This window comes from Cinclus cinclus, chromosome 6 (genome assembly GCF_963662255.1).
Source record: "Cinclus cinclus chromosome 6, bCinCin1.1, whole genome shotgun sequence".
NCBI lineage: Eukaryota > Metazoa > Chordata > Aves > Passeriformes > Cinclidae > Cinclus > Cinclus cinclus.
The window spans coordinates 36,046,158-36,190,336 of record NC_085051.1 but is presented as its reverse complement, the minus strand read 5'-3'; the positions used below and the strand labels follow the sequence as shown (position 1 = coordinate 36,190,336).

At 38.2% G+C, this 144,179-nt stretch overlaps 1 protein-coding gene across 1 annotated transcript; it reads right to left on the bottom strand.

Moving 5' to 3' along the window:
* Positions 1-65,045: 65,045 nt before the first annotated feature.
* Positions 65,046-143,694, bottom strand: NUBPL (NUBP iron-sulfur cluster assembly factor, mitochondrial). The gene is made up of 11 exons (XM_062494833.1): positions 143,554-143,694; positions 142,439-142,586; positions 137,375-137,409; positions 126,739-126,829; positions 115,220-115,259; positions 115,039-115,129; positions 94,243-94,336; positions 83,375-83,460; positions 77,878-77,998; positions 73,909-73,991; positions 65,046-65,216 (listed from the first exon to the last, which is right to left on the bottom strand). Exons 1-11 carry the CDS (start codon positions 143,692-143,694, stop codon positions 65,154-65,156), a joined length of 993 nt encoding a protein of 330 aa, XP_062350817.1. The 3' UTR covers positions 65,046-65,153.
* Positions 143,695-144,179: the final 485 nt, after the last annotated feature.

The following is a 144,179-nucleotide window of genomic DNA, read 5'->3' as shown; positions in this document are numbered from 1 at the left end:
AGTATAGGCTCTAAGGACAAATTTTGGAGCCTCCTGAGAGGTGTGGCACCTCCTGTCCTGTGAAACCCCCACCACTGAGAAATTGCATATATTTTGTAGTGTTAGGTGTGCAGTAACGCAGAAAACAAAAACCACAATTGTTTTACAAAATGCCTGTATGCCTGCTTCCCAGTTAAATAACAGTACCAGACATGAAAATGCCTTAAAAACTACAATAGTATATTCCACGGTAAACTATTTAAGGTTGAAATACCTGTAAAATCTGTCCCTTCCCACCCAATAATTTTAAGAAAATCTTTGAGCTACAGAGATGCGTTTGATTCTATGTTGTAGCTGTCAGACCAGAGCTCATATTCCACCCCTATTGCAGTAAATTTTCCCTAGTGTTAGTCTTCATACTGACACTTTGATAAACTAGAAGTCCAGCTCTGATGAGAAGTAGTGATAGTAATCTCTGGCAAACATTCACAAATTAAAAAGTAGGAACACTGGGGTACTGCATTGCTTCCCAACATTAGACAGAGCTCCTGCTAGAGGCAGCTGGGCAGTTCATCATACTTCCCTCTCCTTTGCACTCTCTCTCTCCCTCTCCCCCCTACTCTACTCTTAAACACACTTTTAATTTTGGGAATCAGAAATGTAATGAGATGCAACTCATAATTTAGCACAGTGTTAAAACAGGAAGTCTAATATCAATGGAAAATCAGACCCTATAATCACAGTGAACCAGAAACACTGAACATGATCAAATCAAAGCATATATGTTCGAATTAATCTTATCAGTGATTCACTTGATTTATTTTATTTATCTCTTATAATGGCTCTTCTTGTCAAATCACCTTCATTAATTATGTAGGATTTTTATTGAACCTACAGAACTGAGGACTGGATCTAAAGTTATTTCTTTGGTTGACCACTGGTAATATTTTTTATTAAAAAAAATAAACTTTAGCTGTTCTTTCCTCAATTTGTGATGCAATTAAGCTTTTCATGTTGCTTGTAGCTCTTAGCATACTGTTAATTATGGCAGGTGACAGTGGTGACAGACACACTCCCAAGCACCTTCCCATCTTACTCTCTAGTGATGCACAGAGCTGAGGTACTGTCACTGTCTGTTTCAAATGTCAAAAAGAAGGGGAAAAAAAAGCAGAGATTTGTCTGGATAACTGTCTGAATAACTATATATTTTGTGTGCTTTTTCCTTCTATTGCACCTTGTAAAATGAATGAAACCCATGAGAATGAGAATGAAACCCATGTACAGATGATTTAAGAACCAGTGTTTGTGGGACATAAGAACTATAGTCTGTGTTTAGACTAATTTATATATTTATGTGTTCATTAATTAATTTCTAACTGATAAAAGCAACATATCAAAACAATGAAAAAATGGCAGCAGAGTAAAACTTTATGAAAAGATCTGAAAATTGACTCAGACCTGAATTTTCAACTCTCCAATGTTTAAAAGATGTTTAAACATTGCTGAAGATGCATGAAGGCACCTATTATTGAGCTTTTAACTATCTACATCTGTTGAGCATTTTGTATCCCACTAGGGTCCAGATTTCCAAAGGTCCACAACTGTACCATTTTTAACAGAGGAAAAGCCCTCTGAAGAAGGTATATTAGTCTGTACATATGTGCATTCTTAGATGAAAGAATTCTGGAATTGATTAAAGTCTTTTAGAGTATGTAAAGAAAAGGCAGGCTAGTTACAATAAGTCTTGATCTACAACTGAAAGATTCACCACAGCTAACTTTATTTAACCTGATATTTTATCTAAGTGACTTTCAATCATTCATCACTTGAACAATAAATGACATATGAAAAAATATGTATAGAGGTAAGAAACACTTCATACTTGCCTCCAGCTTAAAAAAAATAGTTTTAAAATAAATCTCTTCTATAATTCTTACATAATCTTGCTCTATATCTCCCTTTATAGGAAAAAATAGGAGCCTTTATCAATACAATTCAGAAGAAATAAAACATCAAGATCTCAGATTTATCTCTCTCAACTTTGTTGCAAAATAGTTACTTTCCCCTGTTGTATCCTCAGTTTGGAGTAAAAGCAGGATTCCCACCTCCTGTGTCTCCAGGTTTCAGAAGGAATTGTGAAGATGCCAATAGAGGAAAATACGAAGAAAAGGAAAGTCTTTCCTTCATGTATACTCTTGTTCAGCTGCTCCATCTCTTGTCAGAGATGTAGAGCTGGATTCTGATTTCAGCAACTATTAGTTAGGTCAAGGTAAGTTCCTAGTAACTTCACCAAAGGGCATGGAGACTTCCTCTGGATCAAGAATCGGACACACAATGTGTCTCCTTGCTGGCTGGCACCAAAATGGAGAAATGGGAATGCAGCCGTGGAAGTGCTCTTTTTCTTAGTGCAGCAAGTCCTTGACTGCCTCCCTCTCAAACTGAGTCAGAGAGGCACAAGAGAGAAAACAGAGTAGAAAGGAAAACCATGAAAGTGTCCCCTGTTTTATCTTTGACTACTGAAGTCCGTTTTCTAATTTTCATTATCTGTGTATTTTACTAATACAGGCTAGTGAAGAATTTGAAGAATAAATGTAGAAAATTATTAAATTTTCTCACCAGCTTTCATTAACATTTTAAATACATTTTTATTATTTATGAATAAATGCAGACAGGACTACATTTTTTCTTATTTTAATGTTCTCTGTGTAAAAAGCTAGCAGGAATGCTCTTATTATTTTTAAAAATTTTTTAAAAAATTTTACTACATAAATAATACCAAAATGTCTGTATCTGTGCTATGAGAGCATCTTTAATTTTTAAAGTAGAAACAAAATCTTCCCTGCCTCACTCAGGAGCACAAGGGTTTCTAGCACTGAGATATAGGTTATTTAAAAATTATCAGCTTACAAGAATAAAGCATAACAAAGATATTTATATTCTTTTTATGGTTGGGAAAGTCCTCTTAGCAGTCTACCCATTTACATAAGTTTAATAACTTCCAATTTAAACTTAAACTACTTCTTCGTTTGTTTTTACGTTCCAATAGGTAGATCTGAGGACAGTGAAATAAATCTTTCATATTCTGAGCCTGCTACAAGGAAGAACTCTGCCTCACACTGCACCATCTCCATGAAGGCTGCATGCTTGAGCAGCATCTTTCTGCAGTGCATTGCAGTCATCAGCAGCTTCCATCTCCCAGTCCTGCAAATATGTTAGCCTGGGAGAGACTGAAAGAGTTATGAGAAATACAGCAACTTCCCAGTTGTGCGCATCCTAAACCTTCTCTGAGTAATTTACCACCCCTGAAAAGACCACAGCCTTTCAAAACCTTGAGCTAACACCATGCAAAGAGCTGTGCTGCTCAGAGGCTGGCAGGTGTCCAGCCTTCAGTGGCCTTCAGGAGGGTCATTCCATGACACCAAAACCTATCCCTGCCAGGTGCATCTGCACGTGCTGCAAGAACAGTCTGCAGTCAGTGTTTTGTCACAGGAAGGAGCAGCTTCCCGCACGGGCATCAGGCAGAGGTCATCCAGAGCCGGAGCCTGGCCAGTGCGTGGGACAAGGGCTCCAAGAAGAACCACCAGGTGAAGAGGTGCACATGCATGTCCTTGATCACTATGCCCTCTTCCAAAATGTCCATCCACTATGTGAGTTTTCTGTAGATTTTAGAGAGGCCCAGATTGTGAGATTTTTTTTTTAATTCCATGCTCTTCCTTGACCTAAAGACTTTCTGCAGTGTTTTAAATGCAGAAGTGTGGGAGTAGGGAATGAGCTGGTTTTTCCTTTCCTAAGTACCCAGGATCCATCAAAAGACCTTGCTGCACCAGTCAAATTAAATAGGTATGCAGTTCTCACTAATATCTTATTAACAGCCATTGTATGTTTGAAATGCAAAAGAATCAGACTAGTGAAACATACTTTCTATCCCTTTTGAAATTTTACTTAATCCTGCTTAAATTAAATTAATCTTGTTTAAATGCTGACGTAAAAGCCACAAAAGGAGCCCCCAAATGCATTTTTATATCATAGCAATTATTTGAAGCAAAATTATAGTAATCCTTATTCCTTTTATCATCATGCTAGCAAATTCATTATTGCTTTGCTCAAAAGGATTTTAATGCAACATATAGAAGGGGCCCTTCACTTCTACTAAAATCATATTTATTAAATCCACCAGTTACTTTCTCAATTTTATTTAATAGGTTGCAATTTTTTCTCTCAGTTTCAGAGTCCTATTTGCACATTTACTGTACATTGACATAAAACAGGAAAGAAAAAAAAAACAACTGACAGGCACTGTAGGATTGCAGTAATTATTTTAAAATAAGGCTGATTTGTTCTACTGCTTCTTTCCCTGAGGCCAATAACTGGAGGCTAGTTATACTGAAATTCAACAAGCCAGAGGAAAAACACCTGTTGCATGTGATAATTCTCTATTAAGATACAATGAATAATGCAACATGGATATTTTAAAAAGTAGCATCCTAATCATCCTTCTCTGTTCTTAAGAAAGTGTGTGTAGAGGAAGAGAGAGGGGTCAGGCTAACCCAGAATATTAGCTGTGTCCTATCAGGTATATTAGTCCATCCACTTTCTTACACTTACCAAACACAGTTGGGCTTTTCCAGATCATTGGGGTAGCAATGATACAGCTTCATTAGAATCATAGAAGGGTTTGGGTTGGAAGAGACCTTTAAAGCTCATCAAGCCCCCCCGCTCTGTAAAGAGTAGACAGGTCTTCAGCTAGGTCAGGTTGCTCAGAACCCCATCCCCAAGCTGACCTTGAATGCTCCCCAGGAAAGCATTCTGCTGATTTTCTACATTGTATTATTATATTTGTGGAGTGGTCATTCCAAATAAGCAATTCTGAAGCTAAGGCAGAGTAATTAAGGTGAATTTTATAATAATATGATTAGTGTTTAATCTGAACTAATTGCCCATTTCACTAGCGTCAACAGGTAAGCTCCTGTTGGGTGCAGTGGAACCTGGATAAATATTATTTAGCAGGTCAGTGATTCAACATGTCTTCCAATAATTCTTGTATTGTTAGAATTTCATAAAAGACAAGGTAGGTCTTGTGCATCGGCACCCCTCTGGCATTACCAAAGCTCAAAAGATTTTAAAGAACTCAAATATGCCGATTGGCTAATAAAATATTAAGAGCATACGCCTTAAGCTTATATCAAGACTGCTTATCAGGTTGCAGCACTGAGCTTGCATGAAATAAGAGAAAATTTCTTACCAGTACAAATATAATTTCTTACTAGTAAATATACATATTTATTTCTTCTCAAACAGCATGTGAGGCAAGTTGCATGTTTTCAGCCTCAAGGATCTATAGAAAGGGAGAAAGAGAAGCTCTATTCATTATTAGCAACAACCATAATAATAATTGGTTTACATCCTGTGATTCCTTGAGCACAAGCTAAGCCGTCCAGTCTGTCCTCATTCAATTTTACCAAGCATCCTCCTGAAATTCAAACTCGGCTGCCGTAAATATAAATCACCAGAACTTCCATTTCTAATAGCTCATTCACTCAGAATATGACTTATAGGGACAAGTTATAATATTCTTTCTATAGCTCTACACATTTACTGGAAAGACAATCAATAGTACTCATGATTCACAAGGGGAAATAATGCTTTTGTTCAGATCCTGCCTACTGGCAGATCAGGCAATGAACTCAGTAAGATTTTGAATTATTTTTAATATCCTTTCACAAATCAATCATTAAAGTCATAGCCCAGAAGATGGTCCAATCCTGATTAGACCTGTACAAAAATCCTTGTATTGGGGGGAGGGGTGGGGGGAACAGCACTGGGAGTGGTATTTCCAATGGTTTCTGTGTTTGGCAGTACTTGTAAAAAAATACTGTAAGAAACTAATCTATATTTCTTCTCAGTATTGTACAAAAAATCTTTCTGCCCTTACAGTTAGGTAGAAAAGATGTTATCAAAATTCTCACTGTGGAACAGTAAGGAAGCTCCTCTCCCCACAACTTCTTTGCTCTTTTTCTCCAAAATGCTCACAACTACTTAGTTTGCAGGCTATGTCACAGCACTCCTAAAGTATTGTAGCAGGCTTTGCAATCATAAGTAACTTTAAACCAGCTACAGATAGCATCTCTGGAAATAGAGAGTTCTGCTTTTTTTAGATTTAGGACTTAAAACATTTTCACACATTTCAGTTGGGCTGGTGAGAAAGATTATAGATTATAGATCTATTTTAATTTTCACAGTTTTCTCTAAGACATTACGAGCAATATTTTGTGTTTATGAACATTGTTAGCATGGTTCTTCCAGCAATTACAATTTTCATGTTTCCAGCTTTCTCTCCACCTGAGAAATCCATATCAGGTCAGAGTAAAGTCAAGCTGAACGAACTTTACCTTGGTCAGGAGTAAAAGTTCTTAAGATAGAGGTTGGATTTACATAATCATGGTAAGAAGATTCCTTATTTTTCATAGCTTATTCCAATATTTTTCTGGATTGGACACCACCTTCAGTTCTACAGTTGAACTTGCACAATTGCACAAATTCCTCTGTTTTGTTTTAAAATCTTATTTCATGAGGATCCCCTATGTACTGGCACACATATTCACTAAGTATTTCCCATTTTTTTCCCATATCATTTATGAAACTGTGGGCACCTATCATCTCCCAGAATTTGTCCTACTCTAGGCCCCACTCAGAAGGTATTTATAGTCCTGTTCAGTTCTTTTCTAATTGTTCTATATTTGCTTAAAGATGAAATCACTAAACTAAAAGCAATAATCAAGATGTGGGAATATTACATGTCCACAAAGTGCTATAATTATATTTTTGGTTTGCTCTCAACCCCTTTCTTAAATTTAATTAAATTCTCTTTGCACTGTTGTGTTGTTTTCACAGAGAACCCAACCAATGTTTCAAAGTGTTCTTTGTGGTATTGTGACTCTGTCCTTTGGATGTCTCTTAGCAGTCAGCTTTGGCATCCAGCATCCAAGGTCCTCATCAGCACCATAGCATCTGCACTTCTGGTGAAGAAAGCCACAAACCAATCTTGCTTCCCAACTGTAACATCTTCCCCTGTAGTGACCTCCTCCATGTCTCATGAGTTGGTTTCACTGTATGAGTTGATAGGAATATCCCCATAATTAGATATGGAACTGTTACCAACCTCTCTTTTTCCATAAGGTCATGTGATGGCTGTCTCTGAGTGTCCACCCAGAGCTTCTAATGACACGCAGCCAGGCTACCAGTGACATCTCTTAGGATGAGTCCTCTTACATACAGAAAATTGTTACTCACCGAGAATCTTAAATTTTGGTATTTTAAACAATAACTAATTACACTCTAAGTTTATACCTAAAAAATTATATCCCTAAAAGTTCAATGTGTTTGAAGTGCTTGTTCATAGTAAGGACAGTGGGCTTCAGCTATCACCTGAATCACAAATTATTTCTATAACATACAGATGAGATCATCATATTTCTAGTACCATTACTTTTCTTAAAGAGTTTGACTGGCAAAATACTGCTGCAAGCTGCATGCTGCAAAACACGTGAGCAATAAGAAATACACCACATCTTTCTGTGCTCATTTTACCCTTCCTACATTGGTTTGTATTTTTACTGCACCCTTTGCCATTAAATTATTTAAAAGTAACCATACAAAAGAACACCATTCTATCAGAAGACAGCACCCTTATACAATAATACTAATTTAAAAAACACTTTGCCTTGAATCAATTTATTTGGGAAAAAAATACCGGATAATATAAAATAGCACTTTACACTGAACATTGAAAAGCATATGTGGAAGCAGAATTTACGTCCTTATCATCTGTGATGTTTACCTTAACTTCCTAGTCACAAAGTTCTACTGCCTTCAGTGTTCTTCCTCCTTAGCTCAGTGAAATCTTTCATCTCTTTTCTGCTCCTCTTTGGTTCTCCCCATTCAGAATATGCCATGCATTATAAGGAAGGGACCAATCCAGGTTTTCTTAGGGCACGTCAGTGCCCCACACTAGAAGAAATGGCATGTGTTTCTTCTTATGCCTTGCAAGAAGACAGTGGCTACCACAAATTTATTTTTAGAGGGGTCAATAGCATTAAAGGCATTCCAGAAATACCTACAGCCTCAATCCCTTGAGGGTAAAAGTGTCTACTCTCCAGTTTGTGATTTTGATTACATCTGATCACAGAACTGAGATGGTTTGGAGCTTGTACCAAAGGGGGGGGGGGGGGGGGGAAAGAAGCCTGGAAAGCTTTAAATCAAAAGATAAGAATTCTGGTATCTTCAAGATCAGCTGGCAAATTAAGCAAATGTTTTTAATCACTAAAATGCTGGATATAGGCATCTAAACTCCACCTAAAGTGCCTAGAAGTCCTTTCTTGGGTCTGGCTCCAAATTTCTTTAATTATATGAACAGGAAGGAAGAAAATCAAAACCTAAGGTGCAAATGTGTGTGGAACTAGAGTTAATCCATCACATGCACATTATGTCATACTGAAACAATATGAGAAGCCTTCTCTTACTTTGAAGAAATCCCAGCTCCAATATTTTAGCTCTACTTTGCAGGCTTTTATCACAGTTTTAATGAAGTATAGTTGATTTTGAAGTAAAAATCTGTCGGTTTTCATTAAAAGAATTAGATTCTTGTCTTGTACCACCTGATCAGCTTTAAAATAGAACTTAGTTCTCATTATCCTTGGAACAAAATATTTTACAGAAATTAATTGTAGTGATACATTTTAACCTGATGTCACGACAGGCTCATTATAAAGAGCAGTATGCTAGGAGGCAAAGATGGATTATCTAAAAAACATATTCATGGGAAGGAAGTTTAAAAGATTAGGCTGTCTCCTGGGTAAAGGGTCATTTCAGCAAAATCAAGAGTCTTTGGAAAAGCTCTGCATTCACTTTTTAGTAGAAAAGATACCTTCCAGTTCTACAGAAGAGGCCGCGAATACCTCAGTGTAACTTTGTAGACCATTATTTATTGGTAGAAGATAAGCAAATATCTGAATAGAAGGCAACTGCCTGCCTTCTGTGACCCCAGCACTTAGCAAGCACCATGCTCCCGGAGTGGGAAGAGGTCAATATTTCCATTGAAAAATTCCTATTTTGTTGAGATACATGGAACACATTTGGAGAAGATAAAGAGAAAATAATTAGAGTTTGCTGTCCCTGGTTAGAGTTCTACCACCTCTAGATGTCAGCCTCCTGAATTCCTAACCAAATCAATTTGCACCAAATCCCATCCTGCTACATTTGGCAATTGTATTTGTTGGCTATTGCAGCCTGCTTCCTGCCTTTGGTGCTTTGTGATAGAGCTCTTAGGTGGGACTTCTGCAATGGAGATTGCCCCCAGGGGATTCTGAACCCAACCCTCAAGCAGGAGAATACCTGCCCACCTTGTGCCCATCTGCCAAAGCACTAGAGAGTGCCAACAAAAGACTTTAAAAGGTCATTCCTTAGAGAGAAAGCCTACACTCCCCAGTGTCATCAGCATCTGGACACTGATACCCATGTTTTGTACAGTTTCACCACCCTCAGCCAACCTTCATCTGAAACCTCATAATCAGATTGAAGGCGGTGAATGGGGTTATTCATGGCTGGTGAGGGAAAAATTGATACCTCACAATAGCGTGCAGCCAGCCCTGCAGTCTCTAGTAGCAGTGCTTCTCCAGAGGCAAATAGCAAGATACTTTAATAGGAAAATATAGTATTTGCTTTAAACAATCTTAACTGAAGAAGAATTACTGATGCAGCCCAGTGGCTTGACTAAATTGGAAATGAAACAGAAAAATCTGTCTCAGGCAGTTTTTCAGAGAGAGAAAAGAGCATGTCAATATTTTTGCAATCTTTCCAGCATTGTGAACCACTAGGAACCAGAAGACTGTTCTTATAAAACTGAAAGTGCAGGGAAATCTAAGAACTAAACCTTAATAACACAGAGATTGTTAAATTTTAAAAAATTAAAGCCTTGAAAGAAACGAAAAAGCCAAGAAAAAATATTTAAAACTTTTAAAGTGTTGTTGAATATGTATAGTTTTCATAGCAAAAGAAGAAAAAAAAAAAATAAAAAGCAGACCACAGGAGAAGAAAGACTTTTCAGGAAGAACCTGGAGAATCCAAAATGTCTTACGAGAGGGAGACGTGAAATATCTGCTCTACTGAAGATTTATATAACAGGGGAAACTCCCAGCAGGAGACCATCTCTATGATTAGACCCAGAAAAAACAGTATCAACAAATTCCACTAGTTGCCAAATGTTTTTCATTACTTCCGCAGTGGAGGCTTCTGCCTTGAACTACAAAAAATGTTTTGACAAATAGCTTCCAAAAACTCAGCTTGAGGAAGCTACAAAGTTGTTTCATTTATAAGCAGAGACTAGAAATTACTGGCAAAAAATGTGGCTTCCCAGCTGCAAGACAAAACACCCCAAAATAGCGCACTCAATTAGGTGGGATTTTTCCAGGAGTGGTTGCTGCCTAGCAAAAATAAGGGAGCTGATTAACATAATATATCAGGCAAAGCACACTGAAGAGCCAGCTGCAGATTTTGTAACAGAAAGAGGCAACAAATTTGAAAGGATCTCACTCCTTGAGATTATAAACCATTGAAATATTTTATTGATGGTGGTGGTTAAACCTCTCTAGAAGCTCAATGAAGAGTAGTGACTTCTGTAGAAAATATTTTATCAGCAATCAAAGCAGAGATTTCTCAACTTTCTATCCCATATTTCTCCTTTTCTTTTGCCTTTCTCTGAATACACATGAAGTGGAAAAAGGAATAGAAAATCTGGATATGCAGGTAAAAGCCCAAGCATGCATGCAAATAGCTTGTATTAACTTTGAAGAACACTGCTCAGAAACAGTTTTATAGAGATTTAGATTCTTGAATGGATATTTTTCTATTGGAATTTGTAAACAAACCTTGTTTTTAAATGAAAATGCATTAGGGTAAATCCTGAACTCTAATATTTAGCTTATTTCAGAAAGAGTAATAAAAGAACTAAAATTCTCACAGATATTGAAATAAAACTAGCATGAACATAAATCCATGTGTTGTACAGTTAATATTCTCAGTTTAATATTATGAAGCTCATTTAAACAGAGTGACTGGAGATGCACTATCTTCTCTAAAAGTTAACCATAACCTGTCTGTGAATTTAGGCAAAAAGTAACCTGAATAGAATGACAAAATGTGGAATATTTATTCTATATGAATATGCAAGGAAAATGTCTATGTTCGTGCTTTGAATTTTCTCCAAATTTGCTTCCAGGCACCAATTTTGCACCCTTTCAGCAGAAACTTTGAGAATACTAAATAAATAGCAAACCAAATTCCATAAATAAAGCATGACTTGCTCAAGATACCAATTTTTAAATCAGATTTTCATTGAAGGGATGTCAGTAGAGAAACAATGCATAGGAACAAGAACATGGTCTATTCTGTGACCTTGAGAGAACTCTCTCTCTCTTTGTTAGACTTCTACTCAGCAATACTTAAGAGCACATCCCTGAAATGCCTCTCTACTACAACTCAATAACAATTACTCCTCACTTGTCTGCAGATGCTGCCACAGCCAGTATCTCTGCCAGATGCACAGAGAAGTGTTGCAGAGACTTGTCACCAATTAGGAGGACACAAAATGAAATTTGCTCATCAGGGTCAGGGTTGATGCTATACAAAGATAATGGTAGGATACCAAACTGCAGCAGAAAGTCCATCAAAGAAATTGCCATCTATTGCTTTCTTTGGGATCTGGAACAAGTCATGTAACTTCTACAGTGGGAGAAATAAAGATATATTTCAGAGTAAACATATCCAATTATTCAGATGGTAGAAAAAACAGCAGCCAAAACAGAGACTACTGCTAAGGAACAAGCGGCAAAATGAGATCTAGTCAAAACCACTATGACCAAGAATTATTTAGAGGAACTTTTGTGTACATAAAGAGAAATCTGTGGCTTTGGAAGGAGACAAATTGTAAGTGACATTAGCTTTCCAAGTAAAAAGATTGAGAGAAATGCCACTAATAATTCAGAGGCTATTTATTCCCCAGTACAATAACCAATTGATAATTTTACCAAATAACTGTTAAAACAACTAGACAGAATTCTATTTTAAGCTTGGTTTTGTTATTAGTACAGAACACTCATGAAAGAATTTGGTCACAGGAACCCATAAGTTGAATAGTCTGAAGCTGATGCCATTTAAATGGAATGGAAGAACAAACAAGAAGCATGGGCTGTAACTCAGTAAACTGTAATAGACTGGGGCATTAGCAGAGGTTGAAATAAAGCATCCTGGAGCTCAGGGCAGGCCAAAAACCTTCCTAAGAAATTGAGTAAGTTAGTCTAAGCAAAACTAACTGCTGCAGTTAGAGCAGTGCAAGAGCAACCTAATTCAAAGCTGCCATGGATGTTTACACTAAACTATTATTAATGCAAGAGTTGCAATACTTATAATAGTGAAATCTCCAGACTTAGAAGGACAAACTATAAGGAAGTGAGTGGACTATTGTAGTTAGCCAGGCTAAACAGTTCACCTCTATCTTCAAGAAGGTGGGGGTGTCATTAAATCAAAGGTGCCAATCTTGTCTGGAATTCATACACTAAGGCATAGGTTTGTAGGAAAAGTCTCAAAAACTTACTGAAGATAAGGAAAAGACAAAAAAAAAAAAACCAGTCAGCCAACAAAAAAACATTTTGCTGGTCAGGAGGTGTAAGAATAAAGTCAATATATTCAATATTCAAAGGAAATTAAAACAATGCCCTTTAGTAATAAAGCTGAAAATCAGGGAAAGAGAAAATTAAGCTGATTATACATGAAGGGAGAGGTATTAAAGGACACATAGATACATTCCTAAAATTAAGCAAGGACAGGTCAGAAAAAGGGTATGGAACTTGTCTTGAAAGTCAATATCCACACCTGAAGGGCTCAGTTATCTCTTTAAGTGAATTTCAAAAGGAGGGACAAAGAAAATTCCAGATCTGATACCAAATATTGAGAATAAATTTATTCAGTTGAATGCTACTAATTAACCAGAAAATCATGCATGGAATAGGTGTATGTAAAGTAGCAGGGAAGGAGAAAAAGGAGTTGTGGGACCACAACAGGCCCATTAGACTGATACAAACAAAATGCAAAGCTGTCAAAAGAGTTTCAAAATGGACAATCAGACCTGACAGTGCAATGAAAATGGAATGGAGTATAACATGAGCTTGCTCAATAGTTAAATACTAACAAAATCTTATCTTTCTTTTCCAAGACAGCCAATTCTAGCCAAAGGTAATGTAGTACACATATGCTGATTAGAGGTCAAAGCATTTGATTCAAAAAACCAAATGAGAAATAGCTAGTGGTGCTAGAGAAAATGCTTCTTTTAATGAGATTATTACTGTTGATAATGATGTTTAGCAATGCCATAGCTAGTACCCTGGTAAGAACTAAGGAAAGACTAGGAGTTTATTTTCTCTGCCCAGTAATAATTTCATTGATACTGTTTAATGTTTTCAATATGCTTATCAATCCTGGAGCAATGTTTTGTCCATTCAATGAGAAAGACACTGAGAAAAATGGAAAATCAGCTCATAATTAATGGCAAAGTAGAAAATTATTTTGAAAGCAATGCTCAGGCTCAATTTTCACTGTCTTGCTACCTGGATTCCAGACAGAGAGCAGTAGTCTTTAGTAAAGGCAATATTTGTTGCTGTTTGCGTACTTGTACGTGGCCACATAAGACACAAGAGGAGAAGTCAGACTATTGTGCCAATTATAACAGAGGTACTGTTTACTTGGCTTCTCCTTCCTCTTCCCATTGTTACCAGAATGCTATTGAGGAAACTAGAATTTACTGCCAGTTGCTCCAGCTGTTTATTTTCTGTCAAACACTTCAGGGGAAATACTTACCCTTTGTTAACACACTTGTTTGATGCTCTACATAGATGTACATGATGGCACAGCCTGGCAAAGGTACTTAACATTGCCCAGGATTTCTCCAGCTGAGGAAGCTGGCCCTTTGCCATGCCTTTTAACTCACCTGGGGCTACCAGTCAATGAGAAGAGTTAAGGGTAACTCAAGCTGTCATCCATACTTAGCAGAGCACAGACCTGTCCCTCATTGAGCTCCCTTTCTAAATGTCATGTATTTATCATTTTGGAGGAGTAATGGAGTGAACTGTGAGAAAACCCTTCTAGGGACTGGCAAAATGTCTCTCTTACCCTTGTATATGTCCCTTTTTGACATAACCTCTATGTGAGAGCCACAAATAATGACCAATCCACCAGTCTGAGCACCTTAACAGATTACCAGGCAGAGGACTCGATGTGCATCCAGCTGCCATGGAGAAGCATATCCCTTCCACAGACCTTTATGACATCACATGACTCACTGGAATTTTTAATATGGAAAATCAGTTGGGATTTTTTTCTTAAGAGAGAAGAAAATAGTGATTCTGCAAAGAAAATACTGTATTTAGGTTTTACTTTACTAGGTTTCACTTGCAGAGTTTAGTCTTTGTTGTACTATGAGTCTCACAAAGTACATACTTTTACAGTTACGCATAAGTTAAAATAGCATTCACAAGGGGGCCATGCATACTGGTGTTGAGGTAATGCAGCCATTGCTGGCATGAACAAACCAAGTAAGTAAGAGAAGTTGCAGATACTAACAAAAATGTCTCTTTTTTTTTCCCAAAGAAAATGAGAACATAAAATAATACTGGGAAAACCTGGAAGCAGAACATCTCTAACATAGAAAAAATCCTCCTGAAAGCCAGCTTTCCATCCAAGCTAACCCTAAAGTGAGAAATAACCTCCCAAAAGCAAGGGAATTTAAATCAAAGCCAGTGTAAGATAGAAAGCCTCTGGGATATATTGTCAAAGTGACTCATGAGGTTTAAAGTCAATAGAAGTTGACGAGTGAGACCAAAATTCTGTGTAGTACTTTAAAAATATACCCTAAGGTACTAAGCAAAGAAATCAAGAGCTAATCCTTGCATACAAATACCATGCTGCAAACATTACTTCTGTTTTTTTTAAGAAAAGGTCACAAGGATTAGATTTTTCTGCCTGTCCTGGAGGGCAGAAAATATTTGGAAAGAAGCCTGCCCTGCAGAGAGGCAGCCCAAATATAATGGTTTAAGTGAAGTTTTGGTGGTGTCCAGCTCTCCTTTTATTCCTCTTCGCTCCAGATTATGACAACCATCACCACTTCTATAGTTACCTGTAAAGCACATGTACACCTGCTCTGTATGTACTTTCAACCTCTCAATCCAAGTACAAATCTAAGATGGCTTTTCTTCTCACTTCTCCCTTCCCTTTTTGTCTTAAAGCAGGGACATGTAATAAAACAAGCTGTGGCTGAAATCTTCCTGAAATCAGGACACCTGATTGTTAAATGCACGCAAAAAAAAATTATTTGGTTTACAACTGATTTTTTTAAGTGTTTATTCTTTGGATTGTGGTACAATCAGGGAACCAAATGAAATTTCAAGCAATAAAAACCCCAGAATGCATGCAAGCATCTAATAAAACCTATTCAATTGTTTGTTCTTCTGAGTCATGCTGCAGTTGGGAATGAGGCAGAGACAGAAAGATGACCTTTCTGTTTACTGAACTCAGTGCTGCTGGTGCTTAATGGAATTTGTATCATTTTAGTAACTATTTTATTTCAGTATTTTCTATGCTTAATTTCTCACTCTTTTTGTTTAACATGGACAGCAATACAAAAATGGGATATTTCCTTGTGGACAGCTTCACCTGCCTCAGTTCAAGTTTCCCGTCTGGACTCAGGGAACCCTGACTTTTGGCACAGGGATGGCTTTGGGGGTTGTGTTCAGCCCAGGCTGAGATCCCCCATGTGATAACTGAGCACAGCCCTGAACAATGGCTGGCTGCCTCTGCTGGGTGGGACACTCAAGTGGGCTTCTCTTCCCTGCTGAGAGATCCTGCCTCATTTCTCTCCAAGAATGTACTCTGTGTTTATAGAGCAATTGTTGCAGTGGATAAATAAATAACCACATGCTGTAGACTTTTGGGCAGCAACAGCATAAATGGTCACTTCCTCAGTTACTTCCTATGAGTGTGGCCATGTTATCCTCATCATAAGGACTACAGGTAATAAACTATACTGCTATTCCAAAAAAGCAGGAAAACTTTATTCTTCTTCCTAAAATTCAGGATCATATCTTTAAACTTCACCTGGTCATTTCAGCTGCTTAATTATTGCTTAATAAATTGTTCCAGCATGAGAAATCACTAGCAGGCTACTGCAGTGATAGTCTGGTTTTGAAAAGCAGCATTTTAAGGACAAAGCCAAGTAAATTTCAGCAGGACAGCACTCCTCCACTGGCAGCACTGATATCTCTCTACCTGCAAAGGCACTTCTTGAACTGGACAGGCACTAAAAGTTTTTCCAAGGAATATTTCTATACAATATTTCTAGCAGTGCTTTAGGATAATATTTCCTCATAAAGGAAAAGCTTCAGTTATTGTCCTTGTCAGCTGAGCAGCAGATGAAGTTGTTAAGGCAATGCCCTTGATTTAGGCTTATAAGATGGTGGCATTAAAATCACAAATGAGCTTCTCTGACATACAACACTGGCATAAAAGCCATCAGGAGTGGCAAATTAGCAAAGAGTAACGCAGTATGCAGTCCTGCCCCAGCTCCTGTTGGACATACCAGCACACAGACACCCAACCTCTCTGCTCTGTCATACCCTGTTGCAGCAGACCTCTCATTAGGGGTAGAAATGAGCCAAGACAGATTCTCATTCAACAATGTGAAAAGGGTCCTGGTTTATTCTTTTTTACAGCTCAGCCATCCTGACTGACTACAGCAAGCTCCTACTGTAGGGCCCAGCTGCAGACTCTGACTGTGGCTATTTCCTGCTGCACTGTGACTGCAAGTGTTGGTTTGCAGACTCTGAACAGAGGCTTTCACCCAGCTCAGCTGTGACTGCAGGCTCTGACTCCATCAGACCCAGACTGACCCCACAGCAGATCTTTCACAGCAGCAACTCTCTTGTTTCATTCTTCTTTAGATCTCTCTAGATCATTCCTAGCTCCGCTGTCTCTAAGATTCCCCATAACCAGCCAACCCACCCCTTTTATCACACTTATCTTTATTAGTCACCGCTGCAACCCATAAAGGGCAAGGCTATTCTTCTTTGGTAATTGGTACAACTGTGACTTACCAGGGGCAAGGTCACCTGTAATCTCTTCTTCTACACCTCCAGTAGCCCAGGGGTCCCCGACACAGGTGCTGCCTCCACTGAGGGAAAGGCTCCTGCCCAACACTTTGAGCACAGTCCATCCACTCGGTCCCCTGGAGAGCCACTAAGAGCTGGAGGAACTTTCAGGGCCCTTGTGAGGACCAGCCATGGGAATAAGCACGTGGCAGCCAGGGTGGAGCTCAGCTCCCTGGGGATGGGCTAATTGAGGACTAGCAGATGGCCAGCAACACAAAAGCAGGAGCTGCTAGAGTTAGTGGAGACCAAGCAGGCTCTAACAAACAAATACTCTTAAGGCAATTTTTAATGCATGGCTCTCTTACGGGCATGAGTTTGTTTTTTACCCATGAGCAATACCAAGTGTTGCACAGGAAGTTCTATGCAATGATCCAAAAAATATGTTAGGTAAGTTGAAACATTTTTTTACAACTAATTCAATTCACAAAATATGGTTCCTCCCAGAAAGAGAAGGTGTCTGTAAATTGATTTCACCATATACATTGCTCCTACTTCAACCTTGGTGAATCTGATCTGCTCATCCCTGACAAGTCTTGTGTCTATTCTCACTGGAACATGTGTAGCAAACACAGTAAGGGGAATCAGAGGTTGTTACTTGGACAGTAAAAGCTCTGCTCAGGCAGCTTTGAATTAGGTTGCTCTTGCACTGCTGTAACTGCAGCAGCTAGTTTTGCTTAGATTAACTTACTCTGAACTCATGCCATGGGGTTCAGGCCTGGGTGTGAACTCTGCCAGGCTCTGGGGCAACAGGTTCACAGAGCCAGGGTCCCAGACACACTGTTAAACTGGAGTGTGCAGGCTGTTCCCTCTGTAAAGCAAAGCCTAGCCTTTAACATCTAGAAAGTCTTTTTGCTGCAACACTGATCCAATGGTAATTGCTGCCGATGTGAACTTACAGGAAACCTGGAACTTATACAGTGAATATTGTTGTCTGGAATTAATGGTGAGATTCCTGATAGAAAGAAAAAAAATCTATTTTAATCCATTTTCTAATCCATTATTTCATTTCAAGTACTTTATCTTTCTACTTCATTAGCTATTATTAGTGATCCTTTTTCCTTCTGCTCCATTCAAAATGAAAAAATATTTACACTGATTAAATTCTGCCAGCAAAAGGTTTGCATACAGGGAGTACTTGAGGCCAGCTTTCACTTATCACTTCAGCAGAGATTTTTTTTCCTACATTCAGGCAGATTTTCTGCCTTTCCATACTACTATTATGAACCCTGTAATCATAAATAACACATACATAACTTTCCTTTTTCTTGTAAAATGACTGAATGGAATTTTATTTTTAAACAACAACATTAGCTTTCGTTTGCAGTGAGGCCTTCTATCACACCTGGTATATATGAAAGGGAAAGAAAAGGAGACTTACAGAACAATCTGCAATATCTGCAAAGCTACAATAGATGACTCTATGCTAATGGTTGCGCTGTTAGTATAAAGCTATATATATTTATATGCTCATATAATGTATATGTATTAGAGTGTATAAATATACTTAGAATAAAAAAGTTTATGAATGCTAAATAGTCTCTAAGTTTTACTTAGATATGCATGATTATGATTAGAATCTTTAAATAACATTTATGACAATTAACTCACTAATTATATGAAGTAATGTCTCTCTTTTCTCATCTATAAGTGAATAGCAGCTTTGTTTTCTGCTACCTTACAGTTACATTGCACATTTCAAAAATAGTTTTGTATATCTTTGTATTTATTTACTTGATGCATTTAAGAGTAGACTATAGTTCTTCCCCTGCATTTGAAATGCAAAGACTTTAGTGGCAGTCAAATATTATTGTTATTTTGTGATTAAAAATTGACATTAATTTCCCTGCAGACAGTTCACCTCTAAGAAAAAAAGTTCATACCGTCGATTTTTCTTCCCTCCACGGTGTTGCTCTTATTTTATCTGACATTAGCTAAAAATAAACGTGAGTGAATGAAGGATTTAGGTCACCTAGTGACGTTACCGGTGCTAGAAGAATATTCAAGAAAAAAAGTTCTGGCCGGTGCACACCGAGGAGTACAGTTTCATGCTGTAAATGACAGGATGCTGTAAATGACCAGAGTGGCAGGCTGCAGGGCTGGAGCGGAGCGGGGATGCCCGGCGGGGATCCCGCAGCCGGGCGGGATGCGCTGCCCGGGGCTGGGGCGCTCCGGGAGCTCCTCCGCTCCCAGCACCTTTCTGGCGCCTGCTCCTGCTGCTGGATACACAGCGCCCGCTGACGGCTTCGGACCCCACCAGAGCTCGGAAAGCCCTTGGTGCTTTACCTGGAGAGAGGAACGAGCCGCACTGCGAGCACACATTGAGGCAGCAGTAGCTCTACACTTGTTTCTGTCACGTCACTTCATTTCCCGGGTTTTCAGCCAGCTCCATTCTCAGTTTCCTGTGGAGTCAGGACCGAATCTGCACACCTTTTTTTTTCCAACAGACAAATCTGATACGGACAGTTTTATTTATTTGGGGAAGCAAAGATTTCATCATAAAAAACAACAAACTGTTTGCTATGACACTGAGTCCAGACTGGGGGAATACTGATGAGCCTTGACCTTTGCATCTGTGATGACTGAGCAGTGTGTAAAGAAGAGGAGGCCTGCTCCCAGAGTGCAATGTATTCTTTTCAATAATCCTTGCCTCCTTACTCAACTGGTCTTTTTATCATGACAACGTTCCCTGTGTTTGAGAAGAATCATTATGTTTGGTGCTCCTTGTCTTGAACCTCTGACTCCAAAAGTGCAGTGCTCTTGCTAAAAGACTAACATGCTCTCTGTGTAAAACTCACACAAACTCTTCTGATCTAGGGAACAAGTTCAGGATCCAAATCTAGTTTCCTGTATGTACAACCCTACCAGTGCTTTGGGGAAAACCCTTCCCAATTGTAAAGCTTGCAATGCTTTTATAGACATCTCAGTATTTATGCCATCACATTCATCAAAGCTGCTGCACACTGAGTTTGTAGGTGAGGTGGTAAAACAGCATACACTAATATCTCACATTGCTAGAGCTGTCACACCAGCCACAATCAGCCCAGCTCGTATGAAGCATTATACTGCAACAAAACATCAGAGTGACCCAGAAAAACTGCATGTACAGTAATCTTTATATAGCCATTATACTAAATTCAGATATGAATTCAGCCCTGAGCCTGTTTGATAAAGGATGAGCTTCATTATTACAGTGTTTGATTCACTGTGATGAGAGTCACGTCCTAAAAAACTCTGTGACTCAAGAATCCTTCAGTGCAGTGAGGAAACACATCAATAATGAGAGCAAGGACAGGTCACTTGTAGCAGCAGTGTGGGACTTGACAAACTGCAGTCAGGATGCAGTACTTTTGCCATGGTATAGAAAGGGCAGGGATCCAGTGTGTGCTCCTTCATACTGGTTCCACAGTGTGAGACCACATTTTCTTTAGGTATGGAAAAAAATGACTCATGAAATCTGGGAAGGGCAGACATTCAGCAGGGAGTTTTCTGTTTTCTACCTTTCACACTGTAGAAATGCAAGTAGGAATTAAATCCACTCACCATGGGGAATCATTTGCAGCTCCATATCAGCCAAATTACTGTGAGCAAGGTAAGCGAAAGCTACGCATGCTGATCTGCTTACCTGTATCTACCTAGTGGGCAAAGGTGAAGAATCCTCCTCCTATCAGGGTTTTCCAAGACCCTTCCTCTTGATAGCAACAAATTTTACTGAATATACACCAACAGGTTTGGTTTTCCAACACCCTTCTCAGGAATTTTACCAGTGGAATGCAAAAGCAACCCGAGAGAGTGCCTCAAGGACAACTTAAATCCACCTAAGTCTTTCCCCCTTGTTCCTGTTTGTGTGTTCCTAGCCTTGATCAGCTTGACCAGAAAGTTGATCTAACCATGAACTAATGACTTTTCCTGCAGGATGATTTTTCATCGCTTCTCTGGAACAATTTGTTCTACAACCACATGAGCACCAGGGTAAACACAGGGATGGAAGTGAGGACAGGGTCTCAGCAAGTTCAGTCTATTACCTGAGACGTTCTGGATGTGCTTATTCAGTATCTTTGGTTTCCTAGCACTCTGTAAGCCAAAGTCATAACCCATCTCAAAGACATTTTTTTTCAGTTGTTGCAATACACAGTTCATCATATAACTGATGAGTGCCCATACATATTAATTATTCTGAGACTGTTCTCAAAAAGTGAGTGTATTTACGAACTGGTTGTCTAATGAAGCTCACATGAAATTAATACCAACGCAAAACATATACTCATCACTCAGTTGACATACTTCTGCAGAAGAATCTAATTTCTTTGGCCATAGCAAACTTACATGTTTCCTGGCCAGCTTTATTTGTGTCTCAACTCCATGCACAGTGATCTTTTCATAGCACAGCAGCTGCCATGCTGACACGTGCAATACCCTGACCACCAAAATGACTGTCTGTCCTACTAAAGCGCTCTCGCTGCCTCTGAACGGTTCATTGAGTTTTGATGACACAAGATTTTATTGTGATCCTGATGGACTGTGTTGATTGTTTTGTTTTTCACAGAGGTGAAATCTAAAACAGAAATTCTATTCTGAACCTCAGATAGATAATAGCAAAAGATCTGTATTAAGATGTTATATTTCACAAAACTGAAGGCTGTAAAAATGAGGCATTAGAATCCTTCTCTCAGGCATATAAACGCCTGCCTGCAGTTTTGCTTCCATTTTAGTGATCCAAACAGTTTCCAAAATAAGGACAAAGCTGAAAACAGAGTGCTTCTGTTTAATACTGTAGGACTCCTTTGAGGCAGCTGCTAAAACAATGGTAAATATCATCCCTGTACATGAAGATAAAGTTTCTGAACCTAACACTGCTTAAGCTACCAATACGTTAACCATGAAAGTACTTAGTATGAGTAGAGAAAAGAGGAGAGGCAGAAGGCATTAGGCCCTTCAGAGAAGAGGCATTATACATTTTAATGTAACCTAGCTAAGGAGAGGGAAAGCTTCCCTGAGTGACAAAATTTTTTACTAAGTTAAACCTTTTGGAAATAAATTACTACTGTGCCTCACTTTAAATGAATGTATAAAGTTTACAAGGATGTTTTAAGATACCTTGTTCTTTATTTCCTGTGGCTGTAAATGCCACTTCAAGAACCAGAAAGTAGAAAACATTCTTGGTAATTTTGCCTAAGGAAACACTGTTTTTCATCCAGGACACCACTAGAGATGAGTTTGGTATTTTCTACTGTATTTTAAAGTGCACAGGTAGGAATACAGCTGTGAGGGTTTTTTTAAATTGGAACTAGTTTTGCTAAGAATCTTCATATGCAGATATGTAAATGGAAACGCCCAATGTCACATGGACATGAAGATCCTTGACCAGTCCAGCCAAAAGGACAAAGCCTTCTCACTGTTCAGCAGTGCTCTGCAACAAAACCCAAAAGCCCAGGGCCTAACAAAGCATCTACCTCGTGGCTAACAAACCACAGCACTGTGTCCCGCAGCCCCTCAGTGTGTTGGTGTTGAGCACAAGCTGCTTCTCACTTCCATATTCAGTGTATTTCTGAAAGTGTCCTGCTAAAATAGCACCCATTTCTCTGTCCAGGGTAAGAATTTGTGTTGCATGTAACTCATTTTACTCTCTTCTTCTGTGTATGTGTCCAAAGTAAGGCCAGGCAAGTGGAAAGAAAATGTATGCTTTTCTTTACTGAATCCATTTACAGCACGGGAAGAAGCAGAAAACAGTTCAGCATCTAAGCTATTTTCTACACCCTGAAGAAGGATTTCTGTGTTGGAGGCCCTGTTGGTTTTCCTTCTGTTCCTAGACTGCTGTAGCTACAAGAGCAACATTACTACAGCACATCAGGTACATCATGTACAACATAAACATAGCACACACATAGAGCATCTGACTGCACTGAAAGGAGGCAGTCTGAGAGGTACCCATCAGGTCTAGATACCTCTTAATAATATTAATTATATTCAATAACAATATTCATACAGTTCTTTGAGGCCTGTGTGTAGGAAAGCATTTACAGTAACTCAGAAACCTGAATGTCTAAAATCAGGTATGCGTGGTCATATTTATTTACAGGTTTGTTAGATTTCTTTCAAGTTTGAGGGGCCTGCAAGGACAAAGCTGCAGCCTTGCACAAGTGTCTAAGCAGCCTGCGGAGCCGAGGAGGGAAGAGACCTTCCCATGCAGACCACAAAGCCACAAGACAGCTCCTGCACCCTGCCCTGACCTGCCTTTCCTCCCTCTTCAGCAGGGGAGGAGCTCTGCCCCTGTGCACAGGGAAGGAGCTGCCTCTCAGAAGCAGAGGGTCTTGGCAGCATGAGGGACCCTGCCACGAGGGACCAGAGGGCACAAGGAGAGTTTGTGTCACTGCTCAGATGCAGGGTGCTGTGTCTGAGTTGCTGCCTCCTGTTCCCAGACACACATGCATGGCTTTCATGTCTTTCATCTGATTTGTCTTTTATGACATGGGCTGAATACAGCTGGAAAATGTGTGGTTTGGGGTTTGCAGTGAGGCTAATATAGATTTCAGCTTCTGAGAAGTCAAGACAAGGAGAGAGATTTCATCTGTACCCACCCAATTCATACACAAGCACATACAGATATCATATAGCATGCTGACACCAAATTTCAACATTTAGCTTTTCCACTCATAAAGCAAACCTCTTTCAAATGCACAAAATATATTCTTTACAAGCTTTTTTTTTCTTTTTTATGATTCAGTTAAAGAAGTGATCAAATATATTTTCTTTCCTTCCTCTCTTCCTTCTCAAGTACTGTTCTTATTACTAGTGTTTCTCATTATCAGAGCAGATATGAAGGAAGCACTGTGAATAAACAGAAGGGAATTTGGACTTCAGGACACACTTTACTGCAGGCTTTTATCATCCGATATAGTTTGCTAGAAGGCATCTTTTATGCCGCTGTTCTTTCCCCAAAGACATTCCTCATTACTGAATGCTACATGTTGCCCTGTTGGTCTGGAAGAAACATTTCATTAGCTACAATATCACTATAGATTGCATCTAGTTGCCATAGAAACTTTAGAGAAGAAGCTTGGCTTTAACCCTTGGAATAGACTGGATTTTTCATCCTTATAGCATTATAACTTTAAAAGATACCATGTCTTCTATTGGCCTATATTTCTCAATATAAAAACTGACAGCTGCTGATAATTCATATAGGGTCAGTGACTGTGAAATATTTTTATTACAATATACAGCTACTTAACTGGGCCAATGCAGTGAGGGACAAAATTGCTGTTGACTTTTCTGCAACTGTGATTTCAACCTCAACCCCTCAAGGTCGAAGGCAGCTGTGAAAGTGACGTGGAAAACGCCTTTCACTGGTATGTTTTGGGGTCAGAGAGAGCAAGACAGCACATGTGGGTGCTAGGTATGACTTTGCCACAACTTCTGTTGGCCACAATTTGTTTGACAAAGGGGTGTAAGAACACTGCCTATTTCTGAGGTGCTTAAAGATCCTCAGGTAGAAGGTGAGTGCTTATGGACATTAATTTGTTTTCTTCATGTAATAGAGGATGTTTAAAGAGATTTCTTTCTTCTACAAGTAAAAACAGCCTTTCAGCCCATAAGTACAGATTAAATCATACATCAGGCTTTGTGGCTTCCTAAAGAGCAGCACTGCTACTAAAATGGTGCTTTTTTAACCAAGACTCCTTCCCAGGGTGTAGAGAGACACTAAACTCCACAGTATTTTCACATTGGAGCAATGCACTGCTGTGCTCCAGATCACACCACTTGATCTGATAGCTAAATAGCTTGCTCAGTGGAGAAACATCAGCTCTCTCTGAAACTGGAGCCACAGTCCCATATCTGTCTCCAGACATGAGCAACAAAGCATTATTTCTTTCCTGGTTTTACTCCTGTAAAATGAAAAGCCTGAAGATTATGGCACTATCTCACTCACATAAGCATACAGGTAAATTTTGCAGTGGATGCTATTATCACTCAATAAAGAGTTCCTTCTGCCTTACCAGACTACATAAAAATGTGGAAAGCCTAGTCTCCACAAGGTCTCAAGTTCCCCATCTCCCTTTTTCTTGTGTTCTCATTTCCTCTCTTATTAGAAATACACCAACATCAACAAATGATAGTTTAAGGTTACAGCACTGGAAGGGCCTGGCTTCCTCTCCTGCCAACATTCTTTGCAGGGTGGCTTCTGCACACTAGCACTTTTGTTCTTTTTGCTACAAGCTCCTTTCAATTTGTAAAACTCAGACTCTAGTTACAGCTGGTTTTGTTCCGAAAGAAAAACTGGAGGGGGAATGTGTGTATGTGTGGGGATGGGGGAGCTTCTGCCCAGGCAGTTTTGTAACTATTCTATGGCAGGGTTGTGGTGGGGGTTATATTTAGCTTGATAACAGAGGTTTTGTTATTAAGATCCTTTTAACTACATTGCACAGCTCTTACTCATGTTGGTGGACCAAGTAGTATCACTGAAGTCAATGGGCCTGTGGTGCTTTATTATTTCAAATCACATAAAGATCACTGAAATAGGAATGATCATAATGAAACACTTTCATCATGAAGTCAATGGGTCTATTTGTACAAATGTTCACAAGCATGAATGAGAATTGCACAATTTAGGCCAATACATACTATTTTCTGACAAGTTCAGTATCTTTTCTTGATAAAAACTCCATGAATAGCACTGTCTCATGTGCAAACTACACAATGAACCTGGTTCTGCTTGGAATATCTAATTTGTCTCAGTGGCATTGCTCCAGAGGAATGTATTTAACTCTTTGGAGACACTATTGAATTTGGACAAATCTGATGCTTTTAGCTGATTGACTAGGGATGATTCAAAAGAAAGGATTTTCTGTCTTTGAGAAACAGTGGCTTTAAATAACACTCTGTCATTTGGAGTGTCTTGCAGCTGAAGTAGTCCCTTAAAATGGTGTACCTATGGAAATTCACATGAAGGAAACAAGATCCAGTACAAGAATTCCTATTAGAGGGCTATTTTATAGCTTGAAATAATGAGGTGAAAACGGACCAATGAATATAGAATCCATTTTCAAACAGCTTAATATGTAATTAGCATTCAGTGTTTTGAGGTAGGAAGTTGTACATTCAAATTTAGAAATACAAACACCAGCAAACCTAGTAAGCGCAAGAATTCTGTAGGGAGTTATCCCACTGGAGGTAGTCCCAGCAGCATGAATAGGTAATTTGGCTGTGACAGCAAAACTGTAAGCAGAGAGCTCCTTATCAAACATTCTACTCAAGGTGAGGCAGATTCTTAGGTTGTGACAGACATGCACCTTATTTTTCCAACATCATTTCCCATTGCACGTTGGATAATTCAATGTATTTCCTTTCTCCTTTTCTACTGGGAGCTAGATTTTTTTCCATCTATTTTTTTACTTTTTCCTAAAATGACACAGCTTGAACACAAACTCATAGTTGCAAAAGGGAAGGACAAATGATTGCAACAGGCTGCATGTTTTGAGCAAATAACCATCTGAAAGGGACCAAGGTAGCTTCACACCTGGCCTAGCTGGAATGGAAGTTCATGCCCAAGGGACTGAGACTACAGAGGAGCAAGCCCTTCCACAGTAGTTAAGGAGATTCCTTCTTCTGGAATGTGAGATACAGAAGCCTGGTTTGCTTTGGAAGGGTAGCAGCATCAGTCCATGCAGAAAAACATGGCATTATTTCTCATCTCTGACTGCAGGGAGTCCATCTAAAGAGGTTCAAAAAGCATGAGGAAACCATATTGCTTCTTTCATGAGTGAGCCACAGTTTAACTCTTTGTCTGGCTGCAGTATGTCGAGTTATTGTGGACATGTTTGGATGTAAGAGGAGGACTTAGGCTCTTTTCCTGCATATCTGGTATCCTGAAAGATAAGATCCTTATCCTGGAGCAGATAAGAACTAAACATTATCAGGGTGATTCTAAATGAATTTAATGTCTAAATGTATGCACAGTAAATCTGATATACCCAGATGTTGGATTTATGGCACATGAATGACATAGTGTACACACACAAATGTTTTCCTTGTTGAAATCCTGGACAGAAATGTGAAAGCCTCACATTTTGGAAAGAGGCATATCCTGTAGGGTTAAACTTGTAATATCTGGAAAAGTGAAAATACTCCAGTGGTCTCCAGATAACAAAGATAACCAGGTCAGTATCTGTGATACTCTATGATTCAAACACAAAAGCATTCTCCGAACCAATGGAAGTTCATCTCATTATCTCACTGTGTCATCCTAGTAGGACAGAGCAGTGAGGATAAGCACTGTTTTGATATTTCCCATGCTCATCCATCCCTACAAAATCACCAACAAATCTGGAGTGAGTAGTCTCACAGCCAGGCGAGTGTAAGCACCTCTAATACTGCTCCCTCCAGCTCAGGAGCTCTCCATTTTGTCTTTGACTTCAGTTTCCTAGAAAACTATTCAGATTCTCAAGAACGAAATGTTATATTAATGACTAGATTAATCTCTCCTTGTACTTTCAAGATGCAGCTGAAACATCTAAGAGAAAAATCTGACCTGAAAAGTCCCTAAATTCTCACACTCAGTAGGAAGTACATGTAATACCAGTCAGGATTTGTGAGCTTATAAATCTGTTGTCTGCCACAACTCTAAAACTTAGTGTACCTAAATTATCTAACAGATTAATTTCTACAGCAATTCTACCTGCAGACATCCTGCCACAGAGAGACCAGATGTCAAAACATCAGAAGGAACATCTCTGAGCCCCAGAAGTGCAAATAGCTCTTATACAAAAAAGGAAGAACATCTGTCTAAACAGTCTTATAAAAACACTACAGCATTCTAGAAAAAATAGCCCAAAAGCATGCAGCAATTACAGAATTCTAGTACAGAATATTATAGGCTATTATTTTCAAGTTACTACCATTTGAGTTTTCTAAAACCTCCACCTTTTGAAATATACTGAAGAATCTTTTCACAGAATCCATGCTCATATCATTTAAAGCCTGGTACCCCAAACTGGTATCAACCAAAATCAAGCCATTTGTGAAAATCAATTGCTTCTAGTATTTCTTCTTCTTCAAGATAAAATTATTTTTATGTGTATGTGTATTTAAGCTAATTTTAATAACAGATTGGTAGTTACCTCTGAGATATGACAGAAGAGCTTGTATATGGATGATGTTTGAATTTATTTTAATTTAAGAACAATATATACACCAGTAACACTGAACAGCATAGTCCAGTATCTGCTAGATGGTGAGGGTCCTGACCTTGTATAGATTTGCAGACGTGCCTGCTGTACAGCAGAAGGCACTCAGATCTGTGCTCCCATTTCCCATGCAAAATAGGATGAGGTTTAACTGGACATGCTCACTAAGGTGCATGAATGAGAGTGTACAGAAGAAAACCTTTCATAGGAATGAAATGCTTTAGAACTAGAATTGTATTACTGATGCTAAGCCAAATTAGTGACTTTTTCCACTCAAGATATCCCCAACAGGATATGGAACAGGTATTTTTGTCTCACCCCACCTTTAGACTTGGACTCTGACAGCTACACAGGGCACACATCTCAAAAAGAAAAATTAAGAACTTGGTTATAAATTCTAAGGTATGTAATTCCACAGAAATGGGTATCTGTATATTTTGTTAGAAACTGAAAAACAAGTAGTTAAAATTGAATCCTCTTTCATTTTCCTTTTGTTAAATTCTCCTCTTATTGACTAATTTGCACAGCATAGAAACCCAACTGTTGTTTGTAAATAAATGGTTAAGGGATTAGAAACATACAGCAGTCACCCTGCCAGATTTATTGATGAGTCCTCAAACACGCAAGCCCTTGTAAAAGGATTCAAGTAAACAAAAAGCATTATGTATCTATAGAGACTGAGACAAGAGCTAAATGCACTTGCCAGATTGCAAACAGTACTGTACAGAGGAAATAAATATGTGTTTAATTTCTGAAGGTGAATTGGGTTCAACATTTTAACCATCCTGCTGCCTAGTGACTCCTGGTCCTAAGCCCACTGTTTCACATTTCTTAGAGAGAAATAGGCAGTAAAGAATAGGGTTCACAGACATCAGCTGACAGTCCAAGCAACAACCTCAGCTTTCCAGCAAGAAACACTGCAAAGGCTGGAGCTGGAGAGCTTGAGTGCTCATGAGCTTTCTAAGCTGCCATAAAGACTCACAGTTAGATCCTCTTCGAGACATCAGCATCCATGTCACATCACTCTGTCTTGCAAAACACATCATAAAACTGGTCAGGCCTTCTGATATTTCACAGCATGTTTGAGCCCAGGAGAGCAGTCAGAAATCCAGAAGGAGCAACCAGGGCAAGGGTCCCTGCTTTTCCCTCTTCCCTCCACCACACACTCTTCATATCTCTGCCCAAACAGTAGACTGAGAAGGGAACAAGGAGCAGATGGAAAAAAATAGAAAGTAGGAGTAGCTTCCACCCACTTTTTGCTACTACCTACCTTCTTTCTTCTCAAAGCCTTCCCTGGATGTTTAGCAAAACTCTTTCCTGCTGCTAGAGATTGAATGAAATAGTCTGAATAAAGCACTTAAATGTTCAGTGGGACAAAGAGCTTAAAAAACGTCTAATAGCCTTAGTAAAGACACATCCTGGGAAAAAATACGCTTCATTTTCTCTTCCACTAGGGATATTTATACGTAGAAAAGCAATGTTCAAAGGAAAGTTCAACAGATCTGTCTTGGACTACAGATGTATGGACAAATTACATTCACTCCCTGTCTCTTCACAAGCCAAAAGAAATCCCAAAAATTACTGAACAGATGAAGCAACATCTTCAAGTCTTCCACATGGTGAAAGACCGCACTGAAACCCTGTCAGAGATGTACAGTACCCATCAGCAATCCCTCTGTAGCTTTTCCCTGCAGTGAGAACAGCTCATCCTAACCACACCCTCAGGCTGTCGTGTGGTGACAGAGGTTGTATTCCAAGGACACCCTTGTTCTTGCACGGTTCTTGCTGTAAGCAGCACAGTGCCTTGCTCGAACAGCCAGCAGGGCATTGTCACACCCTGAGTGCTGGCCAGCAGCATCCTGCAGGAGAACTCAGGGAGAACCCACAGTGCTCATCAGACGAGCAGCCATTCCTTGGGAGGGACAAAAAAGGCTACTTGGTTCCTCTTTCTTTATGACTGGGTAAAAATTATCCACTCAAATACCTAAAAAGGTGAATCCTGATTCACCAGAGGGGCAAAGATTTATTCACAGTGTTAGATTTTGATCCATGCTTCTCCCTTTTTTGTAGGACAAAGTACCATTACCACTCTTGCTAAATGATGGAATTTCCTGTTCTGGTTAGTACTACAGTTAAGGCTTGAAATTAACCCTCAACTGAATGTTTTCCTGGTTTAATTGCCAGGCTTTGGAAAGAGGAGTAGCACCCAGGCCCTGACAGGAGTGCAGCTCTGCAATATCCAGCTGGCTGCAGTCCTAAAGCAGTTAGAGCAGCCACTGAGGAGAGAGGTTTACACCCTGTGGGATGAAATACTTGTAACTTCTCTTGCAGAGCTCTACCATCCCCTGCTACTGTAAACTGCACTTTCCAAGTGACCGGGCTTTTTTGGAAGTCTTGCCAAGCCTTGGGAGAGCTGGATGGGCAGCTGGCTGCTCCGTCAGTCTGCAAATGCTGCTGGAGGGCTGTGTAATGCTGGGATCTGCCCTACATGCAGCCTTGCCTCATGCTGGCTGAAAAATTTTTGCAGCTGAGTTTCTTTATGAGGAAGGGTGCTAGAGAACAACAGTTTCTGATTTCCTTTGGTTTACACAAAGTATTTCCACTACTACTAATGCATAGGGTCCTCTTGTTACATCCAGAAAAAAAAATCATTTCTTATTAAAATCAATGTGATGGGTAATGTGCATTCATTCAACTTGATTACGATGATGGTATAAAGCCCCGTTACTCTTTTCAGACTGTTGCTTTTCAGGCACAGCACTTAATTCTGTGTCCAGCTCATTTGATTACTATTATTTTACTCCTAAGATGAGACTGAGGTAATTATTAGCCACCATCTTTTATTTTTGGAAAATGCTCAGTGATGTTAGTCTCCTCCAGCTTTTCTTGCTTCTCCTGGGTTAGAAGGGGTGACAGAGAGAATCAATTATTCACATGAAAAGGCTCACAGATTCAGATACACTGAATAGTGCACACTTTGTAGTGCGTCTAGGGCTGCTGTGCCAATGCTACCCATGTCCTCCTAGCCATCATTGTACTGTCCCATTTCCTGAGCACTTTCCTGGGGAGCTTTTAGGGAGGTACTGGCACAAATCTCCTGTGTGAACCATGCTGAGTACAGACCCCAGGTATAAAACTCAGTTCCTGGCGATGTACACCCACTCCTGACCATCCCACTGGTTTATGAGCAGACCAAAACAAGGTTATGGCAGCAATCCATCAGGTATAGCGACAGTCACAGATGTTCTGGGGACCAGTTCCATCATTTTCCTGGTACTTGCACAGACTCTGACTATCTCCCAGAGCTGGTTTTAAAGAAGAAGCGGCTTGAATATTATCATAGTAATAGGGCAAGAAGAGTTGGTGTCAAGTGACTTAAGCCAGAAGCAACTCTGGTCTGCACAGCAGTATGTAGGACCTGGGATTGAGACCAGATCCTCAAAACACTACACCTGTTGTTCAGTCATATAGCTAAGCCAGGATGCTTTTCCTCCAATAGGCAAGGAAGTCTCAGCCCTCAGCAGGCTAGAGGCCCTTATTAAGAGACTCTGACCTTCTCTTCAAAGGCAGTATGAATGGAAAAGTACAGGGGTGTCAGTGCCAAGCTCCTCAGTTTGCTTGGGAAACAGCTGTAGCAGTTCAAGAAGAAATATGTCACAGCTGCTCCAGACAGTAAATTCCTAGTGTTTCAAAGTGATGAGAAGCAGAAGATGAATGCAAGAAAACACTTTAATACATTTCACGACAAAGTTTAACCATTACCAAAATTACTTAAACTAATCTGACTTGGCATTGGAGGAGGCTGGCAAGACTAATCCGGTCAACCTGAAATGCTCCTCAGCTGAAAGTCAGGAACCAGTAGCTGAGAGTTCAAGGACACAGCTACAAGGTAACTGCAGTCCATACAATATGCCCTGAAGATTTTGAAATAGAAGCATGGCCCCGGCTTGGATTGTTCTTTTAACCATGTGTTGCTCAGACAGTGTGTTTCAAAGGATGATGGAAATGGATGCAGGGCATTAAAAAGCTCAGTGTGCCACAGCCCTAATCCCAGACCTATGGATATAATAATGTCTTTAGCTGTTCTAGATTTATGTCTTTTAAAGGGTCTTATCCAGGTGATTAATTAGCCTACAAGGTTAAAATATATTACAGCTGAAGGTTAGGCATTTAAAAGAAATTTTGGGTCTAGGAATTAAATTGTATTGAAGTTAACATCTTGGGCTTTATTAAACCGATTATCTGACATCCATGCAAAATATGGACATGACTGAAGTAGGCTTATGGCTATCTGCTCTTTGCTGTATATGTCTTTTCTTATGAAAAGAGACAACCAGATAGTTCTTCAAAGAAGATGGAGTGTGAATAAAATAGAGGAGATCTTGTTCACCTCAAATTGCCTTAATTGCTGGTAACTTAACTTCTGGCGAATGTTGTCAAATGGCACAGAAGATTACACTGAGACACAAGATGTCCCAGAGAAAATACTGACAGATGGGAACTCAAAGTTTTAGAGACGGAGCAGAAGCAAAGACAGAGGAGCGTGACTTGCTATTTGTGCATTACTGATTTTGAAAAGCAACTTACTGACTTTTTCTTTGCAGGCCACATTGTTGCAGGATCTTACCCTGACCCTTGGAAAGCTGGGTAACTCAATGAAATGCCACTGCAAATTATATTTTTGTCATCTCCCAAGAACATTGCATTCTTAAAACAGGAACTGGCAGAGTTCAACATGCAGTTATTGTGGGGGAGGGCAGAGGCAGTGTCCAGAGGGAAGTGTCTTGAGGCACTGGTTCCAGGGAAGAGCCTGACAGAGGGCAAGAATAGAAAGCAAAACAAAGTGCACCAGAAGAGTAAAGCTCTAGGCAGTGCCTGCCAGGAAACAGACCTCTTTTGCTGAAATACAGGCTTCTTGCACCACTGAAGGAAGATGGTCTTAATTTTATCCCCTGGCTGCTCTCTCAGACAAATAGCAATAAATAAAACAATATATATGCATAGGAAAGAAAAACTTGGATTCCACCTTAGAATATTTCTCTTTCAGTTTTGATGCAAAGTCTTATATTTGGCAGCATAGTAACTGTGGTACAGTATTTAAATCCATTGAGAAAAGGTAAACCTCTGGACAAAGAAACAATTTCAGAGAAATTTTATCCCTGTTGGCTGAGTTTACTGTTCCTCATCAACATATTAGAGGAACAAACATTTTGCTTAGGTGGATTTAAAATATGCATAGAGTGAATATACTATATATGCTCATTCCCACTTCAGTATAATATAAATAGCTCAAATATAGGTCAGATAACTATTAGCTGAATTACTTAGGCTGCATTAGAAAAACAAGGGAAGGACAGAAGGTGAAGATTAGAAAGAGAAATGTCTGTGCCTGATGAAGCAGTGACCAAAACCCACCTGCATACAGAAAACACACTGAGGAAAATTTAAAGATTTACAGCTTTGGGAAAGCATGGGACAAGAGAAATGGGATAATATCATTGAAGATGAGGAGTGGGGATCCTTTTCTGATTGTGTTTGGTTTTCATGGAGATCAATGATGTATGGCCAGGGAGTCCTGTATTTCTCCCAGCTAAACAAGGTGATTAAGTATAATTAATACACCCATTAAGAAAAAATACAGCTGACTGTACTGAGAAGTTATGAAAAGTAGGAGTGAATCAGGCAGCAACTAGAAGGCTGTTAATCTCATCCTTACACAAGCCAAAATACATGCTAAATGAGCCTCCATGAAAGGGAAGCAGCTGAGCAATATGTAGTGCAATATAGACTCTAATGTTCAGTGATAAGAAAGCACAAGCATGCAGGATATACACAACTCGTGGGGAATGTCTGTGATATGATAATAAGTTTGGCAGCTCTGCACGTCACTGGAAAAAAAAATTCTCTTGTTTCTATTACAGCTTGTGCAATTAACACATTCCAGGACTGACAGTGGGCAATTCATGAGGGAAATGGATATTATTTGCACACAGCCTTTGCGCCTCATCACTTTTGTTATTTATTTAACTTTGATCACATCTGAAGTAGATGGCAAAAATTCCCCAGGAAGGCAGTTCCCAGTGACCCTACTGATTTGTGTGCTTACATACTCCTTCCCTTATACAGAAAAATGTTTCTTACCGTGACTTTTTGCTCTCCCTGTTGCATCTAATGCAAATGAGGTCCAGAAGCTTGTACTTTTAATGCAGCTCATCAAATCAGATCAATCAAGTTAACATAACCTTGCTGTGATGTGTAGAGTCAATGCTTTGGCACCAAGACTGTTGCATCCCTCTTATAATTGAAATATGACTGGACACAGACCATGTGCACACAATTACCAGTCACAGGCTGCAATATTTCACACTGTTCTTTCCCATGCTTGCTAAAAGCAGTACAAGAATGCAAAAATAAAAAGGGGCATATAAAGTATTACTCCAGAGGCAATCTGGATTAGAGGTTTATCTTAAATTTATCTTTGCCCTTAACTTAAAGACAGGGTTTCACATAGGAGATGGTTCTGAAGATTAAGGAAAGTCTCTGTTAGCTCTCTGACTACTTCATTATTGTATACCATTCTTTCATTACATATTGTTATAAAACTTAAAGTTTAAACCAGAATGTAAGTATTTGTATAAACCTAATGATGCCTACAAAGAAGAATAATTTGAGTCTTTTCTATTCAGTGGCACCTACAGTCATTGTCTGTAGAAAAACAGTCTTGTGTTTATTTCACAAGTCATTTCACATTTGTACAAGTTACACCTGCTTCAAGTTACAAAATTGTGAGAATATATATTGGGTAAATGTATTGACCTTTAAAAAAGTATTTGTACTATGTATTTCTAATCTTTAGTCAAAGTATATCTGTATGAATTTCTCCTGAATTAAAAGGTTTTAATATTTTTTTATTCGAAGTCTATGAAAAAAATAATGTTGTTTATTACTTTTTATTATGTATAACAATGGAGAACATTCTCTGCTCAGCTTTCTCAGATATCAAATGGTTGACAATTATGTTCTTGCAGTGAACATAAAAGTCTGCCAGTTTTGATGCTGCCGTCACTGTGGGCAGGATAACATGTTTGAGCCTGTTTCCATGAGAGACGTAGAGAAAACTTCCCTGAATTTTCATCGCACAGAATGAAGACTTTTGAGGATGATCCACATTGTGGGGGTGTTAGATCTTTATTCAAAAGTCTCTGAGAGTTTGAAATGGACGGATTTGGTTGGCTTGAATCAATTCATTAGCATGTTTTCTAGTCAGAAGTACATACCCATAGGTTTTTAGGATAGGATATCCACTAGGATAATGTGGCATCTTTAAGGATGCCCCCTTTTTCCAGTGACCAGCTAATGGTTAACACTGCAAATATAATGCTTTAAAAATCACAGGATGCAAACATCTCATTAAGAACACAGTGTATGTAGCAGCTTTCTCATTTTGATCTTCTAAAGCAGCACATTAAGGGGTTGTTTCCTTTGGGTTTTGTGTCTGCTTTCTAATTGCTGATGCACGTACTAAGTCCTGTTATTGGGCCAGTGTTTGAAAAATTGGTATGTTCAAGAGGAGAAAAATTGCAGATGAGAGAATAATAGATGAAGGGCACTTGAATTCATGCCATATTATTTTAGTGAATTCCGGTCTTACAACACAGGAGACATCACCTAATGATTGCAGGTGGAAAAAAGACAGGGAGTTTAAGTGCAATTACTACAGGCATCATTTGTGAAAGTACAAACATTAACGTCACTCGTGGAATTTAACCCATGCTCTATTTGTCTGTTATCAGCACTTATTCCTGTTGATATGAGAAAGGAAAAGCAAAAGTGGAAGCTTGGCATTGCCCATATGCAGTAATATCCTCTGCGGCTTGAAAGAGGATTTTTCTGTTTATCTGGCAAAGAAATAATCGGAAGGATTTTTACTGATAAAAGCAAAGATGGAAGTAAAGTGGAAGTAGTGCAACTGTGCCAGAGAACATCCCCTGTGACTTACTAGCTCCTGCATTATGCAAAAACCAAGAATAAGTGAAATCGACGCACAGGCACCTTAAAACATCTGCTCATAGACAACCAATTAAAAGCAGGTAGTTTTAAGTAATCACAGCAAACAACCTAAAGAAATACAAGAGAAGCTGTAAGAACATACAACAGCTGTGAGCCTTGGCAAAGTTGGCAAAATCAGCTATTGACAGTAACTCATGATAAGGTAAAGAGGAAGAAAATCTCTGTATTCCCTACTGGCTCTCAGTTCGCTGATTATGGGTTGGCAAATCCTTATAGACAAGCTAGGAGAAGCAAGTACAGATGACAACTTTGGTGTAATTGTTTAGGTTATTGTATGTCTCTCTAAGTGAAAACCAGTGAGTTTTTTCAGCAAGTGAACTTCTCATCTCTACAGGTTTGCAACTTGTCTAGTATTTAAAAAGTGTTGCCATAAATAATCACAGAAAAGCAATTTTAATCCATATTCTTATTAATTCCTAAAATCTCAGCTTATGAAAAATTTTACTGAATTTAATAGGACTTTCCCCTAGGTAAAGGTTAAGGCACAAAGAGAGCATATATCTGCTAAATACCAAGCCATTTTTCTTCTGGCTTTAATTGAACGCACATACACCTGCAGGAGCTGGATAAAGAAATGCCCTTGACGTGCCACAGACACAAAACTCCCAAACTGTTCCTTGGGGTTCAAGTGTCTGCAGCTGACAGCCTGCCAACACACACCTCACAACACCTCAGGGTGCAGCAGGGCCCAGGAGCTGCAGGACTGCTGTGAAACTGGGCAATTGTCTTCTGCTGTATTGTGGTACCTCCTGAGGTGCTCTGGCTGCAGCTGCACAAACACATCCCCAGCACTGACCTGAGGGACCATGCCCCGACTCTAGTGAAAAACCTTCTTCTCTTTGCAACCAGTTTTGTCTGCCCTCTCTGCAGAGAGGAAACCAAAGAGACTTCCTGCACAAAACTGCCATATTCTCCAGGTGAAAAGACTTTGAGTAGGAACACAGTATTTCAATGTAACAGCTAGCCAGGGTGCTAGCAGTCCTATTCTACCAGGAGGAAAAAAAGAGGAAAGTTTTATTTTCTGACTCCCGCCAGAAGTCATGTTTGAAATAGTAATTCTATCAGCATTGTGCTTTTCTGTATTGCTCCTTATTGACTTCCAAAGTGGTTCTTTTTTCCTTCATTTCCTGGCATAACTGAAATTTTGTAGTATTCAGAAAGGGTTCACAAAGGGACATTTTTCCTCTGGGCACTCAATGATTTTCTCTTTGGGAACCTTGCTTACTTTTTCAGAAGTCCTAGAGGTTCTCTTGAATTTCCACATCTCTGATGTCCACTCTCAGTCCTATGTCCTGGCCTCTTTTGGCAGAACAAAATGTATTGATGGCAAACTCCTTTAGGAGACTCAGAACAACATCAGTCACTGAGAACAGCCACTCCTGAGCAAAGAAGGGCTCCACAGAAGGGCAACAGAGTTTTTAAGGTTGTTGCAAACCTCCCAGGTTGGTGATAATGCATAATACCATGCCCTGTATTTCCATTTGCTGATGGCCAGGTGCAGGTTTGGGTGAACCAAGGGGTTCAAGGTTGCACCATTCCTTCTACACTGGGAACAGCTGGAAATAGTCTCTTGCTCCCATCCTGGATCCTTAATGTTTTCACCTTACAAGAACATGAGAATGAAGTCTCCAGACATGACAGTGGAAACAGAAACTGGAAAAAACAATAATAACAAGGAGAAACCTATCCAAACAAGGGTTTACACATATTAGCTTTAATGCAGAAGCCTAGAACCATGAGAACACATTGCATTCATTGTCTCCTTCCTCTCTCAGTTTGTTCTTGGTTTATTTTTCCTGACTGTTGCTGCATCAAAGCACTCACAGTGAAAAGGGCCTGGCATGACATGTCAGGAACAAGATTATGCTCAGGCATGAGGCTTTGATCTTGAAGATTCTTCAGCTGTGTACAGTGCACAAAGGTGCAGCCTTGGTACAAACTAGCAGAGAGAAAAAAATTCCAGTGGGGAGTTTTGTCTGGTGAGTGAAGAGTTAGTGCAGGTCAGTAGTAAAGGCTGCGTGTGCATTTTTTTTGTTGCTGATGCAGTTTTAAAACACTGAGCATATGCAGAGAAAGTCCTCACATGGTGGTAAGTTGCTGCATGCAAACTTTTTTTTCTTATCTTTCTGTGTATTTTTAGATACGTACAAGAAATTAAATCTTCAACCAGTAGGATGTGGGAAAAGAACTTTCATTGCAATATGTGTTTGTAAACCAAATATGTAGAGAAAAAAAAAATAGGAGGTAAAGAAAAAGGTCAGTTTTTTCCAGACTCTTACACATGTATTAATATCCAATTCGCACTGAGGAAATTTTCTCTACTCACTGTTCAGTATGCTGCCCTTTCAGTACTTCTTTGATCTCTTGATTTACAGCCATGGGGATGAAAACCAAACAAATGCTTTCCCCTTGTTTTCTACTACTCCTTGTTTTGTTCCATTATAAAAACTAACCTGACAGACTTTTATATCACAGAGATAAAAAAGGAGACACAGAATGTCCTGTGTGAACTGTGAACTCCTCTAAGGATAGGTGATACCTTTGTGAAGTAAACAAGCACATGCCCCCCAGGGAGGTGCAGTATACTTAGGAAAGGCTGGAACCTCACAGAGAATTTTTCAGTAGCATGAGTGTGATGCTATCTGTGAGCAAAATCTGGCATATATAATCCTTTTTTTCTTCTGCTTTTTCCCCTGTGGTCAAGGATGGACAGAACCTCAACAATTGCTTTTAGACCATCATCAAGAAACCAAACCAAAATAATAGCTACAAATGTCACTATGCACATCACATCAATGTTTTTGCCAAAAGTCAGATGCGTACAGAGAAAAATATAAGTTAAGCTTACAGCATGAGAAATTCAGTCCTGTACACTTAACTCCATAAAGGCTGCTACATGTATCTTAAGACTCAGAATAAGATTTTAAAAGGTAAGGCATCGCTCTAATTTTGCATTGGACAACTTCCACCTTTACAGTTACAGTTATATGATGACACTTTTTCTAGATTACAAAACACTTTACAAGCTTGGAAAAAGGAGAGTATAGCTGCTAGAAGTGACAGTGTGTTAATGTTGAAATCTGATGAATACAAAATGCAGAGGGAATAGCTTGTTGCTGAAATACATTAGATCACAGCAGCAGCAAAATGCAGCAGTGAGATGCCACCATCATCATTTCAATGTCTGCTGCATATAATTGCCAAGTGACTCGGAGCTAGCAGGGAAAGCTATCTGTCTTTGGGAGTCTTGTAAATGACATGCTATTTAAAATAAAACATCAAGACTGTGAAAAAAAACATTCAGAGGCTCTTCAACATCTATTGAATTGTGTACAGTATTCGTGGAACATCATAAATGCAGTTCTCAGAGGAAGTAAATGGTTGTCTGAAGACACATTGCTACCAATGCCATTAGCACAACTCATCAGCTAACAAGAGCATACTCATCTGTCTAGACACAGATCATATTAGAAGAGTAATCACTATAGATCATATTCATGTCCCAGTCCTGAAGGAGCTTTGTGTGGTTTCATTCTGTCCCTGCCCTGGCCCACAGTCCGAACACAGCATCCTTGCTCACAGGCTGTGTCAGCTATCCAAGCTCTGCATGAACAGCAGAGCTCCTGCAGTCCAGACCTGATGAAGTATCTGTCTGGTGCAGATAGAGAGCTCATTGCCAAACCAAAGAAAGATTTAAAATGGCAAGGAAATGGCTCCTTGTCTCTCCTTCTCCTGTGACACTACACACGATGTTTAAAAGATTAGCTTAGATTAAATACACGGCTTTTGGAGAGGTAAAGAAAAAGGACACAATTTTCATTCAAGCTGTTAAAACTCTGGTCAAATACAGGAGCACAAACACTTTGTTTTATATATAATGCTCTGTGACCATATTGCTCTGTCAGTCAACATCATCAAGCAATGTATTCTGCTTGAAATTCATTTTTATGTTTAATCCCCTTCTAACATTTTTTGCCTAATTCTGCACTTTTCATTAAGAGTCCCAAAATCACATGGCACCTTTGTTTTCATCTGTTATTTTGCCACTTTTTTCCTTTCATCCATGTTCTATTGTGAATGTGATCTCTATTTAGTGATCATGAATACAATTTTTGCCAGTTTTCTTAATTTTGTTATGCAAGGGATATCATCCATACAGAGCACATTTGTACTGCCTTGCCATATAATGTAGCAGATTCAGAAGTGGAAATAGTCCAAGTCTCTTCTTGAAACTGAATCTCTAACATGGGCAGCAGGGTACTACCTTTGTTTCTATCAAAAGCACATTATAGAAACAGCAAAGATTCAGAAATTAATTCAAATTTATTTAGGACCAGATTCATTGTCAATTTTTTTATGACTGTGAGCTTAGCCTAAGGACGGGACCCTTGGAAGATTTAAAAGCAAAAACCTGAGACAGAAATTAAGGTACTTAAGCAACTTCATGTAACCAGCAAGTTGAAGGGAATACTTAAATTTCTTTTGCTTAGAAAGAGAAACAATTGTCTCAGTATCTGAGACATTATAATGGTTTTGGGATACTCAGACTGCGAAATGTCTGTGACAAAGGCTGGTAAGACAAATATTCATCCCACTACAGCTTAGAAAAATGCATTTTATCATGTCTGTACACCTTCAAACATTGTGCCAAATATGTTAAAATGTAATAATGACTCTAGTGATTATTTGTTTGAGCATAGCTTTGTATGACAGCAGACTGAGGTAATGCCATGTGAATATAAAACATGAATCGTGCACAAGCAGTGCCTTTTCCATTGCCAAGCCTTACACTATCCATGAATAGCTACGGTCAGGCTACATTTCATAACAGTTTCCTGTCAGTTTTGGTTTGAAAAGCACAAATACCATCTTATATATCTGGAATTCATTTAGCCTTTCTTTTTTGTTAGGACTCACCTTTTTTTTTTTTTCCCCAGAAGATTTTTCAGTAGTATTTTGAGAGGTAAAATATTTACAGTTGAAAGGCTTATTTTCATTTAAATAATGCAGCTTTGTAAACAAGTAAGACACAGTTTAGTAACATTTCCATAATGGGGCTGGAGCACAAGCAGATGATTTTGATACCTTCCTTTTTAACATCTGCAGGGTGAATATTTCAAGTGAGTTACAATAGAGAATAGTAGAGGGTAACAGAAGTTTTAAACAAATTATGCTTGTTTATTACACCTGTGGAAAGAGAACCATACAGTTTAAACCTACCACAGTACTTGGGGTGATTTTGTGTCTACTGAATCACTGCAACAGAAAAAAAAAAAAAGAAAATGTTTGGAAAACATCCAACTGGTTCCTCAGGAAACTTCTTCATGCACAGCTGCTGACAGGTAACTGTATTTTGCTCTCAACTGAGAATCAGAAAGATGAATGGAAAAACATATTCTTAAAATCTGCATTTTATAAAAGAGAGGGAAAAAAGGTTACTATAGGTGACTAAAAAAAATCCAAATTAAATTAAAACAAAACGTGTTAAATAACTTTTTCTTTGGGACAATTCAAGAACCATTTTCAAAACACACCTTTGCTGTGTTGTCCAGATCACAGCACCCCGTTCAGAAAGAGGCAAGCCAATGTATCCAGTCCCACATGGAAGTCTGAGATCCAGGAGCAGAACTAATAAAAGCCAGAAGTACAGAGTCTGCCTTCAGTGTATGTGCCATCACAGGAACCAGTCTGTGTTCACACAGCCAAATGATTCTGCCTTGAGGTAGGGAAGGAGCACCAAGACCCAGGACAGTCCTTCAGCTCAGGACCAGTGCAGAGTCAACAGGACATTGCACAGCTCCAGTTAAGACCTCAGTAAAATACCAGTGCTATGGTCAGGATGTTCTCTCCAGCTCCATTCAGACCAGGTAAAAGTGGCAGAGCTCTTGTGAGGATAGGAAGTTTAAAGAAATCAAATTTTGAATGCCACCAATACATTTCATATGTATGCTTCTGAAAAGTGAACTCCACCTGTTCTGTCAGCTACTAAACTTCTGTCATTTTAGGATATTATTATTTCAATATTCTCATTACCACCTCAGAAAGAGCCTGCACCTGTTCCCAGATCTAAACTTAACATACACCACAGATTTCTCTCTCTCCTACATTTAAGAGTCTAACAACTATGTATATAATCACCATCCAAGTCACTATGATTTTTCCGTAACAGGAGAGAAATTAACAATAAAAAAAAAAATAAAAAGGTTCCAGGCAGCCGGACTTTGAGTACTGCAGAAATCTTTTATTGGCAGACAGCACAAAACATCATGCACTAAACTTGAGAGTGAGCACCAAGTCTGCCCTCAATGGCATTGATCTCATTATCAAACACACAAAGCTGCTTCTGGTTCAGAGCCAGCACAAGCTGCACAACATGTTCTTAAAGTTATTTAGTACATCACAGACCAGAGAGTAGACAAAGATGAACAATGCTGTACTTGCCTTCTCATCAAATACCAGATTTCAGGCACCCCAGGTGAAAACAGCTTCATTACAGATCATTTATTTCAAAGTAGCGTAAGTATATCTACAGGTAAAGGAACTGATTATTTTTGAAGCATTGGTAAAGAGCCCATGGGTCTGTCACCTTCAGAGACTTCAAGTAAGTAGAAGCAAGTGAGCTGCTAAAGCTCCTCTCCTCATTTGTGTCCCTAAAATTAGTATAGACATACAAGATTCTGGTACTACATGATAGTCCTGCTGTGCTCCCAGTATCACACCAAATGCCAAGGAGGACTTCATAGCAGACCTCATCACCAGTGCAGCTTCCAGCCTCTGCTAGTAAGAATCCCAGTTCCACCAAGGACTCCAGTGTCACCACAGTAACCTCACAGGCAGTGGCTCTCTCTCAGCCTACTCACAGACACTGCAGACAAGAGCACCTGCCAACTTCCTAACACTTTCTACCTTTGCCTGGACATGCTAGGCTTTCCCTGTTTCCACGTGGATTTCCACAGTTTTCTGACGTCTCAAGATAGACAAGAAATTGAAATGTAAGAAGAAGAATGACAAAGAAAATTAAGACTGATACAAAAAATCTGGAAGATAAAAGATGCCTCCAAGTTTATGCTGCAGCTTTCCTGCGCAGTGAGTCTTCTGCTCTGTAGTGCTGCTGCCTGATCTCAGTTCCTAAAAACCTCCTTTGAAGTGATAAATCACATCATCAGTCACAAGTAACAATATGCAGCAAAGCTGGGCCTTAACCACCCCACAAAAAAGACCACTCCACTGCAGAGATCACATGTAGCACAGGAAAATTTTCTCTAACTCTGTTTCTTCCAAACCTGTGTCCACTTGTGCATCCAAATCCTTTGTAGTCATATATTTATGCATCTCGCGTACATGTGATCTCATATATCTATTCAGAATACTTCAGTATAAAGTGGTGCTTATCTCCTCATCTTTCTGTGTCATAAGCTCTTCACTGTTCTAAAGACAAGAAGGAAACATACTCAAAAGTATAAAGTTAGGGCACAGAAGAATGGATCTAAAATAAAGGTGTAGCAAAATCATAAAAGGGCTGGATGAGATACAATTAGGAAGAAACTTCCTGGTCAAGAAGAGTGCATTTCTATAAATAGGTTATTAGTAAAAAGAAGATCAAGACAAGAGTTGGTTTCCTGGTCACAGGGGAGAAAGCTGTCAGTAGATACGTAAGAGGCCAAAGAATTGAATTCATGTAATCAGTTTGCTAGCACTAGTACCAACAACAGATGGGTTAATAGAGCTGCCTGGAAGAGCAAAAAAGACATCAGAGAGTAGCTGGATGTTTTCAGCTCACCTGGTCAGGCTAATTTCATCGTGGGATACTTGAAGGAGTAGGTGAAACAGTGTCCCAAGCATTTTTAGAAGTTCTCTCAGAGCTCATGAATATCAAATGGAGAGGTCCAAGAAAAGGAAAAAGAGCACTATCATGCTCTTATTTGAAAGAGGTAAATAGGAATTTCAGACCAATCTGTGTAAATACTGTAGCAGCAGCAGGGTTTTGTACCTTAGGCACTGTAGAGATACACACCAGAAAAGGTTGATAGGGAGATGTAATGTTTTTTATAAAGATAAATGATGTAATATATAAAAAAATATCAGAGATGGTTTCAGGAGGAAAACCTTTTTAAAGCAGTCAGGAAAAGCAGCAAATAAACAAACTACTTCAAAGATCTTAGAAGTAGAGGGAGAGGGAGGGAGAGAGAGAAAGAGAGAGAGATGAGTAAAAGCTAATAATGGATTTGCCAAGAAGAAGCCATGTCAAGGCATTGTAATTTCCTTCTTTGTCAAAGAAGCAGACATGGCAATAGAAAAGAATAAGTGCACATCATCATGACTTATTAAGGCTTTTGACACCATCTCTCATTATATTCCCTAGCACAAATAGGCTATGAGAATACAGTCTATATGAAACTATTGGAAGATGGGTACAGAACTAGTTGGGGAAAAATCCTATACATTCAAAGCCAGCACAATGTCACTATCAGAGTGAAGGACACAAAGACTGGGTAGTGATATCTGCAACAATCTGGTTTCACCTGGGTCTCCTCCTGCTGAATAATTTTCTGGGCAGCCTGAACATTAGAATGTGAATTTACTGCACCCACTGGTGACAGAACTCTCACAGGGCACAAACTGTTTGGGCAATGGAATTAATCAGACCCAAACCACAACCAGCCCACTTTGCTAACATGTCTTAGCCACCACTTCAAACACCAGTGTCTTCCAGGTCCTCCTAGAAGGGCTTAGCAAGGACCTCTGAGTAAAAGGTGGGGAGCAATGGGGGACACAAAAGAGTTGATTTATGTCTTTGAGGTTACTCTGGGTTCAAGGAAAACTGTAAAATATATGGAGTGCATTTCAGAAAGGTAGATGTTGAGAAAAGAGATAGGAAAAGAAAAAGAAAATGGAAAAATCAACCAAACTGTATTTAGAGTGGTCATTTTTCCTGTCCTATCCCAGCCAAGAGGTATGATGGAGCTTTTCATTGGAAACTGAATAGCAAAGAACAGACTGTAGATAAATGCAGTTTATTTGCTCTAATCTAAGCAAAATCACAGAGACTTTATTTTTTAAATAGTTTTATTTGTCTGGTAAAAGATAAAACCTGCCTCTGTTTATTAAGCAACCAAGCTTTGCTCACTAGTAGTTCAGCTGAATTTTAAAAGTGAAACAATACAAAAGGAATTTACTTCCACTTAAACTTGAGCAGGAATGCTTATCTTTAAAGTACACATTATTTTTTATTATGATTATTGAACTGGTGCTTTACCTGCAGCATTCACTACCCAGAAGACACTACTCCCCACAAATGAACAGTAAGCATCAGTAACATGGACATGTTAATTTGGCACTGGATTTGGTGAAGAAAATGAAGGAAGCTAATCAAGTCTCCTGCCTCAAAATTGCTTTTACTGTTTACATCCAGCTGAGTTTACAGAGCAGCAGCGAGGAAAGGGTTTAACAAAAGACCTTCACATAGGCAATTTGAAAATGTAATTGGTTGAAGTCATTGTCAGTGCCAACAGGGGCACAAGTTTATGGGACAATTGGTAACAGAACACAAATACTACTTGTGTGAAAACTACTGTGCGTTTAACTACATGGAAATTAGCATGTAGTGGCAGCCTGACAACACAGTGAGTACCATATCATTACAAGATTATAGCCTCCTGAACCACAAGGCAAGAATACAGGTTATATGCTAATTAGTTTTGGATCCTCTAAAGGTAATTACATGGTAATCTCCACGTAGTTACACGGTGTTTAATAGGAAACCCTATTAACTAATCATATGATTAAAGAGTAATTGCAAGATACTCCTTCCTTGTGACATCCATGGTGGCCAGATAAATTAAAAGTGATAGAACTTCACAGCATAACCTGTTCCTGTTACCAGACTTCAAGTAAATATCATGCCTCTCAAGACATTGAAGTAGATGGGAAAATGTACCAAAAGTTAGGGTGCTTATCATTCACAGAATGATATACACAGAATATACAGAAAATATACACCTCAATGTACAATACACAGAAAATAGCACCTCATACCCAGAACCACTGTTTGTTTCCACAAAATTACTAGGAAGGGAACTTCACCATGTTCTTGGCTTTTTCCTCACTTGATTTTCTTTTTTCCTTTTTCTCCCCACTTTTGTCTATAATTTCTATAGCTTCCCAGTCTCAGCCATCCTGTCTTTTCTCTCAGCATGTTTAAGACATATGGAGCCAACTCTTATTCCATTACCTTCACTTTTTACCCCTTTTCTTCCTCTAACAGACTTTTCAGTACTTTTGTGACTAATTTTTTTAATGTGAAAACTCGATCAACTTTTTCCTTCTTTTTTCTTTCCCCACTTCTGCTCTCTTTTCCTAGGACTCTCATTGTTTCCTCTCCTCTTTGCAGAGGAACTGCCATACAAATGATAAATAAAGTTATTGAAACTCTCCCCTCAGACTTTCCAAAGTCAGGACTGCAGCCAGCAAGGCTCCTCCATCTTTGTTCCATTGTCCAGGCATCTTTTCTGCCTGGCTAAAGCAGAAGCTGCTCACTGCTGCCACAGTCTTTTCTCGAGACTGATACTTAGACAACCTTTCCAGGGCTTCCTGACAAGTCACCCCACTGACCACAGCAAAAGCTGTCAGTACAGCCAGCTGGAAAGAGGTGGACAAGCAGTGCAGACCAGCACACAGTGCTGGCCACTTTCAAAATGCCTCTCACATGAACTACTGAAGTTGCAAAAAATGGCTTCATTCCAGAGTGGACTGAAAAATTGGAATTCCCTGCAAAAGAGCATTAAAAATCCAGTAAACCAAAGCATTTCATTCCTGTTTTCTTCATTTCATTCTTTTTCTTTTATTCTGCCTTCTATATTGTACCAACTAGACTTAATAACATAATCTACAGCAAAATACAAGCACTAAGAAAAATAATCAAAATCCATGTCCCCAGCACCATTCAGTTTCAATGAACAACCATTTTTCCAAAGGAAAACACCTGCCCAGAAGTTTCCAACCATATGCAGTATTAAGCCTGTTTCCAGGACTTCCCCAGCCTATCGGGGATGCAGAAATCACCATTCAAAAATGTGAAAGAAGTGAAACTGCTAAGAGCACAATGTGCAATCATCCATGACTGTGAAAGGACTATGGACTCTGCTTAGTTGTAAATACGAAGTCCCATTCACTGCTCTAATGAAACCCAAGCCCTAAAATGTTGTCGAGCCCCCTGGTAAGGAAAGAACTCTTTATATTATTTTTTGGACAGAATTCATTCTGCCTAAACACAGCACAGCACCAGCAGTGGATAAGGTTCCATCCTCACAGCAGGAAACAAAATAAAGATGGGTATGAATTCTGAAGGGAAAGAAAGTTTCTGCAAGCTTCACCATGGTAGAACTTCACACTAAGGTAAGAAAATTACGGGTGAGTACAATGTTACAGGAACACTAAGAGACAGGATTAAAATTCTCTCCACAAAATCAGAGTAGAAAAAAGAGAGTAAAAGCAATGATTGGTGGTGTGATCCAATACAAGTGCTCTATTCTCATCTTCCACCTTTTTATGTCGCATTTGTTCACTGCTTTTTATACAGGTCTAGAGCTGGATTTATGCAACAATAACCAAGGACCTTGGGGAGTCTGCTGTAATCCTAGAACTGCCCACTGCAGCCATAAGAGTGAGCTGTGCTGAGAGGGAAGAGAGACCAGGTAAGTACATAGAAAATACATCAATGTGGTCTTTTAACTATGCTGAGCTTCTCTGACACCTTGGTGGGAAGATACATCTGGTTCTGTCCTCCCACCTGAGGGGGTTTGAAGAAACATGACAGACTGGATCAAGCCCATTGTGCTAGTGAACCAGTGATGCTAGGAAGTGCTATTCCTTTCAGTAAACCTGGCCCACAACCTCTAACTGTGTAGCTCCTAGCAGGGAAAATGCAACACCTAAAAAGTTTGAAGGTCGAGGTAAACACTTCTAGTTAGACCAGCTGGTAGAGCTGGAAAGGCTGGACAAGCTTTCAGGTTTCTTCAGTTCTGCAGCAACATGAGAATGGTGAGTTTATACTTGACCTTCTGTTTCTTGATCAGTTTTTCCCAGCTCTACCAGCTGACACCCTGAGATACTCCCTCCACCTGCAAACTTCACATTGCTAATACTGTTGGATTACCACAGCTGCAACAGTCTCAAGCAGAGGCAGCCTCACACAGCACTGCCATCACCTACAGCCTGAGACAGCTGTATCTGCAGGCTGGTACCCAGTTAGGCTCAGTGGCAGCCCTTGGTTATACCTCACTCTGAATTACAGGTCACAGGGCGTGGGATGGGTTTTGTATGAGGGTATCACACTCATGGCATTGCACTGTCAGCATGCCAAATTATACCATCTCCCTAACTAAAGAATTTGGGAGCTTTGCATTTCTTTTTCAGCTAAATTTATCTATATTTCAGTTCTACATCTCCTAGTATAATCCTCCAAAATACAGGTTCAGAGGGCATTGTGAAGCTAAAGAGAATGGGAGGAAGTGGGAAAATAGCTGCTTTCATGGCCACTGCCACCTTGGCTTCAGAAGGGAAGGGAGGCAGTGGGCAAACCATACAAAGGCCTCCCAGGTCTCATGGCAGATTTTACTTCGCAATCTCTGAGCACCTCACAGTTGTTCGGAAAGAAGAAAACAAAAGCCTGTGTCAGGAGAGTTCCCTGAAAGGGTATGTGACATTGAAAAATTATGTCTGATTGTGAGACATTTTGGCAGTGAAACAAGTCTGCTGGGCCAGCACATTCACACCACACAGGAGTTCCCACGTGCTCAGCGTTACGTGGGCAGCTTGCTAACTAACGGTGCCCTCCGAGCAGGGAACCCGTTCACATATGGACTGGGCATCCAGGTTACTCAGTGCTGACTCAAATGTCTGCACAGTTAACTAAAGCTAAGCAGGGAGCACCGGTAGCTCACACTATTGCTTCAATTTGGAGATAACAAAGACTTATTAATTAAGAACAGCAATTACTAGAGTAAAAGGTGTTATGAACTCTCTTTTTCACTATAGAAGTCTGTATACAAGTCTGCGTGCTGTGCTGACACTGACACTTTTCAGAAAAGCAATTCCATTTTATTTGCATACAGAATTAAGCTTCTGAAGCAGACTGTGGCTTAGTAAAAGACACTGGAGTGCAGAGATTATTCTCTCCATCACAGCTTCTCTTTCCATGAGCACTGGGAGCATTATGAGCCAGTCTCACAAATACCCACTCCAGCCTCAAAGCTGTAACATTGGTGCCTTCTTTCTCCTCACTCTGTGCAGCTTTGGGTCACTGCTTTAGTAGCTGTGGAGCTGTTGGAAAGCACTGCAGGCTATTGTTCCAGATACAACCTGGGAGGGAGCAGAAGAGAGGAGCAGCACTGCTCCTCACAGGCACAAAGCATGCCATTCTCCGAGCTCCCAAAACAACTTTTACTCACTGATCTGATTAATTTCAAATATCCATTATCGCATAATTTATTAAATAGTCACAGAATCTCCAGAAACCCTGAGGATACTGTGACTAAGGAGCAGCCAGCGGCTAGAGAAATATAACAAGTAAGGTCAGAACCAGGTGCATGAAAGTCAAATGGAAACCTGCTGGAGATTTGAAAAACTGGCGCTTCTCTAGTCTGTGTGAAGTCAGTCACCCTGGGAACTCGGGCTGGAAGGGACATACATATGAAAGGTACAAGAACCTGATGATGAACTTCAGGAACTGCAGGAACTTAAGATCACTCTGAGTCAATATCAGCTCTCGATTTTTTGCTCTCACCTTCATTTTCATTTGCCTAGAGAGGTAGTCACATTAAGAAATATAAAGTGTGTTTTAAAATATTCACCTTTTTGAGTGAATACACATATTCCCTTCATTTTAGCCACTCTGACCTCTTTCTCCCCCTTAGAAATAAAGCCAGAAAAGGCCAGTGATGACTGAATTCTCTCTTTATAGCATCAGTTGGTGTCAGCTGAAGTCTGAGAGCTGTTTGAAAGGTGTCACAGGAGAGGAACCTTATGGTGTCTGAAGTCATCTGTTTTCAAGCTGTATAAAAGTGTTTTGCTCTTCACAGTCATTTCTCAATCCTTGCTTAGCTTTAATTATCCCAAATCATGCAAATACACCAAGAACTCACACAGTCAGTTCCTTTGCCACTCACTCAGATCTCTGTTTTGACAACTCTGCAATGCTGTGTAAATCAGCAGGTTAGAGAAGAGACTTCAAGATTTAAAACTTTCCATTAATTTACACTGAGCAGAAGAATCAATACTCAGCAAATGTCCAGGTGCCCTGACAGGCCATATGTGGCCATCTTGATAATGATAATTTCTTTAGTAGATATGCCATGCATATAAGGAGGTATATCATGCATGAAAGCATATTGGAAACAAAGAGACTGGAACTTCCTCAACAAAGCGCCAAGTCACAAGGAAGTAACCTTGAGGTACAACCCAGGAGGTGAACATGTAAGCTCTGAGAAACCACATCTTGGCATGGAAAATGAAAAAGTACTGGTAATAGACATCAGAAAAATCTGGACAACAGGACTGCATGCTAAGGCCACCATTTGAATGCAAAATCATAAAGCAAATCTAGGTACTGGTTTTGACTCTTTAAATTATTCACAGTCACTGGTGACCTTCCAGGACTGGGTTCCCTGTTTAGCATTTCACTACCTCAGTGTATTGAAAAGATATTTTCTCTGACCTCTGCAATGTTTTGTCCACTACCTGGTATCTTGACAGAAGGCATCTACAGCAGATACAAAGGGGAAAAAAATCAAACTCAAAGGTATTTTCTCACTTCTCTGAAAAGAAAAAAAGTACATGTATCGCAAACATGAATTCTTAATTTTTAAAAATAATGTATTAGACAGTATGTGCTTATTAATAAGTTACAAGGCAAACAGATGTAGAAGTCACTTTCAATGCGGTTTTGAATTGTTTATGTCAATGAGACAAGCAGAAGAATTTTTAGATGATTGTTTGCATGAGATAAATACTAAAATAAGGGCATACTAAGCAACTTTGAAATAGAAGTGATGGATTGCTCCCTTTTGTTCTGAAAGAACATCTGGCAGTATTTGTCCATACACACTGAAGGTGACCTTCCCTCTTCAGAAGAGATTTCCACTCCCAGTTTTTAAACCAATTGCTTGACAAACCCCTATTCTATAAAAATTACATGAGTCATACCTAGATAGCTGAACTGATATAAACAACATAATTTTAATAGAAGGAGTACCCTAATTGTTCTATGGAAACAGTATTAAATCACAAACTTATTTCTTCTTTTACTGTCTCTTGCATACCAGAAAGAGTAACTGAGCATTCAACCTACAGGAGCTTACTGTCGTAATGGTGGTGAGAAGAACCCAAAGGAACAGGAAAACAGAACTCTTCAAAAGTGGTGAGTTTTGGACTTGATTTACTTATTTCAGATGAAGAAGGTATCACTGACCTTACAGCTCTTTTGGAAGTACATTTTGCTCCTCAAAAAAATCTCAGGATTGCCAAGGGGGAGTGTGAGGGACAGCAGAAATTTGTGCCACACATGGGGCCACAGGCAGTGACACCAGCAATGCTCAAGGGCTGGCAGTAAGCAGGGATGCAATCAGGCCTGTATGCAAAGTAAATATGACAGCACAGAGGTTTCAGATGGAGCATTACTAGGCACATACATAAATAAATGCACCAAGAATTCCGTCCTTATGCAGAACAGTAGCTCTACAATCACCTTACTGCTGTATGTATGCAGGAATTGCAGGCAACAGAGCAATCCAGGCTGAAAAATCTTCCCATTTTGGTAGCAAGGTTTGCATTCCTTCTTACAGACAGGTTTACATCTCTTCACAGGCATTCAGTTAGTTCAGACCTGTTCGTTCCCTGGAGCAGAGATTCTTTTGTATGCCAAATTTGAGTATGTGGGTATTTTTGGTAGAAACATTATACCTTCAAGATATGCAGGCATCAAGTATTCAGGATGCAAATGAAGATTACGTCTTTGTACAAACTGTATTCAAGGCAATCGTACCGGAGACCAAGATAATTCCAGCCCTTTTGTGCATTTTCTTTAACATTATAAAATTGGGCTAAAGCCCAATTCTCCTCCTCTGAATGACAAATACCTGAGCCAAGCTGTGATCAGCATCATCTCCTTGTATTTCATTTTAGCAATAGAACAGAGAGGATTTCTCAGCCAGAAGTTTCCTTGCCTCTGCTGCTAACATTTGTGACAAACCTATTTGTTTTGTAGATCTTGGAGAAAGACCCCAGGGCCATCTGACCAAGCCACCTCCAAACTGGACAAAAACAACAGAGGTTGCAAGGCAGATCTCTTACTCAGTACCTTACCGAGCCACACCATGTGTAGTTTACAGAAGGGGAGGAGGATTACTCTCCTCTCTTTTGCTTTTTGAAATCCCACTATTAAAATAAGCTGGGTCAAAATAATGTTATAAATGTACATTGTAGCGTTTCATGAAATATAAATTGCAAGCTGGTAGAAGAGAATGTTACATAAATACAGTGACAATCAGTTGGATTTAGAAGCAACTATGTTATATATCCTATTACTATGCACTTAGAAAAAGATCTGAGGTAATTGCACATCTACTTATTTTTGTCACAGGATTTTAAATTAATGCACATAATTTTAACAATGGCCTGGTATAAAATATACCAAAATATAGAATAAAAATCCTTAAGAAATAAGATGCAATTCATTCCAGCTTGAAAATCAAAGCCTTAATGTTACCAATTGTGTTTTTAAAATGTAAAGAAAATGTATATATATTTTAAAAGAACACATAAATGTCTTGAAAAAAGCTTATTTTAACATATTGTATGGGTAGGCATATAAATATGAAATTACGAAGGAACATAAGTTTCTTGGCATCTGTCATGCAGAGAAAGCCAAGAAAAATAAGTGTATTTTCTGGTAAAGAACTAAATTAATGGAATCTACCTCAAATGACTATCCTGCTTGGGTTGGTACATTCTGAAAGTCTCCACCCAAATGCTGCTGCCAGTTCCAACGCTTCCTGCTATTTAGAACTTAAGACCTAGCTCAATGTTCTCTGTTGAATAACTAAGGCATTTAAAGAAAACAGAAAAAGAACCAGGGAGGTTTGGTTGGTTGTTTTTGTTTGGTTTGGTTGGATTTTTAAATAATGAAAGGCAGAAGAAAAGTCAATGAAAAGGAAGTCACTGACTTTTCATGGAGAATTTTTTTTTATGAACAAAAGTGTTCATGTCCCATGTATCTGCCTCTCTGTGAATCCAGTTTACATGTTTTGTGTGGTTAGCAAACAATCTCACTGATGGAGCAGAAGAACCAGGCAGTGGTAGTCACCCCTCCACGAAACTGCTTGTGCTGAAGAGTTTAGCTGTGCCTTTACTCTGATGTTAAAAAGGTTGGCACTACACAGCTCAACAGAATAACCCCGATTTCTAAGGTGTTTGCAATGCAGAATGAACCTTACAGGTAAAATTTTCCCCCAAGTCACTTACTTCCTTTTATATTAATAAAGGCTGTGATTTCACCCACTAATGGAAGAGTGAGATTAAAGTTTTGAAAGTTGTCAAGAAGGGTAATTCTCACAGTCATTGTCACATTTCTCTTTGAAAGGGAATAACTAGGTCAGATTCCTAACTCGGAGAATTACTGCATTAGTTACATGTGTGAGAGCTTGTCTGTACAACCAGGACTTTGCACTTTTGCTCTCCCTCTTCCTTGCCTCCTAATGAATAACATGCAGCTATTCTTCTTATTCACTTTTCTTTAAAAAACCCACTGCAGTTAGTTTGCAAACACACACGCAGATTTCTGTGTATCTCTGTATTTCTGCATACTCCTAGTACTCAGCTTTGAATGCAGAACGTAATTCCCTGCTGAAACTGTCACCGTGTTCCAATTTGATCCAGTGTGGCACCCAAACAGACCATTACCTGACACATATGTCCTGCACCAGTTCCAAGGAAGGGGCAGGAAGTGCTGGGCAGGACACAAAAGGGATCTGTAACACCTGCATTTGATTTACAACCTCCAGGGCATCAAATAGAGAAACCCATATGGAAGCAGCAGGGCTGGGCCATTCCCTCACCATGGGCTCTGGGAGATAAGCCTTGCTCAGTCTGTCACTGAGCCCCAGCACTGTGGCCCATTCCCACATTCTGTCTCCCATGGGGTACTTGGTTAAGAAAATTTCTCACACCAAGAAACGCTAGGAAAAGAACCTCCATTTTATGGCTCTTTCTCAGTGAATTAAGGAGGCTGATTTTACCCTTTCAAGAGGAGGTTGTTGTGTTTTGAGCCCCTGTAATGCAAGGAAAGGGGTTGGTCAAGGTGTACACAACAAACACCAAGATGCACAAAATGACTTGCAGTCCATCTGAAACAACCCCTTAGCAGGATCATCCCAACCCCTGCCCCAGCTGAAAGGAGCCAGCAGGGCCCACGGCAGAGCAGCACTGCCTACACACACTTCCTTGGAGCCAGAAATACATTTCAGCTGCATCTAACCCTCTGAAAGTAGTGTCTTCTGCTGTCAGATCACTTGACAATGCTTACACCAAAATAACAGCAGAAGAAAACAAAAATGACAAACACTGGCAACGAGCAGTTAATACAAGCTCCTGGATGAAGGAGCTTTGACAGTATTTCTGCTCCTGTGGAACCTCTGCTTCACAAGACTATCTTCCAATGTAACTCATTAAAAGAGCAAAAATGCTCAAAACTCCCTTTAAGGAGGCAAGGCTTAAAGTGAGCCAGGCAGAGGTTTCCTGGGCGAGATGATGAATCAGTACTTCTGCAATGCATGCTTCCCCCATGCACACACAGAGCTGTGCACCTCAGGCTAGAGGTCATTCAATGATTTTTGGACCCTGTGCCAAAATAAACTCCAGATGTCTTGTGGGAAAATATCCCTGGAGGTTTAAATTCAAATAGTTTGAATCAAATAGCTTGTGTACAGTCATGACAAAAAATTGATCTTAATCAAAATGAAACAATCCTCTTGAAGATTGGCATTGGCATTTATTGCTAGGAAACTTCACTGCTGCTGTCTTGTCAAGCTGTTAACTGGCCCTCTACAGAAACAGAGTGATCCAGTTCTCCCCCAGCACATCACAGGAGTGAAATGAATTCTTTTTTATAACTAAGGATTAGTAATCATTGTATTTCTAAATTGCAGAGAGATCATTACTGAGAGCTTGGCTCTGAGATACAGGCAACTTACTTTCTCTATGCTACTATGCAAACAACCAAGCTACCTCTCTGCAATTTTTTTCACCCCTTCTGCTCCATGGATACCAGGCTCTATTATTTTATATTTTACTGGGACTTTAATAGAAAGCAGAGTTTACAGAAAATATGCATTTCATATGGCCCATCGGAAACTATAAAACTGTGTCATAAAGAATTTTCTGAGTTTTCTTTCTTAGTTGAACATATTAAACACTGCTACTTTTTAAAAGAAAAAGGTTATTTTAAGGAACTATTTTTATGTGTAAAGTGTATTATGAACACATTTTCAAAATAACTTGAAGACCAATAGAAGCGTTAGAAACATCTTCACATTTTGCTCCAAGTTATGCTTGACAAGTACACATTAGAATAGTAAAGATTTATTCAAAACTTAAAGAGTTACTTAAACAGAAACCAATCAAATGTGTATTCCTTCTATTTTTGCAGTTGAACGCCAGTGGAAATCAGAAGAGGTACAGATTCCAAGATGAACCTGCTTCTGGGCATTGTCAAGCTGTCAGCAACAGTGGTAGCACCTCTAGGATAATATATTTAAGTTGAGGGGGAAAAAAGGTGCTACTGGGCAGAAGCAATTTGCAGCCAGTGAACAGAGAAGAATATGTGAGAACTCCGCAGACACCAAGGCCAGTGAAGAAGGAGGGGCAGGAGATGCTCCAGGCACCAGCACAGAGATTCCCCTGCAGCCCATGAGGAAGATCACGGTAAGGCATCTGTGACCCCACAGCCCATGGACATCCAGGGTGGAGCAGAGATCAGCCTGCAACCCGTGGAGGACCCCATGCAGGTCACCCAAGCAGGTGACCCTGTGGGAAGCCCATGCTGGAGGAGGTGCCATGGAGCACCCACACTGGAACAGTCTGTTTCTGATGGACTACACTACATGGAAGGGACCTCCACTGGAGCAGTTCAAGAAAGGTTGCAGCCTGTGGGAAGGAATCACTTTGGAGAAGTTTGTGGATGACTGTCTCCTGCTGCAGCAGGTGAAGAGTGTGCAGAGTCCTCTCCCTTCCGAGGAAAGAGCAACAAGAGACAACATGTGATGGATGCACTCACTGGAGCTCCCATTCCCCATTATCCTATGCAGCTGCTGGGGAGAAGGTAGAGAATTCAAGAGTGAAGTGGACCCCAAGAAGAAAGGAAGAATGAATGAGAAGCGCTTTAGGATTTGGGTGTATTTCTCATCACCTTATGCTGATTTGATTGGCAATAAATTGAACTAATTTTGACAAGTTGAGTCTGTTCTGCCCACGACTATAACCAGTGAGTGATCTCTTCATCCTTTTCTTGAGTCACAAGCTTTCCATTATATTTTCTCTCCTATTTCATGTTCAAATATAGCATGGCAGTCTATTTCCTCATACCATTCTGTTGACCCTTAGCTGTCTCTGTCCCAAGAGGCTCAAGTAAGTCCTTAATAAGAGTGGACAGCTCTGCCATACTCTCTCAGAGCCCACACAGTGCTCCTTCCAAAGCGGTAGAGTCACAAGAGTAAGGTGTCACTTCCAGAGGTCATTCTCAGTGTGGGATTTTATCTTGGGAATGGTAACACTTAAGAATTACAGGGTCATGCGTTGCCTGTAAGTAACGCAGCATTACACAAATGCAAAGCAAATCGGAGATCAGAGCCTGTAACAACTGCAAGGGCTGCTGCAGGTGCAGAACATGAGCATACTTCCCGAGTATTGCACACAGCAACTGTCTTTCTCCAAACAGAACGGCAGCAGCTAACAAACACGGACCAGCAGCGGCCCTGGCGGGGACATCGTACAGTCTGATAAGAAGCACCAACACACTGTGGAATAAAGAGATCCCTGCTTTCCCAGGGACAGTAGATAACAACATGAAGAACAAACATTTCAGTGAGTCACTTCCTGTGTTAGCGACATGCAAACCTATGGTCTAAAGGTTTACTGCTGACACAGTTCAGGGTGTGACTTTTCTCAACAGCAAATCACAAAATTAGTTTGGAGTTCACTTAAAAGGCAAAACCTGCTGTTTGAATGCTGCTGGTTCCTCCAGGCCCAGCACAAGAACATGCTGCATCCAGAACCTGGGTTCAGCAGGTTTATTTTATGATTCTTAACCATGACCATTAACTCATGTGGTTTTCAATTCTAAGGATTGCATTTTATCTGCCACAATTCTTTATTTTTTTCCATACCAAATGACAGTAAGGTTAAATAAAAATTTCATATACTCAAAGAAAGAGCATCATATTGCTTGTGGGTTTGTATTCTCAAGGTATGACTAGCAACTGTTTAGAAGAGTTCCAATCTGACTATCCAAAATTATGTCTAATTGTTATCTTTCCTTCTGGTGACTGCAGCTCTTAAAAAACGAAACAGAAAATAAAGAACAACCTATCATTGACCATTTTGTTTTAAAGAAGATGATATCTCATGTCAAAGCACTAAATTCCTTCTAGGAGCCCCTGTACACAAATCTTTTTGTCTATATCTGACAAACCAACAGTAGTGAAGTGCTGGAGATGGAAATGTGAAACCTTTCTTAAAAAAAAAAAAAAAAAAAAGAAATTGGAATAGAATGAAGCTGCAAGTTATTGCATATTAAGCTCAGGTACAATAATTCAGCAAGGTATTCAAAATTTTCCTGACACTTGGTATTACCTAAGTGTAAGGTGAAGTGCTTTCCAGAGATTATATATCTTGTTATTATGTTCAACTTCAGGTCCTGTGGTAAAGAAAGCATAAAGACATTAATTGTCTTTAAAGACAATAATAAAAGATCACCCTGGTATGGCACACTATCTGATGTGAAACAGACTGATCATGAACATCCCGTTCCTCAAGGAATATTCTATACCAACTGTTTTCAACTATTCACTTGTAAATACATTTTTCAGTTGCTTCCCTAAATGGCAGAAATAGTGCCATAAATGAGGGCTCCTGAGTCTGCTGAGTCCTGTCACCTCTCTGAAGCACCAGGACCAACACAACCCCAGGTGCCAGGCATCCCAGGTCATATGGCTGTACTTTTCTGGCAGAAGTGGGAAAGATATGCTTCCCATTTTATTTCTGACCAATTATTATATTATTTCATAGAATGTTTTATTTCCTTTCATATGCCCAGTCACATTTACCAGCTAATAAAATATCCCCTGCTTTGCTCCGACCAATTTGTCTTTCCTAAAAATGCAACCCTGCTTATATTTTCTGCTGTGCCAAACAAATTCCTATTGCTTCCTGGCATGAGGTCATTCCAGGCAAACACTGGTATGTCATCTCTCTTCCCTCCTGCCACCTGCTACTGCAGATTCATAGTTAGGATTCTGTAGACAGGCACTGAGGGGGAATAGTATATAACTTGTCTGAGTCATATTCTTTGTGAAAATGGCAGACCTTTTCAGACAGTGGAAAGCAATTCATTTCAACAGCAAACACCTTGTCCAAACATCTTAAATACTATGAGTTTCCTAGAAAAATATATTTTTTAAAAATTCTATGAATTGGAGTATTTTAAGTAAATTACTCTAGTGTGCAATGTTTTCAATGTTCATGAGCTGCAAGCTCTAAACAATTAACAGGCATTTTATCATCAGTTTCCTTTTGTTTTAATGAAGATGCATATCCCATCAGGGTAACAAAATCAACAATTCACTGAGACAGTAACTATAATTTCCTATATCAACCCTACAGGAAAGAAGGTATTTAGCATCAAGCAGCTCTTTTCTTTCTCTAGAGGAGTAACTTTTTGGATGCATTACTAATAGGCAAGAAAAACTGCTTTACAAAAAGAGGTTTATGTACACTGTCAAAAAATTTAAGACAAAAGTGAAGTAGCACTGTGTTAATAAGAAATGCATTTTTTAAAAAGTGCTAATAAGCTACAACTCACAGGCTTTCTAAAAGCTTAGGATATTAATGCATTACAAAAGAGATGCCAGTAGTGCTGATACTCATGAACAAATGTGGGGTTGGTTTCAAAGCCTAGATGCTTATGAGGTGTATTTTCCCAGCCTTTTAAGACTTGTTTTAAAAACTAACTCTTCAAAATAGCCACTGGGCCCCATTATGCTGCAAAGGGAAGTGCAGAGTGCAAACCCAAAACCTCCTGACTCCATCTGAAATGTAATTAATTAGAGGCCTCCAGGTACCACAGACAAAAGCCCGTTCATATGGAAATTCCTCCTCTAAAAATATAGACATGTAGAAACTTCCCAATTCAGCAAATAAGTCAACATGGAAACTCACCCTTGCTTGTTCAACCAGCTACAGACTCAACTCACATCACCCTCAAATGCCTACTGCATTTGAGCAGGAGTACATGCAGTTTTCTGAACTTCACTTAAGAGTTTTAATGAGATAAAAAATATTTGCCACATTTACACCGTGGACAAACATTCCAAAATTACATCTACTGAATGTGGGTTTGGCTAAATAAAATAGTTTCTCACCCTGTTTACTCTTCCTAAATATGCAGCAAAACTGGGCTTTAAAAATATATTATAGCATTTCTTTCTTATTTATATGGGGAAAAAGAGTTGTCCCTAAAAGTAAAAAGTACTTACAAGAATCACTAGAAAGTCATAAGCTAACTTTCCAGAAAAAGCAACCAGCAGCTTGTATGTTTAAAACAGACCTTGTTCAGTAACAGGAAGCATACGTGGGGTAGGCAAGTGTGGGGAGTCTCCTGCCTTTCTCTCAAAGAGAAAACCTCTGGACCACAGGAAATAACAGATTTTAGAAAATCCCAGTGGTATGAGGGAAAACACTTCAAATAAATCTGTAAGCCCTCAAAACAATGTTAAAAAGTTCTTCTCCCCCACTAGCTTGTTTGGAGACTCTCTAGGAGAAGTCCTTGATTTGCATTGATTAAAGTGAGTATTCAGATCTAGATTCATAGAAGTGGAGAAACAGACAAATAGGTGCATAAGGAAGGGCAGGTTGTGCCCATCCTCTTCTTGCTGAAAAATAGAGAATGGAAACATACAGAACTTTGAATGTGCTTTTTCTTCAGACTTTAATATCTTTATAATGTAAAAGAGAGCCTAAAAAAAATAAAAGGCAAGTCTTAAATTTAGGCTGAAAACTACTTTGGGAATTAATTTTTCCTTTTGCTGCTTTGTGATATGTGGCTGACAAACCAATGCCTTGGCTGAAAAGCTGCCAAAATAAAATGTAATCATTATTGTAACTCCTGCCATTGTAAGTCAATTCTGAAATTGAATCAGCAATTCAGATTCATTTAATGGTCAACTGTTCTTAAGCAGGAGGCTTTCCCCTAGCCATCTCCACCAGGAAGCATCTCTGTTAAAAAAAACTGACAATATTGCCCCAGATGTGGCGAGGAGAAAATAAAATGACATGTAGGTATCAAAATCTGAATGCAAAATCCCAGAGCTTTATCTCAAATTTGTAAGCATCTAAAATGCCAGGCATTAGCCTAAGAATTGATAATTTTATTCATACCATCATTAGGTAAAAGCAATCACTTAGGCTAGGAACAAGGATCAAAGAAAGCCCAGCTGAAGCCATTGAGCATTCCCCCCCCCCCCCCCCCCCCCAAAAAAAAAATCAGCTGAGATTAGCACTATGTTATTTACTTCCTCCACAAGCAGTACAGGTTTATCCAAAGGAGTGATGTACATTTGTACATTCCATGATGGTCCTGAGCAAAGATTAAGCCAGGTGACTGAAGACCTCTCCTAAGTTTAGGAGCTATGGACTTGAATCTTCTTAACCAAAGCTGGGTGTAGAACAAGTTTCTTGTGTCTTGGACAATTACTGAAAACAATGCAAGAAAATAAACATGGAGATCCTATCCCCACCAGTATCTGGAAGCAAAAGAGCAGTTCCTGTTACTTGGGTAATTGGGTACTCAGCTCATGTGTCAGTGTCAGGACTGGGGATGCTCTGAAAGAAGCTTTGCACATAAGTACCAAAACCCCAAAATGCAAATTGTCACACAGCATTTGGTCTAAGTAAAACCCACACTTACTATGGGGAAGATGCTAAAGGGGGTTTCACTTGCTGAACTGGATCTGAGTCCAACTGTTTGAAGTAAGTTCAGAATTATAGGAGATGTTTTGTTAATACACTGAAATCACCTGCTTCTGCCACTTCTCTGCATTAATTCATAACCACAATCATCAATCAGAGCAACTAAAACAGGCTGTAGTTCTAGTAGACAAACTGAATTAGTAGACAAAAACGAACCTGCAAACTAACCTACTAGTTTTTCTTGTAAATTCAAATAGCAATTTTTTTTGTTGTGAGGATCGAGCACCTAAGTATTGTGCAAACCACAGTCTCAAAGTCTGAACAATTCACTGGCTGAACAGAGCAGTAAAAATTTTATAGCAAAATACTTCACTAGCACAACAATTCTATACCTTCTTTCAGTTTCATTTTCATTAAAACAAAAGACTTCTGAAAGCGAAGAAATGCACTGTGTTAAGACACAGCCCTCACCCAAGAAAATGCAGGAATTATCTGCAAACACAAGAAGTGTGGTCACTGTACAAAGAGTTTTGTTGTGAATGCAAAACTAAATCTGACAGCACTGCAAAAGGATCTTGGGAGTCTCAGGAATCTTGCTGTTGAACTACACAGGAGGTAAACTGGGACTGACAATTGCCTCTGTCCCCATTCCTGCCTTTGGCCCCACGCCTCCCTAGCCTTCCTTGTTCTTTCTCTTTCCTCTTCTGTGGGATTTTCCAGTGTATAACTGAACTCAGAGGGCTACAGACTTTAGTAATTCTGTGCTGGTAACCCATGAGCAAAGTAACTCTTCCCTGCTGGTGAACAAAGAGCATCTACCCATACAGCCAGGCCCTCTTTCTATGATTAGCATTTTTTGAACAAAATTTATTAGAACACTAGGAAATATCAATTAGAATAAAGTGAAAAATTCGAGCTGAAAAGAGAAAACATCACTGTGTGTCAAGCCTATATTTATAAACTACAGTTAAATATCACCTTCTGCTAAATCTCCAACTGATCCAACCAAACCCCCCGTCCAACAACTTATATCAATGATATTATCAATACAATTTCAAATGTAGCATGTTGACTGGAATTCATTACTATGTACTTAACAGTCTACGGTATTATAAAAAAATACTAATATGTGTTTCTATAAGAACCAATAACACTTTGCCAGTGCCCTTCATTTCCATTGCAGGAAAAGGTCTGTGAAACAGTTTTTCACTCATGACAAAGAGGGAAATAAAGCAAATACATTCTCTATTTAAATTTGGGTTGACTGCTGATATGATATGAAACATGATACGTCCTACCAATTCTGTACAATTATGTATTTTTTTTTAATTAATGACAACCTGCAATCAATACATCAACGACATTGTGTAATCTTTCCACAAAACTGTTAACTAAGTATGAATTCCCAGACTGGTGTAGAAACTATACTTAATCATTATAACATAGTTTCTTGATAAAGGCATTCAAAATATTCTGCAACTGAAAGATTCAACAGAACAAAACCACAGTACTTAATAAAAAGGGGGGAGAAAAGGTAAAAAGGAGTAAAAATAAAAGAAAACTTGAAAACAAATTTCATCCTTCAACAAACCAAAGAAATAATGAGAAAGAAACAAAAGGGAGATGAATAACCACCTGTCTGTGCACTGACTGTTCACCCAGGCTCAACATGGTGGTTGGGTGCCAAGACATTCAAAAACTTTTTAACAGAATGAAAATTACAAATACTAACACTTAGATTATATAATTATCTTTTGCTAAAAACCAGTCAGAAATCCCAGTACTTCCACTGAAATGTAAGATTATTCTAGCTAAAATGACCACAGGATTACTTACAGACATGTATATGAACAATTTTGTGCTATGTAAAGCAAAGCTAATAAATATGTAGAGACAAAATTTAATTTAAAAAAAATGTTAGCAATAAAGTATGAACGGGGAGAACATTAAGCCAGCTTTAACTTTTGTAAAATATATCAGACAACTGAAAGGAACTGAGTATTTTGTAAATTTTCAGGCAACGATAATATGCTACTGAAAAAGTTGACCACTGATATGAGACTTCATGGGGGAGGGTGCAGGGAAGGAGGCTCAGAGGCTGACTTGAAGCAAAAAGTCAACAGCTTTGGACTATATAATTTACATATTTGGAATATCACATAAGCTTGAAATTCAACTCATCACTTGTGTCTGGATTTTTCATGTAAACTCTAGGTAAGAATATTACTTAAATATTCTTAATGTAAATGTACACCTATTTTTTATGTTGTATCATTACAGCAAGAAAAAACTACATCCAAAATTCTGACTAGAGTACTTGTACTTGCAATACAGGGAAAACCTTGGTCCCTCAGAGGTCAAGAGCAGAGCTCCCTAGTATGGTTATATTCACTCTGTGGTAGGGTTACGATGTGTGTTTAAGATACCAATACTTGACTGTGTAGATAGAAAAGCCTAAATGTCAACTCAAAGATCTAATTGTAAATGAAAACGCATTCCCTGAAGGCATAATCTTTCACTTCCACACACCAATACAAAAATAAAGATCACAGGCAATGAAAAAATAAACCAGAAGGCCACACAGTTTGAAGACCAAATATTTCTTTACTTCAAAAAATGTATCTTTATACTCAAATTCCAAGTTGCTGCACTGTAGTAGGAATATGCAATCATAAATTTAATTTATTTTGATCATTTGCATTCCCTGGCAAACTGAGTTCAGGAAAAATATCCAGTTTTCAGTGAAGACCTCTGTTACCTTGTCTTCTGTCTGGGTTCATTATAATGTAAAACAGTCGAGAAACAAGCCGCAGGGTCACATAATCCATTCTCCACTAAACAGTGAATTGCCTCATGATAGAACTTTATCCGATAATGAATGAATTTGCTCATCATCCATCACAAGAACTCTTCAGAGTATATGTGGAATTTTAAAATTTTCTTTAAAGATGAACACACAAAGTACAGCAGTTACAGAACTGATTTTGCTTCTTAAAATCTTGCAGAATTTAAGGTCAGTTTGATAGCTAACCATGTAAAAAGCTGAACAAAAACTGAAGGAAATTAGAGTATTGAAAATTTCATTTTTAAAGCGGATTTATGTCTTGGCATACCTCTTATTATTCTCCTTGCATGGAGAGGCTGTTTTTCATTCTTGTCTTTAAAACAGGGCACACATAAAAAATAAACTTCACCCCTTCTTGCTTGATGATGTTACAATTCAGCAGTTAGAAACACTATCTATCATCACACGTGAATCCTTTTGGACGTGGCCAAACGATGTGAAAAACAGTAATTATCACAATCCTAATTTAACCTCTGGTAAATTAATTCCTAAAGAAGTTCTTAGAATTAACATATGGCTTCCATGTAATTAGGTAGCAGGACTCTTCTGCATTGGCTGCATCAAAGATCACATTTTTGCTAAGTTTCAGTGGTAAATGCTTCAAGCAGGAGGTACTGGCAGTCTTCTTAATATTTCCATAGCTATCTTTAGATAGGCTTTAGCCTGCAAAAACAGAAACATATATTAAGCACTCAATTTTCTATAAAAAGGAATATTTCACAACCAATCAGGTATTCATTCTTTTACACACAAAGAGAAAATCAAAGATGTTTAAATAAATGGGTTAAATTTAGCCTGTGCTCAGGAAAACAATGCATTAATGCACAGAATCAGCACAAGCATTATATAAAAATATTGGTGGGAGAGTTTAACTGAACAATTTAACAAGCAGAGTCAATAGCCTTCTGGAAGAGAAGTGATGAGGAAGAGATAGACTCTTTAGTCCCGGAGGTACTATTAATTATAAACTTCCCTCATCCTGACAACCAGGATGAACCGTGCACAAGACAGAGAATCAGAGAAAACAACTGCATTAAAAAAAAAAAAATTTGAGACAATTAATTTATTAGCGACTAGACTATCACTAGGAAATTTCCTATTCAGACATTTAAAGTATTTTACTAAAAAAGACACCTTTCCAAAAGACTGAAGTAGGTATTGCAAAGAACTAATTCTGCAACACTAGAATCCATATAGTTAAAGCTCTCTTTCACACCAGCCTGTGTCATCTGGTGAGACACTTTGAGCTGGAGGGCACAATAGCACAGAACTGCAGGACTACAGAGAGCAACCCAAGCAAGCACAATTATGTTAACATCTCTAAAAACTATGACACAGCTAGGACCATGATCAGTCCACCATCAATTATAAACACATCTAATGTCATGGGACCTATATAAAAACACTGTATAGAGTCCAACACATAAAAAATCCCAAAATTAAACCTAATTATTCCTGTACCAAGCTGAATAACTTGTAGTCAAAAGAGAACAACTTTTTAAAATCTCAAAGAGTGATGTAAGAATATTTAATTAAAATAGTGCTTTTGTGTGCACATATATACACACACTGTACACTGTTCCAGAGGTTGATTACTTCCATTGTTAAAAATGTACACCTTACCTATAATTTGAATTTGTCATAGTTCAGTTTCCAGCTGGTGCATCACATTCTGTGTCTGTCTAGCACACAGCAAAGTCCCCTAGCTGAGCTTGCTCTCTGCTCCTACTCTGTTCCATCATGACCAACCTACTCCATCTTCTCCAGTAAGTCTGCATACAGAGACCACACTGACAACCTTTCCTGCTTTCCTCGAACAAATCTCCACAATAATCTCTACCACACTGTTTTCTCCAGTCTCCTGCAGGATGAATTAATCCTTGTATCCCTGATGAGCCCTTAAAACAGCAAACACACACATGCCAGATGCCAGAGCTTGGGGAACAGGAAGAAAAGGTCTGTATGTCACACCAGGGCCACTAGCACCCACTGTCACTGCTCTGAACAAGTTGTCAGCCTTTTTCAGGGCCATGCACTGCCCACATTTCCTCATTTTTTAGGGGATTGCTCCTGGCTTGTAGGGTTTTCTTTTCTGGCATTCCCACCCTTTATACCTCATAGTCTCAGTGCCACACCCCCTTAAAACTAAAGCCATAAAATTTTCTGAGTTTGTAAGGAATGCAGACAGCAAGACAGAATTGTTTTCTCTCACATACATGACTTTGTGGCAAGAATGATAGAAGGAATTTAGAAGTTAATTCACAATCTTGAATTTCAAACTTCTATAGCTGCAGTTGCAGTGCAGTTGGGTAACAGCCTGTGTGCTACACTCACCTAACCAAACTCTTACTGGCCTGGGTGGTCCAGCTACCTCCCAACTAACCAGTGGCCTAGACAAGATAATACTCACTTGAAGTAAGGAGACTGACTGAAGTTAGGCTGCCTTTGCAGTTAAGTATTTGACTAATTGGTGCAGGAACGCTCCAGGTGGGAATTTCAAACTATTTGGAACAGTCCCACAGGCAGCTCCCACTTTACACAGATCAATTCATGCATTTTAATGAGTCAATTAACAACCTGCATACAAAACCTGGCCCTTTCTAAAGACTGCCCAGGCTGTTTGACTGCTCCAGAGTTGACCAAATTGTACACAGGATTATAAATTCACCCTAAACAGACTCAACTTCTTGTATAAATGTTACCTTATGTCAAGAGCCCAAAAAACTTAAAGATACTTTTCCCACAAAATGCTATTAATGAGTGTCTGAACAACACTCCCCAGTGTACACCGACCCTCATTTGCCAAGCAGCTGATCAGCACTTTGCAAAACGAGGTTCCTGGTCCAACATTCAGCATGCCAGCATTACCCAGACAGGGTTCTCAGCAACAGGTCTTGCCTGCTGAGCTTTGGGCTTTTTGTTTTCCTGGATCACCACTTGGCCTGATGAACAGAGCAGTAAGTGTCCGAACAGAACTCCACCAGTCACCTGGCTTTGGCAAAAAATCAACCTTTTTGAGCCCTAGATTCCTGTCTTTGAATAAATAATTTAATTATGAGTGAGGACCTAGCAATCAACATACCTGGAAGGTCTAAACAGAATCTTGGTGACTGTCAATATGCACTCCATAAAAACAACACTAAGTATATTGAATAGCTTTTCCTACTCGTGACCTTTTCAAGTGGCATCCGTAGACAGAGAGTGCAGCTCAGTTCAGCTATTAATCCATCATTATTAAGCAAAAGAAGTTGGGCTGCAACTGAAAACTGTCAGGGTTTACTATTTCCTCTCTGGGTGGAAAACCAGCAGAGAAAGAGTTAAGGATGAGCTCTTATTCATGACCCATAACCTTTTTTATTTTAATAGTATAAAAGCAAACTTCTCAGCTCAGTTACTCCCTTAATGTTTGAAAACTCTAAATGAATGGTTTATAGAATTTCTGAAAACCATATTTTTTGCTGATGGACAATTTTTTATTTAACAAGAGCAGATCACTTATCACTCTTCCCACTTCATGAGGATGAAGAAGTGTACAGGAAGACAAAATGCCCTAAAACCACACCAGACTTGTTTATCATGAACACTGCCTAGATGGGGCCTGAGAGCAGCACTGGGACAGGCAGAGGTAGAGGTGGAAGGTGATGTTCATAGAGACAAACCAAAAAAGCTGGGAAACAGCCACGTGAGAGGCTGATCAGCTCTCGCAGCGCGGTACAGCACCAGAAGGGCACAGATCTTAAGACATCAAGGGTACAGCTGATGATGAAGTGACTGGTGGTGGAGTAAGAAACAGAGAACCTGTAATGAAGTTCACCAGGAAATGGAGTGGAAAGTCCTACTTAGCATAAATAATCAGAACATCCAGACTCATCACCCTGCAACAAATCTGTATTATCATGGGCTAATAGAGGTGGGGTAGATCTCAACTGGAAGATGTTTTACAAGCTCACCTAAGTAAGTCCTATAGCAATCCTAGGGAAATATGAACCTTTCAGTTATAGTCATTCTCCCTAAAAATCTTACATGTGAGGGAAGTATGCATCATTGCTAAGATTACTGCAGACTGTACAGGTCATGGCTGACTCTGCCCTGTTGTCGTGGATTGGATTGGCTTGGCCTGACCTGCTGGTTTGCTTTCCACTGGGATGCAGATCTCAGCCTGCCAACAGCTCACTACAGTGCCTGCCAGTACCTGGAGCAATGGCCACAAAAACACAAAACCCAACCTACAATCAACAAAGTCAAAACACGTAGGAGATGTTATCACATTTTCCTTCACCCAAACCACTGCATATAAACAACTTCAGACCAGCAACTCAGAAACACAATCTGATCCCATCACTCTGTTGTAGGCCTCATACACCATAGTATATAAATCCCAGTACTGACATGGTCTCTAATGTCTATTTTTGCTTACAAGACTCCAAGACTTTTAAGCTGCTTTATCCAGCCCAGCAATCCAAAGGAGAATCTGTGCAAGTCCTGACTGTCTCGAATATCAAATGCTATGGATGCTAATATACCTATAAAGAAGGAAAAGGAATTTAAATCTGCTCAACTGATCTCTTATAGCTAACAATTTATGAATTGCTGAAGGAAACTAGCCACCATGAACAACTAATCAAATAGTGACTATCACAAGGACAAATACTGTCTTAGCTACCATCTACATGAAAATAAGCACAGCCAGCCATTGATTATTTTGGTTCTAAGCACTCTCTGCACAACCACGTTCTATTTGCCAGTTCAATCAGATTTTTAAATAGCTTTAATTTCCATGGAAATTGCTTGTTACTTCGACACAACTCCAGCCTTCAGTGCACAACTAGAGCTGCCTTCCAATGTCTGTATTTTACTGTGATCAACAGAGAAAGCACTAAAAACATGATGACAAACACAGCTTTAAATGAGTCTACTTCAGATAAAAGCTTCATGTCACCCAGAGAAATTCTTGGTTGCTAAAAGAGGTCCAGACTCTGTCCTCCTCTGGGCAGTTCTACCATAAGATTCTTCTTTGCATGTACTAGCAACTCTTGCCAAATTTCAATGAAGTTTCAAGACAGAAAGCCAAACTTTCTGAGACAGTAAAAGTCAATCCATACATTATAACATGAAATGGAGTAAATGGGTAAGTAAGCTGGATATACTAAAATCTATATACTAAAATTGTTATTGCTTCTAGGAAACTTCCTATTAATCCTATATATCAGCAGTTGTAACAGCCAACCCACTCTTGGAGGCAGCCACAGCTGTGTAATACTGCTATCCCAAGGTGCTGTTACAGACATATAAACCACATGCTGCCCAAAAAACATGGGCAAGTAAAATAGTACAAATCAAATGCAGTACAGCAACATCTTTCAAACAGACTATCTCACACTCGGCATTTTCTGCACCAGACAGAACCATAAATGAGGGTCTGATGATGCATTGTACTATCTACATCCTGAATGAAGGATTTGAACCTACACGTACCAAATGATACTGTGATGATTCAAAGGAAGCTTTGATGATAAAGACATATTATAAATCATACCATGCAACCTTCTTGAGGGTTTGCTTTTCTTTTTAAAAATATCACACCCTGGATTGACCACTCATTAAATGGAATTATTCATGACAACTAAACCACAAAGCAGGATTCTATGACTATTTGCTACCAGTACTTCAATTTTTCTCCAACTACTTCTTGCAATCTTTAAAAGGCTGTATGTTTTTACCCTATTTATATACCACCCTTTCATAAGCATTCTTCAGAAAAAGTGTTTCTGAATACAAATTTGAGTTGTCTGGGTGACACCACAGCAAGGTTTGTAACATTCTGATTTAATTGGAAAGGAATTATTAACCAAATTTATTTTGCTCTGTTCCTTCAGACTGCTGATGCCTTGTGTCCCTGCTTTACACCTGACTGGGCCTTTTGTCCTCCCTTATAGATCAGTGTGCAATTTATTGGACTCAAAGTCCTCCACCTGGACATACAAGATGTGAATGGACACACTGGTACAGCAAATGTATTTTGTACTTGTTTGAGCTGCTTCTTCGACTTTAAGACAGGTGGGAGTTTGGTGCTCAGCAATCACAGGTAGCCTGTCTATTCTGCCAAGATACTGATAAATCCACTGTACCATCCAGGCTGTCATATACCTAAAAGGTTCTAGCAGGAATTCTTCACCAGATAACCACCAACTGCTCCATAACTCTCTGGGCTTTACACTCACAAAAGGAAGAGCTTCCAGGAACCTCTACTTATCTTTCTCCCAGTGTGATGGAGAGTTCATTTAAGCAGCTCCTTTGGTGGAAGAGTAACCCCACTGCAATTAATCATGTTTTATATCTCTTGCTGTGCCTCCAGTCTTCTTTTCTGCAACCTTTAGGATGTCTCATCCAAATGCCTGTTTTGCTGCTGGCTCCTTTCCCAGGGTCCGTAGGAAGTTCCAGTATATCTGAGCATGATCAATTTCACCTGGTTTCAGTGATTCCTCATTTGTTTTCCCTATTTTACCTTTTCACCTATTCCATCATTTTAGCAGCATTCCTGATTTTCATTTACCAGTTTTGCTGTCCATTGACCCTTGCATCTGAGGGAGCAAAAAAATGGAGCCTTGCCCAGCTAATCCACCTCCATAGTGTGAAGGAGGAGAAAATTGCTCAATTAATCTCCAGAAGGGTCTCACTCCAGAAGGTAAGCCCTCACTGTTGATTGAAACAGGGAATTACTAGCTTCTCGTAGAGGATCTTGGGTCACTCCCAGCTGCTGCATTAGGCTGACCATGCAAGTACAGCAATATTCCATTTTTACATCACAAAGTTTTATCAATGAAGAGTATTAAGAGAAAGCCACAAAACCCCCCCCACAATTTAAACAACTAAGCTGACTGAAACACTAATGTAAGACAATGTTATACCAAGAGCAAAATCGTTTTACCAGCATTGTTATTTCTCCCAGGGGACTGCCTCAAGCTTCACCAGAAGAGAACTCCATTCATCAAACCTTCCTATCCTTTAGCTATATTGTCACTACTTTCCATAAGCAGATTAGTCTTGCGTATTCTGTGCCTTCCCTGAGGAAGAACTTTTTAAGTTCACACATGCACCATTCTACAAGTAATTTTCTTTTTTAGTTCTTAGTAATTTCCTTGTCATTTGTGAAAAGGAAACCCTTTTCCCACCAACTACATCTAAGCTCTCAAATAATAAATTTAGACAAGTTTGCTTAAATTTAGACAATTTTGAAATTCCAGTGTAAAGTCAGAGATATACTTTTATACAATCTGCAAGGCAAGATAAACCCCATGGCAGATGTGTAAGCACAAATGTATTAACTGACATATTTTAGAAACCATTTTATTCTAGGCTTGACAGGGCTCAAAAGGTGTGACAAAATGCTGGGTTTCTAAGAAATCAATCACCATCCCTATTCCCTACTGCTTGAATCTGCTTGGTATTATTATTTCAGGTCTATGATTCCGTATTTGATTTGTAAGTGTGTTCTAACAAAATCAGCACAGAATTTTTTATGAAAATCCAATGCACATTTAAGCCGCAAGAGAAGAGAACTTCAGCAGACATTGTTCCTTATCTGAAAAGTTGTTAATGCATGAATAGCCACAATGTCAGTTTATTTGAGAAACATGGTGATAACTGTCATGTATTAAAGATTAGAATCTGACCTTATATGACCTCTCCCACCATCAGTTATGTGCTAAGAATTTAATTTGTCTTTGAAAATATGAGCATGGTATTTTTTCTGTCTTTAAAATGAGAAAAAAAAACTGGCATAAAGGAAAATTCTTTTTCATTCTGTAGATATTAATGACATTAAAAAAAAAACCAACACATTTCCAAGGAGAATGATTCTCTCACAGACAATGGCAGAGAATATTAAAAGTTTTCCTGGGAGTCACACATATTTGTTAATCTTTATTCCTCTGCATATTTACCTTAATTGCCACAAATGGTGATTATAATGCACCCTTTTGTTATCAAGAACATAGTTCAAGGAGGAACAGATGGCAACACAACAAACTTTCTTGCCTTTTTATTGTCAGAATGCTATCCCATACAGATCTGAATTCTAAGATCAACACTCCAGCAAGCTACAGACTCTTGGTTATTACAGATTTCAGATACTGTGAGCCTTCCATCTTGTTTTCACAGCTGTTTTACTTCAGCTTTGACCAAAGCCATGTATCCATTCAAACCTTCACATTGATGATCAAACTGCCCAGAGAGAAACTACCATATGGATTATAGGGATTCCTTTTCAAACAGACCTGGACTCAAGATGACTACATTATTCCAAAGCACAGGTCTTGCCCAAACCAAGGAAAAATACGGCACTCAATTAGAAGTCAACACAGCAGAGTGCTGCCTCTTCTCTTTGAAAACAAAATTACAGTTTTAAGACTGCAACTGTTCTTCTAGAATCCCATTCAATATGTTAACAACACTGGATTAACAATGTTAATACTCTCCTCCTCCTCTCCCTTTTTTTTTTCCCCTGGGAAGGAAAAAACATATTTCAGCATGTGCCTAGCATTCATGAAAAGCTAGTGATATTCAAATGTTCCATAGGAACAGTCTACCTTACCGTGAATTGATTCTATCGTCTGTGATCAGCATTAATTTTTTTTTACTATACATCTTTACATCTAAGCAGCAGTCAAGAGTGGGGCTGCATTATGCCATATACTGTGCACAGCAACCTGCCCCACACAGCCTGGCAGACAAACTCTAGAAGAGAAAGAAGATAGACAGGAAAATGCTACTCTATCAGCATTAATGAAATTCTATATGTACAATTACTTTCCTTTACAGATTTGCTTATTTGACTCTCACTACCTCACCAACTCTCATTTTTCACTGACAATAAAATGCAATGGTAAATACACTGAAAAATCCATTCCTCTTGCGTGTAAATTGCTCCACTTCCTGCTGAAAACAACCCAGGTATTGACAATACAAACTTTTGTTTCAAACATCTGCAGACAAGACCCTTTGACAGATTCCAGGCTCAACTACCAAAGGTTTAACTGACAGTTTTAGAGGACCTGCATTAGTTGCAAGGGTCTCATGAGGCTTGACACTGACCTTCCTCCTCTTAACATGCCAGGACCCAGATCAAATCTCCTCTATTCTGAATGATTCAGCCTAATTAAACAAAACCGAACGCACAGAAGCAGAACAGATCACCAGCATTCCAAAATCAAGGGCCTTACTGATACTACCTTCTTTTACTTTATTTCCTTACTTCATTCAAACACACACTTCTTTCCAAACAGAATGAGAAGCAGCACTCTCCACTTTCAGAGGAGCGCTTTCTGTTGTTTTAAGTGCAGTGCACCAAACTTACAGCATCACTTTGAGGCTGAGAGATCACAACAGGCTGTCCTGAATCACACGTCTCCCGTATGTTAACATGCAGTGGAACATCTCCTGCATCAAAAAATACCAAGGCACACATATGTGAAGATCTAGTATTTCTTAAATGTTTCCTTAAAATAGCCCTACAGCAACTTGAAACCCAATTCCCATTCATTATACTCTTTGGACTGCTTTATCTCCAAAAATTAGCATTTAAAATGAAAGTTAGCTGCAGTATAGTTTTCTTACATCCATAATAAATAATGCCAAACATATTTTGAATTTTTGATTCTCTGAATACAGAGGACTATGCTTTAGTCATTTAATAGAGAAGGAAGGGCTTTTTGCCTCAAACACCTAGAAAAATACAGGCTGAGATACAAATTACTTTGTTTATGTGAAATAAATTGACTGAGTGTTATGCAACTGTTCATCATGCAACTTATGTTCAGCGTATCTCCTCATTTTAAATTCTTTTCAGTGCTGTTTTGAGATTTTAATCACTGTTCAAAGACTTCTTTGAATACTTAATTTCCAAATAATAGCATTTGTTATTGTCCTTATTAGGCCTTGGATCTAATTCAAAGGTGGACAACTATTCAGTTCATTCTTCTTTCCAAAAGAAATCTTCTTTATATTCTGCTTTTATAATGAGCAGGGAACTGTCAGAGAGGAAAGGAACATTCTAAAGGAGAATCAATTAGCAGCCCTATTCCATTCTGAGACATACTTTCTGAAACACAGATTTCACCACTACAGAAAACTTTGAGAGTCCTATGTTTAGTTCACTGCTACATAAATAATTTTGAAGTGAACTGAAAATCAACTTTCTTTTACTGGAAGACACAGCTAAATTTTACATTATGGATAGATGAAGACAGAACAGCCTTAGTTCAATCCTGACATATCAGAAACCATACAAGTTTAATTCATACATTTTAGCGACCTGATTTAACTAAAACCAAGGCCAGTGCAAATTACTGAGATTCATTGTATTCAGAAAAAGAAACAGTTAAAAACAAACTGTATGAAAATTGACAAAGTTTAAGAAATTAAAAAACCAAAACCCAAAGCAAGTAGGAATACAAACATAAAACAAGCAAATAGCAAACACAAAAGCTGTGGCTCCATGATTAGCATGCTGAATCTTTGAAGAACCCTACAATTATTTAGGATAACTGCAGTCAATTTCCTTCAAATTTATTTTTTTGTTATTTATTTCAGTTATGAATAAATTTAGGTATAATCTGTTCATATATTCATTTTAAAAAAATTCAGGGATTCCTCTGAATGTTTTCTAACCATAAACATTCTTAATTGATTAACAGCAACATTGTAAATCCATGACATTCACTTCCTACTCTTACTTTATGTAGAGAGTCATCTCTTTTTTCCTATGGATGTTTTGTTAATGGAAAAATTCTTCTTCACTATCGGCTTAATAACAATCTCCAATAATTACAAAATAGCAGCCTCCCTCTTTTCCTCCTCAGACTTAAAAACATGTGCTGGTACTACAGGAGCATACAGGACTTGAAAGAACAGAACTGCAGTCAGAAGACAAAGAAAAAGGCATTATAATTTTAAAAATCAAAAATCTAATATTTAAGCAGAAGACATCAAAAACATCCGCATAACTGTTTGGGTGATAAGGGTTTGAGGAAGGTAAAACTTCTGCACTATTCTTCACTACCCAGTGTGATGGGAACTTGTCATTATAAGTTTTTCTAATATTGACAACTACTGCTGACTGCAAATAAAGAGAATAAATTTATTGTAGGAAGAAAAACCAAAGAATTTTAAAAATCTGGCAGTCACAGCTGATGGTCAGGAACCAGATAATGTTAATACGTCAGGAATTGCAAAGGTCAGGATGGAAAACACAGAAATTATCATTTCAGTATCACGTATACCAATGGCATAGCTTTCAGGTCAAGGTAACAGCCCTCACACTTTGGGAAAAAGATTTCCAAGATAGGGAGAGAAAAATCAGCCTTGTCATATTTTCATTTAGAGAATGGTGAAAATACAAGACAATCAGAAGTTTATGAAATAATCGACTACACTTGAAAGTCACCTGGTAATTGTCTTCTTTCATAAATAAAAATAAGGTATTCAATAATACTAAATAGAGCCAACTCTGAGCAAGTGGAAGGATGATACTTTTCAATTCCTACACATTGCTAACTTTTGGAATTTGTCAGATGTTGGGTGATAAACATCTTGTTGGGTTTCCAAGGAGGACTAGGTGCTTATCTAAACAAACAGAACAGCCATAGATGTCAGAAAATACAAGTAAAATAAATTTAGAATTACCAATTTTAAATACATGCACGTTACAGATATATATGTAAAAATATGTTCTCAAGATTTTGGGGCAGAATTCAAGTAATACTGAGATAAAACTTGTATTTGGGATGAATTAATGTAAAATCTGTAAGCAGCAATTCTTACAATACCATGTGGTATTATTATGTAATGGTCATCCCTGGAAGGAGGACCATAGTAATCAGATCAAGTACTGTATTTCTAAATTTAAACCTTGGGGCATTACTCTTAATCTTAGTCTTGTTTTGCATTGACAGTTTGAAGTTAAACTTCATTCTGCACATCTCATCTATCCCCTGATAAATCTGTACATCTCTCACATCACTGTTAATTAAATCCAATCACAATCAGTTCTGCACTCTTAGGAAATAACAAAAACCACCTATGGGACCAATGCCATGGTACATCATCTGTGCCTTTGTATCTAAATGTATGTTTGATTCAACTGTTTGCAGAGCATTTACATAACTATCTGCGTAACCCAGGGCTGTAGAAGTACCCTTGGGCTCTCATCACAACTCATTATATATTCAGAAAACTAAAAGACAGCCCAAAAGCATGTTTTTAATTATGTGTTGCCTTGCTATCTTAAGTCTATGTCAGACCTTGATGTTTCTGTGTTGATCCTTCTAAGTGAGCTTCCTGGTTCTTTTTAATGAATTAGCTACAGAAAATCATTGAGATAATTAGAGTAATACATGGAAACACATCATTAGCACATGCAATTACCCCATTTACCAACTTAATTACACTGTGTTATATTCTTTACTTACAGCGCAGGTTGAACCATGCCTTTTTAAATCAGTAATGTATATTTTAAAGATCCATGTATATTTTAGCCTACAGGCATGACAGATAGCTTAATCATAGCTAATCATAAAATGGGTTTAAGTCGGAAGGGACTTTAAAATTAATCTCGTTCCAACCCCCCCTTCCATGGACAGGAACACCTTGAAGTAGAGCAGGTGGCTCAGAGCCCCATCCAACCTGCCCTTGAACATTTTCGGGAATGAAGCACCCATAACTCTGGAGAACCTGTGCCAGTCCCTCACAGTAAAGAATTTATTCCTAATCTAAATCTACACTCCTTCAGTTTGAAGTAATTCTTCACCACCCTATCATTGCCTGCTTCTGTAAAAAGCCTCCAGCTTTCTTTTAAGACCTGTTTAGGTACCAGAAGGCTTCTTGCTAGAAGGCCTCCACTAAGTCAATACGTAACAACTCATTTCATTTAAACAAAATAAATGAGAAAATATTTATTGATACTATTGGACAGAGTTTAGGTCTGTCCTAAGACTAAACAGAATTCTCGGTTATTTGTAAAAACTCAAGTATAGTCAACCACATAATGAATTTCAGGTAATATAGCTCACTGATGTCAAAACAATTCATGTTCTGGACTGTTTGTAAATACAAAGATTTAAGACGCAATTCAAGAATTTTCATATGCAGTCAACATTACCATTACAAGACTGACAAGGAACAGAGCATACTACTTATTCGTTCCATTATATCTGAAAACAGTCTGAATACAAAGTAATCTAGGATTATGCAGTTTCATAGTTCAGTTAACGCTTCATGCACACCATTAAATTTTTCTTCAAAACTAAAACCATTTCCATATTCTTACCCAAAATATCCAATCCAAGGGTTTTTGCCAGATCTCTTACACCATCAGCTCCAAAAATATGTGTCTCATGCTTACATTTGGGACATTGGAAAACACTCATATTTTGAATCAGTCCTAAAACCTGTCAAAGTGAAGTAAAGGAAAGGACGTTCAAACCAAGCACTGGCATTTCTATTATTCATCTCTGATAATACAGAATAGATTTTCTATTAAGAACCAACACAGAGTGGTTATTTAAAAATAGGAATCGGACTCATTAATATAATTATCAGCTCTCATTAGCCATCTCAGTGGCACTATTATCTGTGCAGTATTTCAATTTTTTCACATTTATACCTCTTGAAGACTAAGAGCCTTATTTACAATAAAAAGTACTTCTTGCACAAACCTAACTTGCCAAGAACTCTCCCTGCCAGTATTTAATTTTCAGATTCTGAATACTCATGTGTGCATTCTCATGTGTGTTTTACAGTTTTGTACTTTGCAGTTTCAGGAAAGACAAAATAAAAACCTACCATTACAAGAAATTACACAATCAGACATGCTTTTAAGGTATTTTTATAAGTTATCCTGCATGGAAATGTTTTCAAAAAGAACTAGATTTGTTATTCTTCTGAAAAGGAGAAACACATTTTAAAGATCACAGCATAAAAATCTAACGCACACATCCTAGGTACCTTTCTGTTGATGGCAGGTTTTCAACATCATCCTTACAAAATACGTCAAATAAAAATTTGCCAAGTCATTCACACAAAAATCTTCTTTCACAATGTGAAATAATGCTAATGATCTCATTTTATTCACATAGTAAGCAAAACTCTTCATTGAGGCAGAGCAAAATTTCCATAAGTGATGAAAACAGTGTTCAAATGCTACAGGGTGGAAGTTTCTATCCACTTGCTAATGAACAGAACACCTGCTTTAAGAGATTCAGTGTTCAATATTCCACTTTCAGATTTATATATTACCTAGATATGTCACATACACTATATTTTTTTATAATACACCATTTATATTGTTATTTACTTTGTAGCATTTTGTACTTCTACATTCTCCTGAACCTTCCAGTTTTGTGCTTGAACAAGGTGGTCTCCAGGTACTAGAGAAGAAACATATCCATTATGCTAATGAAGGATATCTAGGAGGAAACAGTAGCGTTCAATGTGGCCAACAAATACATTTAATTAAAAGTGAATGTACAACTTCTGGCACTGAACTTAAAATAAAAAAGTATGTTATTTACAGTATCATAATAAAAGTTTCCTTAGTTCTAAGCTGAAATTTATCAAAAGATGGTCACCTGTTTTTTCTATACCACCATATTTGCTACATCTTCCCTGACATACGTAAAACTCTCAGATGGTTTAAAGCAAGGAACATTTTCAAGAAATAATAATGTTTAAAAAATTTTACCTACTTCCATTTTAACACCTCAGACTTTCCCCCCTTTCTACTCTCTCCCATGGACTGTCAGAGAAGCAAGAGGAATAACTGACACATTATTACAGGTAATTTTATCGTCCAGTTCTTAAATTAGTAGAGACATGAAATACTGCATGTCCAAGGCTACAAGGTGCAGGGACAGTAAAAAGGGACCTGTATAGCCACAGCCTTCCATGGATGACTTCTAAGCAGGCATTCATCCTGCTGTCCCCTAAAGTTAAGTCATGCAGTTTTCACTCTGTTGGTAAACTGAAGAACATTAAAAGAAGTATTTTTGACAAAAGAAAAATATTATTTCCACGAGGATATAGGGAGGCCATTTTTGATAGTGCATGGGAAAAATAAAAGTAATTTGAAATTTACACTTTAATTAATTCATTTTCAGGTATCTTGGGGTTTGAACTTTCTGTTCTCTTCAAAGTACTCGTACAACATTTATGATTCAGCAAATTTATCAAAGAAACATTTATGTAGCCTACTTTTTTTGTGAATAGTTAAGCATTATTACAGCTTTTTTGTTCATACTTTAGTAACCTATTATCTAGCAAGCCGTTCAGCCAGTACAAAAGCAAATGTATCTCCAATGCTAGACCAGTTCTAGAGGCCTTATACAGCGTACATTTTTGTTTCCATTTAAACAAACCTTACTAAAAGCAAATGACATTTCAACATTACATGATAATTTTAATTTTTTCAGTGTTGGTCCTGTTTGTTAGCCAATAAATAGTGCATATTTAATAATATATCATTTATTCTTCTGGAATATGAAAATGTCACTTAAAAATACTAAGTATAATATAGAATATTTGCAAACACACAACTTTACTCCTCAAGTGCATTTTTACCATGCATATTTCAACACATATATTTACAGAAGGGAGCTCCTTACAACCTTCAAAGCTTTTAAATCTACAAAGTAATAGGTCTTGCTAATGAAGTCAGTAATAACCCTCATTTCTCTGCTCAAATAATAGACTTGTAATAGCTTCAAAGCAGCTGTTGCTATCTACACAAACTACTCCATAAGTGTGTGTGAATTCTACTCTTGTTCCTTGGTGAGCTTGGAAAACTTGGCTCAGGAATGACATGAAAACTCATATGCACCACAGTACAGGAGCTAACCTATGGTAGCAGCATGGAGCTGCATTCCCTTTAGTCTAATTGTTATTTCAAATGGCGAAGAGGCATCTTGCAAGAAATAACAGGAAATGAAGAAAGAACCCTTTCACTGCGAGTTATCTGCACGCAGTTTCTGAATGTTTACATATTTCTTGTGCTCAGCTAACCTTTTAGTTACACAATAAATCACGCTTAAATCCAAACATACAACCTTCTAAGTTAAAGAAAATACACTGATGACATGAAAGCTCTCTGTATTTACACTAGGAGACAATTCCTGAGAAACCCATTTCAGTGATTCACTGTACTTAAGGATGGATGGTGCTGAGGGCTGACTTCAGTCTGATGGGGACTGTTTACAGCTCCTCTGCCATCAGCTTCCTGTGTCAGTCAGTGCTTCAAGTAAACATGCACAATATTTCTGTCTTCCTACCTTTCATTTTATAATGAGCAATTTCTGCCTCTAGTATCTGCTCCCAACATGAAGCCATAATCGTGGCTGGTTACTCTGGATGCTTCAGAAATACCAGTAAGAATATAGCCAAATAAGCCATTTTAGTACAACTCAGAAGAAAATACACAGCTGAGTTTAAGCAGTTTTTTTGAAACCTGCAAAATCCACAGCACAACCCTCCAATTCAAGTGAACTTCTAGAAAAGTTGCAGATTTAACAAAAACCCTATCTTTTCTTTCAGGTATATAATTGATAAGATAAACAATAATAAACTGAACTCAGCCTCAGCAGGTGGAAATAGGCAGATTTTTTCCCTAAATACTCAAAATTATTCACTTTGAGTCACTCTTGGGAAAGCAAGAAAACTTTGGCCAAACTCGCATAACAGACAAGAATCTTGATACTTGTGATAGAAGTCAGCAACACGAATTCCCTCTTCACTCCAAGTGTAGGTGTGCTCCACTGCACAAGAGATGTCACTTCTTTTGTAATTACTATGTCCTAAGACTGAAGATATGAATTTTGTCTTGTAATCCTGGTTTTAATGCTGACTCTCCTTGATGGATTTTCCTTAGCTCCTTCAGCCATTCTACTTCAATTTCAATAAAGGACAAACATTAACAATTTACTGTGGTAATTCTACATGTGTCATCTGAATCTCTGACACTAATAACACTGGGGGTGAGAAGAAGGTGGTATATATAGGCTTGTATGTACATAGGAGAGACCACAGTTCATTAAATATAACAAAGCATAATCAGAGTTCAACAGCCTACAGAATCTGCTTCTTTGAAAAGTCAGCTCTTTGCAAGCACTTTCTGAAAGATTAAGGATTGCAGAGATCAGAAATTTAAAGATCAGTTTATTACATAATCAGGATATGCAATTTTAGCACAGGCCTGCAGATTCCACCTCTGACATAAACCTCAGGTGTAAAGTCGGCCATGAAAAATTCTGTCATTTCACTTCCTTTAGATCCTCATCTTCAGTTAAAACTGTTGTACATAGGCAGAAGCTGCTTTAAAGCTCAAGTAAGTGACACATTTGTACACCTGTACATACAGGGTAGAATAAAATAAAGCAGCATAATGAAAAAGGTAAGGCCTGATAACTGGTTCAAGCGCATTCAAACTACATGTCGTGTAACAGCTTTATTGTGACTTTCCACTTGACTTGACAAGATCAGATAATTCCAATGAACCCAAACATATCATACTTAATATCTTCCACTAGTCAAATCAGTATTAGCCAAGTCCATCCTAGAATGCACGATTTTCTTGGAGGCCATTCTCTTCAAAGGACATTGAACAAAACAATGTCCTTTGGTAAGCTGTCATTAAAACAAGAGGAAAATTCAGTGAAGTACTAACTTGAACACAATTTAAATTGAAGAAAATAATTTTACATCATTTGAGCAAACCCAAACAAATTCAAAACCAAATGTGCTTTACGTTATTCTTCTTGTTTTCCTTCTGGCAGTAAATTATAAATGTTAAAATACTTCCATTTTGATGCAAATATGCTTAAAAGAATAGTTAGTAATAAGGAAGTCATGAAAGTGTTTCTTTTGTTAAGCCATCCTGTGAATTAAAAAAAAGGGAAAGCATTCACTTCAACTTTCTGTTGGGTTTTTTTTAATTAGGAGAACACTAGCTGTGAAAGAAACTTCCTTTCTTAAGAAAGAGCAAAAGTGACCTTCACACAGGTAAGCAAGAAAATATATTTTTTTCCTTAAAGTTTATGATAAGGAAGCATTTCAAATCATATTCTTTTCTTTCATTGACTGCCTATTTCAAAGTCTTTAAACTCTACATAAACATATTTTAATTACATTCAGTTACTTAGCAACTTGTAACACCCTGAGAAAATACTGAGTCAAGGATATTAGCCTGTTTAGCATTTTATCCTAATTGTGGATGCTCTTAAATTTCTCATTTCTCAAACGAGTAAGCTAAAATACAAGCTTTAAATCTCATGAAAATCATTGATTAGACAGCCTTCTACTTGTCATGATAGTTACAGAGCCCTTCAAATGGCAAAATAAGTAGATATGCACACATTTCCACAAAAATTTGAGTTTGCTTCTTAAAAAATACCAATAAATGATTTTTCTACATTTCATGAAATTTTAAGCCCCAACACAGACAGTGCTGAAGATGACATGTAATGAGGACACACAGTATAACTGAAAGGCATGCATTACTTCTTAAATACTCTGTTTAGCAATCTAATCCATTCCACATGATGAAACAAACATTTAAAACAAATTATTAATTATTATGGCCTCAGCCTGAGAAAATTCTCTCTTTTCTGTTTAACCAAGTTCCTGATAGAGATATAAAATGGATTCTAAGTCTTTTAACAAGAATTTATTAAATTCAAGTGATTTCTGAATGTTCACCTATTGCTGCATATGGAATTTTTTTTTTTTACATTTTGGGAAAATAAAAATCTTCTGGCATTTTTCATGTAGAGACTTACAGGTACATGGACTTTTCTAAACATTTCAGCTCCTTTGTGTGCATCCAATAAAGCCACATCTTGTGGAGTGGAGACAATCACAGCTCCTGGGAAAAGAAAGCATGAAATCCCATTAAAATGCATATTATTAATTATTTTGCTAAATATTTTAAATATTTAGTATATTCTACTAAATTCAAAGTAGTCACACATTTACATGCTTTTAAGGAAGCAAATTATGCCAGGTTTTTTAATTAGACAATGATCAAAATAACTGAGATATGATATGAAGTGATAAAAATGTTTTAGATGCTTTCTCCATAACTTTTTCTATGTAGAAACCATTAATACTTTCTAAATGAGAAAAATTATCTAGTGTCCTCCAACCAGCCACATGCTGACATTGCAGAGGTGGTACTCTTGGAATATCTACACAATAACAGTCCCAGGCCATAGTTATATTTGAAAGCTTTTAATTGAACAATAAATCTTGTTCTAAAATCAGGAGGCAGCTGCTTGTAATCAGACTGTTGTTTTCCAGACCTGCTAGACTTTCTTGAACCATGCCACACTAGACCCCAGTGCATTAGTATGAAAAATACACCAAAGGAAGAGCCCAGCTGATACATGCTTGCACCAGCTTTGAATAAAGTGTTGCTGGCTTTTCAGACATGGCTCCAGGTTACCTGATAATTAGTACTCGTGAGAGTTATTAAGCATACAAAACAGCCAGAGCTCCTTGACAAAGTTAGATTCTAAAGTAAAGTAAGCCTACAGGTTACTATCCCATTCTGTTATTTCTTCTTGATTAATACAGCATGAAAAACCAATACAGGCATCAGAATATTCCACATCACTTCACAAAGAGCATCTTTTTCCAAATGCTCAAGGGTTTAAAATGTTATTTCCTCAAAACTTGCAACAAAAAACTGTTCACGCTTTATAAACTGTTCCCTATTTTATAAAAATGTAATGTACAAATGAGCATTAGTGGTCAATTGACTAGCTTTGGTTTCACATTGACCATCTAGTGTCAAAAAGTCTCTGTTACAAAAATATTTCTGTACAGTCACATTGAGCCAACCATGCACAAGAAATTTATGTCAAACTTCACACTAATAGCAATCACAACAGAGAATTCTAGATGCCTGGGATAGCTTCCTTGGGCCTGCAGTTCGCAATCCTGTAGATTTCCAGATGCATGCAACCCTGGCATCACTGGCAGGGACCAGAGCACCAGAAGCCCTGGCACTCTGAGAGCATTCCTGGCTCTGGCAGCTCTGGGACAGGGAGCCCTGCCCCTTTCAGCATCCTCCTCCTGCCGGGTGGGATCTTGCCTGCTGACAGCCAGCCGTTTCCAAACGCTGCCTGACAGCATGCTTGAATGTTTTCAGCCAGCATTCTTAACCTCTAATTTGTGAAAGAAAAATACAATCTGGCACCTCACTCCTGAAAAGCTGCCAATCTGTGCCTTGCACAGTATTATACACAAGTCCAAAAACTGAACGGCACATGTAATGTACCAAGCAAATGTAATTTCCCTATTTGCTAAAACTCTGGCAGCCAAATAATTTGCTGGTATTCACAAACCAACCTGTCTCCAATGGCATCACAAAGAATAATGTCTAAGCCTTTCAGTTACACTGAAATCATCTTAGCTTCTCATTTCACCACACACAGGGTTACTTTACAAGTAGCACTGAAATGTATGTAGGGTCAATTCTACAAAATGAATGCACCCTTCCCTAAAAGCACAGGCCACAAGTACATAACTTAGACTTAAAGTCCTTGAGATTTTTGCATATTTGTAAAACAAAAATCTTTCAATACTTGAAAAAAATGCTCACTACTACTTCCTTTCAAAGCAAAATTGGAAATATGTGCCTTGTGTGTATACACACCTTTATCCACACCCTTCTCTGAAGATGCTAGCTCAGCATTCCCTGGATCTTCACATAGAACCTGATAAGCAGTCAACAAGACTGAAGCCTACATTTTCTGATTCATTATTACTTGTTTTAAGAATTTAATAACTGGCATGGCATGAAGGACAGACTATGCACATCAAAGACACCCACTAGAACCCCAAGCAGCTTAACAGAGAGATACTTTTTACTAACAAATTCTCATCCAAAGAGCAAGAAGCACAAAATGCCAAAAAGACCGAATGGCACATTACAGAGTTTGACCTGCCATAAGTACCAACTGTCTGTATAAAAAACCTCTGGTTCCTGAAATAAATTAGTCAAAATTATGCTTGTGGACAATTTCCATGTCTTCTTCCATAGAATGAAAGCCAGCATGCTAAAGAAGCTGTTGTTGAGGGTGTAATAGTTGTTTCTCCCCTATTTTCCTTTTTACTCTGAACTAGTTACAGGCAAAATTTATTCAGAGCCAGCTCGTACTGACTTAAACCAACACCTTACAAAACAAGGATCTTCTCTCTGCTAGTCTAACAAACCCAACCTGAAGTTCCAGATTCTAAATTATTTGCAGCACTATTTCCCTTTCTAGCAAACAAATATGGCAAAAGAGACTTTTCATGGTGTTCCCCTCCCTGAATAAGTTTGCATATATTTAATTCAGAAAATTATTCAAATGATAAGCAAGAAAAAACGCAGCCTACATTGTCCTTGCTATCTTCACTCTACACAGTTAATAGGAATATCAAACAGTAAAGAGTTATTTTCATCAATAAAGTAATAAAATATGATGGAATTCATGCACACAGTATGTCTCTTGAAGCAATACGTGCAATGTTTACACAAGTGTCTGAATGAGACAAATTGAGACTGACAAATTGAACGGAGAAGCTGCAGAAACTATAAAGCTATCACATCACACATTGAAACAGACTAAAAATTCTGTGTTTGCAGTTGTGTGCAGAAAAATAGTTTCTTGCCTTGAGCATACTAAGGATATCTAAGTAGGGCACATTTATGTTTAACTGACTCATCTACTTACTCATGCATTCCATTTTTTTTTAATATTTTTCATTATATTACCTTTGACAAAAAGCTGATGCATGTTCACCGAATCATGCAGAATGTGTGAATGGGTCACGTTGGAGGGAACCACTGCAAGTCACCCAGTCCAATCTCCCTGCTCAAGCAGGGTCCTTTACAGTACGTTACTAAGGATTCTGTCCAGATGACTTTTGAGTATCTTCAGTGATGGAGACTCCACAACCTCACCGGGCAGCCTGTTCCAGTGTTTTATCACCTGTACATTAAAGAAGTTCCTACTTATGTGCAGGTGGAATTTCCTGCACAATAGTTACTGACCACTACCTCTCTTCCTACTGCTCAGTACCACAAGAAGAGCCCAGATCCCTCTTGACATCCTCCCTTCAGATACCTATATACATTGATAAGATCCCCTCTCAGTTTTCTCTTCTCCAAGCTAAACAGCTGCCAGACCCTCATAAGTGTCATGCTGCCATCCCCTATTCTTCTTTGCTCTTTGCCAGTCCAACTACAGGAGCTCCATTACTCTTTTGCTATTGAGGGATCCAGGACTGGACTCAGCACTCCAGGTGAGATTACATTAGTAAAAACTATATTAACTGTATTTTTAACCCTTAGAATACATTATATAGAGAGACAGAACTAACAATACCCTGTAACACTGATGTTTGCCTTTCTATTTCAACCCCAGGTCCTTTAATCCTCAGTAAAAGAAAAATGTGCCTACACAGCACATTGGTATCCTTCTGGTGGACTTGTACTCAGGAAATTGCAAGCACTGAAACAGCCTGTAACTTCCATGTATAGAAAATATCACCTATATTCACTGCATCATTCAGACTTGCGTTAGATGCTTGGAACTACAAAGCATAAGGTGAAATCTCACCAAACCTTAGCTACGGTCCATTTGTCCCCAAGCAAAAAACACAGAGGTCTAAAAAGCAGCTGAGCAGCAGCAATATAGAAGGTCTACCTTAAGATGAAAGGGATGCCCCTAATATATTCTTTTTCCTCTCCACTGTTTTCACAGACAGATTTCAGAATCCAGGTGTGTGTCTCTCATCCAAGACAGATGATTAAGGACCCCACCACACACAAGTATTAAACCATGTCTTATATCAGACTATTAGCAAACAGTGCCACCTCAAAAGCTGTGAAGCATAACTGACAGAGTTCTGGAGAGTAAAGACATATAATAATTATATCTGCTGACTGACAGGCACTGAACACTCTCAGCAAGGAACCACACTCAGGCCTCAGTACAGCTGTAGATGGCCTGATCTGACCACACCACTCATTCACTTCTTGTAGTTTTTGCTACCTTTTCCACTGCATTAAATTCCAACTTTTAGGTGATGTCTTCCAGCCATAAATGGCCAGGTCAATGTGACTGTTCTCTACCATGGATCTCTTCAGAGTCCCTCTGACCTTCTGTTAACTTTGTCCCTTCATAGATAAAATTTGCCTGCAATTACAGATACATCTTTGCACTTGAAGATGCAGAAAAAGATCTTGCAAGAACAAAGGCTTATCTTTGCTGTAATTTCAACTGGCAATTGTTAGAGACAAACATAAGAAAATGGTTAATATTCTTGGATAAACCTTATAAAGAAGTTCCTTCAGCTTTTGTTTGTAGCATCTCATTACAAACTGCAACTTAAAAGAAGCAAGAGTGTGCTTTTGCATTACAGGATCCTCACTTCAACCTCATAATATAGCTCAGAACTGTCCCAAAGGCTGGATCCTGGCTGCATCACACCTCCAGCCTGATTGCTACCTTCTTCTTGGAGGAGCTATTGAACAACTGCTCAGACAGGCAATGTTTCCAACAGCCACACACCTTCTGCGCAAGAACTAGCAGGTAGTAAGAGAGCAGGACACTACCAACTTGCCCACATGAGAAGAGAACAGAAGTCTTACAGCAATATTCTTCCTCCTGCTCAGTAGAACTGTCAGTGAAACAACCGAGCAGAGGAGTATCACATGCTGGATAAAGCTGTCACCCTAAAGCTAAATTGCCCTGATCTATACTGATCAGTAAGTATTATAACATCCATGTCACACCAGATCACATGGGGAAAGATGTGGATTGACAACTCACTGTGGTAAAATGTTTGGTTTTGGTCATGGCAAACTGAACGAATATGTCACACTAACGCAATTTACAATAAAGTATTTACTTAGTGAAGTGAAAACACTGAAAACATTCACAACATCTGTGAACAAGCACTATCTGCAAAGTACAGGCCTAAAACAAAAAGCTCATCCCTCACAGACACTGCCACTTTGCACTCTTTCTTGGCTATCTGAATTAGCATTTTTCTGCTCAACTCCATTCCACCTCCTGCTTTCAAGAGCATTTGTCAATCACGTCTTGATTATTATGAGAATTGTACTAGGCAAGAGCAAAGTTCACATAGTCTCTCTGACAAATGAAAAATGATTTTTTTTTAAATGAGAGGTCCTAATCCAAAAGGAGAACTGGGTAAAAGAGTAATTCTACTGCAGAAAAAAGACAACAGTGAGATTACTTCAAAATCAGCTCCCCAAATCATTCTGTTGTTTACATTTTTTCCCCTGGAGGTGGGGATGGTAAGAAGCAGATCTGAACATTTACTTTTTTCAGAAGAAATAGCTAGAGGAAAAAAATGCAATACCATTATTCAAATGAGTTTCTCTCACCTTTAGCAATCGTCAGCTGAACACTAGGCTAGTTTGTTCTTCCTATTCGGAATAATTGGTCTAAAAACTAACAAGGCAATTGCATTTAATCTAGTACTTAGCATACACTTAGCCACTGTTGCCAGACCTGAGAGAACTCAGTTTGCAAAGCCTCTATTCTTCAGCGTTTTTTTCCTGAATATCTGGAAACTATTTTTCAGAAACAATAAAATTTAAAGAACTTGCACTGAATACACTATCAAGTCCGCTTCAACAGGCAATGCGTGTTAAACTCCATGAGCCAAGAACGAAATTTAAATTTATATTGCAAGAGTGTGAGGTATTAATGTCTAAACTCATACTGTATTTTTGTCTCTAAATTAAGTTTACAGAGTCTACTGAGTCTGACAGTTCATAATGAAGCACCAGGAGTGTCTAAAGCTAAGAGAACCCTGTCAATAACTTGCATTTGTCAAGTACATTTATTTTGACAGAAGTAGACTATATCAACATGCAAATTATATTTGGATAAATACAAAGAACTGTTTTAAAATCCCCACTGGTGAGACTCAGGGTTTTTTCTGTTTTTCAATCTATCCTAAACCCACTTGCCTTTACTTTCCTGCAGCTATCTTAAACATCAAAATACAGCATGAAATGAAGAGTAAATCTACATCAAAATCTGATATTAAAAGTATTTGTCATTCAGATCTAAATCAAGTAAAATTTACTGTTACCCAAATGGCTCCCATAAAACAGCTTCAAAAATTTAGTGCAGAAACTAATTATGTACTTTCACCACAGAAGAAGAAGGCAGGCTCAGAAACTGAGAAAAACACTGTATATTACCATTAAATGAAAAGGAACGATCTGATGCCTTGCATCTGTGGTGTGCACCAAAGTAAGAGATGTGCAACAAGGGAAAACAAACACTTAAACAAAGAGCAATGACAGAATACAGATATACTTCTTAAATTGTGTGCTACACACAATTTGTACTGCAGCAATGGGCTTTTTTTGATCATTTCTCTTCAGAAAAGACAACGGAACAGCACCATATCTACTCAGCTTTCAATTTCAGTAACTTAAAAAGTCACCCTTACCCAAATCACAATTCTTTGCCATGCTAAATCATTCATAGTTTTATTAAACATCAACAGTGGTTTTTTAAAGCTGATTTGAAATTCTCCATCTACTTTTTATTAATGTTCATTTCTGAAGAGACTCTTTACTCATCGCCTGGAACTCCCTGTTCTTGTACATCACTATATATTGAGCCAAGATCTGGTTCTGTTCAGTCCCACACACTGCTATAAAATAGTTGTGCACAAGGCTTCACCATGGTCTGTGTGACACTGCCCCAAATACGAGTAAATAATTTGGTTTGCAAGTTTGGTGCATCACATGACAAAGAATTTAAAAATGCCAAATGTCTTCAAGTTGGTGGCATCCCTTTACTTTTTCCTATTCAATGTACATTAAATAGAAATCAGATTTTTAATGTTTAACCAGTAGAGACAAAAATATGCTTTTTGGTTTTATTTAAAATAATCTATCAAAACTGCCAGAAGAAATCCAATTAATTCTTTGAAAATTCATATTCGAACTAACAAAAATTCCTTTAATAAATATTTCAGCCCCACCTGAAAAAGGCATTCAGGAGATAATTAAGACATATATATTGCTGAAAGATGCAAACATTCAGAAAAAATACACCATTTACAGGATAAGGCAATTAAAAATGGTAAGAACTCTGTGTTATGATGATCTTAAATCTGAGATGCAAGAAAAGCAATTTCCTGTATGACTAGCAATGAGTTTTATAGAACTTGAGAAACCAAATAGTATTCACATTGCTTTCACTTTGCTTATCTTGACTAATTGTCTTTTTGATTCCTATTAATAACCTTTTTGGATCTTATTGTTACATAGATTATATTATGTGCTTTGTAGGGGGAAAAAGTTACTTTCAGAAGGTGGGAATATTAAGATCATTGAAAGCTTTTTACCTTTCCTGAAGCTTTTTACCCTTCAGTCTCCTTTACAAACAAGTTAGTTGAATACTCATTATTGTAATTATTAAAAGATTGCTCAGTAAAACGTGAAATTATTTGTTAGCGTCAGTCAGCTTCCCACAGGGCAGATGTATACTTCTAATGGTTTTCACTGCTATGGCACCTCAGTAGCCAAAGAAAAGGGTGATATGACAAACTTTAGCAAATGGAACAATTCCCGCATTAAGCTGCAGCTGAGACAGGATCGGACTCTGGAGCTGTCAAGCTGTCACACCTCACTAACACTGACTTCATTTAAACATTAATAAGAAGAGGGCAGCAGACAGCCCAATTTAATGGTCAGCCCCCACAATGCAGCTTCTCCACAAGGCAGAAACTCCTGCAGGGCTCTGAGACTGCCTCTTGAACAGAGATGTTCATGCTGCTTCCCACGCAGCCCTCACACTCCAAAGGGAGAGAATAATATACTGCTCTCCCAGTCTTTAGGGAGGCTAATTACCCATCTCCAATAATATTTATTAAATTTATGGCTCCTTTAGCTAAATGATCAAACAAATCCACAGAGTTAGATTTCTCAATTTAGAAACTAGGTAAGGTAAAGGAATCACAAGCCTTACCTTTCATACCATCATTAATTCACACTATTTTGATAACAAACATCATAATATCATCTGTAACCCTCTGTTTTTAAAATGTTTAAAAAGCTGGAAAATGTGTTAAGGATGTTTCTAACTTCTCCAAGCATGCATGCTCAATACATGTTAAAGAACCCATTTCTGGAAATTTTGCTCATGCAAAAAGATGAAACAGAAGAATAAAGTAAAAGTAAGGAACTCAATACAAATTAAATAAAAATTTACATGAACAAAGCCATTTTCTCCAGACTGATACTGGATTTCCATCTAGAAACCAAACTTGCCTCTGAAGAAAGCAGCGGTGTTTATGCAGAAATAGGTACCACGTTTTCAGGCTATCGTAACATTCTTCATCTATGAGTTTGTTGAAGAATGACTACAAGATGAGCAAAGTTACAGATGATTAAAGAGTAATATGCTAAATAATAATAAATAATTTTAACATAACTAAGACTAATAAAACCAAAAGTCACAGCTGTTTCCTTTTCCACCATCTTTTAAAGAAGGAGAAGTACCCACACAAAACTACTGCTCCAGCAAAGGTTGTGTGAGGCTGACAGTCTCTTTAATGACTACTGGAATTATATGACATATCTTGTTGTGTTGCTTTTACACCCATTAGGTATTCCTTAGTCTCCTTTTGACTCAAGAAAGCTATGGGACCTGTGATGCAGGAAAAGAAACCAGTCTTGTAAAATTAAAATCCAATACGATTTCACGTATCCTATCAGTGTCTCTCTTACACTCAGGTGTTGCAAAGCTACAGTTTTTCATTCCCCATTTTGGCAAAAACCCACCACAAACAAAACATCTTTACCAGTGCTCCTTCTTCCACTCACAGAAAATTCTGTAAGTGTCTGGCAATAATATATGTGGGGGTTTTGTAAATTTATTTAGAGGCAAAATAAAAATATTCTACACCATCTATCCACAGATAGACACAGATTAATAATGAAGGAATCATAATGTAAATACTGTATCTCACATATGCATGAATGCAAATCAAAGAACAACTTTCACACAAATTTGACAATGCATTTTAAATTTACTAAACTAAGATACATATGTTGTCTCTCAGGAAAAACAGAAATTATCCTACTAATACCATGACTGTTCAAGGCATCCTCAAGGGATAAAGAAAGAACAAGAAAACCAGAAAGGGAACAGAGCTTCACAACACCAAATACTTTCTGTACCAAAGTAAAAGACAACAGAGTCTTAGAAAATACGAATTGAAAAAGAAGATGGAGTCCCCAAACCAACAGAATTCTGCACTCTGCTCCAAAGATATAATCATCAAAATGTGTAACATTTTCTTCTACACCCTTGACAGGAGTTGAAGAAAATAAAAGCACGCTAAACAATGTGATGGACTCTTTAAGAGAAGAGACCTAAAGCAAGTGATGAGAAGAAGAAAGAAGGATGAAGGAAGAAGGAAGAAGAAGGGACGAGGAAGAAGGAAGAAAAGAAGTTGTTCAAGCTGTAAGACACAAAAATACATCCTTCCAGTGAAAGAAAAATATCCACAATGAACAATAGAGAAAACTCTTCCTAAATCAAAATTCATGGAGCCAGTAAGAACACAGGGAATTACCTATCTTATCACTCCTTGTCTGCTGTGTTTGTCTTCATCAAAAGCAGAATGCATTCTTTTTTTTTAAATTGCACTAGTCAACTTCAGCATGGTCAATAAAACCAACTAATAAGAAATACAAATGTACAGTGATGCTATCACTCCTAATTTTATGTAGCTAGGATTGATGAAAAAATAAGCTGAACAACTCTAGGAACAACGTGAAGCCATTTTAGAATTCAAATAAAAATCAGCTATCAGCAAAATTCAGAAGACATACAGGATTAACGTAATTTCCATCAGCTCTCTGTCCCAGAGGACCCAGTGCACCACCATAACCACTCACTCCCCAAAGTAGTGCAGAATTCTGTGGGGAAAGGGCACAACAGTCCCTAGAAATTCAAGAGTCTAATGACCTCTTCTATGTTAAATCAAGACATTTAGGTGCACTATAGTAAACAGAAATTGTCGATACCTATTGCACTTTAAAAAGCCCCTAATAAAGCCACAACTCTTTAACCGCATCATTTTACTGCCCTTGTGTACATTATTCTATTAAATTCTACCTTACTAAAAACTTCTGTGCCAGTCATGTTTCACCTCATTGCTTAAAACCATGGGAGATAAAGGCCTTCCTGCTTTGCTACTGACTCATGCAATACTAGGTACTGTATCTAAGAAAATGGGTATGAATTGCTATTTTATTTTATTCTCTTTACTATGTAGTAGGTGCAGAGAAGGAAATTTTCTACCACAAAACTTTGCAGGTTTTGGCAAGATTGTCTTTCCTTCAGGAGTTATAATTGACTTCTCCATCTTTTCAAAACTTAGCTTAAAAGAAAGTAACACAAATACAATGCTCACATGCTAAAAATCACTGATAACGTTTCCAATACCACACAACCCACAAAACAATTCCTTAGCATTCTGGAAAGAAAAGTATAAGTAATTTTTGACTAGTGTTTTAAAATAATATTTTTCTAAAGCTATCAAACTTAATTAACTGCAAATTTCTGAAACAGACAAGCAATACACATACCTGAAATTGGAATATTCTGTGATACTGACAGCTGTACATCTCCAGTCCCAGGTGGCATGTCAATCACTAAATAGTCCAGTTGACCCCAGTCAACCTAGAAGGCAACAATATAAACATATGTGGAGATTTACATGGTTTTATTTAGGGCACTTTGTGTTTTACTGTTGTCCTTGTCTCTTGTAATATCAACAAACCAACCAAGAACATCTAAAAGAGTAATACTGAGGTGCCCTCTTAGTCACTTTCAGCACAGGATCAAGACATTATTTTCCTGAGACACAATCTTTGTTGATCACTCAAAACTATGAGTGCAACTTTATCATTAACTTCATTGGCACAATTATTATTTCCCTCCCAAAAATTAGCAATAACTTAAGGTGTTTACTTTGCACCTGCTTAATCATGAGTTAGAAGCAAATGTTAAGTAAAACTCAGGCTAAAAACAAGGGGTTTGTCAACAAATGTCACTGAGGAGCTCTTTCCATTATTTTAAGACTACTTTACTTCATTCTTATCACTTGCTGTAATTACATAGTTTGTTTACTACATACATATGTAGCCTTTTTTTCTGTTTCATTGTTATGAAGTTAGAGCTATCAGTACTGGATTTTTTCCTAGCAAAAGAGGTGCTGGGAGAGAAGAAAAATAAAAAACAGAACACCCAGATTTGTTACATTAAAATCAGCAGGTATAATTATACAGAGTGACAACATTCTTAAAATCCCAAAATTTAAAAAGTTTAATTGTTGCTAGACATCAAATGAGAGCATGCATTAAAAATATTAGACTCCATTACAAGAATGCTGTGATTACTTACATTTTTTTTTACTAGGACAGATTTTCCAGGAGAGCCAAAAAACTCTCCCTAGAGCATAGTGCACCAAGATAAATATTCTTTTAATGAGAAGAGAAAAGATCCTAGGCCTACTCTATATGATGGACAGCCTACCTATACTTTTCTAAACATTTCCCAACAGATATAATGGAATCACATGGTTATGTTTCTGATTCACCCAACAACTGTAAGAGCTGCTTTAAAACAGGAAAATGCCAAACCAGAGAACTGTATTTTACACATTTCCTCAAGTGTTATTTTAACAGCAAAAATAATCAGTACTTTGTCAGTCCTCTAGTTATTGTCATGGAATACTAGACCTTGTCAGAGCAACACTCATTCATTTTCATTTAATCCTTGTATGGATGATGATCTCCTAGGGAAGCACATTCCACATGAAATCCAGATCACTAACCCACTATGCCCTCCAGTGAGAAATGGAATTTTTCAAGACAGATTCAGGAAGAAGGAAGATTTCAGAGCACTTATGAGAGAAAAGAGATGTGAAAGGTTAGCTGAAAATTCTAACTTTAGGCATCTAAATCAAGAACTCTCAGGCACAGCCCTCTTTTCTCGTTTCCTATATGGAGGCTGCAGGAATACTAAACCATGCCTAAAACAGTGTAGCTAAACAGGAAATGCCACTTATGTTAACCACAGTAAATGCTGTACTTTTTCACATTTGATATTGTCATCACATTCACATTTGATCTATGTAATCTATAATATCCACAGTTTAAAAAAATGCATACATCTAGCAGACTTCTAAAGTCAATTACCATTTATAATCAGACTGAGACTATATAACCCCAAGGAAAACTACATATATGTGCACAAATATACATACTGAAACAATCACAAGTAGAGAAGCCATTTCATCTGGAACAGAAAGTCTGGATTTTACTTTGGTTTTCTTAACTAATCTTGTTTAGTAATTCACCAGATAAATGGCAGTGCTGATCAATGCCTCCTGGTCCATTAAAAACTACTTCACTCACATGATGGCATGAACTTCAAATTTCTACTTTTCTTAATTAAAAATCAACCATTATAAAGGTGCAAAACTGAAATTACAGAAATGTAGTTTACAACATGAATAAAGCCACATTCCTTAAAGACTTGCCACTAAACATACAGATCTTCTGTAAGTAACATGCATAAGTCTCAATATGCAAAATCCGAATCTTTCATAATAATCACACCATTTTAAAATGGTAGGTAGGTATAGGTAGTTTTAGTTTTTAAAAAGGATTAATGGATTAATTCAAAATACTTCCCCCCTCCCACATCTTCATGAAGCCTTATTCTGGCATCTTTTGTTAAGTCTATATATATATACAGACAATATATAACACTATTCCAGTAATCATAATCTCCTTCCTTAAATGCTTCTACAAAATAGAATAAGTAAATGGTTTTTTGCTTTCTGCCTTGCAGCAAGATGCAGTCTGGAAATATATCCATGAGTGGCATAGCACCACTATCATTCTAACACAGTTTCTAATCATTTTGTCTGCCAAAAACACTTTGTTATCGGATATATTATTGGGAAAAAAACTTCAATATTTAGTAGCTTTCAGCCCTTTTATCCAGGAGCTCAAATACAAGTCCTTTTAGGTACAGCACTGCCTTATGGAATCCAAATCCAAAACAATCCAAATCCCACCCTTATCAGAGGTAACTGGAATGAAAAATATTTTCTCCTCAAGCTAAAAGCTGTCTGGTTTTGCATACACTTGCAGACTCTAAGCTAGCTCCTCCCAGTGACTTTCTGGGCTTGACCTAGAGCTTTTCTTTTCAGCCTTAGCAATTTTTTGCTCCTCCAAACTCTTCAAGCACTATTCTCCTTCATCATGTTCCATGTGATCATCCAAAGTAACAAGCAACATACCAAGTAGTTGTGCAACACTACTGGAGGCAACCGCAAATACCAGCAGCTCAAAGCCTCTCCCAGACATTCAGATTTGTGGGGATACACAAAGTTTTGCTCAAGAACTCACTTTCAAAATTTACCCCATACTGTAGCAGAGGAGAAAGGGTAAAGAAATCAGAGGGCACCAGAGCTTTCTGCCTCAAGATTCCTTAGTAAGCAACCTCATTACATCCAACATATACTTTCTGGATTGTCCTACAATAATGATTTTTAACGAAGTTATAAACCTTTGAAAACTGAAGTTAATAAAGGAGTCCTACACACATGGTGAATCTCATGGTAAATCTCATTGCTAGGCAACAGGAAAAGTATTCTGTTAACACACAGTGCAATTAAATTATAATGCTTTATTTAATTTATGGCAGTCTAAACATCGTATTTCATGTATTTGCTTCAAATTCATGGATTGAAAAGAAAAAGAAATGACCTGCCTATCAAAATAAGTGTACTCTGTTTTAATACTTACAAATTTGAGCACAGAAAACTGAAGAAACTACACCACTCCAGCAGCAGTGGAGAGGACATCTTGCTGCTATGTAGAGTAGGAAGAAGATGGACTTTTGTTCCATAAGTTCAGAAAAAGCCATAGCAAAGATGCCAAGGTCCCTAATATTTAATATATGAGGGAACTACCCTCCACAAACCTCCCTGAGCCATGCCACTGCAGGTGGTGTTGAACTGATGAAAGTCAGGTGGCAAAATACACTAGAAAACCATTCCTAATTAAAACTAACTTTTGGGTTTTATTTTAAATGCAGTCAAGTATTTATCCTCAAAATTTCATTTTCCTCTTTTTCATTTGTAATTCAGGGCAAGAAGGGAGAGCTGCACCAAAACGATATAGCCATAATTTCTGGAAAGAACTGAGCTAGTCTATTTGCCTAGTAGTGAGCAGTAGTGTCTAGACATACAGGTTTGCTTACACTGGGGTTGGGGACCACTGCACGTAATCCCATTTCTCACTGTGGACTTCCTCTTGTTTGCTTCTATTCTGCAAGGATTGGATGACATTCAGTTGCTCCTCCATTACCCTCCCACAGGAATACAGTAGTATAAAATCTTTTATTAAATACATTATTGCATGTAATTTGGATAATTTGTTAAAGAAGTGTACACTTTATTTAATGGCAGAAGAGATTCCAGGTTTGTTACTAAATTGCAACATAGTAGAAAGAAAGAGGGGAAAGACAATTTTAATTAAAAATTTAGAACTGGAACATAAAATCAGGACTGGCTTTTTGAAATCTACTATTGCCATTAATTCAACATTATTAAAATGGAACACATAATCGGACTGTGATATAAAACACTAATTTGAATGCAAATCCTGTTTACATGCAACAATTTACCAAATCAGGACCACTGTCTTCATGTTCTCAAAGAGTTCCAAGAAGTGTGTCTGTATGCAAATGTGGTTTCACACAAGAAAATGAGCTCAGATTAACAGCACGTTACAGTGAATGAGCTCCCTTTGCAAGCAATAGGCAGAGAGGGCTACAAAAGCCTCCCTTGTAGCATCTGAAATCTGTCAGCACCTTTGCATGTACAGAGCTGTTAATGTCTTTGCCCCTCTAATGTATACAGTGTGTAAAACATTTCAAAGCATAGAAATGTAATTGCATTTTCCTTAAGCACAGCATTCATCTTTTTTAAAAAAGGTTTAACTTGACATATATTGTTAAGCAAAGTAATTAAGTGCCATGTGCTTCTGTGTATTCTCCCTTGCTCAGAAGCCCCACGAATACTTCTATGTAAATTACTTTCATCAATCATTCTGTTTATGTGACAATCCATAATCAAAATACCAGATATGCATTTTGAGTAGGGGGTCTAAATAGCAAGTTAAACCCAAGGTACAACACAGAGATATAGATGACATTTCTGCTGTGGAATGAAGCCTGAGCATCCTCTGCGCATGAGACAGAAATGATAGAACATTAGAACAGAATAGGGACTGCTACTTATGACTTTGAAGTAATCCTCATGTTTGGTTGTTTGGTAAACAACAGAAGATATTATTTATTTGTTCTTATTAAGAGGAATACATGCAGAGTTACAATGATTTTGCAGGTGCAGACTTGGCAGCAGCCAGCCAAACTCTGAACACCCGTATCAGAAAAACAGCAAAAGTGACACTGCAGGCAGTTTAAGTTCTATTCCTGCCAGATCAATCCTCCTCTCCTAACTACTTTGTGTGTATGTTAATGATTTAATACACGCAAACAGCTGAACAAAGTAAAGGTAAGAAACTGTGTCCCTAAATGAAGATTTATATACCTATTCACATGTACTTATGTGTTAAGATAAAACATGCATTTAAAATAAAAAAACATGTATTTTAAGATAAACTATTTATTCAAAAATAATTCCTAGAAAAATTACTTACAAGATACTGCTTAGACATACACACAGATGTTTGGAACAAGTAAATAGTTTCACAGTGTAAGCAAACAGACAATTTCGGAATAGTATAATGAAACATGGCATTTTTATCTAATTTTTAACGTACTTTCAGAAGTATTTGATGAAGAAAGAAGACATTCCCCAGATATAAACCAGAAGATCTTTAGCCCCTACGGAAACTTTCTCTTTGGTAGTATCACAACAGGATATGCCACAGCTTAACACAACTCGACACTTTCTGAACAAACACAACTGCCCCTCTGACTTGTCCTCTGATGCTAAACCAATCTCAAAGCCTTGCAATGCAACACCATGAAAAAAGAGATGCACTGCAACGATTCAAATTCCCTCTAAGGTTTTTATGAGCAGTCTGGTCTGCCAAGTTCAGAGAGAAACTGAGATGAAGCCCAAGAACAGTTTGCTACAAATACATGCGCAAGGAGAAGGAAATCCTCCTAGTCTTTCTCTAGATAGGTTAAGAGTAACTTATAGAAATAACTGCCTAGGAAGAATGCCAGGGTGCTGTTCAATTCAAAAACCAAAACAGAAACTGGCCTCCTCCTCTTCCTCCCTGTTGGCTTTTAATAATGTTGAGAACTGAAGGCAAACACAGTAACCTGAAGTTTTCTGTCACCTTCATTTGTATAACCAACAAAACTAAACACTTGCCAGAAAGCAACAATAAAGAGGTCATTCTCTGTGTAGTGTTCAGGATACAGGAAGGCACTCAACACCAAGTTTCTTCAGGAATCCCAATCAATATCATATCAGCTTGAAGGGAAGATGGAACGCAGCTGTGGGGCAGTCTGGGATGTCCACAAGAACCTGGGGATGATCTCTGGGGGTGACTGACAAGGAATAATTCTGATAAAGACTTGATACAGCTATGTTAAAAACATCATCTAAACCACTCATTCTCTTTGAGTTCTCCTTACTAATATACACAACAGCAAAATCATTGTTTAGCTATCAAACCCAAAGCCAAACAACACACTTTTAAGCCAGTATTATCAAGACCCAACTTAAGCTCATAAAATTTATATAAGCTCTCTTAATCAGATTTTCCCTAAAACAACAACAAAGAAATACTACAAGTGTTGGCCACAAATATCAAAAGGGAGAAACTTAATAAGCTCACTCCCCATATGTATTTTAGCCTATATTTCTGTAATGATGTTAAAAGACTTGAATACTTAAACTGTGCAATGGAAAGCAATATTCCAAAATTGCTTAGTACGTTCTTCAACTTCCTTAAGTTTCAGTTCATTTTCTGGTATAAGAAAAAAAAATTATAAATTCCTTATTGGGGTACCAGCAAACTGTTTATAGGTACCATTTCAAAACCATCGCTAAAACAATGCTTTTAAATCAGCACTTAAACAAAAAATCATTTAATCTAAAATGTCAGAAAATGCTGTTTCTCAACTATGATGTACAATGATCTTTTAGTACAGAAAAAGGAACTTCTATAGAGGCCAGTCTAAGGTCTTCTGAAAAAAGGATTACTGGAGAAAGTAACACGATAGGTGTTATTCATGTAACTTAAAATGAAGAAAACCCTCCAGTATTACCATAAATAGTGCAACATAAAAACTAAAATAGAATCAATTAGATGTAGACCACTGAACAGAGGCCAAAAGACAGTAAATCTCAATATAGAACTTAATTTTCTCCCTGGTGAGAAGTTACCAGGTTTTAAAGTAACTAGCTTTGAGCTGAAACACAACATTTAAATAATAAAATGCGGGGTTCTTTAAAAAAAACCTGTTTTTCATGAATATAGATTAAAATTTGTCCTCCAAAATTTCTGTAGTTAAATTCACTGGTATATCTTACGCAGTCACTGAATTCAAAAAGTCACCCCTTACGAATGAAGGCAGTGTTGAATTATCTCAGAGCACAAAAATCAGTACTTCCAACAAGTAGTAACAACAAGGCTGCACAAAATATAGAACCTTTCAACTCCATGGGAAGATTGAATAAGATGAAAGAGTGTGAGAAAAGAAGGTAAGCAAGAGTAGGCATGAGGGTGAAGAGAGCAGATTCATAACCACGGCACTGGGACTGTGTAGTTGGTATACATTCTCTGTCAAAAAAACTGCCTTTAGGTCAGAAAGCTGCAAGAAAAATTACATACACATTTCCTTACAAATAGCAGAACACAGAAAGGATGTGTTAAAGACACAGACACAGATGTAAAAACAAGACACAGACATTAAAGACACAGACAAGATGTAAAAACAAAAACAAACACATTTTAAAACTATACACATTTTGCAGTCACACACATACCATAGCCACAATTTTAAGATGCGCTGAACATCATATTCCTGGAGTAGTAAGAGCATTTACTATGAATTAGACAACAGAATCTGTTAAAGTGTCAAATTATAGATTGCCAACAGAACCATGCTTTGGCATTCACCAATGTCCTCAGTTATGAATCTACAACAATAAAAGTGTTACTTGTATTCTAAACGTAATTAATTTATTTGCTGAAGGTGCTGATACCATTAGTCTCAGGCACATACAGAGATTAGTGCCAAGTAAGGAAGAGTCTTCATATTTTTATTCACTTCCTAACTTTTTCTTTAGCTCCAGTTCTTATTTAATAGTTGTTTTACACAGAATAAAAATTCTAGCAGAAAAAGAATTTTAAGTGGGTGTCCACTTCAGTTGCATAGTAAGAGCTGGATTCCAAAGGCAGCATTCTTCTAGAACATAATCTCTCTTTTAAAAGATTCTACTGACAGAGCAAAACACAGTAGGAACTGAAACATCTTCTACAGCTTCATAAATAGTACAAAAAAGAAGTTTTTTCTTTGTTAGGGAGGGGGATGGGGGGAAAAAAAGCCCCATGACACTAATCTCTGGTACCTTAAGCACAATTACTTTACGTTTGTGTCAATCACTTGGGATGTGAGAAATAATCACTTTCTACAAAGAATACTGGTACAAACCCTGCTGCTATTCTGGGATATCTGCAGTTATTTTCTGGGAGCAAAAGAGATATGGGAGGATGGTTTGAGTGAAGGATCAATCTGTCAGTTCCCAGCAGACAGAATGCCAGCTGGATTATTAAAAAGAAAAGAAACAATTCTGAGCAGTTTAACATACATTAATTCATTATTAATTTTTTAAAATCTGTTTATACAGTTACATTCATAATTATTTAATAAGTAAAATTAATGTGTACTGCTAAAAAATGTGTCATAGTTCAATCAATATTCCAAGACAGCAAGGTTCCAGTTTTATTTTGATGAAAAAGATGAAAAAGAAAGACTGACAAATGGGGAAAAGAACATGCTCAAAAAGCAGCTTTGATAAGCTCCACCTTACACATTCTCCCAAACATCTTGACTGCTCAGGAAGGGAAAGAGAAAATCTCCATTGAGCATAAAATTTCAACCTGAAGTCCGTTTGGGATCCATTAATTATACACACATTTGTGGGAAAGGACCAAGTCTTACAAGCCCAATATAGCAGGCACTCTCTAAATGCACCTGCCACTAGCAACACTGAACACAACACAAAGCTGAGTACATATGGGCATTAAAAAAACAGAAAAATCAAACCAAAAAACAAATAGCAAAGCCTGTGGTTCTGCTGTTACAATAGCAACTGCTTAATATCACAATTAGACATATGAGAGAACCAACCTATGAACGGGAAGATGTCAGTTTTCATTTCCCAGGCAGGTGGTATTTAGCTGGATAAAACTGTGTAAGCAAAAATGCAAAAGCCACAGAAGCCACCATTATCCTGTGTAAGGCCAGCAACCAAGCTATTCACCTAGAAAGCTAAAGCTCCAGGTTATCTGAATTTCCTGCAATGATCTGGTTATGCTCCCCCTTCACACATCTAGTCCTGGCCTCAGGAATCTTGCATCTCCAGCTGTAGCGCAGAGAGTTGTGACTGCTGCATGTGATTGCAGGGCACTCTCCAGGGCAGCAGGTAGTACAGCCTTAAATGCTGAACTGGTAACATAACAAAACTTGCATCTCTCACCTCCAGGCTTCCAACACTGTTATTATGAACAGAGAATAAGCCTGTGAAGTTCAGCTGAAAGAAGGATCATGGCACATAACAGAAATGCTCAGTTTTGGCTTTAAATCTTCACTCCACACAGCTGTCCAATAGGTTACATTTAAGTGGCTGAAATCCAGGACAGAGACAGCAAGTGAGCCCACAGGCTTTTCCTTATAGCCCTCTCGTTCAACATCTTCAGCACAGCCTAATTCCACTTGGCAAACCTACTCCAACTAACTTACACTATTATTAATTTCCACTTACTCCACACCAAGCTCTAAACTTCAGCGCTCCAAGATACAGCACCCATTCTGCTAAGGCACTGCCAAAGAGTCTGAAAGTACCTCCAGGAAGGCAAAGTAACCCCTCAGTACCACTGAGAGTGACAAGTAATGTATTCTCACCACTCCAGGTATGCAGTGACTCCAGGCTAAGCTTTGGTTTAACTTTTCATTCCCGCAGGCAGGGCACCAGCCTCTTAGGCACAGCACAGCCATGGCCATGTCCCTTTTTGCATCTAACCTACAGCAGCTAGAAACAAAGAACAAGCCCTCTTATTAATGGAGAAGAACAGAGCAAGTAGAAGAGTAGCATTAGGTGTTTCCTATTCTCTTTGAAAAAGTTTACATAAATAATGGAAGTTTTATTTAGAAAAGGAAACAAGCAGTGTCTTCTCTTTCCCTTGCTCCTGTATCACCACTATTCCTGCCTAGCAAACACTTCAAATCATGCTTAAATCACTACCTCTTTCTAAGAATGATGCTGGATGCCATTTAAGCACAAAGTTCTGAACTTTGCTGCACAGAAACCTTAAACCTCAAAAAACTTTCCTTTAAAACCTTGAAGGGAAAAAAATCAAAAAATCAAACCCCAGCACAGCCATTTTGAGACACTATGAGCTCTCTGCCTGTCTAGTCAACAAACCCAGCAAAACAGTTGCACGTTTTGCATTTGTTTTGTTTTATGCAAAGGAGAGCAGACACATGCATACCTGTGTAACGTATAAGAGAGATGAGACTACTGGAAGCAGAACAAAGAAAACACTCTCCCAGCCTGTTCCCACAGCAGCAGTAACTGCACAGTCATAACCATGACAGCTAAGGAACCAGGCCAAGAAATGTGTGCTGCAAATACATTCTCGCTATGCTGTTAGGCTTTTCTTGCCTTTTTTTTTTAATCCTCAAAGACACTTAAAATACATTTACTGCAAATGCTTCCAGTTCAGCTGTAAGATGTTGGCTAATGTTTTTGGGTTTTTCTGGTTTTCTTAGCTCTTCTTTCTACGACTGTCAATTCCTTTCAGCAACTATAATCCCTTTTCATATCAGTGGCTAATGCAAACCAATAAAGCAACAGGGAGCTTTATGGATCCTGCTTCATTAAGGGAAGAAAGGTTCTGTAGCTTCAGATGGAAACAAAAAGAATCAAACCCATATTCGTTCAGTCACACCCACTCCAAAACACATAGGAACACCAAGTCAAAGGGTGACAATAGAAGTACTCTAACTGGGGGACACAGGAGTGGAAAGAAAAGAGCTTTCTGTCATCTCCCACACTTCTGGCTACAGTACATCTCTGCATCAACGATGAGCTTCTGATCTCCAGGAATTACCATCATTTCCTTTAAATATGTACATAGTGATTGGGACAGGTTAAGGCAGTTCTCTCTGGACAGACAGGACCTTTCAAGGTGATTATTAACATATAAGCAAATTAGTGATGATTATACAAAATCCTGTAGCAGGCTTTTCTAAACATCAACAACACAGCTGAACCATGGCATAGAAATTAGTGTCGAGATTTCCAGTGATTTAAGTCCATTCTGAACAATAAACTAGTTTAATTGTCCTTTAATCTCAGCAAAATAAACATAACAAAAAACAAGTATAAGAATTTTTAATTTTTTTAAGGTATGAATGGGTCATCTTATCTTGCCCTTGAAAGAGTTTCCTTAATTTCAGTGATAAAACAAGAGAATAAAACTTGATCTTCCTTGATTTAAAAAAAGTTTATTGAAGACTTAAGAAAAATACCACAAGCATTTGGAGTCGTTTACCATCTTCCAGCTGTAGATGCAGTCTTAGTGGCATATCCCAGTGCAGTTATAGCACAGGCAGCTCAGCCACTATTTACTACTGAGTGCTGTTCCTCTTTTCAAAATACTTCCAATAGCAGAGGACCTTTCTAAACAGAACAAATACATAATACCAATGATCTTTTGTTTAGGAATGAAACATCCAGATCTTTTCATACTCATACTCTAGATCACGAAAATAGAAAAGCTTTCCAACTCCCTAAAGATGCAACTGCTCCTATTGCTTTGATTAACTTTTTCCTTTTGCCAAAACTACAAGGTGGCAGACTTGAGCCTGAATTAACCATCTCTGTGTCCACCTCAGGCTGACGCATCTCAAAACCGAAGAAATAAATAGAAAAAATATTTGTAATTGTGGAAAATCTGGCAAATTTTCCACTGTAGTGACACTGTGAGAATTTAAGACACTGTAATTTAGAATTATGCACTGCAAATATACAAAAAATTATATATTTGTTGTTTAAAATATAAACATATACATCTAGCAGCTTTGTTTAGTTCTATGAAATATAAACTGTAAATATCTGCTACTGACTATGTGCCTCAAATACTTGGAGATTAACTGGATAACAACATGAATATTGTGAAACACATGTCAGTTTTGAAATTAGCAAGTATCCTAGCATGGATGGATATTTGCCAAAACACAAAACATAGAAAGAGGAAAACAGTATTAATCTGCACTAAGCATATATATTTCCAGCACATATCTTCTGTTGATCCACAAACAAGTGTGCATAGAGTCTTACATTTGTACTAGAACATGAAAAGACTACGAAAGTTAGAAAAACAAAGAGCTCTTTATTCTTCTTACCCCTTTTGCTAAAATTTCCCATTGCACCATCTCACTCTTTTCCTGTCTTGAAAATGTAGTGCCATAAATGCCAGTTAAATGCCTTCAATGTTCATCTCTTGATAGAGTTCCCTTCCTAACCCAAAAAGTGTTAAAAATAAAATCCACACACAAAAAAAAAAATCATCCGGCATCACAGCAGTTCTCCTTCTCCACTTTCTCTTTACATTTACAATATGAATAATTTTCAGCATTGATTCACTATTACTATTCTTGGCATCCTTTCAATTTGCTGAAAATATAGCTACAAAAAAATCAGAGTCATCAAATCGCTATTGTCTTCCTCCTGACCGTATATGCCATTCTCAGTTAATTACCATTTCACTACTCCCTCCCATCCACCAATTCTGTTTCTCTAATTTTGTACTGATAAGACAGTTTTTTTGCCCACACTACTAATAATTTCATCTTTGACATTTATCATGTAAGTGATGAAACACAGCTAAAGGGGTACTTTCTGGCAATTTGTTTCAGAAATGGATCTAAAGGATGACAAGTTTTTGCTACCCTTAAAATCCAAGGTTTGCACCTATTATCTTAAGAACACTGCCAAAGAGTGTGGAGATAAATCCAGAAGGAGAAAATAATTTCTCAAATAGTACCACTGGGAATGATAAGTGATGTATTCCCACCACCCCAGTCATGCAGTAGCTCCAGGCTAGACTTTGGTTCAAATTTCCATTCCTGCAGGCAGGGCACCAACTGCTGAGGCACTCTAATATTCAGTGCAGCAATACCAACATCCCTTTTTGCACCTAACCTACAGCAGAAAGAAAGCAGCTAGAAAGCAAGAAAGAACAGACCTCTTTATTAGTGAAAAAACAAACAAACAAGAGTGGAATTAGGTTTCTCCTGCAGTACACATTTTCAAATTTTCCAATAAATACCACCAGTATTCCTATTTTGAAAACACTTAAAAACATGGTAGCCTTCAAATCATGTCTCCAGAGTCCATTCCTGCATTCATTCCTGCTTGCCTTTAGTCTACAAAAATCTGACATAAAAGATTTCTTCTACTTGCTTTTTTAAGATTACTTTTGCTGCCATCTTTGAATTTTTATTTGTCCAATTAGACTTTAAATTACCCAGGGCTGACACTGATGGCAGGATTAAACAAAGAAACAAAATCAACATATTCTTCCCCATGCACTACAGAGAATGGCAAGACCTCTGAGGTTCATAGAGGCCTGCATCCTAGACAGTAAACTACTAAAGCTAATGCAAAAGAATTGCCAGAAGTCTTCACCAAAACTTCTTTATACCATCCCTACTCAATTCTTAGTGCCTGAGAGCACATCAATGTGTGCTTTAAAGATCTCCTAGATTAAGGTACTTCTATAAAAACAAGAGTTATGATAGGAAAACAAAAAATGTATTCTTTTTTTTTTTTCATAGTTCATATTAAGGTTGCTTATTCAAGAGACAAGGCCTATTTGGGTTTGACTTTTATGTCTCCACCTCAGCACCACTACAGTCTAAAGAGACAAATGCTGCTGAGGAAAGGATGGTCTCAGTCATTATGTTGAAACATGCTCATTTGACTGCAACACTTAATTGTAATACTCCCTCGCTTAGTGATTACGGAAGTCATATCAGAGACACCTACATTCAGCTTAGGTTTTGACTGAGTGCTCTAACCAATGATTTCTATGATAGGCAGAACCATTTTCTTCTCTCTAAGTTTTAATGGACCAACAGTCAAATAGGCAGTGGAATGCCAATTTTAGAACTAATCCCAGATTCACAGAACAACTTAGGTTTGAAGGACCTCAGGGACTTTTATTTGCCTGCACAAAAGAGAAACAACTTAGAGCAGGTTACTCAGATTCTTGCCCATCTGAATTCTTACTATCTTCCAAAAAAGAGTTTTACGAATCTCTCCTGGTAACCTGTTCTGACATGCAATTGCTTCAACTGTAAAAAAAAAAAACAAAACAACAAACCACCAACACCGCCTCACATTTCTTACTATATACTGCAACATACATTCATTACTTCTTGTGCTATTAAGGTGCACATCCACAAAGAATCTATTTTCATTGTCTCTGTATGTATCCATTAGGTAGTTCAAAACAGCAATTTGTATCTCCCTTTAACTGTCTGAAAACAAAATAAACCCAGTTCCTCAGTGTTTCTTTGCACATTACATGCATCACCCTCCAGGATCACCTTGATGGCTCTTTGCTGGAGAATATACAGGCAAGGTAGCACGTACAATGAAAAGCTAAGTAATTGCATATGTATCTGCAAAAGAGATTTAGGTTCTGAAGTATACCAGTCATGGCGAATGCCAGTGGTACACTCACACTGATCTCAGGCATTCTTAACAGATATATGTCATTCATATGCACAGACACTGAGAACCAGAAACACAAAATGTATTGTGCTCAAAAGAGAAAAGGTTTTAAAAATGTATTTTATAAATATTAAAAAGTATCAAAGAAAAATATTTATATTTATTTGGAAGTTATAAATACTAGTCTTTGTATCTCTCTGCATCTCTGACAAAAAATGGTAACTTGCTACAGTGCTGAACCCTGCATAAACACAGAATGAAATTTCCATGGTCCCAAAAATGTAAGGCAAAAGACAATACATGGTCACAAACAGAAGCTGAAGAACAACTCTTAGGAAACCATACTAACCAATGTGGCAGATGGCTCAGCATGCAGTACTTAACTACTTCAGCGACTATGTTCTTGCTGTTTAATGCTTCAAATCAAATACACATGGTTTCTCCTAATGTGAAAAGCTTTCCTCTAGTTTTTCCATTGTTCTGTTTATAAGAAATGCATTTATACGCACAGACACATAACACAGTGCAAAGCTGAAAATTTACAGACTGAAGAATTTATGAGCTATAACACAAGAGTTTTATGCACATACATGCCAAGATTGGACTGATATCTACAGCCATCATATACAGAACATTCTGCTGCCTAGAGTGCGCACAGTAAAACAGCCAACAGCAGCATGGTAGCTATTTTACCAGGTATAAATACATATGCTCTCAATACCTTACCTATTTTTGTCTTCTCATGTGTAGCATCGACACATAGCTAAACAAACCACACTTTTAGAAATTTTGGCCCAAATCTCTTTCTGCAACCTCTCCAGTGTAAATGGTGGAAATGAGGATACCAGTAACTACATACACACTTGTCAAATAGTAGCAAGTGCATGCAGGAATTTACTAAGTAATGTAACTCAAACAAAAATAGTATTGAATATCTAGAATCACCTCTACAGAGATGAGTCACTTCAGACTGATCAGAAACTCAAAACAATATAGCCTCCATAGTATTTGCTTTCCAGAAATTAAATACTACTTCTGTTTCCAAGATACCTTAATCCCAAATCTTTAAATAGGAGGTTTTTACTGTTCTATTCACACAACAACAGTTGCTTTTATGGCAGCTTTCTCATACAGGCTCTTGAAATAACCCAGACCTCACAACCCATAGTCTGCTCAGTATTTTAAAGACTATCCATCTGTCTATATCTTCCCTATTCCCTAGAATGCATATGTGCTGATTCTGGCTGCAGTAGAGTCAATTTTCTTCACAGTGACAACATGATATACTCTACAACTACCTATGTATGATAACTGAGCATCAGAGAGAGAATTATGGTACAAAAAAGGTCCAAGTATATAAGCATACATTCACACACTCCACTATATAATTACTACTATCACTACCTCTGGCAGGTGCTGCTTTAGAAAGAAAGTAGCAGACACAGTTCTCATTGCTAGCCAAATTTTTAAAATTATGTACAGATTAAATAATCACAAACTGTGTTCAAATTTTTAAAAAAAGATATGGCTGAACCTTTAGACTACAGCCCTATTCAGCTCTGGGTTAGCCAATAAAGTAACTTTGATCATTCTTCTGCTTAATTTATGGTTTTAAAAATGAGTTTACAGGGGATAAAGCCTGTCCAAGCATCAGAATGCAAGGCTCCACTTCCTTCTGCTGATGTGCAATGACTCTGCATTAGTAGTTTTATTTAATTTCCTTTCTGATAACTGCCCTGTATTCTTCCTTTGTAATTATATCCTTTCCAGTGAAGCTTTCTTTAATTTTCTTTCAATACGTACCTTGACTAAAACAGAGGCTACAGTGGTGCTAAAATAAGCAGGAAGAAAGAGCTGAAGGAATTAGAATTCTATGACAGTAAGAGCATTTTAGACCTTCATTAGAATTAAGCCATTGTAGGAAAAACTTCATCATCCTTTGGGGAACATGGCTTCATCCTTATCAAGTACATCAAAGGAACCTTTAGGATTCACAAATACTTAGGAACACTGAGGCTCTGCTTTATAGCCATAATATACCAAAGATGCAAAAAATACTCTGGATACTCTTGAAAAGTATGATAAGGAAGAAATATAAGAGTGCTGCCTCTTAAGATCTGACTAACCTGCAAAAACGTAGGTTAAAATGTCATGTCAGGGCATGAAATCCTATTACAGGTGTTCATCAGCCTGAGATCCATGCCTTGAAAAAAGAGCAGATTGCTAGTCCAATTCCAAGGGGACTGTTTACACAAAACAGAATTACTGGTATCTACAGCCTATGTTGTGTAGGCAACACTTGTTTCCAGTAGTGATAGAACTTAATCTATTGATAGGACAAAGATACAAGGAGAATATTACATAATAAAATATGCTCTTGCATTTTATCTGTAGTCCCATTTTTATATCATGTTTTTAAAAGAGAAGCAGACTTGTGTGCAGAATATTTATTTTTTTCCTTCTCTGCTGATAATTCAACTAGGTAAGACACACAGAATAAGACAGCGAGTCCAGGATCAGAGAAACGAACACTTGCTATCTGTAATATTAAAAGTTTTACTGATTATTCTCTAAACAGGAAATCCCCTCCATTTGTACTGCTCATATGACTATAGCAGATAGTAAATTGCCAATCAGCAGAGTCCCACTTCCTTTCTCAGAGCCTTTTAGCAGAATAATTGCCACAACATATTCCAAGACATACAGCAGGTTTGTATCTGCACCCTTCTAATTTCTCCTTTGCTAATCAACTGTCGAGATGTCCTAGGACAGAAAAGAGTGTGGTGCTGGAAAACTTGCCACATGGAATGTACGGGACAGTGGTAATGGTATTTGAAATCCCTGTTGAAAAAGCAGTTCAAATCAGAGAGCAAGTTTTGCCTGCCTTGTCTTCTTTTAAAATCATCGTTGTATGTCTAGGGCTTTTACCTACCTACTTGATAGTTATTTCAACAGCTTTTCAGACCCAAATACTGTTCAAGTACAGGCTTTCAGCAACTCTCAAAAAAAATCGTATCTTTACTGTGCTCAGCCTAAAGGTTAATCATAAGTCACTCCCACAACAAATACAGCAAGATGACGCTTTTTGAGGTAGGTTGTTTAATCTGAACCAAATACCATCACACTGATTCAAGATACACTGAGCAAAGGAACAAAGTAAATGAGACCAGACAAAAAGAGTAGGCAGCTTCTCAAGTGAGAGCTGCATAGAAAAAGCCCAGTGCCATGGATGACACTGGAAAGCTATTAAAGCTTCCTTACCTGGACTTTAATTATACCTTTAGAGAAAAGAGTAATATTTTAAAACTTAAATTTAAAAAAATCCACTCTTCTATCTCACCTACAGGCAAGCAAGATTCTAAAGAAGTGTTAACAGATGTGAAAGACTTTTTACATAAAGATAACTGTGACAGGGAAATAAGAGTTAAAACCCAGATAAGTGATAGACCATCCTGAAGAGTAAATGCGCCTACAATACATGTTATGTTAACAAAGAAGCCACTTCTCACATACAACAAAATGTTGGGCAATTTCAATACATATAAATTAGAGATATATTTAAGAGAAACAGTTATGAATATGTTTATGAAGATTCTTATGTTTCATTACTGTTTGCAATTCACTTTCGCTACAGGTGAAAAATAATTTCCTTCTGTATTTCTTGCTCTTTCAATAGCTTAAAATCAACACTTTCCTTCTTTTCTGTTAATCAATTCTTTTGTTATAGAATCAATATGCTATGTATTTTCATTTATATACTAATTTGATACACATACATCAATATATAGGTAATGTAAGTAACACAGTATCCTGAACTGTTTACTTTGGTATTATAAGGCACATTTTCTTCAAATTCTGCTAAAGGGAACAATATGATGTGTTGCAGAAAACCATCCTTGCTCATGAGATATGCATTACCAGAGAAACACCAAGCACTCACTACTCAATACTTCATTATTACTGCCTGTTATCTACCAGTTTTGACACTACTCAACAAACCTGTAAACAAAGAGTGAGATCATATGCAGGAAGTATATACAAAAAGCATTACGTATATATTTAGCAAATATATTTAACAAAGTAAGAATTGCATAAATGTTTAAAAGTTACAAGTGTAAAAGAAGCATTTAAATGCTCATTACAAGCGCATGTATTTGTGAGTCAACAAGGCCCCATTACAGAATTTGGAAACTAAGCAATTCAAATGCTTTACAGCTGTATCTGGAGCATGATAAACTCTGGAAAACAGATTTGTTCACATGTTATAAAAAGAAAATGCATCCAAACTTTTTTCACAGAGTGAATGCATAGTCTTGATGCTATCAAACAAATAAGAACCCTCCCCACCATCTAACAGCAAATGCAAATATGAAATATCAACAGTGCTTTCAGGGTGAAAGTCTGGGAAATTTATGTTTCCTTTCAGGCTGAATTAACTATTTTAAGAACTCAGTATTTTATCTGCTTCTCTGAATGCACAGAGACTTCTTATACTTACATTATACTACAAATCTGCATTAGGGAGTAATTTAAATTGTTTCTATGCAACTAATGAGGTAAGCTATTTCTTAAGAATATGGTTTTAGGAAGTTAAATACAAGCAGAAGTATTTTACTCTCGGAAGCAACTTTATCCTGTTAAACAAGGGGCAATAGCTAAGACCAACCAGAACAGATAAAGAGAAAACAAGAAAAATTTTGGAAGTCCTGAACAAATCACAAAACTATTTCTAATACAAAATACAACAATAGTATCTTTAAAGAATTATCACATGCTGTGGTTCTCTCTTGTTTAGGTGTCCAAGGTTATTAAACTATTGGTCCTACAGTTAACCTGTTCTTGAGACTGGCTGGTAACTGCAGAAGGGAGATTACAGTTTTTAAAAACAAAATAGCGCATCTCTATCTGAAAAATGCATTCCTTCCTTTCTTAAAGCCACCTGGACATCAAGCAGACCAGCTGATTTTCCCCATGATCTGTGAGCTCCTCGTCAAAGAAAGAGATGCAAACTTTTTCCAGCTCAAGATTTAAGACTATCCTGGTCATACAGAAGCAAAATGCACGTGGGCAGGAAAAATTCAGCCTTAAATCCTTCCTCTTTCCCAGTTTAGGTTTCACTGCCAGGGAAACCAGTGATGCCCTGAGCATTAATGGACTCGTCTCGTTCCCACAGCACGGTTGGCCAGCGTGTAACTGCACTGGTTGCTAGGGAGCAGTGAGCTCATTACACAGCATCACCCACACCCTGCACAAGGATGCTGGCACACGCTTCCCATGTGGGACACTACTGACTGAGGGACAGCCCTGCAGTGCCTGCCAGCCTCCAGTCTCCCAGGGCAGAGCATGCCAATACAGCAGGTGCTAACTTCAGTTCTACCTTCAAGGTTTTACATTCTAGTCTCCTGAGCCAGCCGGCGCAACACAGCACACAAAAAGGTCAGAATGGTCTCCACAGCTATTGGCATGGATACCCCTTACTTTTAAAGGTCAATTCTAGACAAAGATGTTCTTCCTGAAATTTTGGCAGATGCATGGCTTTTGTGACCAGAGCAGTAAGTGCCACTATTCTATAATCCGTGTTAAAGGAGAATTTAGTAGAAATGGAAAAAGGCTGAAAAAAATACTATTTTCAGTCATTAAAGGAGCACAATAACTGGAAGCATTTAAAAAAGACATATAGAAACCTTGTGATCTCCAGGCTGTATACAGCAGATCCCTAGAATGGATGTCAGCTGTGAACAATCTGGGTCTCTTCTAAGCCTAAACATGCAATCCTAATGCATTTTTTCAGCTGTTTGTCTCATTAGCACTTCACAGATCTCTTCACAATAAAATATAAAAAAAATCTGCCACAAAATAAAGAAGTCACTTCTACATGCCAGAAAATTTATTAACTAACAGGCTATCTGCATTACACAGAGACTGTAGCTAATGATTTTCCTGTACCTGTCACATCAAATGCCATCCAAGAATTCTTAGTGCTGGTGAATTAACAAGCACATAAGGGAATACAGCTGTAGATATGCATAGATACCTATACATTCAAATCCTTAGGCAACTTCAAAATGCCTTTCTAAAAAAAAAAAAACTGCATAAAGAAACATAAAAAGGAATGAGAAGGAAGGCAGATTGGGGTAATTCACTCATCAAAGGCACAGAACAACAGCTCTGTTTGAGAGTCATAGGTAAACACGAAAGTATCAACTTTCCCCCTTACCTGAATTTAAGAAGACCAAGACACAAAAATTCCCACCACTAACATATGAAATAATGTTGCGGACACTCATGTATCAGTTAAATGCATTTAAAATGACTGATTACTTTAAAGCAGATATGCATAACTAAGCCTTACCTGTCTCAACAATTTTTCAACAGCTGACATTACCATGAGCCCTCTCCACACAACTGGGGCAGTCTCTTCTATCAAGAAACCCATAGACATGCTGAAACAACAAGGCAAATACTTGAGCTTTACAGCACAACACCAAGTACATACAAAGAGAAGCTTGATTTAAATAAAAACATATGCTCACCATGCGATTCCATAGTTCTTAAGGGGCCTCATTAGATTTTCTAAAATAAAAGCAAACAAGGGGGGTTTTGTTGGAGGGGAGATGGTTTCAGGGTATTTCGGGGTTTTTCTAAGAAACAAGCTTATACTTTTTTTTATCTTTTAAGAGCAATTTTCCCTCTCTATTGAAACAGTTGTTTATTTTTCCCTCATCCCTTCATTAAATATATGCATTTACCTATTCCGCCCAATAATCTGACTCCACTTTTTCTTAGGTTTTACATTTTACTAATACCATTCATCTTTTGCCAGAGTAACAATGTATTTGCCCATAATATAATGTCACTTTGCGCTGCCAAAATCAATCTATTTTTATCAAATCCCTATGCTGGAAAGCATAGACTCCCTATCAGGAATCACTAAAAGCTGTGTCATTTATATTGGAATAAAACCAAAGTCATACAACATGGTGGGATTTTAATTATTTTTCAATCTACCCTATTCACTCATCTCATGAATCAGAAGAGTATCAGATTTTGGGGAATTTGTCTCCTTCTGTTAAATCTGCTACAGAAACCCCAAAGTAGGCATAGCAAATAAAGCCATCCTTAAACTATACATTGACAACAGCTCCAGGTAATTAGTCCCACATTTCTTCAGGTTGACAGAAACGTGAAGGACTTGTACAATTTCTGTAGGAACAAAAGATGCTTATTTGAATATTGCAGATGTGTTGTCCTTGTCATGCTTCTTATTCCTATGCCCTCCAGTGTCAAGAAAAAAAAGCAGGGAGGGAATATTGTAATTGTTCTGCTGGCAAAGGGGCACACAAGCAGAAAGCAAACAAAACAATAAAGGAGGCATTCAAAACAAAATCTCACAAAAGCCAAAAACTCTTCTTCATGTTTTCTACAATCTAAATCCGCACCTTGTCTCAAAATGGCACACACAAAAAAGAACAAATGGAATTTTACTTGGTTTAGATGATGTCTTGGAAGGGCATGCACAGGCAGGGACTAGCAGAAAACAGTATACTTTAAACAATATAAAATATACTATAATTTGGACAGAAATCTTGATGCACCCAAAGTAAAATACATAAAGAGAACAAAATAAAAACAATGTGAGTAAAATAAAAACAGTGCACTCAAATCTGAACTCCAAATTTAGACAAAATAACATCCAAGAGCATACAAATTAAACAGCTAAACTCTACAGATGAAAGCTTTCAAGCAATCAAGTAAGTGAGCATTCAAGCCATGTAATTTTGTAGAAATATGGTGGAGAATAAATTGAATGTTTTGGTTTACAAATCGAAAAGAACAAAACAGGAAAAACAACAAATCACTTGTAATGACTATTGCAGTCAGGAATGAGTTGGAAGCCATTACTGAAAAAGAGATTGGCTTGCACTGATACACTGTACCAGTGTATCAGCTCTTCTTCAACTGGCACAGCTCTTCAGTGTTGAGTCAGGGCTTACTGTGGTGGTATTATATTGTGTAACCACATTTCTAGCAATCACAGTCTTACTTCTCCCCCTGCAGTAAGACAGTTTAGTTATCAAGAGTTTGATGACATTGGAGCTTCAGCCCAGAGCCATCTCTAGGCACTGTTTTGGTGTCCTGGTAAACAAGATATACATCACCACAAGTTAAAATATTGTTAGAAGTATTAAGAGAAATTACTACATATTTACCTAAGACAGGGGCTAAAAAAAAAAAAAAAATAAATAGGAAAACAGTATTTGCAACAGTGTATACCACTGCAGACTCAAGGTTTCCTTTACTTTTTATCATGAAATAGGGACAATTTTAAGACAAAACAAAACAAAAAGGGGAGGCCAAGCTTTGACTGCCAATCATGAGACTCAGGAACTGGAAAGTAAGTTGAATGGAAAAGATGTGTTATTCTGGGAAGTTCACCAAAACACTAAGCCACTTCTCAGTTCAGTCCAACTCCTCTACACTATGAAAGTCAAACATACAGAGACATCTCAACATCCACTACCTGCATGGACAATTTCTTCTGCACAGAGACCAGGTACATAGGCTGAGCTCACACACCTTCCAACATCTCCTTCAAAAAACAGACTTGCTGTGAGTAGATAAACACTGACCTACAGAGCAGCAAAAAGGGGACTCTGTTTTTAAAAATATATGTATGCATGGTTTATTTCTCCACAGCAGTCTCCTTTTATTAAAACTGCATATTATTTTCTTTGGTTAACAACAAGGACTATAAAATGCTCTGAGCAGGAAGATTTAATCAAATTTATACAATGCACAGGAACAATTCACAACTTGCTGTATATTCTGACTATAATGTTCTGCATATTTTCACAGTAATACAAAATACTGCAGAGCTCCCCACTGTTTGCCTACTGCCAAAAATCATTTTTAAGACTAATCTCAAATCTAAAGTGCTTCAGTGAGCATTGGTAATCACCCTTGTCTCATCAAAAACAACAGGCCTTCCTTCTCTTTCACTGTGGGTCTCACGAAGATTTTCTAAAACATAACATGTAAAGAAGATTAAGCTTAATAAGATCCCGGTTACATCTCTACTTCCCATTGCTCTTAGAGTTCACTTTTCTGTTATCAGAAGCCTACCATACAGCTCCAAAAATTCAACACACAACGAAACAGATTTCTTAAAATCACAACACACAGCAATACCATACCACCTATGTCAAGAGATAAATAAAATAGCCTGGTTTGCAATTTTCCACTAGGCTTAATGGCTCTAAGTAAAGGACTGCTGTGTTTTCTCTGAACATACAAAATCAGATCAGTAAGATCAACATTGCACCAATGACATGTCAGTAAATGCCTTTTCTGATAGAATACAAGTAGGGCACTAGAAAAGGCAGATGTGCAAATTCATGACAGCATTTTAGCAGACTGCTGATTAAGAGTTCTGGGACTGGTCTGAAAATTGAATTGTTACTCACATGGGGAAGAGTAACATTGTTGTAATGAAGATGAATCTTCATTACATCAATGAAGATGCATTTTGTAATTATTTTTTACTAAGCTCTCTCTCCCCAAACAAATCAAGCTTTTCAGACTATCCTAACAAGGTAACTGAGTTATTCCACTGTTTCTCTAAAAAGACTGACATAGCAGTTCAATGATGGCCAGGGTCACAGGGTCAGTACAGCACAGAAGGCATGTACAGATCTACATACACACATATATATATAATATATATATGGTTTTGGCTGGAATAGTTACATTTCTTCACCATGCTGTAGCTTGCATGGTGATATGTTTTGGATTTGTGATAAAAACAGTATCGAAAACTGTTCTGCTTCTCACACCAACCCACCAGCAAGCAGGCTGGTGGTACACAAGAAACTGGAAGGGGACACAGCCTGAACACATGACCACAACTGAGCAAAGGGATGTCCCATACCATATGACCTCATGCTCAGCATATAGCTGGGGAGACAAAAAAAGCAAGCAGAAAAAAAAAATAAAAGAAAAAACTAAGCACATTCAGCATTGTGGTGTTTGTCTTCCCAAATAACAGCGGAATGTGATGGAGCCCAGGGTTAAGCCAAAAGGAGACATTCCAACTCTTGGCTTAGTTTTTGGAAGTGGTCTGTTGAGCGATGTGCTAGCGCAAGCAAAAGCTTACATTCAGTCTTACCCCATCAGGTAAGTAAAGACCATTATTCCAGAAGATTGTGATGTTGTACTACATCTCCTTAGATGGCATTATACTGTTTAAGAAAAGCAAAGGTAGCTTATAACTATTAAATATTATTGTAGTGGATCATGCAACACCCTAGCAAATGTATTTTGAACTCACTGGCTCATCAAGCACAAATGCAGAAGAGTTGCTCTGAATTTTCAAGGGGAAAGGGAAAGGGAAGCCTTGGGGAGCTGAGATTTGTACAGGGCTAGCAGATTTGACAGAGGGTATAGGGAGAGACATACCCTCTGAAGGGACAGCTAGAAGCCTGACACCATACTCCAGGCATGTTTAAAATAGTACTGGTTTCCTATGCAAAGGCAAGTGAATTCCACCCACAGAATGTAAAGAGGAAAGAAATGCCACAGAGGGGAGAGGAATGAATGGCAACAGGGCTCCAAGGTACCCTGAAATAAAACAGTGACACCAATCTATGAAAGAGGGTAAAGGATGCTGTCACCAAAAGGTTAGTCCAAGTCACAAATTTTAAATCCTTATTTTAACTGTAATCATTGTTTTAACTGCCTATGCCAGATGCTTAGAATATTCCAGGGCAAGTGACAGGCTAATTGAGACTTCAGGCTTGATTTCACACTGTGTTGTAAGTTTATTTGCAGGATTGCCCCAGAAATACTACAATTTGTATTTTATGCTTGAAGAGCTCCACACAAGGAAGGCTGTGATTGCCCATTACAACCTGCACTAATAGTGTTATCTAACAACTAAGACATCCCAAATACTTAACCAAAGCAAACTAGTAATGAGACTTAAAGAGCATAATTCCATGCTCATGGTTCAATTTCAAGAAATATATGCATAATGAAATGCAATTTTTCCCCAAGAGATTTGATTCTCATATTTAGAGGGTCTACCAGTCCCATTACCTGAGAAGGTTTTACACTTTTTTTCCCCTCCCAACAGACTGCAGAGGAAACAAAGCTCTGTAAAAGCTTTTTCATTAACAGAACAGTTTTGCAGATATGACTTCATCAGTCCTACCTAAAAGCAAAAGAACTAATTGCTTGCTGGAAGACTGTACTTCAAAAGCAAGACTGGCACAAGTAAAGAGCACAGTGATTTAGAAACATCTTTGCCACATTTTGAAACAGCACTGACTTGTTAGGTTTAAAATAGGTTTAAAACACAGGACTAGTTAAGCATCATACCATTACCTTCCATCACAGATGTCTTCCTTATGATTGCTAAAATAACCCACATTTTGAAATGCCCTCAGATCCCCAAGGAGCCAAAAAAATTATTTATAATGGATCAAAAGCTTTATTAGACTAATTTAGGCAGGTCCTTTTAGTTCATTATACCCACAAGAAATGAAACAGACTAACCCAACGCTCAGTTTAAGGCATCTGTCCTGACACACAAAAACCTCGGGAAAGCTCATGTCATTTGAAGCAATAACTTGCTGCTGTGACAGGAGGGCTGCCCTGGTCAGTCACGTAACAGGGTGCCAGACAGCAGAGCAGAATAAGGAACAGCAGGAACCCTGGGGCAGAGATTCACTGCACATCAGCTTTAATTTAAGACCCAGCTTCAAAAAGACATTCCAGTTAACTAGGGACTTTCACTGCTTTCAAAACAAAACTACAGAACTCAATGCATTTGTGTCAATTCAGCCTTTTTAGGTTCAATCCTGTAATCAAGACTCCCCCTCACCCCCGCCCAAAAAAAAAAAAAAAAGGAAATACAGGTGAAGAGACATGGGAGGAAACTGTTTAAAGGATCATGTATAATTGTGCTGATTTTGGCTAAGATAGTTATTTTTCACAGTAGCTGGTATAGGGCTGTTTTGGATTTCTGACAACAACAGTGTTAATAACAGAGAGATGTTTTTGTTATAGCTAAGCAGTGCTTACACAATCCATGCCTCTTCTGCTTGTGACCCCACCCCACCAGCAAAACAGGCTGGGGGTGCACATGGAACTGGGAGGGGACACAATCAGTACAGCTGATCTCCTCAAAAAAGGGATATCCCACACCCATATGGCATCACACTCAGTATATAAATGATCATAACCATCAACTAAAGCAAAGGAAAGAGATGCTAGCTTTTAAACTCGTTATCATTTTGGGCCTCTGGGCTCTATAGGGAAAGGATTAAACCACTTTTTTCCCTGTTTTTGATCTGTTCTGCTTCATTTCTCTATTATGAAAAGTCACTCCATTGTACTGCAGAGAAGGGGAAGGAAAGAGAATACAGCAAGAAGCCCACAGAGAAAAAAAAAATAAATAAAAAAGCATGGAAGTGAAACTGCAAGGTAAAAATATCGAGAAAATTCAGAATTGGAGTCCTTCAATTTTTCTTCTAGCAGAGAAATGGAAACATTTATTCCTCCAAAATAAGCAAAAAGGTAAATGTGTTCTGTCTACAAAAGCACGATTGATTTCTTTTGTTTATGCATGTATAATGAAAAGACTATCTATCATGTTCCTATAACAAAGCCATCTCGCAATTCAATTTCAGTTTTTGTACCAGTTGAACCAAAAAACTCTAAAACTTCATAACATAGTAAATATCTGTTAGCCACAATTCAAATCAAATCATTTGGAATTACTGCACTACAAGATTAACAATATAAAGCATAATACAAATCCGCATTCAAGTACTTCAAATGTATTCAGGTTAGAGTGTTTCAGTAATTTATACTGGAATGGCATTTGGTAAAATTTGACTTGCCATGTATCCAAAAAGACTGCTCTCAGTAAGAGGCTTTAATTACTACACTCCATTCCTATACTTTTTGTAATTGTATGAATTTACGTATAATGAAGAATAAAATTTTAATAAATTAATTCCCTAGAGGTTTTTTTCTTTTTAACAGGAGCTAACAACTGTATGCCTATAAATAATTCCACGCAGAATTGGATATCCTCCATCTCCTTTCCCTTCCAAGGTCTTTGATTTTTTCCACAAGTAAACTCAACAATAACTGGACTAATCCACCTTGAGGTTTACTGTTACAGGTTTGAGGGCAATAGTCAAGGTCCAGAATAAAATATTAAGCACTCAAGTAGAATTCTCATTTTCAACTACTCAATCACATTTTTAAAAGACTCCAAAATATAAACCACAATTAATTACGACATTCTTAATTATTATTTTGTCACATGTAAGACATGTGGGACTACTGCAATTCCTCCATACAGATAAACTGGGGTAAGATATCACCAAAAGTAAAACACAGGGTTTCAGCTCAGGCTACTTATAAAGCAGAATCAATAAAACATATCATTAGACTATACACAATTTAAAAATCACTTGCTCACCAATCAAGATCTAGTGTCAGTAGCAAATTTTTTTTTAAAGGCTCAAATTTGGGGTTTTTTAAAAATTAACTGTGATGCAGTTCCACTGAAAAAGAAAGATATACACACCTTGGAGACTTCAAGCCCTACCTTTAAATTTAAATCCTTAGCAAAGGTCAAGAAAATTCTTCACGGTTACAAAAAAAACCTATGCTACCTACAAAACATTTTGTCTATTTCCCTAGTCCACTCCAAATTTTGTATTTATGACCCTCAAATGAATGCACCACAATGCCTTGTTACTATTCCAGCAGACATCTTCAAAGAGTCTCAACTATTTTTAATTTACACATTCTGTTATGAGTCTACTATCACAGTCTTAAGATATGTAAATATGCCCCAGTGAAATAATTCAGGTGTCCATTTCTATAGTTCCTGCAATTTTATTAGGTTCAATGAGGAAGCCACAAACACAGCTTTCTCTAAGAAACTACAGTTTATTCTAAATTGTGCAAATAGATGTCTACTACTGATCTTTTGAATATACTGTTTTATTAAGAAATTAAAGACACTGAAGCACTCATAAAATGGCAAAAAATTTCTCAAATACTAAGAAGAGAGTCACCTGTCAAAGATTTATGCACCAAAACCTTCATAATCAAAGTAAATAAAGAAACTTTATCTATCTGGGAAAGTGGCAAATGTTTTTGGCAATATAACAGTTTCTGTTCTCTGCCATCTAATTTAAATGGCAGATTTAAAAGGGAAAAAAAATGAAATAATGTGATTCACTGAGCCAGAAAAGTGCTTTCAAGTAAATTACTTGGGGAAATAATAGAAGTAATACTTCTGTAACTTATGCTATTAGCATTGCCCTGCATATATATTTTAGCTGATGTTAATATTAATTCCATAGTTAGATAATCCTCCATTAGCTCATTAAATTCAGTGGTGAACTTATTAACCAGAATTTCCCTGACCATTTAGTTAAAGTATTTTGAATGACAACCTATTAAATGTTAGCAGACTTTTCAATGTACTACAGTTTCCAAAATTAAATTAATGTAGTATCTTCCATTTATACAGATTCCTCACTAAGAATTCCTAATTCATTTTGAATGCTTAAATTATAGCGTATCCATAATAATTTCTATTCAGAAGTAATAGCTATAGCATGAACTTATTTTGTATGGTACTGGGCATCCCTAATCCCTTTTCATGTGAGAAAAGAAGAGGAAATCAAAGATTGCAAAAGTGCTCAGAACCTCCCAGGATTACTCTACAGATTCATTATCAAATCTACGCCTCACACTGAAGTAAGCATTAGACTTCAAACATTTTTTTTATTGCTATGTTATGAAAAATGTCTTTAATTGATTTATTGTTATGTAGACATAGTTTATGCACTTCTGTAACACAGAACTGCCTGGGCTCTCTCAGTTGCTATGCAATATTTCTTCAAAGATTGTTTTACTCTTGAAAATACAGTAGAAACGAGAAGATACACCAAACTTTATACCAAAATACAGGAGTCATACATACTTTTATATCAATATATTTATATACACCTATATACACGCCATAGATATATATACATATACACACATACCTATGATTGATCACTTCTTTGCAAGCTTATTCAATCTGACACTCATTAAAGGAATCCTTGATTAAACTTTAATTGAAGTTTCCTATGTCATTCCTATTTTGCAATTAAACCATCTTCGACAGTACTTCTCTTGCTGTTACTCTTCAGTTTCAACTAGTTAAAAATACACAGGGTAGTGAGCAGAATCCCTGAAATATAAATTCTATCTTGTTATTCATACCAAATTACTCTGTCTTTTGCAGCAGACTTCTGTCATCTGTCAAGCTTCTGAAATACACAAATTCCTTTTTCTGTCTGTTAAAAAAGGTATGTTCTTCAAATCCTGATATTTACTTGTACATTCCACACAGAACTAGAAAGAATATATTTCAGTGATCAAAACGTTAGTGCTTACAAGATGTTAGCAGCAGTTTCAGTTCATGGAAATCTTCCAATTTTTTTTCTATTACATTGAATTCTGCACTTCTAACAGCACTTGAAACATGCTAAGACAAAACTTGCAGTGAATTCTATTGAGCTGTTTACCAGAAATATCTAGTCATTGAAACAAAACTGAGCTGCTCAATATCTGAGTGAATACAGTCTTAAGTTCTTGCATTCCTAGCAAGCTGACTTGTACAACCACAAGAAATAGACTGAGCAATTTGCTTTTTCATTTGTGGCTCAAGACATAGATTTAAATTAGGTATGGATTGATAAAATACATAGCAAAACGATGGAGTTCTAAATTATCTAATCCATTTTTCAGACAGTGAGGAAAACAATGGAGAAACAAGTCAATGTCACATAAAAATGAAAAGAGGAGAGATATGAGCACCACAACATAATCCCTTTTGTGTTCATATTGCACAATGCACTTCAAATACAAAATTCAGAGCGAGAAAATATGTTACAGGAAAACACAGCCTGTATGACATGCATCCTCAATGGAGTTCAAAGTCCAACTGAATGCAAGAATACACCCATTTGTATCAGGAACTCAAATCCTACTGATGATACATGAAAAGGCTCATTTATTTATTTATTTATCACTCAGCAGCCTTTTGACTTCAAAAGATATAACAAAAATTCAACAAATAAAACTAAGTACTCTCCTTCTGTCTTAGGAATTGATCTAAATAAAACCTGTATTTGTAAGCTAGGTAGTTAAACACAGGAAGTACTCAATTTGACAGCTGTCTGTATAACCACATGCAATGCATCAGTACATGGAAATGTATTACTTTATCCAGAGTACACGGCATAATCATAAGGAGACAGAACTTTAATTACATAAGAAATACTAAGTTTGCCACATTAAGTCTTCAGAGGCTGATACTGATACAACCCTTTAAAGATACTGGCATTTCATTCTGCATGCTTTATACCAGGTGAGAACATATAGATCAACAATCATAATATCCATATACATGCACAAATTAAGATGAGTTGCAAATGAACATTCTACAACAACACTAGAGTAGATATAGAGGGCTGGAACACCTCTCCCATGATGAAACACTGAGAGCATCAGGACTGTTCAGCCTAGAGAAAGGAAGGCTCCAGGGAGATCTTATGAAGCCTTTTAGTACTTAGAGAGGACTTGTAAGAAAGTTGGGGACAAACTTTTTAGCAGGGCCTGTTGCAATAGGACAAGTGGTAATGGTTTTAAATCAGAAGAGGGTAGGTTTCAGACTAGATACAAAGGAGAAATTTTTTACAATGAAGCTGGTGAAATGCTGAAACAGACTGCCAAGAGTGGTGGTGGACATGAAACACTCAAGATCAGGAGCTTTGAGCAGCCTGATCCAGTTCAAGATGTCCCTGCTCACTGCAGGAAGGATTGAACTAGATGACCTTCAAAGGTTCCTTTCAACCCAAACCTTTCTATGATAAAAAAAGAGAGATCATGGCATGAAAAGAAGCAGAAGGAATATTTAACTTTCCTTTTACCTAGCAATTGCTGCCCACAAATATTACAGGTGATTACTTCACTGAAGCCCTTTTATGTCCTGTTTGAACTGGTAGATGTCCTTGATCCCTCCCTGACAAGAGGTATGGCCAGTCTGTACTTCCTTTAGAAGAATCCGAGTATGTTTTAATGCATTGACCAGCTGCTACAGTGTGCTATTTGTTTTCTACGTGGTTACAAGTTTTTAGTTTTTTTACTTACATGCACTCTCTCACAGGAAAAACAAAACAAAGTACCAAAAAAACTGTATCACCCCAGCATCCTTACCACCCAAAAAAAAAAAACACACTGCCTTACACTCAAACATCATATGAACAGGGTAGCAAGATAAAACCATTCTTCACTTTCATCTTTGGTTGGCCTGGGTGAAAGTTAAATTTTTGAAAGGTAAACAGACTTGATGGGATCTTTCTACTTCAGGTCACCTTACTTCTCTGAAGACTGCTCTACCTGAATTTATGTTTCCCAGAATTCTTCCCAGCAGAAGGAAAATTTGGAGTTTTGTCTACTGTCTTCACTTTCTGGTAGTGACCATCACTGCATTCTTAAATGTGCAACTTCAAATACAAATGAGTGAAGTGACATGGCACATTTGGCTGAAGAGAGACCAAACAGAATCATTTTAATGACATTTCATGCAAGCTACTGTAATAACCCCTCTCTTACTGTTTTTAGTGTCTCTTTCCCTACATTAGTGGGTTTTGTTCTTTAACTGAAAGTCATCTATTGGAGGATACTACACAGTAATTTTAAAACTACTGATAAAAAACCTTCCCTTCCAGAGTCTCTAGTAAAAATCCATGAGATTGCATGGACCAAGATTAATAAAAAATAGAACTATGCTCCTAGCTGCACAAGGTAGCTTTGAAAGTAACCTCAATATTAGAAGTAAATAAATAAATACAAACTCAGTCTTTATCTTCTGTTTGCATTCCTTCTGTGCCACACCAAGGAAGCACCCATGAGTGGACCATGCTCATCTCTTTACAGAAAAACAGCACAAAAAATCCTTTACACTTACTTGGTGTTAATTCTGGGTTTCCTTTTAGGTTCATCATCTTTGGAATTGAAGGTCCATATATGTCTGCATCAAGTAAACCAACTTCTTTTGTCTGTGTAAGAACAAAAGAAGGAATTATCAAAATGCCTTCATTTCTGTATTATTAGCTGAACAAAATTCAATACTCTTTAAAGAAAAAATAAGATCTCAATTTGAGACATCAGTTGTCACTGTTTCCCTTCTCTGTAAATAGCAATTGAAGAATGAAATATAACAATGTCTACAAGTTGGGTCAGTTGCCTTTACAACTTTTATGGATTCTCCATAAAAAGAATCCTCACTTGTACAGTTTCTTACTCACAGTGTAGACCACAGACTTTATATTAACAAGCATTATAAAGACCATTCTACACTGTGTACTTTTATACAGAGCACCTTAATTATTTAAACAAGGTATCAAATTTTTTTGTCAAAAAACACAAAAAAAACTATAACAAACCACACAAAAAAGCAAAACAGGACATTTGTAATGTATACGCAGATGAATGCAATTTAAATCATACTACTGATTACAAAGAATGTAAAATACATAAAAACCATATTTTTATCTTCCATTTCAGTGGCCAGAGTACACTTTTGCGGACATCTTGAAGCTACTGAAATGCAAATCTTTGAAGCTAATTAAGCAGGCATAACATTTTTATCCAATACATTTACACAAAAGTATGCTAAAAAATGGGTTTATTCAACTACATATGGTACATTAGGCAAAAAACGTTAAATAAAAATTATTTCAACTATGTAGTCTAGACTTACAAAACTCCTTTCTCTATTATTTTAATAGATACACATACATATTTTATGGAAATTAAACTATTTTTCCTACAGATGGGAAGACACAGTACCAATTACCAAGTTCTGCAAATTAAGTAGTAAAGAGCAAGCCCTTTAAAGTGCTGAATGTCAAGTTTTTCTAATATAGAAAGCTAACTGTATTCCACATTTTGCAAAATTGCAAACAAGTATGTTTAAGAGCTTGTTTGAAAGGTTAAAGCAGCAAGAGGAGCTTTTCCAACAATGCCAAATCAGACTTCCACTGTCAGTGTTTCAAAGCGTGTACTTCATTTTTCGGATGATGCTCTTCTAATTTTGTATCATATATTAAAATATTTTGTTATCACAGTCTTGATGGGAAAGATAGAAAGATAAGTTAAAAAAAAAATTATCATATTTGATCTACTATGTACTTCGAAAAATAAGTTTTTACTGCAAAAATCAATCAAATTTGGATTCAGTTATTCTATATACTTTTCATTAGCAAAACAGAGCAAAGGATATATAATTATATGGATTATTTAATTTAGATTTTTTTAACATTTTCTCTTTATAATGTCTTCTGAAAACTATTAGACAAAAGTTCAGGAGTTTCTGTAACAAATTCTTCTTCTTGCTTACTGTTGAAAGTTGCAATTTCAAAAACACTGAAGAGACCCATCTTTATGTTAGACTTTAAAGATGTGGAAAACACTATTAGAGCTTTTTTGCTGTTGTACAAAATGCATTATTTTAACAGATTAGAAAGATTCATGACTCAGTCCCTTTATCTGTGTAGGCAGCTAATCAAACTCATCAAAATATCTACAAGCTGTTCCACCTAATTCCTACCCAAATGAAAACAAGCAATTTTTTTTGCTGAAAATCTTGCATAGTGTTTTAAATCTGATGACATTCCTGCCCTGAATTTTTGAGGGTTTTCCCCCTCATGCACGGATTGTGACTATTGATTGACTTCAACTATCTCACAACTCACCAGAGTTTCACTTTCAGCCCAAAGTGACTAAGCACTGAAGATGACTTAAATGAATTAGAATGACTTTGTGACCTCCTGGACATAATCAGGTATTCACCACTACATATTCCTAGGAGTCAGCAGCACTGCATCTACTATATCTCCATTATCCAACCTAAGCGTACAGAATTTCCTGAAATAAAGAATAAAAACATCCACACTGGAGAAAAGCATCCTAGAGGACTTTACAAATTCAGCTACTACTTGAAATTACCAAGCTAAAACAATCAACCTGACCGTTTCTCTAAAAAACTTACACACTTCTTCAAAGGTAAGAAAAGTGCCTGTTTCTGAAATGCATCATTTTTGTTCATGGATATGGCTAAATAAAATAGTTGTCTTCAAACAGAAGAATAATTAACAGATTCTCAAGTTTCTACGACTCATGTTAACAAAAGCACAAGTGTTCCTGTAAGCAAAGTGCTTTTTACAGGATTATAGGAAAATGGTCTTTCAGAAATCTTGAAATCACTGTCAGAACCTCACTTCAAATAGCCTAAGGCAGGGGGTTTTTCTTCACCAAGCAATTCAACATGTTAGGTAAGTAGCGTTCACACTGCCTAGAAGCAGCAGCTTATACACAAAGCATTAGCCCAACACGCTGTGGTTTTCTTCCTCCCAACTATCCCCACTTTTGCAGCATGTAAGCATCCCTAGAATGCCAATAACCCTTTACTCAAGGTTTAATTATATCAGAAAAATATTATGGCAGCAACCAAGGGATTTTGTAAGACACGCACAGTACAGTCCAGATCATTTCTTCCAGCATTTACAATGTTTTAAATCCCTAAGAGAAGAAATAATATGCATACACCTGGATGCTACCACATGAAACTTTCAATCAGAATTACCAGATACATATCATGCTGGGTGAAATATAATCCAGATGCATGAGTTACAAAAATTAAAAAATTAAATTTTAATAAATTGGTTTTTCTCCCCATACAACCCACACCTCATAAAAAACAGCACATCCTTCAATGCACTGATGCATTAAAACAAATCCTAAGAAAACATATATAACATCACACAAGATGTAAAAAAAAAAACATCTGGGCAGAAGGAGTAGATTATGGGGACTCAAAAGCACGACCAAAAAGGCAATAGGTAAAAAGAAGGAGGGGAAAAAGCTCTAAGAGTCCTCTTATATCCCCTGACATTATTTTGATATGCATATACTTCTCACACCAATAGTGCATCACTTTTTTCTTAAATAATACGTATTACACAGACAGAAATGCAATACTTAAAGCACACCCAAGCACGTAGAAGTCTCCCTGCTACTAAGTGCTTTTGAGAGCACAGCACATCACACTGCTATAGCATCCCTTGGCACTCTGGCAGGAAAAGGATCCAGAAAATGTAACTCCACCATCTCCTTATAGCTGTATTTTCTCCTTATAAACATAGTTCTCTCCTGTGCTATTAAACAAATAGCATTCCATCTCTTCAGATGGCATAGCAATAACCAAGTTCAAAACAGCTGTTCTCAAGTTAACATTTGTCCTTTTCCTTTCATCTGCCCAGCTGTGAAAGCAAGTTTGAATCAATCTTCAAGTTACTACACTTGGAAAGTATTTTCTAGAGACCTTATTTTTTTTGTTGCCTTACTGCAAATTCTGCAGCTTAAGCTCTAAAGATACAAGTGACAATGTAACCATTCCCATATGATTTAACCACATCACTGGAAGCGACCTTGAAAAAATATACAAACACATGCAGTATCATTGACCTATTCACGCAGCGTAAGATCCTTATCAAAACTCCATCAGGCAGAGACCATGAAATTAGAAATAAACCTATTGTCAGCACATGAAAATACAGAAGTACTCCCATGTCAGCAAAAGCTATACTTAAAAACTTACAAATGTTCACATTTACCTTATCAATGCTTTTAAGGTTCCCCCACTGTAGGCAAACAGTCTCTAGCATAGGCTAACTATTGCTAGGATTTCCTGTTTCTGCAGTACTGGTACTGTCATCGTCTCATTGATCACTGGTGACCTCAAGAACACGAACATTTTACAGAATAAAGAATACTGTAAGTCCCCTTCATCTTCTACTTTTACATCATTGACTAAGTAATTCTTTCTACTTTGCTGTCACTATCTTCTCAGCAAAATTTTACTTTGCCCATCAGACCTCTCTAAAGATTTCTGACATACAGTCTTCATGAGGTATTATGTTACATAATCACTGCAGCTCTTAACCCATTAAAATGCAATGAAGTTTTCATTCAGCTCTTAACCCATTAAAATGCAAAGAAGTTTTCATTCTGATTTAGAAACTTCTCTCACCTACACAAAGAATCAAAATCCAGTTTTCACAGTCACCAGGTACAGATTCTATATCTACAAGAAAACTAAATGCTACATCAGTAGACAAAGGAAATATTCTTGCATGTATCCCTGAGAATTCTACAGATTCATTTTGTGCACTGTACAAATTACAGACACAGATAACCTCACTAAAAAGATCCTTTCCTTTACCTTCTCTGGCAAGATTCTCTACAAAATTAAATTCCAGTTTAGTCCTTGAACCTGGACACTGCCTTGCGAGTAATAAGAGATTTGCAAGACACCAGTATTCTAAATTAATGATTTTCAAGCTCTGAACTTAGTTGTAATTCTTTTGGGGGAAAAAACTAAAAAGAAGTTGTTAAAAGCCAAACTCCTGGCAGAGGTCATGTTAAAAACCCAATAAATTTTGCCTCCTTTTCCTTATGTAGATTAGAAAGTATTCAATTGCTATTATGTTTGTTCTCTTAGGCAGGCAAATGTTACTGTACATAATCCTTGTTCAGGTGGCATAAATTAATGCTAATGACAAAATGATCCATATCTTTCCTCCTTTTAGCTCTTTGAGCAGAACCTTAGGAATAGTTTTGTCCCTCTCCACACTCTCTTTATGTAGATTCCCTTTTCTGTTTTTCAGGGAATTTTAACTATGAAATCATTTATCTTTTGTAATAACAAATTTTCAACCAAATGCAACTAGTTTCATTTGCATATCACAAAGGACCACTCCACACAATTCTGCGTGCAGCAGAGAATCTGGTGATACTAATTTTTTCCAAGTAGCCAAATGCTTTATTGAGGAACAGACCTGATTAGAGACTTCGTATCAACAGAGAGAAAAAAAGGATAATAAAGAGTTCACAAAAAGCTGCTATAAATAGCTGTTAATCAACACAGCCTATGTTACTGCTAAACATCCAGAGACTCTCTGACAGCATTAATTTCATTTTTGCTCATATTTTCTGAGACTTTTCCCTATATTTGTTAGGGCATATGTATCCCCACTGGATGCTAGTAGATAGTATTTTACTTTGAAGTAAACTCTGCCAACCACCAGAGTTCCCTGGTGTTTAGCCTGGGAGGGATAAAGGCACAGGTTAATGAGCTGTTATTGTTCTATGCAGTGAAGAATTTCCTACACTAGAAATGCTCCCAATATTCAGCAGCTGTAGTCCATTGCAAAGACAGAAATTCCACCTCTGCTAAGTGAAGGTGCCAGTTACTTTAAAGCTGGTACTCTTAATCCACCACCAGGACTCACAATTTACCCTTTTAATGTCATTATAGACTTAGAGCTAATCCCAGAGTGCAAGCAGCAACACATAGGACAAAAGGGAACTTCAAAATCAGGATAGGCTATGGATTCCTCATTTGACATACTGACACAATGAATAGCCATCTTTTAATCCTTAATTCTCTAACTCTTTCAGCTGCACAATATTTAAGTGCCTAGCTGTAAATTGGATTAAAGTAAAAAATGTACCACTGCAGTTTCTTCACTCTATCCTAGAAATGCAAACTTGCTTTAAACAGTCTGCTGCTACTTTAAAAGCCCTTTTCCTTTATATGAAGTGTTTCCAATTTTCTGCCAGCCACAGGACTTCTCCAGCACTTCTTTTCCAGCCTGCACTAGCTCCTACTCAATATTCTTAACAATTGCGTACCAGTAATTCAACCTTGTTTGGCCTTTCTGCCCATTATCCATCCTGCTGAAAAAAAAAAAAAAAATACAGAACCATTTGAAAAATAAATTACCAAAACAGAATCCCCAGCATTATCACATCTCTACAAGATGCCTCTTCACTTTCACAGCGTGTCAAATTATTATAAAAAAGGGCCCACCTTTCACATCAGTGTCTCTGGTATCTGCACTGGGCTTTCAATGACTTGAAGACTAAGGATACAGGTATTTAACTTCAAAATGAACAAACAAACAAAACAAAGAGTAAATTTTCTTCAAATTAAGCATATAGTTATCTAACTCAAATAATATATTTTAGGAGGTCTGGGCTAAAATATTTTTGTTCATTTTTTCTTTGAAAAACAGCTTAATTTTTTAAGTTTTATTATCTCATTTTTTAAATTGATCTAGAAGCTAAGTTATCATTGCAAATAAAGCAAATCAATTCTAACTGGTATCTCCAGGTTCACTGAAACTTTTCAGCATTAAGAAACAAGCACAAAGACCTCAGCTACAATGATTTAAGTCTTCTTATTGTGCATGTGACAGAGTCAAAGATAAGTTTAAAGATGCCTACAAACAATTAGAAAAGTTGCATAGGAAAAGTCCAAAACATGTCAAAACTTGTCTTCATGGTATGATTACTCAGTGAAGGATCCCATTATTGTCTAAATTCTTTTAAATTGACTTGTTTTCCCACATGGAATTTTTTCCTTTACCATCAGGAAATCTATATGCATTGCAAAGCCACCTATGAACGCGGCAGTCAGCTATTATCCTACGGACAAATGGTTTAATTACACGAGCCAAACATATATTTTAAGAAAACAAAAACCAACTGGAACGTAAGTAAGAAAGCAAGCTAGGGGGGCTTTTGAGTTTTTTGAAACTTCAAAATCCACGGGTTTCGATTAAACACGCGGTTTGAAGAAATGGGAGCGGTATTATCACAGCAGCGAGCTCACAGGCAGAGCCGGCTGCTGCGTACAGCAGTACCGTGCCGTAAGCGACTAACCGGGCATTCCCGATTCCCGGCTCCAGCGGCAGAGCGGGCGCGGCGCGCCGGGACCATCGGGGCCTGGAGCGAGCCCTCCCCGCCCGCAGCGCCCCCTGCCGGCCCGCGGGCGGCGCTCGGGAGAACGGCGAGATGCGCCCCCCGCACCAACAGCGCCCCTCGGGCGGGCCGCACCTCGGTCCCGTTCCGCACCACCCAGTCACCCCCTGGCGCCGGGCTACGCCACAGTGCGGAAAACTGCTGCCCTTCACCACGTGTCCCCGCTGCTGCAGGCAGAAGCCGTACAGGCTAACTTGGTCCGTACGGTTTTACTTCTCGCTCCTCCGTCCTTCACAGCTCAAAAAAAAAAAAAAAAAAAAAAAAAACCAAAAAAAAACCAAACACATTCCGTCGTATAGTGCAAATGTAAATCTTCCCGAACGAAAAGGCGAGCCGAAGGAAATCTGACTGGGGAGCTTGCCTCACAGTGACGGCACAAGCATGCAGCCTCCCAACTGGATTTGTGCCATCCTTAGTCATGCACAGCTGGTGTTTGCTCACTAAAATACTCTGTTCATAAACAAGCAATCCCTACCCTATTATTGCTGCCATCTATTAATTCAACTTGTTTCTACTATAATAAATTGTCTCTGGCCAGGCAGCTTTCATAGTCATTCTAGTCTGAATATGAATTGTCCTGGCAAAAAACCCAGAAATTCCACCCAAGTGCTCCTAGGGGAGCACAACTGACTGCTGGTACATCAAGAGAATGAAAGGAATCAGCTGTCAAACTAAGCAAGCAATTAACAATAGGACACAAGGGTAAAACTTTAAGTTATTTTTTAACACAAAAAGAACACTGTATAGATTTATAGGCCTTGTTGCAGACCCAAGAGCTTATATATTTCTTAACTAATCCATCTACAGCAGGTAACCCAGGGTACCAAAAAACTTAACATTCTAGGAAGGAGTAAGAGCTGCCCTGCTTGTCTTCCTTGGCTCTGAATCAAAAAACAAAATCAACCAACCAACAAAAAGGAAAAAAAAAAAACCTACTCTGTCCTGGACATGGTATCTAGGCATCTAAATGAACTTCTGTCTTGAATTATTTACTCTGTAACCATGAGGTGAAAATATGCAAAGCAGACTGAGCACCAGCATGCAAGACTTTGAACTCTAAGGTTCTAATCCCAGCTCTGCCAACAGCACTGTGCAACCGCGACAATGTCCAAGGCTCTGTTGATGCCTTAGTATTTCAGAATACAATACAGTATTTCAGAACTACAATAACTGAAAAAGCTTCCATGTTAAAGATTTAAAATACATGTATCAGTAGAAACAGTGGGGTTTTTGTTTTGTTTTTTCAACTACACAGTGTCGATTTTTTAAAAGATAGAAGGATGTTTTCTTTCATCAAGAGGACAAAAATCCTTTACACTTTGACTGTTAATCTTCTAACTTATAATACACCAAACAACAATAAGATGTCACAGCTGTTACTGAAAGCAGCAAGAACCTACTCTAATCCAAACTCCTCTGAGAGGACAGCATCTTTCACAGCTCTCACTCACCAGAAAACAGTTGTTTTCAATAGTCTGTAACCTGTTTTATCTTAGAAAAAGAACACCAGTTACAAGGATAGAACTTGTAACACAGACCTTTCTAGTCATAGTGACCTATTTCTCTCCACAAATCCTTTCTTTTCTCCTTTAAGCAGTACACCAAGTTGAAGATCAGTTTCTAGAAATTTGTATTTTGTTTGTAAGAGACATAAGGACTGTTAATGAAGTTGCAGGGGCCTCCTGAAGTGCTGGTCTACCAACAATCATGACTATTACTTCTGAAAGAGATGAACTTACAATAGCAATGAAGGAAAGAAAAACCATGGCAAGGTGAGGCACAATCAGTAGTTACTAGAGGTAAAATAAAGACAACTATTGCTGCATACCTGAGGACAAAGAAATGCACTATAAAATACAACAGGAGGCACCAATGGACTCTGAAAAACAACCTCCTTATTTACTTCATTCATCATTACAAAACCGAAAATTGCAATGATTTCTAGAATTCAGAGCACTGGACAGTTCCAGCCTGGAAGAAAATTCTCATTTCAAAACCTTATCTCACAAAATTAATGAACTGAAATCAGTGTGAGCACATAAATGAACAAACCAGCAACTTCAAGCCCAAAGGTTAAACGTAAATATGATGCATGTCATCATTATCTTAAGGACAATAAACCACAGAAGGAAAAAATATATTAATGCACGAACAAACAAGACAGTTGTTTATTTAATCCACCTTAATTTCATACTTTCTAATTTGTAACTACATCAATGCACAATTTCACCACAGTAACAGCTTGCTAACCTGTGAGCACCAGTTCACACAATTCACAGCTATTTAATCAGTTTCAGCTGCTCTTCATTGATTAACATCCACCAGATGCTAGCCTCCAACTTGACGTGCTGCCACATAATTTTAACATCAAAATTCCTAATAAAGGGCATAATCCCAAAACTTGTGTATGTCAGAATTATTTTATTGGAACTTCTATTTCTTTCTATGCATAAAACTGCATGTTTGAGAAGTATCAGACACCATCTCAAAAGCTGGTACAGAAAGTTATGTGCAATTGGTTGGCATGGTTTCCATGGAGCTACTCAACAACCATCCCACAACACAGATCACATTGCAGACTGATACTTGTTTTGCAAAAGTATTAGAGCAAATGCCATGTTTTAAAATTGATTAGTAGGAACCATTTAAGCAGTTTTGCTTTACAAGATGACAGATTTTTTCCTGAGATCCAATTATTCCAACAGCCTATTTAAAACACAGAATTAAAGACTGTGAAATAACAAGATCAGATGCCATCACAAACAGTACATATTTCATATAACAGCTTTAAACACTCCTCTTATTAAGCGTGAGGGAGTTAATGGAAATATTTTTAAATCTTTCACAAAATTCCTCCAGAATGCTTGCAGATTGCATGTAGTCCTCACTCCTTTTACCTGTTGTTTTTTTGTTTTACTTCTCTTTTACAAGAAGAAGATGCTATATTTGCCTAATTAAAGTACTTGAGGATATTTTGTCTTTAATGTTTTATGAGTACAAAGCCTGCATTATACACCCTCCCATGGCAAACGAGGCTTGCTTCTGAGTTTATCTGTGTGGCAATAATGTGCACAATGGAACTACTCCCAGTCTACAGCAGCAGGTGGCTATGATGAACACCTGCAGTTTTTAGTCTGGAACAATTCCTACCATCTATTTATAGTCCAGGCAACAGTTTTAGTAATACCTACCTGGGAAATCACTCAAAAATTGCATTTCCGTGCTTTAGGGAAGATATATAGTTTTTGAGATTTTCTTTTTTGCCTTAGCTGTTTATAAAGTATTTTTATATATATTTTCTCCAGAAACAGTAAATCTGTGGAGCTATTAAAAATGTTTTGGACACTATTCAGCACTAACTCCAATTTTTTCAAGTCAGTGTTCTGAAGTGATAGAATTTAATTATTTATTGTCTCCAACCAGCAGAAGCATTCTCAATGACATCTGCACATCCTTCCAGAACTGCAGTTCAACTCAGTGACACACCAGAGAAAGGACAGAGCCAAACCCAGAAGTAGCATGAGATCTACTAAGTTATTCATGGTACTGATAAAATATAAACAAACTGACAGAAACTCAAAAGCCCATCAAAAACAAATTCAAAATTAACTAAATAAAAACATTAATTATATTAAATATATGTGACTACCCGCAGTAGTAACAGTTTTATTTATGACACATTTCACATTAAGGCTGATAATTAAATGCTCACCTACCGAATCATTTGCTGCTAGGGCAAGGGCTATATTTACTGTAAGAAAGAAGAGGAAAAACAAAAATATTAAGTGCAGGAAAACTTAATTCCTAAATATTAAGAATGTTATCACTGCTAACAAGAAAATATAAATACATCACATTTATTTAATAATAACATCACCATCTTGGTTCTCAGCTTCTTGCATCTCTACAACATTTGCAGTTTAAGTGGCAGCAGCACCTACACTTCAGTCTGTGTTTGTTAACCACCAAACAAACTCCAGCTTATCTGCAAAACCTTGCACTTTCAGTTTCTACAGGACACTGCAAAATAAAAATACAGTCTCAGTATTTTGCCAAAGGATAACATTAAGAAAAACTTCTGGAAGTACAACTTTTGAAAGTGGACATCATACTATAAAACTAAATTAACCCTACCATCAGTAACCTTCACCACACTCTCTAGTGTTCTTTCATAAAACTACAAATTAGGTAAGCAGTGACATAAACTATTAAAACAAGTGACCATAAAGATTATTGTATCCCTTTTTTTGATTTCTGATATACTGAATAGAGATATTTTCTGGAGGAAGGCGTAATGCATGCTTTTCACTTGATTTTTAATTCAGAAAACAAAGTCACATCTACCTGAAAGCATCTTTAAAAAAAAATACACACACAAAAAGAGATGAAGCAACTAAAAAGACCATTTGTTTAAGCTTTTACATTTCGATCAGTACTTAACACTCATAAATAAATAGCATGTGCAAATGGTATCCTTAATGGCTCAACAGCTTCAGTTATGTTGGGAAACCTAGAAGCTTCAGTGCAAACAAATGGTAATTTTTATAATCCAAAAAGTTACATGTTTTAGAAGAAAAAAAAACAAAACGCGATAAAAAAATCCAACACACACAACCCTTTCTTGGGTAGTATCTTTTGTTTCCTTTACACGTTGCTGTGTGTCACTCTTCCAAGAAAGGTAAGCTGCAATCAGCCTTGCTCTACTGGAAAAACACAAAAGTTCTGAGAAGAAGCTGGGGTGCCAGATTCCTGTCTTGAAGAACTTAAAGCCAAGAAAGCTAAATTTCTTCAAACAAAACAGGCAGGAGGTTAACAAGGACAACTGTACCACTTTCTCCAAGAGGCACACAGCCTCCTTCCTCCTAAGATAACAAAGAGCGTAGATTTTATTCTTCAATTTGATATTTAAACAGATGCTCAATTAACCATTCCCCAAATCAGAGGAAAATTCACCATCTGAAACCTGAAGAAGGGAGAAAAAGACTTTCTTAAAATCACTATACACCTCTATCATCTTAGCTTTCATGTGTGAAAATTAAAGTATGGTCCACAATGCCTCTTCAATAAGGGATATTTGACTACTGAGGGGAAAGAAGGGAGACAGTGGAAACACCATAGCATGTAAACCTATGAGCTGGGTTTTGAGCTGGGTATCTAGCTGAACAACTCATTTTGAATCCCAGCTAAATCTGACATTCCCTTGTTTTTGAATTACTGTCAGTTCCAAGAGGGCACAAACATGCAGAATAGGACCTAATCTGAGCCTGAACATTCATACTGGCCCTAATTAAGCTCCCATAACCAGGAGTGCAGGACATTAAGGCAATACATGACAGAAATTCTATACAACATCACAGCAGGCTCAAGAAAAGCCACTAAGGTTTCTCCACCCATGTTAAACCTGCCAACCAGTATAAGGAATGATGCACAGGGAGATCAGAGTTTGTCTAATCCAACCTAAACCTCTAGCTAGTCTCATCTAAACTAAACCTCCAAACCCCCACTGACACAGCTTCAATGGCATGAAGCCAAGTCAGGAGAAAGGTTGGATATTAGGAAAAAGAGACTCTCACTCAGAAGTGGTGGTCACAGCACCACCCTGACAGAGTCCAAGAAGCTTTTGGACAACGCTCTCAGGAACTTGATGTGACTCTTGGGGTCTTGTGCAGGGCCAGGAGTGGGACCTGATGATCCTTGTGGGTCCCTTCCAAACAAGCACAATTTGTGATTCTATGACTCTAGCCCTCTTGAAATCAGTACAAGTCTGGGAAGGTTTATTAGTTTGTAACTTCCAGCTCTCTAATCCAAACTGGTCCCGGGAATAAACAGCACAGCTGCTCTCTGAACGCTCAGCTAACAATACAAAGAAAACTTCTTGGTCCAAATCAGACAGGTAAAGATCCAGCTGTGTGTCTGTATCTGACATGGCTAATACACATCATCAGTGAAATACCTATAGATAATTTAGATGAACTTTGGAAGGAAACTTTCAATACCTACAATTCAATACCTATCAATACCTCTCAATGTAAGTACCATTGAGAAACAGAGTTTATGAGAATATTTTAGCATATAAGGAAGGCCCAAAATCAAAAGTTTCAATAATAGCATATCCTACATGCAGAATAAAAGCAGGCAGTTAAAACACAGTTAATAAGACTGAGATACAACACATGGTCAAACATATCAGCTTCCCTGAACAATACTGAAAAATCTCAGCCTCTTAGTCTTTATTAAAAATGTCTGAAGGTCCATGTAGTCAGTTTTTGTATTCTCCTCAAATATCAGGATTAGCAGAATGTGAGCAAGAACACCAGCCTTTAATTTTGTTCTATTTCCACAGTTGAAAACAGTAAGATTTTCCACAAATTAGTAATTTCCCCTCTTTAAAGACTGCTTTTGGACTTCTTTGCACACCAGGATCAATTTTCTTCAGTGCTCTCATCTTTATGGTAGTGCAAAAAGGGAAAAGAATTTAAAACAAAAATAAAAAGGAAAAACCAAAAAACAACCACCAAAAATCCCCAGACCTTGGACAGATGTAGTAAATATAGACGGATGCCATTAAAAGACAGAACTTTGACAGGAAAGTGACAGGGAACACAGCAAACAAACAAAGCAACATATTAGGCAAATAGAAGCAACAAAAAACAAAGTATTTAAACATGCATTGTTGTTTTGGTAACGTACTTTCTTCTAACTGTTGACTACAGTGATTTCAGAAGACCAAAAAGCATTGGAAGCAACAGAGACTACAACACGAAAGCCATGTGCAACAAACAGAATGAGTTACTCAGCAGGTTAGGGAATGACCCTGACAAGCTCGACCAGAATGCAGATACTCTTTCCCTGAAATGGACATGCAGAGCAACTGAAACACAACTATACTGGAGGAAAAATAACAAAATAAAAAGCTCTGACAGGCCTTCTGACATACACACGACTAATTATATTTTCTGTCATGCTTTAGGAAACAAAGGTGCTTACTAGCATCCTTTCTTTTCAATTCCTGCTCTCAAATGCATCAGCAGAATTGTCACCAAACACGCTCCCCACAAACCTCAAGTAAGAATAATTTTAAGTACATAATTCAGTAGTGACACCATGCAATATTTCTGTTTATATAAGTTATCTGAAATTCAATTGTTCATCTGAACCATGAAATTTATCCTCATTGTAATAAACGACATAAATTTCTTTCTCAATATTAAGAATTAAAACACTCATGTTAGTCTGTTCTAGAAATCATTAGACAATCAGTCTGTTTCAAGCATGGCTGAAATATAAACCCCAAAATGATACATTAAGTTCTATATCAGTGTGTTATTCACAACACACAGAGATGAACAGCAGACATCCTTCAACTAAAGGATGACTCTTCTCCAGTCTAGATGCTAAGATCTTTAAACAAATTTCTAACACTTTACAGAGACCTTTTCAAAGAAGTTTATAGAATCATAGAATAGTTTGGGATGGAAGGGACCCTAAGGATGCCCCAGCTCCAAACTCTTGCCATGGACAGGGACACCTTTGACTGTACAAGGTTGTGCAAATCCCCATCTAACCTGGCTTTGAACACTTCCAGGGACAGGACAACTTCCCCTTGTCTGGGCAACCTGTTCCAGTGCTTCACCACCCTCACAGTATAGAATTTCTTCCTAGTACCTAATCTATACCTCTCCACTTTAATTTAGAAATATTCACCCTTGTCCCATCTGCCCACATAAAAAGTTAAGAGTCCTTCCCTTTTGTAAGCCCCCTTTAAATACTGGAACTGTTCTCTAAGATTAGTCTTCCCAAAGCCTTCTCTCCTCCAGGCTAAACAACCCCAACCCTCTCAGCCTGTCTTCACAGCAGAGGGGCTCCAGCCCTCTGATCATCTTGTTGGACACACTCTCACAGGTCCTTCTTATGGTGGGAGACCCAGACCTGGATTAAATGCAGCCATCCAGCCAATCCCTAATCTACCAAGTGGTCCATCCATCAACTCCCAGTCTCTCCAGTTCAGAGACCAGGATGTCTTGCTGGACAGTGCCAAATGCTTTGCAGAAGTCCAGGTCAATGACACTAGTCACTCTTCCCTCACCTACCACCACTGTAAGAAGGCCATCACATTTGTTGGCACAACAAGTATTTTTCCACTCTGCTATTTGATTAAGTTCAAGTCAATTTCTACAGTGCTGATAACCCATGTACTATCCTATTCTACCACCTAGGAACAGGTGGTAGAGAAAAAATTATAGAAAATTAATTCAACACCTAATGGTGAAGTTGAGAGAAGAGTTCAAGGCGCTCCATAAGGCTCTGATCAATTTATGTGGTTTTTAAGTACTGTTTCACCTTTTCTTTATAAAAAACCAACATAAGTAGTTGAGAAAAGTGAACAGCATCCTGATCTTGAAACTTTCTAAATATTAGTATCCTCTACAGAAGGGTACTGTATAGGCACATCTAAGTGGCCAGGGAAGGAGGAAAACTCTCACTGCACTAGCATATGACCCCCTTCATCTCAGCCTACATAATCTCTTAAAATGTCCCACTCTCTCAGGACCGTACTGTACTATTACAAAGATAGGATTTCAAAGCTCAACTCACACCTAACTTAAAGCCAAGATTTCTGTAACTAAATAGATTCTCAGGGGCTGGAATGGGACTTCACAGAGACAAATGGAAGTGTTATGGTACCCAATTACAAGGTAATGACATAAGCATCTAATATTCCATACAAAAAAAATAGAAAAAGTACAAAGGTAATTATTAAAAAAAAAAAGAAACCTTACCTGCTGTTGTTGATTTTCCAACTCCCCCTTTTCCAGAAGCCACAACCACCACCTGCTTAACTCCTTCTATAGGTTTCTGCTTTGGCAGCCCTCGTGACAGGATCCGAGCACGTCTGTCCCTCAGAGCCTCATCCCCAGAGCTTGAGGACTGACAAAACCAAAAAGCAAGTGAACGCATGTGCACCAACCTTCAGTTTTCACAGAGAAACCTGACTGGAAGAAACCTACCTGCACACTGAGAAATTGTCACTACTTGTCTAGAGAAACATTCTGTACAGGGGCGCTCCCAAAGGGAGTCTGATCCACAAGCAGGCAAGGACTGGGCCAATGTAAAATAGTGCCAGTCACACGTTTGTTTTTGTTGTTGGTTTTTGTGGTTTTTTTTGACAAAGACTTAAAAAAATAAGGTTAAGACCAAAAACACTTAAGAAAAAAAAAGTGCTGAAATAAACCAAAACACTGCTTAGAAGTCGGAAGCTTTATGAAACAGACTAGACTTGGCGGTCCTTCCGCTACAGTTGTTTCAGGCACAACAAACACAGCAAGAGCGAAGGAGCAGGAACCCGGTGTGCTGAGGGCAGGCACTGCCGGACAGGGCTGTCCGAGCGCTGTCCCTGTCCGGACCGCGCCACAGGCACCGCAAGGGTGCGGGTGCGCTGGAGCGCGCCCAGTCCGCTGCTCCTGCTGAAGAAGAGCCACACGCGGGGTCCCACGGGTGGAAGGACGGAGCGGAGCAGCCCAGCCCAGCCCAGCCGAGCATCCCCGCAGGCAGCGTCCCGCCTGCTCCCGGCTGCCACAACAGTACCGCCACTGCGCTCAGCGCCGTGCACTGCTCCCACGGAGCTCACGCGAGCCCGGGTAACATCTTCCTCTCCCGGCCCGCCACTGCCCCGAGCCGGCCCCGCCGCCAACGCCTGCGGCGACCGCATCCCCTCCCGCAGGGACGCTGCTGCTGAACCGGCTGCCGCAGGACGCTGCCCACTGTCAGAGCACCCGCGCACGGCCAGACCGCCCCGCCTGCCGCCCCCTCGGCACCCCGCAAGCACAGCCCGGCCCTCGCCCGCCCCGTTCCGCCCCCGCCCCGGCGGCCGCGGCGCAGCTCCCGTCTCACTCACCGCGGAGCCGGCGCACGGAGCGGCGCAAGCGGCGGGCGCGCAGCCCGGGCCGCCCCGCCGCGCCGCCGGAGCCCTCCCGCCGCCGGCGCCGGGCAGGAGGCGGGCGGCGTGCAGCGCCCAGCGCCAGGCAGGACCTCCCATGCCCGCGGCCGCCCCGGCGCGCTGAGATGGCGCCGTGCGGCCGCGCCTCGACCCGCCCCCCGCGCCGCGCTCCGCCCGCTGCCCCGCCGGCGGGGCTGGCGCTGGGGGCGCCCGGCAGCCCCGGGGGCAGCGCGCGGCTTGGCGGAGCTGAGGGTGTGGCGCCGAGAGGGGCCGCGGCTCCGGAGCTGCGGGAAGCGACCCGCGCCCTCCCGCCGAGCGAGCCGAGCGGCGGCACTGGGTGGCAGCGGCAGCAGCAACGCGGAAAGGAGATGCCTGCCGCTCACTGGGAGGAAACCGGGCCAAGGGATCACCGCCGAATGACCGCACGCATTACAAACTGCCCCCGGCTCATTCCTTATTATGCCCTGATTGTCCCCGCGGAGGCTCGTCCTGGTCCTCTCCGCAGTGCTCCTTCGGCTCGTCGGTGCCTTCTGATTTCTCATCTTGGCCCGCAAAATGGTTAGGCGAGAGGCCGGTCCTGTCAT

What these genes read in the sequence shown, in the direction of transcription:
- NUBPL (XM_062494833.1), bottom strand. Translation starts at nt 143,694, where the DNA reads ATGGGAGGTCCTGCCTGGCGCTGGGCGCTGCACGCCGCCCGCCTCCTG. An exon ending in AAGAACTATGGAATCGCATG is followed by an intron (nt 115,130 to 115,219) that starts GTGAGCATATGT and finishes TTGTTGTTTCAG; the next exon opens with CATGTCTATGGGTTTCTTGA. An exon ending in CTCAGCCTCAAAGTGATGCT is followed by an intron (nt 65,217 to 73,908) that starts GTAAGTTTGGTG and finishes CTGTTTTTGCAG; the next exon opens with GCTAAAGCCTATCTAAAGAT.